At 42.1% G+C, this 121,896-nt stretch overlaps 3 protein-coding genes across 9 annotated transcripts in view; 1 reads left to right on the forward strand and 2 right to left on the reverse strand.

The window, feature by feature from the left end:
- ZMIZ2 (zinc finger MIZ-type containing 2) overlaps window positions 1-8,815 on the reverse strand; it is a 19,645-nt gene extending 10,830 nt beyond the window's left edge. For 2 of the 6 annotated variants that reach the window (XM_081285598.1, XM_081285593.1), the window contains exons 1-3: window positions 8,380-8,530; window positions 266-381; window positions 54-168 (exon numbers count right to left, since the gene is read on the reverse strand). In XM_081285598.1, coding sequence (XP_081141724.1) covers window positions 54-168; window positions 266-315 — 165 coding nt within the window. In that variant the 5' untranslated portion in view covers window positions 316-381; window positions 8,380-8,530. Of the gene's footprint in view, window positions 1-53; window positions 169-265; window positions 382-4,601; window positions 4,708-8,379; window positions 8,531-8,737 lie in introns of those variants that run through there. The other 4 variants (XM_081285597.1, XM_081285595.1, XM_081285594.1 and 1 more) reach the window with 4 other exon arrangements.
- On the forward strand, window positions 7,806-9,298 carry LOC308643433 (uncharacterized protein; the record flags this gene model as incomplete). Its single annotated transcript, XM_081283279.1, has 3 exons — window positions 7,806-7,875; window positions 8,119-8,708; window positions 9,225-9,298. The coding sequence occupies 3 exons, from the start codon at window positions 7,806-7,808 to the stop codon at window positions 9,273-9,275; spliced, it is 711 nt and encodes a 236-aa protein (XP_081139405.1). The 3' UTR covers window positions 9,276-9,298.
- Window positions 9,299-43,250: 33,952 nt separating this feature from the next.
- Window positions 43,251-112,492, reverse strand: OGDH (oxoglutarate dehydrogenase). Of its 2 annotated transcripts, XM_081283937.1 has the most exons (23): window positions 112,229-112,492; window positions 94,431-94,622; window positions 92,034-92,136; window positions 84,913-84,957; window positions 75,705-75,820; window positions 72,433-72,587; window positions 72,046-72,192; window positions 71,442-71,532; window positions 70,898-71,077; window positions 65,207-65,335; window positions 52,646-52,825; window positions 52,055-52,207; window positions 51,047-51,149; window positions 50,599-50,727; window positions 50,178-50,328; window positions 49,760-49,887; window positions 49,492-49,670; window positions 49,003-49,074; window positions 48,029-48,157; window positions 46,835-46,907; window positions 44,899-45,062; window positions 44,519-44,673; window positions 43,251-44,417 (listed from the first exon to the last, which is right to left on the reverse strand). In XM_081283937.1, exons 1-23 carry the CDS (start codon window positions 112,448-112,450, stop codon window positions 44,297-44,299), a joined length of 3,117 nt encoding a protein of 1,038 aa, XP_081140063.1. In that variant the 5' UTR covers window positions 112,451-112,492; the 3' UTR covers window positions 43,251-44,296. The 2 variants fall into 2 exon arrangements, with proteins under 2 accessions (XP_081140063.1, XP_081140064.1); XM_081283938.1 differs by lacking the exon at window positions 84,913-84,957.
- Between the last annotated feature and the right edge of the window lie 9,404 nt (window positions 112,493-121,896).

The raw sequence follows: 121,896 nt of genomic DNA on the forward strand, positions 1-121,896 counted from the left end.
AGGCACTGCCAAGGCTCTCACTGCTTGGGGGAGGGACTCAGGTAGGTGCTCACCTGGCTCTGTGTTGCGTTGCCGACTCCCCACACGGTAGTGACCACGGATAGCGACCCAGCCGGCTGAGTGGCGCTTTGTTGCCAAGGCACAGACTCGTATGCAAATGAACCATCACTACAGGAAGAGTGGCTGGTGAGGCCTAGGTCAGGAGGCCACAGGTGCCCAAGAGCACAGGGCCTGCAAGGGACAGGCCACAGGAGCCCACACTCACCCGTGTGGCGCAGGGGGCAGGGCAGGTTTCATGGGGTTCATGGAGTTCATTGGCGATAGAGCAGCCCTACAGACCGGGTCTGCCAGTGCTTATCTGGGACTCTGTTGCTCTGGCTGCTGGACAGGAGGGAAAGGATATGAACTTAGATGCCACCTGAGACCCTTTTAGCAGAGTAGAAAGAGCCCAGGGCCACCAGGCCAGCCCCTTCTTCTGCAAGGGATGGCTAAGCTCCAGTGGTAGGTAGGACAATGGAAGAGGCTGATATTGGCTCACCAGCCCAACCTCTGTGCCTCACACCCAGCCCAGAAGCTGGCATGAAGCCTTTCTGACCCAGGGTCTGCCACCCAGAACCCCTGGATCCACCCTGGAAACGGACTGATTCCAAAAACTTGCCACACTCTCCCCCACACCAAGAACTGGATATCTATCCATGTAAAGCTATTAAAAAAGTCACCCCATAGTGATTCGGGGATAGAGAACAGGTTGCCAGAAGCCCCTCAGGAGGTTCTGGCAGGGAGGACACAGGGCCAATAAGGGCATCACCAACTTGGGATCTTGATCAACCTGGGCAGGGACCTGGAGGGGGGCAAAGCTAGTGGGGGCTCTAAATAAGAGGTTGAAAAGGTCAAGAAGCAGGTACAGAACAGCTACCTTCCAGCCTGGCATGGGGGAGGGGGATGTGGGATACCTGCTGAAGCAGGATATATGGACCAGCAGCCTCTGGCTGGCAGGTCCTTCTCACCAAGAGAGCAGCATAGGGGCTCTAGGTCAGGGAACCTCAAAACTGACTCAGATGCCACGGGACGAAGGGCTGCCTGAAACTGCAGGCACAGGGGCCATACAAGCAGTCCTACCCCTATTTAGACATTTAGAGTAAGTTTCCAACCAGGCAGAGACATACAGAGCACAACAAGTGGAGGACTGATAGGCACCAAAGCCTTGGAAGGGACCCGATGTGGCAGGTGTTTATAAGCAGGGGTGGGGGAAAGGGATGCTGAACCACCTCTATAGGGTCAAGGTAGGTGGACCACAGGGATGTGGTCATAGTAGACAGCAGGTCAAGAGAGTACAACAGGCAGGTACTTGTAGGACATGATGCCAATACTATGGAACTCAGCCTGCTGTACTGAATTTGCTGCCCCAATTAGTGAGCCACAGGAATCTTTGGTCTGTTTCCAAGTGCCACATTCCTCACACTGCCATAAGCAAGACCCTTACTCAAGCCAGGCCCAGACACTCCTAGGCCCCACTCCTATACTGCCTCCTTCACCCAAAACTGGTACTACCTTCGGTTCTAATATATATAGGTCACCCCTACAGAGGCACATAGGACAACTGGTAAGTGGTTCTCAGGAAGCTCCTGGGGGAGGCCAGGTATGTTTCACCCTGGATCTCACAGCCTTTGGGGGCTGCAAGGCTGCCACACATACATACACACACACACACACACACACACACACACACACACACCCCCCAAAGCATGCTGACCTCCTGTGGTTCCCATCTTGCCACCCTACTTACAGGGCCAATCTCTTGCCCAGGAGAAAGAAGGTATCTGACATGAAGGTAAGCCCAGCACCCACCTAACTTTGTCTCACCCATATCTCAGTACTGGCTGAGGTAAAGCATCCTTATCTGCTCTGCAAATACTGACCTAGAACCTCAGCAAAGGTGAACCATGCATCCAAGGGCTCAGAACAGGTAAGAATGAGAGGTGACTTAGCCATGCCTTGGCAAATGGGACACCTGGACCTCCACTGGCCCTTCCCACACCCAGCAATAGGCTTTGTGGGAAAGGAAACCAATTAGAGGAGAAGGAGGAAGTGGAGGGATGTCCCAGCTACACGAGTCAGGTCCCCTGTCCTCAGAGATAGCCAGATCCCTTAGCCCCTCCTCAAATCAAGTCCTGACCCAAGAAGCTCAGGCCAGAAAAAAGCAGGGAATTAGGATGGCTCAGCCATGCAAGGGGAGGCTGGCATCCCTATTCCCACTGCCTTTCCTAGGATGATGACCCACTAGGAAGGGGGACCTGCCAAAAGGCAGAAACTTCTTCCCAGACCTGTTGGGTAGGATCTGGAGCAACTGTGAGTATTTCAGGAATTAGAAAAGAGATATAATAATCACACTGTGGTACTAACAGAAGGACAGAACTATGAAATCAGACACAAAATATATCCAAAGATATAAAAGCAATTCAGTGGAGGAAGATCAGTCTCTCCAACGAATTGTGCTGGAATAACTGGACATCTATAGAAAAACTAACAACAAAACAAAAAACAAAAACCCAGGGTGCGATGGGGGTATCTAGGGATGTAGTCCTATGGTAGAGTGCTTGCCTGGCATGCATGAGAACCTGGGATTGATCCCCAGCGCTAGGGAAACAACAAAACAGAAAACAATCCAAACCTTACACCTTATACTGAAATTAAACTCAAAATAAACTTGGTCCTAGGTATAGTTGGTAACACAAAATTATAAAAAGTTTAGGAAAATTTGGAGGAGAAAACCTTTGGGATCTAGGCTAAGCAAAGAGTTCTTAGACTTTATATCAAAAAACATAAATCCATAAAAGAAAAAAAAATTGATGAAATGTACTTCATCAAAATTAAAAACTTTTTTTAAAAAAAATATTTATTTATTTATTTATTTTTAGTTTTCGGCGGACACAACATCTTTGTTTGTATGTGGTGCTGAGGATCGAACCCGGGCCGCACGCATGCCAGGCAAGCGCGCTACCGCTTGAGCCACATCCCCAGCCCCAAAATTAAAAACTTTTAAGGACAGGAAGGTAGTTTAGTGAAAGAGTGCTTGCCTAGCAGGCAGAAGGCCCTGAGTTCAATCCCCAGCATGGCAAAAAAGAAAAAAAAAATTTTCCCCCCATCTCAAGTGGTGCACCCCTGTGACTCCAGTGACAACTCAGGAGGCTGAGGCAAGAGGATCCCAAGTTTGAGGCCAGCCTAGGCAACTTAGTGAGATCCTATCTCAAAATAAAAAATAAAAAAGGCTAGAGGTGTGGCTCAGTGGTACAGTGTCCTTGGGTTCAATCCCAGCACCACAAAAAATAAAAATAAAAAATAAATTTCCCCTCTAAGAAAGACCTGTTAAGAGGATGAAACAGCAAGTTGCAGAATGGAAAAAAACATGTGCAAACCACATATCCAACCAAGGACTAGTATTTAGAATGTACAAAGAATTCTCAAAAAAAAAAAAAAAAATCCAATTAGAAAATACACAAAAAAACCATGAAGAGACACTTCACCAAAGAGGATATACAGATGGTAAATAAGCATATGAAAAGATGCTCAGCATCACTAGTCAGCAGGGAAATGCAAATTAAAACCACAAAAAGACATCACTATACATCTAACAGAATAGTTAAAAAATAGTGACATCACTAAATGCTGGCAAGGAGAAACTGGATATCTCATTGCTGGTGGGAATGTAAAATGGCACACTGCTGTATAAAAGTGTAGTCTATTCTTTTTTTTTTTCTTTTTTTCTTTTCTGGGCATTGACCCCAAGTGTGCTCTACCACCAAGTTACCTCCCCTGTCCTTCTAATTTTTTTTGAGACAGGATCCTACCAAGTTGCCCATACTGGCCCTGAACTGGCAATCCTACCTCAGCCTTCTGAGTAGCTAAAATTACAGGTGTGTACCACCTGCCATTTTTAAAAAATATTTTTCTTTTTAGTTGTAGATGAACACAACATTTTTATTTTATTTATTTATATGTGGTGCTGAAGACCAAACTCAGTGCCTCACACATGCTAGGTAAGTGTGGGTTAACCATTTTTACAGAACTAAATACTTAGCCACTAAACTATGACATAGCAACTGGGCATTTACTTCAGAGAAATGAAAACTTTATATTCACATAGAAACCTGTACATGAATGTTTATAGAATAATTATTTGTAATAACCATTGTTAACAGCTAAAGGGTGGAAACAGCCCAGATGTCCTTTGGTGGATGAATACTTAAATCAACTATGATACATTCATAGCCTGGATGCCAAAAAAGAAATGAACTACTGATAACACAAAACCACCTGGATGAATCTCCAGGGAACTATGCTGACTGGAAAAGCCAATAGCCAATTGCCAAGACTATATATTCACAAGACGGAAAAAGCCAATTGCCAAGACTATATATGATTCCTTTACTTGGCATTTTTTTAAAGCCTTTTTTTTTAAGTTGTAGATGGACACAATACCTTTATTTCATTTATTTATGTGGTGCTGAAGATGGAACCCAGTGTCCCACACATGCAAGACCCCAGTGTCCCCTGCATGCAAGATAAGCACTCTACCCCTGAGCCACAACCTTCAGCCCTACCTGCCACAGTCTGGCTGGGCACAAAATAACCGAGCCGCCACGAGGCACTTGTAGGTTCAAACAGGAACTACTTTATTGCCCGAACTCCAGAACTCCACGGCACTCCTGGGAACTCTCCCAGCTCTCCACGGGGCTCCGTGAGAACTCAAAAGTAGCGGGCAGCAGGAGCGCCCTACTGCCGGACAGCAGGAGTCTATATACAACTGAATACACAACCTGTTTCAATCCAGCATCATCCAGTCACAGCAATTATACACAGCTTAACTTAATTATCATCTTAATGGCTTGCTGGTGTCACCTCTCAACCATTCCTTCTGGCAAAATGCCAGGCACTATCCCAACTCGGCTGTGGCTCTCAACACCTACCTGGCATTTTTGATACATCAAAATCAGGGAAATGAACAGACTGTTGGTTGCCAGGGTTAAAGGTAGTGGGAGAGATAAATTTGTAATTTTGGCAAGAGGGAGGTGGGAATGAATATAAGCCAGCAACAGGAAGGAGCCTGTGGACTGTATCAATGTAGTGTCCTGTGGTGATGTTATACTACAGTTTTGCAAAATGTTACCATTGGGGGAACCTGGGTAAAGGATACAAGGGACCTCTGTATTATTTCTTAAGAACTGATTCTACAATTACCTCAAAACAAAATTTTTAATTATAAACCTAGGAAGAAGTGGGGGGCAGGAGGAGGAGGAGGGGGAGGAGGGGGAGGAGGAGGAGGAGCAGCAGCACCAGCACACCACCACCACCACCACCACCCACCACCCTCTTAAGAGCTGTCCTGGGCTGGGGATATAACTCAGCTGGTAGAGTGCATGCCCTGCATGCACAAGGCCATGGGTTCAATCCCCAGCACCAAAAAAAAAAAAAAAAAAAAAAAAAAAGCTGTCCTGACAACCCTTCCCAAGGCAAAGCTGGTTGGGTTGGCCCAGCCCATCTTGCTGTGCCAAGCAGCATAGGGAGGAAATCAAGCAGTGAGCAGAGTCCTCTGCCTCACTTCAGGTTACACAGGACAACAGTTCCCCAATTTCAGTGCATGAAAATCAACTCTCAGACTGATGAGAGGATGCCCTGCCCCACACTGGATCAAAAGGTTGGGCCAGGGCACCAGCCTGCATTTCTAACACATTTGCAGGTGCTACTGTTTCTGCTGACCACACTAGGGGAGCCTCAGATCTAGGAAATGCAGAGAGCTGGGGTGAAGGGAGACAGAGAGTAGGTGTATGATGAAGAGGAGCCCATAGCAGCCTCATGTGTCACATGGGACTGGAGAATTCCACCTACAATGCTTCTCTGCTATGGGCAGAGACCACAGACATTTCCAGTTCCCCTTGAGTTTTCCTCTCTAAACTGAGAGGATTTCCTGTCAAACTCCTGAAGTGATACCTCTGGTCTCCTGAGGGCATTTCTTTCTGTAAATCCCCCAATTCCCTGGGTCTGGTATCTTATGACCCTTGCTCCTGACCACAGAGCGGTGTTCTGTGAATTCAGACCCTCCTCCCACCTTCTCCTCCCAGGAAAGGCTGGGAAAGAGGCCAGGTCACTCAAGGTCTGGCCTGCCTGGGGGCTTTCCTCCCATACTCTCATTAAGCTGAAAGCTAGAGCCCTGAACATAGGTGCTCTGGCTTGGGGTCAGTCTAGAAGGCAACAAGTCTTTTTAGAGGTCAAGTCACATTTTCCTCCAGAAATAGGACTTCAAAAAACTCATTTTCCATTCCAGAGGTGCAGGAGGTTGAGGCAGGAGGATTGCGAGTTCAAAGCCAATCTCAGCAAAAGTGAGGCGCTAAGCAACTCAGTGAGGCCCTGTCTCTAAATAAAATACAAAATAGGGCTAGAGATGTGGCTCAGGGATCAAGTGCCCCTTAGGTTCAATTCCTGGAAGAAAAAAAAAAGAATTTTTCCCCCCCAGATTCCTCTTTCCCCAGTGTCCCAGAGCAGCCACAACTAGTCAGTAGGCAGACTCTCTGAAGCAGGCCACCCTTTCTCAACAAGTTGAAAACAAAGCAGACTCTCTGCCTTCAAGTATCTAGGGTCAAGCCAACTCAAGAGAGGATGGGGTCAAAAGGTCTTCAAGAAACGACAGCTTTGGAGCCTGCCACACTAGTACATGCCTATAGTTCCAGCTATTCAGGAGGCTTGGACAGAACGAGCACTTGAGCTTAGGAGTTTGGAACCAGCCTGGGCAACAAAGAGATCCCCTTCACAAAAAGAATCCAAAAAAAAAAAAAGAAAGAAAAAAGAAATGACAGCTCAGGAGTGAGAGAGGAGCAGGGTCTTCAGTGCCAAAAGATGAAGATCATGTGCATAGGCAGCTGGAAGTCTTGCCTCCCCTACCTGGGAGGCCACAACACTGACTGGCCTCACTGTGGGGCTAAAAGTCAGGATATCAGATTTCATCAAGAAGTTCAGAATAAACACTGACCAATAGTCCAGGCATGGGGCATTTCAGTGAATGGCTAAAGGGACAACCCAAACCTGGCTTCAGTTTACAAAGTGTAAAATGGGTATCTGGTAGCCACTCTAGGACTGCAGACACGTGACATGACTGTCTTTGTCATCAGCCCTTGAAGATCAATCCTAATAATGAGGATGCTCCCCAAACATGCTGGGCCTACACTCCCAAAGTCCTCCCCTGCTCTTTCTCTTCACTCCTACTTCCAAGCTTGTGATCATCGCCAGGTGTGACAAGGGCCCCAGTTCAGTACTGCTGGATGTAGTTAAGATTCCTTCACTTCTCCTGTTACCACTCTCAAGTGTCAAGGGATGCCCTCAGTTCTAGCATGCCAGGACTTGGTGATGAGTCTTCCACCTTATCTGTATCCAAAAGTCACATGTTTTGTTTGTGTCCCTGTGAAATCTGCTACAACACAAATGACTTAAAGACATCACCAAGGATGTTCTTGTAACTACTGGAAAGAGGATACCCTAGGGAGAAGGGGATCAGAGCCTAGGGGACTAGGCAGAGATGGGGTTTTTTGTTTTGTTTTTTCTTTTTTGAGGACAGGGAAAGTGATGGGGTAAGCAAGACAGCAGGCTGTGGGGATAGGATACCTTGAGGGAACAGGACACCTGGGAGACATAGAGCACCTGGCAGGGGTAAACAAAGCACTGGGTGGTGGGGATAGGATATCTTGGGGGCGGCGGCGACCAGGACACTTGGGAGGGGGTAGAAAAAAGGCATGCCAGGAGAGTAGGGCACCCTCATGCCTGAGCTTCAGTATGTCAGGTTTGGACAAGGGTGGCCTCATGAAAACCACAGCTGGGGACTGACAGGTCAGTGTCGTCCGACCCAAGAGCAGCGCATTCTCTCCTCTGGTCTGTGACGACCTCAAAGGACCCCTAATGGTGAGCACACAAGTGGGAAGAGAGGGTCGCACAGTGAAGGTGAGACCGCCTGGCCCCACAGCCAGGAACCGCCAGGTTTGGGGCGAGGGCCGGATCAGTTTCCTTAGCTCTGGAGGAGCCTGAAGGCCGCTTATACCCCTCGGCCAACCCCCAACAAAGGCTCGGGGTAAGGATGGGACGAACCAGACACCCACGGAGACGAGTATGCCCAAGACCACGACGCAAGCGTGGCAGGTGTTTGCAGGTGGGCGGCAGAGCCCACGGCCTCCAACCCGGCGGCGAAATCCGCCACAGGCGCTGCAGCAGGCCTGGGGGGACCTCGGGGGAGGGGCCGCACCTGCCGGTCCGCACCTGCCGCACCTGCCCGCCCCCGCCACCCCGCACCTGTCCACAGGCGGCGTAGCCAGGCGCAACCCCCGGGGCCCCGCTCACCTCCTCCCGGCCTGGCGCGGCCCCTCGCCGCGGCGGCCCCCGGCCCGCGCCGTTCCATGCGCTCAGCCCGCCCTCCGCGCCGCCCGCCGCCCCTGGGCCGCCGCCGCCCGCGCCATCGCGCCGCCGCCCGCTCCGAGGGCACAATGGAGCCGCCGCCGCGCCGCTCATGCATATGCATGACGCCGCGCCGCCAGCCCCGCCTCCCAGGCCAGAGCAGCGGAGCCCCGAGCCAGCGCTCGGGCGGGGGTGTCCATGGGCCTGCGCGGCGTAGAGCAGTTAAATGGGCCAGGACCGCGGGCTGCCGGGCTGACGGGAGACGCGACTACACCGTAACCTGTGCCCCTTGCCCCCTCCACACCTTTCCGAACGCAGCGTCGGCGGAGCCACCGCGCGCTTCCTGCTCGCTGTCCGCCGGGGGCGGGGCGGGGCGGGGCCGGGGCGCCGGGGCGGAGCTGGGAGGGAGGTGTGGCCGAGAAGGAGGCGGGGACTAGGGAAGGCGGGATCTGGGCGGGGCTTGTCGGGGGCGGAGCAGAGTGCGCGGGGCCTGGCTCATGGCTGCTCAGGCCTGGTCAGCGGGCGGTTCAGTTCGGGCCCTTCAAGACCCGGGAGTGTCTCGCCTCCTGCCTGGTCCTGGCCAGGCTAGTTTCGCCGCCTTCTCTTCGTACCGAACTCTATAACTCTTCGCGCCGGCTGCGGGATGAGGAAGGACACAGCGGGGAGGCCGAGACATTGGGTGTCACCTAAGGGACCGGGCTCTTGATAGGGACCTGAGAGGCCCCTCATTAAAAAGAAAAAATTCCTGAACAAACTGCTACCCTCACCACTGAATTCTCTCTTTCCCACAGGTCACCTCCCTTGAAAAGTCACTATTGAGAACTTCCTCCTGTAGGAAATAGCTTCTCTTTGATCATTTGGGACCTTTCGAATGCTATTATCACCCTTTAAGTATTCTGGATTTTTTCCCACGCCAAGGAAAGGAAAGACCACATTCTCCGATTACCCACAATTATAATTATTATTATTGTGACAAAGTACTTATAACGAAATATATCATTTTGATTATTTTGAAGTGTTCACCTCTGTGGCATTAAGTACATGCATTTTGTGCAACCACCACCACCATCCCTCTTCAGGATTTTTCATCTTCCCCAAGAGAAACTCATATCCGTTAAATACTAACTCCTCATCCCCACCCACCTAGCCCTTTCTACTTTCTTTCTTTCTTTTTTTTAACATTTATTTTATAGTTGAACACAATACCTTTATTTCACTCATTTATTTTTTACGTGGTGCTGAGGATCTAATCCAGGGTGCAAGACAAGCGCTCTACCGCTGAGTCACAAACCCAGTCCCCCTTTCTACTTTCTATCTCTGTGAGTTAGACTTTTCCAGGAGTACCTTACATAAATGGAATCATACAGTATTTTGAAGTGGGGATACTGGGGATTGAAGACAGGGTTGCTTTACCACTGAGGTATATTTCTGGTCCTTTTATTTTTGTGTGTGTGGACATACCATATTTAGTTTATCCACTCGTCAATCAGGCATACCCTACAATTATTTTTTTTAATTTTTTAATATTTATTTTTAGTTCTCGGCGGACACAACATCTTTGCTGGTATGTGGTACTGAGGATCGAACCGGGGCGGCAGGCATGCCAGCCAAGCGCGCTACCGCTTGAGCCACATCCCCAGCCCCACAATTAATTTTTAACATTGCTGAAATTTCCTCCCTGAACCTTGTACTTTGTTTCTTGGGGGAAATCATTAGTTCATTGAACAAATGTGGCAGGCCTGCAACATGGAGTCTTCGCTGATTGAACAGTGGATTCCCGCCCCCCCCCCCCACCTCACCAGAACAGACAGACCAGTTGCCCTTGGAACAAGCATATTAAATGGGGAAAACAAATGGAAATGTCTCAACAGGTAACAATGTATCCATCAGGGAGAGTGTCAGGAAGAAAAATAATGCAAGACCAAATGAGAGGAGTGATGTGGCATAAGGGAAAGTTTCTCTGGGGAGCTGGCCCTAAAGAACCAAGAAGGAGAAGTCAGCACAAGAGACCCTGTTCATTCTGCCTCAGAGAAGCTGTGTGTTTGCAGGGAGTTGCAGGCAGGTTTATGGGAGAGACCAAAGTGGCCACACAGTATCCAGGTATTCCCAGCACTGGCAACTCTGTCACCCCCACCTGCTTCCGCAACTCCTGCCCCACTACTCCTGGGAAAGGACATTTGGTGCCTGCTCCTTTCTAAATGGTGCTTTAATTGATTACTGTGTACATTTAGGAAAATTTTATTTACTGGAAAAAAAAATCTGCCTTCATGAAATCTTCTCTCTAAAATCAATGGATTATTTGGCAGCTTTTCAGATATTAGAAGAAACTTTTTAAAAATTTTTTTCTTATGCTTTCATTTTAATTTGTCCTAAGAATTTTAGTTTATTTTTGTTTTGAGACAGGACTCACTATGTTGTCCAAGATAGTCTTGAACTTCTGGGTTCAAGTGATCCTCCAGCTTAATAGGAGTCCTGAGTAGTCAGGACTGTAGACATAGATGACATTGCCCAGCAAACATTGTTGTCATCCCCCACCACCATTGACCTAAACCCTAACCCTTCTTATATATCTTTATGTTGTAATTATGGTTTACACAGTCATGCCGCACAAAACAACATTTAAGTTAAGGACAGATTGCATATTTAATGGTGCTCCCATGAATCTATGTCACCCAGTGACATTGTAACATTTTAGTTTGTGTAAGTGCATTCTGTAATGTTGGCACAATTAAATCTTCTAATGACACATTTCTTAGAATGTGTCTGTTGACCCAAGACTGTATAGGATTTTTGCATCTTTATTTTTTCACATCAGCATAAACCTTTTCCTTCTTTTTTTTTTTTTAAAGAGAGAGTGAGAGAGGAGAGAGAGAGAGAATTTTTAATATTTATTTTTTAGTTCTTGGCGGACACAACATCTTTGTTGGTATGTGGTGCTGAGGATCGAACCCGGGCCGCACGCATGCCAGGCGAGCGCGCTACCGCTTGAGCCACATCCCCAGCCCAACCTTTTCCTTCTTATAAACATTATCTGTAACCCTCATAGCATAAATACTTGAAAGATTTATTTACAAGGATGTTTGATATTATGATCTTGAAAAATTAGACACAAATTATATTCAATGATTCAAGGAGGTTTTTAAACATTTTTTTTTTCATTTTATTGGTACATTATACATTGTTACAAATTCATACATGCACACAATATATCAGTATAATTTGGTCAATTCCATTCCCCAGTCCCTTTGCTCCCCTTCTATTTTCAGGAGATCACTCCCCAATATTTTTTCTTTTTTCTTTTTCTCTCTAGCTTCCACATATGAGAGAAAACAAGATCTGTGGCTTTCTGAATTTATTTTTCATAAATCAATTAGCTTGTATTTAGACACTTAAAATTTTGCTGCTATAAACAGAAATTACAAGTATGGTATCTTCTACAATATAGCCCGTAAGTTTGCATAAGGATTTACAGTTTCTAGTGGTGGACAGAGAGAGAAGGGGTGGTAGGATGTGATGTTTATGAGATAGGATGTGAGAATATAGATGTATTGAAATATAAGATGAGTATGAGGGGAATCAAAAGAAGTTGGCTCTTAGCAGTAAGAAAAAAAAATAGTTGGGGGGCAACCTCATGCAAGTTCCCTATTGCCTCCACAGACTTTCTGAATTTGGTTTATTTCACTTAGCATAATATTCTTCAATTCCATCCATTTATAAGCAAATAACATAATTTCATTCTATGGCTGAATAAAACTCAATGGTGTATATACAGCACATTTTCTTTATCCATTCATTCATTGACAGACATCTGGGATGATTCATAATTTGACTAAATTGTATTGCTATAAACATGATATACATGTATCACTCTAGTATGATGACTTTAATTATTTATGATAAATACAGAGGAATGGAATAGCTGGATCATATCGTGGTTTCAATCCTAGTCTTTTGAGGAAACTCCATATTGATTTCCATAGCGGATGCTAATTTAAAATACCCAAAAGAGTGTTCCTTATCCTCCAAATCTCTCCAGCATTTATTGTTGGTTGTATTCTTGATTGCTGCCCTTTTAACTGGAGTGACATGAAATCTCAGTGTAGTTTTGATTTCATCTCCCTAATTGCTAGGGGTGTTGAACATTTTTTTCATGCATTTGTTGGCCTTTGTACTTTTTAAAAAATATTTGTTTTAGTTGTAGGTGGACACAATAACCTTTATTTTGTTTTTATGTGGTGCCAAGGATTGAACCCAGAGTCTCATTGTGCTAGACGAGCACTTTACCACTGAGTCACAATACACCTGGTACTTTTTTTTTTTTGAAGAGTGTCTTTTTAATTTATTTACCCATTTATTGATTAGGTTATTTGTAGATTTTTGTTTTGTTTGTTTGTTTTTATTTTTATTTATTTATTTAATGTTTGGTGTTAAGTTTTTTGAGTTCTTTATATATTCTGGAAATTAATCCTCTGTCAGCTAACAAAGATTTCCCCCCATTCTGTATGTTCTCTCTCCACACACTTTTTTCCTTTGTTGTGCAAAAGCTTTTTAATTTGATGTCATACCAGTTATTAATTCTTGATATTATTTCTGGAGCTTTAGAGTTCCTATTTGAAGAAGTTACTACCTCTACCTATATGTTGGAGTATTAGCCCTACCTTTTCTTCTAACAAATTTACAAAGTTTCTAGTCTAATTCCTAGGTCTTTGATCCACTTTGAGTTGATTTTTGTATAGAGTGAGAGATTAAAAACCTAGTTTCATTCTTCTACACATGGATATTCAGTTTTCCCAGTACCATTTGTTAAAAATACCACCTTTTCTGCTGAGTAGGGTGCATGCCTGTAATCAGCGGTTTCAGAGGCTGAGACACAAAGATCGAGAATTCAGAGCCAGCCACAGCAAAGGCAAGGTGCTAAGCAACTCAGTGAGACCGTGTCTCTAAATAAAATACAAAATAGGGCTGGGGATGTGGCTTAGTGGTTGAGTGCCCCTGAGTTCAATTCCCAGTACCAAAAAGAAAAAAAAAAAAGCTATATTTTCTCCAACATATGTTTTTGCCACCTTTGTCAAGGATCAGATGACTATATTTATGTGGGTTTTCCTCTGAATCTTCATTTGGTACCATTGGTCTGTGGGTCTATTTTTATGACAGTATCATGCAGTTTTTGTTATTATAGCTCTGTAGTATAATTTGAAGTCTGGTACTGTGATGCCTCTAGCATTGCTTTTTTGTCTTAGAATTGCTTTGGCTATTCTGAGTCTTTTATTCTCCTAAATGAACTTTAGGACTGTTCTTTCTAGTTCTGGGACGAGCATCATTGGTATTTGGATGGGAATTGCATTGAATTTGTAGATTGCTTTTGGTAATATGGTCATTTTGACAATATTTTTTCTGCCTGTCCATGTGTATAGGAGGTCTTTTCATCATCTGGTGTCTTCTTCAGTTTCTTAAGTGTTCTATAATTTTTATTGTAGAGGTCTTTTTATTATAGAGGTCTTTCACCTCCTTGGTTAGATTTATTCCTAGGTTTATTTGTTTTTTTAAAGCTATTGTGAATGGAATTTCTTCCTGATTTCCTTTTCAGCAAATTTATTATTGGTATGTAGGAAAGCCACTGATTTTTGTGTGTTGATTTGTATCCTTGAGAAGTTTTTATTATGTTTGTACTCTATGCCTGACACTATTTTCAGTGCTGAAAAAATGACAGTGAGTAAAACTGAAATCTTCACTGTTTATGGAGCTTATGTTAGGAAGCTAATAATTACCCTCTAGTAGGTAATAGTTAAATGGAACACACTAATGGGTCTCTACTCTGGTTTGAATATAGGTAGTGTCCCCCAAAGGTGTTAAGGACTTGGTCAATATTGGGACATTGGGAGGTGCTGTGGAATGGACCTTTAAGAGGTGGAGTCAAGTGGACAGTCCTTAGCTGGGGTGGGTGGCGAGGACCTTTAAGAGAATTGTGACATTCTAGTCTCTCAATCTCTTTCTCCTTTCTGATTCATGATGTCAGCAGTTTGTCCCATCATGTGCTCTGGGAACAGGAGGAGATTTTCCAGGAATTCAGGTGCCACCTCTTTTTGCTTCTTTTATGGTTCTTTCTGGTCATTGTCATGGCAATTGTCAAGTTTCGTGGTGCTGGGGTATGTCATTTATCAGATAGATGGAATTCTAACAAAGGCAGAAGTTTCTGGGTTACTCTGGCAGTCATTTTAAATCTAACCAGTTTCAGGGAGCCCACCTGAAGAGAAACTTCTTGTCTTGAGGCATCCCATCCTCAAAGATAAGCAAGATTAGGGCAGGGTAACAATGTGATGCTCAAGAGAAGACAAAGAAGCCTCCAAATGGAAGTTCCAGCCAGAAATGTCCAATCTGAATCTGATCATGAGGAAACAAATCCTAACAGAGGCTCAGTCCCAGAACTGGCCCAGACTGGAAACATCAGGCCTGGGGGACTGGTCCAGATGAGAGGAGTGTAGAGATAGTGTTGCCAAAAGCTCAGTCCTTGTCCTTCATGTCAATAATGAGGACATGGTTTTGAGAAAAAGGAAAAAGAAGGTTTTTTTGCTTTGCTGGCAAAGGAGAAACACAGGGGATTCCTATCCCAAAGGCTGTGATTCTGCATGAAAGGAAAGTGAGGAACCAGGAGACGGGCAAGTGAAAAATGAAAGACAGAGACCGGGCAGAGATACACACAAGAGTTATTTGTTAGAGCTGACAAATAAAGGCCATCTCTCTACAGGAGACAGAGGCAACACAGGCTTGGGGTTTGAGACTTTTATGGGGAAGGCTCAGGGATTAGAGCCGGGTAGGTCCTAACGTGGGCTGTTAAGGGTTGCGTTGGTATGAGGGAGTGGTGAGCCTTTCTCAGAAAGGCCCTTGGGCAGGAGAGTGAAGAAACTTTTTCTTAAGATGCTAGTTGTCACTTAAGATGGCCATCCAGATGCTAAGAAAGGACCTTACACTGAGCATCAGCAGGAACGGGTTCCTTTATTGAGGTGATTCAAAGGCTACATTCCATGTATTTTCTGGAGTTATAATCCACTGGTTAATTTGGGAGACATTCATTTCTGAGCTCTTCTGGTGCCATCCCCAAAGTCTGGATTACTTCATTACTATGGATGGTGTGTACTCAGGGACAGATAATGCTGTCTAGAATAGAGAAGAAAGGTAATCCTGTTTCCCCTGAGATTAGAGAGTGGAAGAGACTAGGAAGGAGCAAGGAGAGAGGAAGAGAAAGAAACATGTCCATTTTAAAAATCAGTTGCAGTGGAAGAGCAGCAAGGGTAAGATTCAAAGCATAAAGTGGACCACTATTATAGTCACTTGATATAGAATGGGTGCAGCGCAGTGGGGGAGTCCAGAGTCCCCTAGGCATATTTTTGTTTTTGCAAGGATTGTGGAGATTTTCTCAAAGTTATTTATGGAAAAGCAGTCCTCATTTTAACTCTTCAGATATCTCTGTCTTCTGAAAGTTTCTGCACCCCTTCTCTCTTCTGCTTCCCTGTAGTCTGGCTCCACCTCCCCTGGAGGCCAAGGTTATGCCTCTATTCAACACTTTCATCTTCTCTCCTGCTAACTGGCTCAGTCTTTCCATGATTCTTAAAGTTCTGAGAGAATCAGTGATTAGCTGGTTTCAGCTACTCTGTGGTCATCCACAGCCAGCGGTGAGGAGGAGAGAGGCAGAGAGCAGACAGTGGAGATGGGGATAGTACACACCCATGGTACAAGGTAAGAAGTCAGGGGAAGCTGAAGGTGGCATTTGGAATGCTTTGTCTCATTCACCTTGTCACCTGAACTTGGGACCAGTGAAGTAGCTCCTAGGGCCTCCTGCTGCCTCCCTTCCTCTACACTTACTTCCTGTACAGATGGTTGAAGACCTGATTGCCTGTCACTGAAAGTCACTCACTGCCTTCATGGGGTCCACTGGGACCCAGCCTCTTTGGAAGATGTACCCTAAGCTTCACCCAGGTCCTACCTAGGCTCCCTCCCAGGAACTGCCGAGGCCCCCCTGCACAGGTTCCACTCATTCCCCACCCAGGCGTGGCCCCAGTTCCACCAGGGCACCCTCAGTCTCTTCAAGTCCCATGTAGGACCTACTCCAAACCTTATCCAGCACACCAGCCAAGCTCTGCCCCAAGCCCCACCCAGGTCCTGTACTAAACCCACCTCCTCACCCACTCCCCTCACCAAGGTCTCAGACAGCCCTGTTCAATCCCCACCCCAGTCTTGCAGAGGCCCTGCCCAGGCTCCTACCCAGGCTGGGCACAGGGCTTCAACCCAGACACCTCCAGTATAAACTAAAGGTATCAGAATTTTTTAAATAGCATTTATTAGTGGCATGGTGGCATACGTCTATAATCCTAGCCTCTTGGGAGGTTGAGGCAGGGTGGCAAGTTCAAGGCCTAGCTCAACAATTTAGCAAGACCATAAACAACTGAATGAGACCCTGTGTCAAAATTAAAAACAACAACAACACATAATAAAGGTGTAGCTCAGTAGTAAAGCATCCCTGGGTTCAATCCCCAGTACCAAATATACATATGGAACTTTTATTTTTTTCTTCTTTGTCAAAAAAGTAATTCATGTTCACTGTGAAAAACAAGTATATGGGGGCTGGGGCTGGGGGCTCAGTAGTAAAGCACTTGCCTGGCATATGTGAGGCACTGGGTTTGATCCTCAGCACCACATAATAAACAAAATAAAGATATTGTGCCCATCTACAACTAAAACAATATATTTATGAAAAAAACAAGTATATGAAATAAAATAACATTTACTACACTCTGTCTCTTTGCTGTTTGGACTGTATTTGTGTGTTCTTTCGATATTCCATGGGGAACATTCCTACAGCACTAGAACCCATTGCCTGTGTTTATACAAATGGAACTGGCTCAGCACCATCAACCACAAGCTCCACCTGAGCCACTCACCCACTCCACCCATGGTGCCCTTCAAATTTCCACCAGCAGGCCCCCATCACTGTGGCCCCAAACTGGTGCTTCAATCATAAACACCATCTTCATGTACTTCCAAACCTTCCAAAACCCAGACTAGGCAAGATGCCAGATGAGGACAAAAGTTAGCTATGCCCCAAATCCTGATGGCTGGTCACAGAGGTATGAAGGAATTTCAACCACAGCTCTCCGAATGCCATCAACCCCTGGATTAGTTCCTGGAAGGATCCATAGCTGAATGAAATGCCGCTTCCCAGCACCATGAGGCAAGCAGCTCTGCCCTCTACCTAGCCACTGGGACTCCCATGGCCATGACCCAGCATGGCCTTCAGCCCTGGCCCTTCCTGGTGCCAAATGCACACTCTTGCTCCTGTGTACTCAGTCAGCAAAACTGGGCAGGAGAGGGGAATCGAGACCATGTGCATGCAGCTTAGTTCCTAAACATTCCTGTAACACACCTGCAAGGTGAGGACATGCGGTGGAAGATGTATTCCTGTTTGCCAATTAAAATTTGTGTTTTTTCTAACATTTACTTCTAAGCCCTATTAACTCCTCCCTCTTCACAATAGATATCAACAGCACAGGGTTGCATTGGGACAAGCACTCAGTTCTGCTCCCTGATCTCAATTTACCTTCCTGACTGGCCTCAAGGGAGCCAGCCCCCTATGCCATGACTGGGTGAATTGATTCCTTCACAGTTTGCCCTGACTCTGGGAAGAGACCACAACTCTTACCTCCTTTACCCACTTCATGGATGACCTTGCCCCTGATTTCATGAAGATATACAGGTTATGCCGAGAATGTCTCCAGGCGCCCCATTCAGAGTCACCACCACCCTGCCCCCAGCTGCCCCTGCACCAAGGTACTTTGCTGATGGTGCTACAGCTCCCACCCCCCAGATGTTGCTCCAGGTAGTAGGCTGAATGGTGGCCTCCAAAAAATATGTCCACATGCTAATTCCCAGAACTTGTGAATATCACTTAAACAGTAAAAGATGTGACTAAGTAAAGAATCCCAAGAGGAGGAGCTGGTCCTGGATGATTCAGGTGGCCCCAATTGCAACCACATATGTCATTATAAGGGTGTGGGTGAGGGAGTTTAGAGACAGATACAGACAGAGGTCACGTGAATTTGGGGCAGAGACTGGAGGAATGCAGCCACAATCACATGATAGGTGGAGCCACCCAGAAGCCAAAGAGGTAGGAGGGGACAGGAGCACCTACAGATGCTTGGTCTGCCTGCACTTTGATTTCAATCTTTTGGGTCCCAGAACTGGAAGACAATAAATATCTATTGTTTTCTTTTTTAATTTAATTTAATTTTTTAATTGTTTTTATTTTTTAAATACATGACAGCAGAATGCATCACAATTCTTATTACACATATAGAATACAATTTTTCATATCTCTTTATATAAAGTATGTTCACACCAATTCATGTCTTCATACATGTACTTTGGATAATGATGTCCATCACATTCCACCATCATTGCTAACCCCCTGCCACCTCCCTGCCCCTCCCACCCCTCTGCCCTATCTAGAGTTCGTCTATTCCTCCCATGCTCCCTCTCCCTACCCCATTATGAGTCAGTCACCTTATATCAGAGAAAACATTCAACAATTGTTTTTTGGAGATTGGCTAACTTCACTCAGCATTATCTTCTCCAACTCCATCCATTTTCCTGAAAATGCCATGATTTTATTCTCTTTTATTGCTGAGTAATATTCCAATGGGTATATACGCCACATTTTTTTAATCCATTCATCTACTGAAGGGCATCTAGATTGGCTCCACAGCTATTGTGAATTGTGAGGCTATAAATGTTGATGTGGCTGTGTCCCTGTAGTATGCTATTTTTAAGTCCTTTGGGCATAGACGGAGGAGAGGAATAGCTGGGTCAAATGGTGGTTCTACTCCAGGTTTTCTGAGGAGTCTCCATACTGCTTTCCATATTGGCTGCACCAATTTTCAGTTCCACCAACAATGTATGAGTGTGTCTTTTTCCCCACATCCTCGCCAACACTTTTTGTTATTTGTCTTCATAATAGCTGCCATTCTGACTGGAGTGAGATGGTATCTTAGTTTTGATTTGCATTTCTCTAATTGCTAGAGATGATGACCATTTTCTCATATATTTGTTAGTTGATTCTATATCCTCTTCTGAGAGGTGTCTGTTCATATCCTTGGCCCGTTTATTGATTTGGTTATTTGATTTTTTGATGTTTAGCTTTTTGAGTTCTTTATATACCCTAGAGATTAGTGCTCTATCTGATGTATGAGGGGTAGAATAAATGTCTGTTGTTGAAGCCACCCCGGATTGTGGTCATTTGTTACAGTCATTTGTTACAGGACTCTGGTACACTCTTGAAATCTCTCCAGAAATCTCTCTATCTGGTTCCTGTGACATCAAATGTTTCTTCTTCTGTGACACATCATCAGAGTCTCTCACATAAACCTACTTCTCCTTTGGTCCATCTCCTCATTTTCCTGTCCCCTCAGGAGTTGTCTGCCACTGTCCCTTTACCTGTCCCCCCTGGAACACCTCCAGTCAGGCTGTGTGTGTGTCAAGGGCAATGAAGACAGATTGTGCCCATTATACCAGAGACCTACCTATAGCCCAACTCCAGGCTCCACTCTGTGCTTCTCCTCCTCGCCTTCTCCCCAAGACATGGAGTACCCAGGCTCTATTCTCAGAGGTAGCCTTTTCTCCACACTTGTTCCCAGGGACTCCTGTGGTCCTATGGTGTGGGAGACCAACCTTACACGTGACTGGGTTACACTCCCTGGCTGGGTGCTGAGGCGCTCAGGACCAGAAATGTGGCAGAGCTTTCCCTACCCTTCTTGGGTGTCTCGTGCATGGGTGTGTCTTGCTACAGCCCCATGGGTGAAACTATGCTCACCTGTTCCTTTGTAATATAACCCCTTGCCCTGTTTAGGATAGAATCTTCCATGGAATTGCCTTGTGTGTGTCTCCTTCTCTTACTGAGCCCTTGGGTGTGGCCTACCCAGATGTCAGTCAACCTGCTGATAGTGGACATCATGAAGATAGACTCAGCCCCCTGAAACCTAACCCCTTGCCTCATTTGAATAGCTTCTCAATAAAAGGGGTCAGCGCGTGCTCTCGCTCTCTCTCTTCTGCGGACCCTTAAGGTCAGAGGAGCCGTCATAGCGACCCCAAAGAAAAAGGTATTTGTGTCTCTTGTGTGGTTATTTCATGCAGCCCAGTTAGCCCAGTTTAACTGGAGTGGCCCCTGAGCCTTTTAGTCGAGAGAACAGAAACCCAGCACTATGGCTTAGACACATCTTCATGAAAATGACTTGCACAAGGACCAGCCTCCCTTTTCTGAAGGTCTAGCCTGTTTGTTCATCTGCTTACCAGACTAGTCCTCTATTTCTGATGCAAATCTCAGCATGTCCAAACTGGAACTCTGGCAGCTCATCTAGCTCCTGCTACGCCAGCTCCTTTGATGTCTCCCTATGAAGCCAGCTGCAACAATGTCCTTGCAGCTGCTAGAATGACAACAGGACACTGCTCTCCTCCCTCACCCATTGCTGTTCCAAATCCCAACACCTATCACCACCCCATCCTGCTGCCCTTGCCTTAGCTCTCCACAGCTTGCTCTTTTTGTTCTTAAAAAAAAACAAAACAAACAAACAAACATAAAAAACACTCTTTTTTCCCCCACAGTACCAATTATTGAAGCCAGGGCACTCTACCTCTGAGTTATAAAAATTTAAAATTTTAAAAATTTGTTATTTCTAAAAGACCCAGAATAGCAAAAACAATGCTAAGCAGGAAGTGTGAATCAGGCGGTATAGCGATACCAGACTTCAAACTATACTACAGAGCAATAGTAACAAAAACAGCATGGTACTGGTACCAAAACAGGCGAGTGGACCAATGGTACAGAATAGAAGACACAGTAACCAATCCGAAAAACTACAACTATCTTATATTTGATAAAGGGGCTAAAAGCATGCAATGGAGGAAGGATAGCATCTTCAACAAATGGTGCTGGGAAAACTGGAAATCCATTTGCATCAAAATGAAACTGAATCCCTTTCTCTCGCCATGCACAAAAGTTAACTCAAAATGGATCAAGGAGCTCGATATTAAATCAGAGACACGGCGTCTGATAGAAGAAAAAGTCGGCTATGATCTACATACTGTGGGGTCAGGCTCCAAATTCCTCAATAGGACACCCTTAGCGCAAGAGTTAACAACCAGAATCAACAAATGGGACTTACTCAAACTAAAAAGTTTTCTCTCAACAAAAGAAACAATAAGAGAGATAAACAGGGAGCCTACATCCTGGGAACAAATCTTTACCCCACACACTTCAGATAGAGCCCTAATATCCAGAGTATACAAAGAACTCAAAAAATTAGATAATAAGATAACAAATAACCCAATCAACAAATGGGCCAAGGACCTGAACAGACACTTCTCAGAGGAGGACATACAATCAATCAACAAGTACATGAAAAAATGCTCAACATCGCTAGCAGTCAGAGAAATGCAAATCAAAACCACCCTAAGATACCATCTCACTCCAGTAAGATTGGCAGCCATTAAGAAGTCCAACAACAACAAGTGCTGGTGAGGATGCGGGGAAATGGGTACACTTGTTCATTGTTGGTGGGACTGCAAAATGGTGCAGCCAATTTGGAAAGCAGTATGGAGATTTCTTGGAAAGCTGGGAATGGAACCACCATTTGACCCAGCTATTCCCCTTCTCGGTCTATTCCCTAAAGACCTAACAAGAGCATGCTACAGGGACACTGCTATATCGATGTTCATAGCAGCACAATTCACGATAGCAAGATTGTGGAACCAACCTAGAAGCCCTTCAATAGATGAATGGATTAAAAAAATGTGGCATTTATACACAATGGAGTATTACTCTGCAATAAGAAATGACAAAATCATAGAATTTGGAGGGAAATGGATGGCATTAGAGCAGATTATGCTAAGTGAAGCTAGCCAATCCTTAAAAAACAAATGTCAAATGTCTTCTTTGATATAAGGGGAGTAACCAAGGACAGGGTAGAGACGAAGAGCTGGAGAAGAAGATTAACATTAAACAGGGATGATAGGCGAGAGGGAAAGTGAGAGTTAAGGGAAATTGCATGGATTTGGAAGGTGAGCCTCAGGGTTATACACAATTACATATAAGAGGAAAGGAGGAGTAGGAGAAAAATTATATAAGTGGAAGAAACGATTTATAGTAGAGGGGATGGAGAGAGAGAAGGGGAGGGGAGGGGAGGGGAGGGGAGGGGGGACAGTGGAGAATGGGATAGACAGCAGAATACATCAGACACTAGAATGGCAATTTGTAAATCAATGGAAATGTAACTGATGTGACACAGCAATCTGTATACGGGGTAAAAATGGGAGTTCATAACCCACTTGAATCAATCTGTGAAATATGGTATATTAAGAACTATGTAATGTTTTGAACAACCAACAATAAAATAATTTAAAAAAAAATTTGTTATTTCCAGACAGGATCCCACTAAGTTGCCAAGGCTGATCTTGAATTTGCTCTCCTCCCGCCTCAGGCTCCTGAATCACTGTGATTACAGGTGTGGGCCACCAGCCCAGCTCTTTTTATTCTTACTAACAGCTGGAGTGAGATATAACTCACATTCCATGTAATTCACCTATATAAAGTAATGTTACATATCTTCACAGGGTTGTACAATTTGAGAGCATTTTCATGACTGCCAAGAGGAATCCAATAGCCACTAGGGGTCACATCCCAGTCTTTCTGCCCTTACCCTTGACAAACAATACCTACTTTTTCTATGGATGTGCCTATTTCATGTATTGTATATGAAATCATACAATATATGGGTAGCTTTTTGTTGTTTGTTTTGTTTCAATACTCAGGATTGAACCCAGGTGTGCTCTACCACTAAGCTACATCCGAGTCCCTCTTATTTGGCGACAGGGTCTTCCTTAGTCTCTTAGGCTGCCCTTGAACTTGCAATCCTTCTGCCTCACTTAAGCCTCCTGAGTAGCTGAGATTATAGGCGTGCACCGACACACTTGACCAATATGTGTTCATTTGTATCTGGCTTCTTCACTGAGCGTAATATATCAAAGTTCTGTTTTATAGCATGGGTCAATGCTTCATTCTTTTTTATAGTTGAATAATTATATAAACATGCCACATTCTGTTTATTTGTTCATCTTTTGGGGACATCTGGAATATTTTTGCTTTCTAACTATTGTGAATAATAACGCTGTCGTGGACATTTTTTCATTTCTCTGAGCATGTCCCTGACAGTGACATTGCTAGGTCATACAGTAACTCTGTTTAACCTTTAGAGAAACTGCCAGACCCTTTTCCATAGCAGCTGCCCTATTTTACATTCCTACCATCAGGGCATGAGATTTTCCATTTTTATTCATGCTGTGTCCCTCCCCAACCCCAGTACAGAACTATATCCCAAGACCTTTTTTTCTAATTTTAATTTTGAAAAAGGGTCTTGCTAAATTGCTCAAACTGACCTCAAACTTGTGATCCTTCTGCCTCTGTTCCCCCAGTAGCTGGGATTGTAGGCATGAACCACTTGCCTGGCTCCTACATGGCTCTTTGTTTCTTCAGGACTGTTTTGGCTATTCTAGGTCACTTGGATTTTTTAAAACAACTTTATTTTTAATTGATACATAACCACTGTATGTATTAGGGTACAATATGATGTCATCATATATGTATATATTTTGGAGTGATTAAATCAAACTACATCCATCAGCTCACACACTTATTACTTTTTTATGTTAAGAACATGTAAAGTCTACTCTTATACTTTTGAAATATACATACATTATGTTAATATACATTACATTATGTTAACTATAGTCACAATGCAACTTATTCCTTCTGTCTAAGGAATAAGATGTTGGTCAAAGGGTACAAGTGGAAGGGGTTCCCTGTCTACCATCTCTACACTCCAGATTCTGGTACCCTCCATTCTACTCTTTGCTTCTATAAATTTTATTTTTTTGGATTCTACATGTAATGAGGGCATGCAGTGTTTGCCTTTCTGTGCCTGGCTTATTTCATTTAGCATTATGTCATCCAAAATCATCCACGTTGCCACAAATGACAGATTTCCCTTTTATGAAATGCTGAATAATATTCCAGTGTGTGTATATATGTATATATGATATAATATAATATGTGATATAATATACATATTATATAATAGATGTATATGTCTATATCACATTTTCCTTATCCATTCACCCACTGATGGACACTTAGGTTGACTTCATATCTTGGGTATTATGAATGGTGCTGCAATAAACATAGGAGTGCAGATGTCTCTTTGACATATTGATTTCAGTTTCTTTAGATATATACCTAGAAACCAGATAACTGCATAATATGGCAGTTCTATTTTTTTGAGGAAACTCCATACCCTTTTCTGAAATGACTGTACTAATTTTATATTCCCACTAACAGTGTACAAGAGTCCCTCTTTACACATCATTGGAAAAAATTACCATTTATCTTGATGATAATATCCATTCTGAAAGATGTGAAGTGACCTAATCTTTTTTGGCTTTAATTTTCATTTTCCTGGTGATTAGTGATGTTGAATACTTTTTTGTATCATTGACCATCTGTATGTCTTCTTTTGAGAAATGTATATTCAGGTCCATTTCCTATTTTAAAATCAGCTTTTTGTTTTATTGTTATTGTGTTATTTGAATTCCATTGAGCTACAGTCCCAGCCAGTAATTTCATCTTAATGATATCAAGTCATTTGACCTATGAACATGGGTCTCTTTCCATTTATTTAGATATTTAATTTTTTAAATAAGAGCTTAGAGTTTTCCAAGTATAAATTTTGTACTTTTTTGATAAATTATTCCTAAGTATTTTATTCTTTTTGATGTTATTGTGAATAAAATTTTTCCTTAATTTCCTTTTCAGTTTGTTTATTGTCATTGTGCAGAAATACAATTCATATATTGTGTGTGTGTGTGTGTGTATATATATATATATATATATATATATATATATATATATATATATATATATATATATATATTGTACTAGGAATTGAACTCAGGGAACTCAACCACTGAGCCACATCCCCAGCCCTTTTTTGTATTTTATTTAGAGACAGGGTATTACTGAGTTGCTTAGTGCTTCACTTTTGCTGAGGCTGGCCTCCTGCTTCAACCTCCAAAGCCACTGGGATTACAGGCATGCACCACCACGCTTAGCCTGGTATATTGTTCTTATATCCTGAAACCTAGCTGATCTAAATTACTAATTCTAAGAGATTTTGTGGTGGGTTCTTTCGTTTTTTCTATATAAAAGATTAGGTCATCTGCAAACAGAGCTCATTTTAGTTCTTTCTTTACAGTCTGCATACCTTTTATTTCATTTTCTTTTTTAATTGCCCTGGCTAGTATCTCTAGTACAATGTTGAATAGAAGCAATGAGTTGGGATTGGCCTATCTCTGCCCTTACCTTAAATTCAGCAACCAAAAGAGCCCTTTCAAAAACAAGAGTGTGATGTTCCTCTTCTCAGAAGTCAGTGTAGTTGCCTGGTGCAGTGGCACATGCCTGCAATCCCAGCAGTTTGGGAGCCTGAGGAAGGAGGATCGTGAATTCAAAGCTAGCCTCAGCAACTTAGCGAGGTGCTAAGCAACTCAGTGAGACTCTGTCTCTAAGTAAAATACAAAAAAAGGGCTGGGATGCAGCTCAGTGGTTAAGTGCCCCTGAGTTCAATCTCTGGTACCAAAAAAAAAAAAAAGTCAGTATAATGAGCTGGGTGTGGAGGTGCAGGCTTGTAATGCCAGCTTGGGAGGCTGAAGCAGGTAATCACAACTTTGAGACCAGCCTGAGCAACTTAGCAAGACCCCATCTCAAAATAAGATAAAGAAGGGCTGGAATGTAGCAGCCTGGGTTCAATCTGGACTACTGCAAACAACATCAAAAACATGGTAATGGTTTCCCATTGTGCTCCTGGTAAGATGAATCCCAAATCCTTATAGGTTCTCCACATTGGCTCCCTATGCTCACTGGTCTCCAGCCACACTGATGGACTTGTTAACTCCCAGCCCCATCACACTACTACATCCTGTACTCTTCCCTGTGTTACTCCTTTCCTGGATTTCTATATGAGATGTTGTCTCGTTTGTACCCACTGTATCTTAATTTTTTGGAAGCAACTGAGTGACAGCACAGAGAGGTAAATGCAATTAAAAGAAAAAAGTAACGTTATAGTTTTCTAGAAATATGAGTCATAGCATGTCATGCAAGGCCACGTGGGGAAGCACCAGAATGGCTCAGGAGGCAGGAGCAGGAGCCAGGGGAACTACTAGGCCCAAGCTTTTAGTAGGAGTTTTTGTATGTAAAGCGAAGCAGCAGGACAGGGTCAGCAGCTGAGGGTTGGCTAGTTTGAACAATTCTGGTGAATTTGGGGGCATAAAAGCTGTCTTAGATTTCCACCCTCAGCCAGATTTAATGTGGCTGTCTTTCCCCTCTCTGCCAGAGTGGTGTGAGAAAAGCTTTAGTGGAGTCAAGACTCTGACTACCCCTCAAGTGTTGATACTATCCCATACTCCTGAAATATCAGTGGAGATCACATGGGGTACTGTTACCGTCTAGGGGTGCTGGGTTCATTGTCCCTGTTCAGCAAAAAATTGAAGAACAGGACACAGATAACAACAAAAAAAATTAGGTTTATTGAAAAAAGATTGAGATACAGAGACAGACTTCTCTAAAGAGAAGGAGTCCCAGAGCTGGGAATCTGGTGGGGGAGTTTGGGCCTGATCTTTTTATATCTTGGAATTTCCTCCTTTGCTTATCGTCTCCACCCACTCCTCACTATTATTGATTGGCGTCTCCTCTGTCCATGTGTCTATTTGAGTTTTTCTATTGGATCCCCTGCTTAGGAGCATGAATACAGAAGTGTCTGTTTGATTGAATCCCCTGCTTGTGTCCACGAGCACTTTTATCAAGCAGGAAGTTGACCTCATCGGAAGACCCTTTGCATGCTCCTTTATTCTGGCCCTGCCCTGGACTTCTTCACCCGCCATCTTGCCCAGACTGCCTAAGCTCTTCTATATCTCCCTCAGTACCATAGCAAGATGCTCAGACCCAGTCAGGGAGATGTTATGTGGAGGCTTAGCTTGAAGCAGGAATTCCCACCCCACCAAGCTGCAACAAAGAAAACTTCCATAGATTGTCACCAAAAGCCAGTGAGAAATACCCACCTGGCAGTGCTTAGGAGGCACCCCACCATCTCCTGTTGAAATGGTGGCACAACATCCATTTAAAATACTGTTTAAATAGGATACCGAGTATCATAGCAAAATACTCAAAATGTTGGGTTTTCAATTAAAAATCATTTCATATACCCAAACCCAGGTAGATCTCAAACTAAATTTAAGAAGACCATCAACAGATAACAACGCCAAGATGACAAAGATATTAGAATTATCTGATGAAGATTTTAATTAGCCATCATATAAATGCTTCAACAAGCAGTTACAAACACTCTTGAAAACTGTTTAAAAAAGGAAAGGAATAGAAATAAAGAAATAGAAAATCTGAAGAAGAACCCAATGGGCCTGGTATAGCCGTGTATGCCTGTAATCCCAGTGATTTGTGAGGCTGAGGCAGGAGAATTGCAAGTTTGAGGCCAGTCTCAGCAACTTAGTAAGACCCTATCTTAAAAACTGAAATTAAGGGCTGGGGTTATGGCTCAGAGGTAGAGCGCTTGCCTACCATGCTTGAGGCACCCGGGTTTGATCCTCAGCACCATATAAAAATAAAATAAAGATATTGTGTCCACCTATAACTTAAAAAAAATATATTTTTAAAAAACTGAAATTAAAAAAAAAAGGTCTGGGGATGTTGCTCAGTGGTAGAGTACCCCTGGGTTCAGTTTTCCAGTACCCTTCCCAAAAGAAGAACCAAATGGAAATTTTAGAATTAAAAAAAAATACAATAACTAAAAATTTAAAGCTCAGGGAATGGACTCAATGGCAGAATAGAGGGGACAGAGGACCAGGGAGTTGGAAGATAGAACAGTAGAAATTTTCCAAACTGAAAAACAGAAAGAAAACACATAAACAGAGCCTCAGGGTCACGTGGGGCTATAATAAAATATCTAATATTTGTGTCATCAGAGTTTTGGAAGGAAAGGAGAAAGAGGGCAACTGAAAAATATACTTAAAGAAACAATGACTGGAAACTTTCCAAATACGACAAAGATATAAACCTACAGATTCAAGAAATTGAACAAATTCCAAAGAGAATAAGGTCCAAAGACATCAACGTTAAGAAACATCATAACCAAACATCCAAAACCAAAGAGCAGCAGGACCATGGATATCAGAGAGAATTTCCTATCAGAAAGCACAGAGGCCAGCAGGAGTGGTGGTTCAAGCCTGTAATCCCAGTAGCAATTTAGTGAGTCCCTAAGCAACTCAGAGAGACCCTGTCTCCAAGTAAAATATAAAAAAGGGCTGGGGATGTGGGTCAGTGGTAAAGTGTCCCTGGGTTCAATCCCTGGTGGAAAAAAAAAAAAAAACAGAAAAAATAAAACATGGAGGCCAGAGGGAAGTAGCAATTTTTTTTTTTCTTCAAGGATTGAAAATAAAAGAACTTCAACACAGAATCCTATATACAGCAAAAAACGCCCATCAAGAATTAAGGGGGCCGGGCGCGGTGGCGCATGCCTGTAATCCCGTGGCTTGGGAGGCTGAGACAGGAGAATCAAGAGTTCAAAGTCAGCCCCAGCAACTGTGAGGCACTAAGCAACTCAGTGAGACCCTGTCTCTAAATAAAATACAAAATGGGGCTGGGGATGTGGCTCAGTGGTCGAGTGCCCCTGAGTTCAATCCCTGCCTGGTATTAAAAAAAAAATTAAGGGAAATCAATATCTTCTCAGATGAAAGAAAACTAACATAATTTGTTGCCAGCAGACCTACCTTAAAAGAACAATTAAAGGAAGCTATCTAATAGGAAGGAAGCCGGCATGGTGGTGCACACTTGCGATACCAGAAACTTGGGATCCTAAGGCAGAATTGCAACCAGCATAGGCAATGTAGCAAAGTTGTTATGGCGCATGCCTGTAATTCCAGCAGTTTGGGAGGCTGAGGTAGGAGGATCATGAGATCAAGGCCAGCCTCAGCAAATTATTGGGGCCCTAAGCAACTTAATGAGGACCTGACAAAATAAAAAAGGGCTGGGGACATGACTTAGTGGTTGAGCACCCCTGGGTTCAACCCCCAGTACCAAAAAAATAAATTAAAAAAAAAAGGAAAAAAAAAAGCTTAAATATGTAGGTTATTGACGGACTGCTGCTGGGTTCAACCCCCGTATAGGGGAGGGGAAAAAATCACGATGAAGGAAAAACTTAACAAAGAAAGAGGAAAAAAGTCATTCAATAAACCTTCTTTCTTATCTTGGGTCTTTTAAATTATGTTAGGTAATTGAAAGAAAACTTATATGATGTCTATGTGGATTTAAAGTTTGTAGAGAAAGAAAAAATTGTCTTATAAATGAAGCAGGGAAAGGGATATAAAAAAAGGTTAACACTTCACTTGAACTGTTAAAATGATGACACAGTAGACTAATATAATATGTATATATAATGAAATACCTGTAGCAACCACTTGGTATGATACAAAGAAGCCATAGCATAGATGAATATCAATGGTCATGAAACATCATAGACTCAGTCAGGTACAGTGGTGCATGTCTGTAATTCTGTCTTCTCCAATGGCTGAGGCAGGAGGATCACAAGTTCAATCCTGCCCTGGGCAACTTAGTAAGACCCTGTCTCAAAATTTAAAAAATTGGGGCTGGGGATGTGGCTCAAGCGGTAGCACGCTCGCCTGGCATGCGTGCGGCCCGGGTTCGATCCTCAGCACCACATACAAACAAAGATGTTGTGTCCGCCGATAACTAAAAAATAAATATTAAAAATTCTCTCTCTCTCTCCCCCTCCTCTCTCACTCTCTTTAAAAAAAAATTTTAAAAATCAGGGGCAGAGGGAGGAGCTAGGGATGGAACTCAGTGGTAGTCTTTGTCTAGAATGTGCAAGGACCCAAGTGCAATCCCCAGTACTGGGGGGGGGGGGGAAGCACCATAGATAAATAAAATGGAATTATAAAAATGTTTAACCCACAGGAAGGCAGAAAGGAAAGTACAGAAATGAAAAATAGAACAGAGAACAAACACAAGTGTGAAGCGAACCTACAGAACTGGAGAAAACCTTGCCAGCTAGTATTCTGATAGTGAATTGATAACCAGAATATATAAAGAGCTCAAAAAACCTAACACCACACACACACACACACACACACACACACACACACACAACTAACAATCACTGAATGAATGGACAAACCATCTAAAGAGACATCTTTCAGAAGAAGAAATACAAATGGACAACAAATATATGAAAAAATGTTTAAATCCTTAGTAATCAGGGACATGAAACTCAAAACTACAATGAGATTTCATCTCATCCCATTTAGAAGGTCAATTATCAAGAATACAAGTAACAATAAATGTTAGCAAGGATGTGGGGGGAAAGGTACACTCATATATTGCTGATGGGACTGCAAATTGGTGCAACCATTACAGAAAGCAGTATGGGGATTTCTCAGAAAACTTGGAATGGAACCATCATTTGACCCAGTTATCCCAATCCTCGGCATATACTCAATGGACTTAAAATCAGCATACCATAGTGATAGGACCACACCAATATTCATAGCAGCTCAATTCACTATAGCTAAGTCATGGAACCCACCGAGATGCCCTTCAACAGATGAATGGATAAAGAAAATGTGATAGGGCTGGGGATGTGGCTCAAGCGGTAGCGCGCTCGCCTGGCATGCGTGCGGCCCGGGTTCGATCCTCAGCACCACATACCAACAAAGATGTTGTGTCTGCCGAGAACTAAAAAATAAATATTAAAAAATTCTCTCTCTCTCTCTCTCTCTCTCTCTCTCTCTCTCCTCTCTCTCTAAAAAAAAAAAAAAAAAAAAAAAAAAAAAAAGAAAATGTGATATATTGACACAGTGGAGTATTACTCAGCCAATAAAGAAGAATGAAATTATGGCATTTGCTAGTAAATGGATGGAACTGAAGACTATCATGCTAAGTGAAATAAGCCAATCCCCAAAATCAAAGGCCAAATGTTCTCTCTGATATACAGATGCTAACACACAATAAGGAGGAGAAGGAAGAATAGAAGTTCATTGGATTAGATAAAGGGGAATGAAGGGAAGGGAGGGAGGATGAGACTAGGAAAGGCAGTAGAATGAATCCGATATAACTTTCCTATGTTCATATGTGAATACAAGACCAGTGTAATTCTACATCATGTACAACCAAAAGAATGAGAAATTATACTCCATGTATGTATAATATACTAAAATAATTCTACTTTCATGTATAACTAAAAAAAGATAAAAATAGTGAATGAAAATAAAAGATCACTCATGTCAAAAACAAATTGACCAAATTATACTATATGCATGTATGATTATATCATAATGCATTCCACTTTTATATATAACTATAATGCACCAATTAAAACAAACAAACAGAAGGAAGACCAATAGAGAAGAAGGAGATCAGGGGAGGGAGTAGGTAAGGAAAAGAGAAATATTAAGGATTGAAATGAAGAAAACTGTTATATGCATTTATGAATATGTCAAAATGAACCCCACTAGCCAGGTATAGCGGTACATGCCTATAATCCCAGCAACTTAGGAGGCTGAGGTAGGAGGATCTCAAGTTCAATGTCAGTCTCTGCAATTTAGCAAGGCTCAATCTCAAAATAAAGAATAAAAAGGAACTGGACATGGTAGCACATGCCTGTAATCCCAGCTGCACCGGAATTACAGGAGAGTTAAAGGAGGCAGGAGAATTTTAAGTTCAAAGCCAGCTTCAGCAATGTAGTGAGGCACTAAGCAACTCAGTGAGACCCTGTCTCTAATAAAATACAAAATAGGGCTAGGAATGTGACTGAGTATTAGAGTGCCCCTGGGTTCAATCCCCAATATAGCAACTTTCTTATGTATAACTATAATGCACTGATGAATTAAAAAATTTTTAAAAAGAAAGCATGAGTATTGAAAAGGAAAGAATAAAACTGTCCTTCTTGGAAATGATGTGGTTGGGTATGTAGAAAATCCCAAGGAATCCTTTTTTTTTTTTTAAATTAATAGTTAATTCAGTCAGGTTGCTAGACACAAGATCAATGTTCAAAATTGAGTTATATTTCCATATATAATGAGCAATGAGCATGTAGATACAAAAATTTAAATCATAATGTCAGTTATAATCACTTTTAAAAACCACACAAAATGAGGGGGATAGAAGAAAAAGGATAGGTAGAAAGGAAATTAAGGGAAGGGAAAAGAAACTGTAATTTTAAATCTGAAAGGCTCCATGAGCTTATTTCCCAAGTATGTTTTCCTCCAGGACAGATTCTTTTTTTTTTTTTTTTTAAAGAGAGAGTGAGAGAGGAGAGAGAGAGAGAATTTTTAATATTTATTTTTTAGTTCTCGGCGGACACAACATCTTTGTTGGTATGTGGTGCTGAGGATCGAACCTGGGCCGCATGCATGCCAGGCGAGCGCGCTACCGCTTGAGCCACATCCCCAGCCCAGGACAGATTCTTTAAAAACCTTTGAATCTTAGGTATTGTGAGTCTAGATGAATCATACCCACATACACTGCTAGCTCACACAATGTACTTTCTTTCTATTACATAAAATCAAGGGGAAAAAAAACGTTGTTAGAAACTTAGGAGTGAGTATATTTCAAAAGTTGTCTATTGATTCTTGACATCAACCTAGAGATCTTGAAGGAAACAGACCACGGGACTCACTCTGTGTTCCATGATTAAGAGGACTGAGCCCCTCAGGCTGATGTCACCCACCCCCACGCACTTCTCATGCTCACCATTTTAAAGTTTAAAAGCAGATCCCATGACAGACGTGGTGGTGCATGCCTGTAATCCCAGTGACTCAGGAGGCTGAGGCAAGAGGATCGTGAGTTCAATGCCAGCCTCAGCAATTTAGAGAGGCCCTAAGTAACTCAGTGAGACCCTGACTCTAAATAAAATATAAAAAAGGACTGGGGATGTGGCTCAGTGATTAAGTACCCCTGGGTGCTTAACCCAAGGTGCCAAGCCCAAGACCCCAAAAGCACATTTCATTGTTTAGCCCCCACACACCTTCCTTTGAGTGTGTTTCCTCTCTATTGCCTGCTTGCTTTCCTCAATGAATCTCCTTGCTTTCTTAAATAAATCTATTTGTGCTTCTTTTGACATTTCCTGAAATTCCTTTCTGTGGTATAAGTCAAGAACCTGCCAGGGCTCAGTTGAAGTCACTTTCTCCCTTCTGGGGAAGCTTTTTGGACCCCTTTCCTGTGATAAAAATTATTTAAGTGTAAATCTAACAAAACATGTGCCAGACTTGTATGCTGAAAGCTACAAAATGAAATAAATGATTTTTTTTTCAGATACAGAAATGATTACTCTAAAAACAAAGGTGTTAGAATAGCTAAAATGTTTTTGAAGTAATAGACTTTATTACTTTTTAAATAAGAGTTTTGGGTTTGTAGAAAAATTAAGCAGGAAGTACATAGTTTCCATTTACTCCCCTTTTCTTCATGTAATTTCCTCTATTAACATCTTTTATTAGCATGGTCCATTTGTTATAGTTGATGAATCAATACTGATGCATTATTAATTAAAGTTCAGTTTATATTAGGGTTCATCCTTAGGGTTGTACAGCTGTATATGTTTTGAAAAATACATAATCTCATGTATCCGCCACTATAGTATTATACAGGGTTGATTTACTGTCCTAAAAATCCCTCGCTCTCCCTGACTCCTAGTAACAACTGATGTTTTTACTGTCTTCATAGTTGTGCCTTTTCCAAGATGTCGTGTAGTTGGAGGCAAATAGCATACAGCCTCATAAGATAGGCCCCTTTAACTTAACAGTATACATTTAAGATACTTCTATGTCTTTTTGTAGCTTAATAGCTCATTCTTCTTTATTACCGAAGAGTATTCCATTGTTTGGAATGGTTCGTGTGTCCATTCACCTACTGAAAGAGATCTTGCCTGCTTCCAAGCTTTCGCAATTATGAACAAAACTGCTATAAACATTCATGTAGGTTTTTTTTTTTTTTTGTGTGTGTGTGTGTGTTTGTGTGTAGATGTAAGTTTTCAACTCTGAGTGCGATTTCTGGACCGTATTGTAAGAGAAAGCTTCACTTTGTAAGAAAAGTTGATCTCTTTTCCAAGTGGTGGCACGAGTTTGCAATTCCACCAACAATGAATGAGAATTCCCATTGCTCCACATCCTCATCAGCATTTTGTCGGTGTTTTGGATTTAGGCCATTCTAACAAGTATGTAATGGTAGCTCATATCTTTCAGCTAAAACAATTTTGGAAAAGAATATAGCAAAAAGATTGCTGGGTACCATGGCACATGCCTATAATCCCTGTGGCTGCCGAGGCTGAGCCAGGAGGATCACGAGTTCAAAGCCAACCTCAGCAACATAGGCAGTCTCTAAGCAACTTAGTGAGACCCTGTCTCAAAATAAAAATAAAAAGGGCTAGGGATGTGGCTCAGTGGTTAAGCGCTCTGGGTTTCATTCCCAGTACTATCAAACTATCTGATTTCAAGATTTATTACATAAGTATTACAATCAAGGTAGTGTGGACTGCATTCAGTCTCAGTACCATAAAAAAGGTATGGTATTGGTGGAGGGATAAATATAAAAATCAATGAACAGTGGGCTGGGGTTATAATTCAGTGGTAGAGTGCTTGCCTAGCATATGTGAGGCTCTGGGTTCAATTCTCAGCACCATATACAAATAAATAAATAAAATAAAAGTCCATTGACAACTAAAAATCAATGAACAAAATAGCAAACTTAGAAATAGACCCTCACAAATAGTGCCCAACTAATTTTTTTCCCGTACTGGAGTTTGAACCTGGAGTCCTTTACCATTGACCCCAGCCATTTTTATAAAAAGTATGTATATTTTTAGTTGTAGATAAACACAATACTTTTATTTTATTTATTTTTTTATGTGATGCTGAGGATCAAATCCAGTGCCTCACATGTGCTAGGCAAGCACTCTACCCCTGAGCCACAACCTCAGCCTGTTTTTATTTTCAGTTATGGCCTCACTAAATTGTTGAGACTGGCCTCAATCTTGTAATCCTTCAGCTTTAGTCTTCTGAGTAGCTGGGACTACAAGGGTGTATGCCATGGCACATAGTTCCAACTGATTTTTGACAAAGGTACTAAAGCAATTCAAGGAGGAATGATGACTTTTTCATCAAATGGCCCTGGAGCAGATGGGTATCCATGGTTAAAAAAAAAAGTACTTTGACTTAAACCTCACTTCTTACACAAAAATTAACTCAAAAATGAGTCACAATGAGCTGGGGATATAGCTCAGTTTGCAGAGTGCTTGCCTCGCATGCCTAAGACCCTGGGTGCAATCTCCAGCACCACAAAAAAACAAACAAAATAAAATGAGTCACAAACTTAGTGTAAAATCAAAATTATATTTTTTTAATAAAAATACAGGAGAAAATGTTTGGACCCTAAGGTTGTATGAAGACTTTTTAGACTTGATGCTAAAAGTACAATTCATAAGAGAAAATATCAATAAATTTGACTTTATCAAAAGTAATAACTTTTGCTCTGTTAAGAGGATGAAAAGTGGTCGCTTTCACAGCAAACATACTAAAACTGGGACAATACAGAGATTAGCATGAATCTAGTGCAAGGATGACATACAAATTCATGAAGCATTCTCTCTCTCTCATATATATATATATATATATATATATATATATATATATATATATGGAGGGTATTGGGGATTGAACTCAGGGACACTTGACCACAAGCCACATTCCCAGCCCTATTTTGTATTTTATTTAGAACAGGGTCTCACTGAGTTACTTGGTGCTGTTCCTGAGGCTGGCTTTGAACTCACTATCCTCCTGTCTGAGCCTCCTGAGTGGCTAGAATTACAGGTTTGCACCATGGTGCTCAGCAGCATTCTACATTATTTATATATATATATGCATACATACATACAGGAGGATAAAAAGACAAACTACAAACCGGGAGAAGACATTTGCAAAAAAAAAAAAAAAAAACTCATTCAATCATGGTTGGTTGGTTGGTTTTTTTTCTTTGCAGACAGAGTTTTGATGTTATCCAAGCTGAACTCGAATTCCTGATCCTCCTATCTCACCTTCCCAGTGTAGCTGGGATTCCAGGTATGCACATGGTTTCTTAAAAAGGTTACTGTGCTATGGAATCTGGAACCACATCACTGCACATTTTGTACTGTTATATCAACAGTCATGTCCTGTCTTGCATTTTAAATGGATCTATACATACATAATATCACATATTGGTTATTTATAAGATTGATTTACTGAGTTATAGAAATCTTCCAAAATTTCGAAGTTTCAGTATGTTACACAAAAATTACACAATATCATCACTAAACTAATCAGAAATGTTTTTAAATATAGAGAAACCACTAAGATGGTGGCAGTGATGCAAGTTTTACAAAATTCTCATTTTCTTACAAAAGCTTGAAAATTATTCGTAACAAATACTGTTTGTTTTCCTTAAGGTGGCAGCCTCATTTCTTTGATTTTAGATTAAATGTTGGTCACACTCCCTGGGAGTACATAACCAATTTGTACTTTGGTTGTCCTTTCAGTACACAATGACAGCTGTGAGGTGGCTCTGCTCAGGACTGCAGGAGTACCTTTCTGAGGCAAAATTTGGGCTTTGGTGCCTGGCACGTCCTCGTTCCCTTTTGTCACATGGAACACTGGAAGGATGTGTGCTTAAGGATAGAGACTTAATAAAATTAATAATTGTATTGCTCTGTCAAGGACTTTCTGAAGTGAAGCTAGAAGGGGTAAATGGATTTAAATTAGGCTCTGTGAGGGCATCTTGGGGCAGGACATGATGGGGATGCCTCAGTTTGGTGTCCTGGGCCAGCAGATTCCACCGGCACTCTTGCCTTTTCAGTATTAGTGCAAAGGTCCACACGGACAAGAAGCAAAAGTCTGTTTTGAAAATCAACTTGATTTTGTTGACCCCTGAACAAGCCACAGGGATTTCCAAGTATTTTCAAGTCACCCTTTGAGAGCCAGTACCTACTCTGGGCCTTTTCTTTACGGTCACCAAATAGTAGAGGCCATCCCTAACCCCCACTGAACACAACCCAGCCAGACCCATGGGAATGTTTAGGCCCCCCAGAGAACAAGTGGGCTAATGGGCACCATGGCTAGCCTATCCAGCTGTGGTCTTTGTATTTTTCTCATCATCTGGATGATGGAGTTTTTTTTTTTCTCATCTTCTCTGGACCCTGCCACTCTTTGTCCCTTATGGCCTGTCAATTAACTGACCCCAGCACCCCCAGGCAAGCCCCATTCTACAGGGCCTATGTGTAATATTTAATAAGCTTCAGTCCTGGGTCTGTCTTTCCTGGCTTAGTGAAGGGAAACCGGTCATGGCCATGTCCAGTGGGAGCCCACACATCTCCCAGGATAGCACTGGATGCTGCTTCTAATCTACTTTCTTTGGAAGTCATTCTCACTGTCCCCCCTCCCTCCCTTCTACCCTTTGATCTTTCTTCTTCTTTTTTTTTTTTTTTTTTTTTGGTACTGGGAATTGCACTCAGAGGCGCTCAACCACTGAGCCACATCCCCAGCCCTTTTTTGTATTTTGTTTAAAAACACAGTCTCGCTGAGTTGCTTAGGGCCTCCCCAAGTTGTTGAGGCTGGCTTTGAACTCGAGATCCTCCTGCCTCAGCCTCCTGAGATGCTGGGATTATAGGCATGCACCACCGCATCTGGCTTTTCTTCTCCATTTCCAGGGCTATGCACAATCGCTGCCAGCAGTAACATGATCCAAATGTGAACTTTGCCCATGTGTTCCATCCTGAGTCCCCTAATTGCCCCCCTGTCTGATGACATGTGGCACCTGTATGTCTGCTCATGGCTTCTGGCCTAGAGTGCTCCTCATATTCCTCGCCCGCTGCATGGAAATATCTGAAAACCCTCCTTAGGTTAACCCAAGTCACCTGGGCTAAGCCATTGACTACGACCCCCATCCTAACTAACCTGCCTGTGCTGCAGTCAGTGTGGGCCTTCCTGGGAGGCTAGGCCATACCTATCCAACAGGTGCACACATAGGTATAGATGTGTGTTGCCTGCCTGGACTCCCTGTGAGGTTTCCAAAGGCAAGGATGTTACTTACTCTCTACTTGGCACATCCTCCATTGCCTAACATCTGCCAGCACCCTTGTCAAGACGACCACCAGTTACCTTTGCTAATTAGTGACTAACTGTTCATTAATTTAAATGCAACATCTCAATCCTAAATCCTGGCTGGGCCATCCTAAGGGGCTTTAAAACAAAGGAAGGAGCAACATTGACATCCTGCTGCAGAGTCAAAAATGAGCAGAGGAGACCACAGGATGATAGAGGAGAGAAAACCCTTAAGGGTGACCAAGAATTGGGCTCCAGAAAAGTGAGCACTGCATTCATACTCTGGGAGTGTCTGTGGGGAATTGGAAGTGACCAGCCTCTGGGTGATGGAGTTTGGAGGAAAAGGTTCTTAAAACGTCCAAAATGAACGTGGTTTTTTGAGTCCCAAGAGTAGGTGTCTGGCTCCCTGGTCCTAGAGCATGTCAGGCCTCCCTTTGTTCATGTCTCCCAACACTTATTTCTGTACCCAGCATGTAGCAAGGAGGCAGCTTAGTGAAAGTGTACTGGATGAGGTGTTGGGAGGATGCTGAGGGAGCCCATCCAGCTTAGGGAAATCTAAGCAGAACCTAGTTTGCTGTGATCCTGCATCTTGGAAGAAGCACAGGACAACTTGCAAATGTGAGGCCAGAGCCCTCTGCCTCTCTTGCACACACTCCTGGCCTCTGCTGTTGTTTCACCCTTGTTAACGGGAAACTCAATAGACAAGCAGTTTCCCTTTATCCTGGAGGCTTGAGGGAGTCCCTGACACATGCTAGGCACACTGCTTATTTGGGAGGACACCAGCCAAGCCAAAGATGGGAGGGAGCAGACTCTGCAGAAAGGGGAAGGGAGGGACCCAGGCAGAGTATGTGAAGAGGCCGGGACATAGTACCAGCTCCTCTCCAGAAATGCAGGATACTGGGCAGCCTGGTACCCTGTGAGAAGGGAGGAGTGAGGGGAAGGAGGGTTCCTTTTGTGATCCACTGGTGGGGAGGTGAGCTGCTGGGTTTCTACAAGGGACATAGGATCTAACTGGACTCCATATGGCCCTGGAGAGACCAGCAGAAGAGGGGCACTTCTAGGCCACTGGTCTGGCTAACAAGTGGATGAAATCTGGGGATGGGTGGTACCTGTTCCTGTCCTTTTCCTTTTTCCCACTGTCTTACCAGTCCCCGGAGCACATGCCTGGCTCTGATCTGACATCTCAAAGCCTCTCTGATATTCCTTCTTGCTTTTCTGCCATCCCTGTGATCTGCCTTTTGGTTTCTTGCAGCAGGGCGAGTCAGTCTTCTTGCTGCTTGTCTCCCCTGTACCTGGCTCTACCTACTGATTTCCAACACCTTGGGTGCAGGTGGCATCTGGTCCCTCAGACCTCAGCGCTTTTGAATTCATAAGATGTTCACAGAGCTCCCTCTTTACCTTCCTACTTTGTTCCGGAGTTAGTTGCTGACTCCAGAATTAAGAAAAATCTGTCCCTTGATCCATAACCCAGACCTTTCATTGAACTGAAATGCTTAAACCCTGTCCTTAAGGCCAAGAGTCAGCACTTGGGACATTAGAGGTGCCCAAAGAAAATGAGGTAAAGGGCCAGCAAGAAGGGAACAGCCCCAATTGCTGGTGCTTCCCTCAGGTGGCCACACCTGACTGCCTAGACCTCTCCTCAGCAGAACTTTTCCTACTAAGGTGGTTTCCTAGATGGACAGGGCAGAGGTCAGGGCAGGGCAGGAACTCCACTGGGCTGAGGAGCCCTAAGGACAGTCCTGGCCCAGTGGAGCTCCAGCTCTGGGATGTGAGGGTTGGCAAGGAGATGGTTTCTGTAGGTCCCAAGCCTAACAAGCTCCTGACCCAAGTGGACAGGGTAAGAACATTGGCCAGGGGTTTGGACTTACCTGGGCATTTGGGGAACCTCAATGGTTCCCATGGCTACCTGACGCCAAGGCTGTGGCCCTGAGCCCATAGGCTAGGGTGGCAGGGGAACATGAAGAGGTGTTTGAGGAGGGTGAGGCCATAGGGCTTCAGGTAAAGCAACCCCTGCAGATGTGCTGGAGAGGATACCTCATTTGTGGAAGCCTCTGGTAATTTGTTTTGGGGATGAAGTAAACCAGGTATGATAGTGTGAACACTGGATCTTGCAAAAAGGATACTTGTGTGGAAAATCGCTGGTGGGAAGATCACAGAATCCCTTTTTTTAGGTAGCAGGAGTCAAACTCAGGGGTATGTGGTCACTGAGCCACATCCTCAGTCCTGTTTTGTATTTTATTTAGAGACAGGGTCTCACTGAGTTGCTTAGGGCCTAGCTTTTACTGAGGCTGGCTTTGAACTAGAGATCCTCCTGTCTCAGCCTGCTGAGCCACTGGGATTACAGGAGTGCACCACTGTGCCCGGCAATCATCTATTGTCTTTGTTCAGTTCAATCCTGATTTAATTCTATTTCAATGGGGAACTTACTATCACCAAAGTTAGTACTACTAAGGAGTACTGAATATTCATTGCAATTGACTGTTTTCACTAAAGGAAAGGAAATTAGGGTGCTAGGCCTCCCAGTCAACTTCGTGGTGCCAGCATCCTTCTTCCTCAAATGTGGACAAACTGGGACATAGTGAAGTCTAAGCTATCACTTGGCTGCCCCCAGGCAACTAGGGCTTGGACCACACTTGAATTCATGGAACAAGTGGTGCTCTTCTTCAGCAAGGTGCTAGCTCATCTAACAGGTGTTACACAATTGGGTACTACAAGATCTCTGGCCTGGTTCTGAAGCCCCCGTTCTCACGGAGCAAGCTGATAATCTCACTGGTCTACGTATTAAGGGCCTTTGAATCCAGAAAAGAAAAAGGAAGTCATATCAGGTCTGGACTCTGGTCCTAACAGTGACACAGGTAGGCAGGTTTTTAGCATCCTTGTCTGCCCTACCCCCACTGGCAACAATTCAGGAGCCTTGAGAACACCTCAGAGACTGAGATGAGGCCTCCCTGTACTTTCAGCTCAAGCAAAGGGTGGGTGCAGGTAAGTGGGCATCAAGTCCAGGCAGTGTGTCTGTGCTTCAGCCCCTCACACATAACACCCCTCATGCCTACCCCCACCCTATCTTTTGCTGCCCCAAGGCCTTGCCCTGTGTCATTACTGTTCTCTTCATAGCACACTTGCACACACAAAAGCCAATACCAGCCCGCTAGTCTCATCTAACATGTAGAATGCTCCCAAGACTACATGGAATTTCTTCCTTCTAACAACTGTTCTTTTCCCATTTGGGGGAAGAGGACAATTGAAAACTGAAGCAGAGGACTTGGGGTGTAGCTCTGTGGTAGAGTGCTTGCTTAACATATGCACCCTGTTTGGTCCAGAATGGCAAAAAAGTGAAGCAGAACAAAATCAACTGGGAACCACCTGATTGGTAATGTTGAGTACTCTGTTCAGCAGTAAAATCCATCAGCAATGGCATCTGACTGTATGGCCTGACTGTCCCCGGTCTTTCCGGAGCTCTTACCAAGTTCTCTTCTTGCATATTCAGGGCTGCAGACCCACATGTAGAGAACTCATTGAGATTCCCCTGCTTACTCCAGTAATTCCAATTGGAAGGGCCTGTGGTCAGTGATCTAAGGGTCACCACACTGAGCTGCTTCAGTAATCAACCTGAGCCCCTTTCTGAGAAATGTTCTCAGGCCCTCAGAATCAGTCTAGGCTCTGTTCATGTGATGTCTTACATCCCTGCCAGCCTGAAAGGTGAGCCCCACCATGGCTGTGGCAATTGCCTTAGGCCCAACACCCAGAGGATGGAGTCTAGTGAATGTCATGATCCTCTGTAGGACTCAGGCCAGAAATCTTTCCAGGCCCAGGGCAGCTTATGTACATCTGATCCACCCTTGCCTGTGGACCATGTCAGATACAGGGAGTGTATGATGACCACAGCCAGATGCAAAGGAGTACCCTGACCTTTGTAGCTCTGCAGATAGGGCAGCTGTTCCCATACCAGGAACCTGTTTTTCCTGGTACAGTTGCCAGTCATGCTGTGATTGCAAGATCCTTGAGTCACACTGCAAGAGGATAGCAGGAGAAATAAGATTCTGAAGAGGTAACAGGGCAAGGGTCAGGGCAGGTACTACCTAGAGAGCAAGGTGCTGGGTCCAGGACCCCATGGCAGGCCAGGGCTTGGCTTGCTTGGTACCGGCTGGAGTGGGCTCTTTACCAGGCGGAACCCTGAATTTGAGTTGGTATGAGATCTCACCTCCAGGTAGGAAGAGCTGCTTGGCTAATAACTGTCAATAAGATAAGCCTACCAGGCATACTGGCTGAAACAGATGCCGAGAGCACTTTTTGTTTAGGTGGACCCAAGGAAGAGAAGGCTCAAAGAGGCTGCAATTATCTACACCTTACTCATGTGAGGGGTTGTACAGGGCCACTGGTGCACTGTGAAGCAGAGCAGGTGGTGGCTGGCACTCCCCATTCATTAAGGAGGGGCTGCTACCCAGGCAGGTTAAGAGAGGCTTGGCTGAGCCTGTTCCCTGGGGAGAAGTTGGAGCACACAGAACAGCAGCAGATAGTCCACGGATAACTTAGTTTATGGGTCAAGCCAATACAATGCAAAGTTATTATTTCTTTTTTAACCAAAATAAATAAATCAGATCTGTCCCTGTGAAGGTCAAAGTAAGGAACAAAGGGCAGCTGGCCCCTTGGCCCACCCAGCCCTCACCCATCCCTCTCTCCTGCCTCTGACCTGCTTTGGCACAGAAAAGAAAAGGATGCATTGAAAGTCTCCATTGTGTTTAAGGGAAAGAGCAGAAAGAACAGTGGAGTGGTTGGGGTGGGGGGTCTGAGAAGGAAGTTGGGGTCAGCAAGACCAATAGCTACAGCCAGTCAGTGCCCTGACTGTGGGACCCAAGAGGGCTACTGGCCCTACAGGGAGTCTATGGGCTCCAGGGGCTGCCTGGCCCCAGGCAGCCTGGGTGGGGCATGACCCCCATGCACAGCCCAGAACCCTTGAAGGGAAAGGCAGCTGAGATGGTCACTGCACAATTGAACCTAACCCCACTGTGCCAGGTCAGGTCGAGGGCTCCCCCACTTCCCTGTTATCCTCATCTCACCCCACGGCTGAGGCCTACCATGCCAGCTATGATTCCTCTGGGGCTTAATATATTAGGCCAGGCCCCAGTAAGCAAAGCAACTCCTAGTTACGGTGCAGGATCTGTGCCTTGTTGGGTGACAAAGACTCCAGCACCCTGGGAAGTCACCTGAGGTCCTGCTTCTGCTTGGGAGATGATATGGTGGGGAGGGGCTTGATTAGAGCTGACCCTCCCCAAGACCATCCTGTGGGGCTCCCTTTCCTTCTCCTGTTCCCCCTGCCTCCACGAAAGCTGCTCAGCTTGAGAAGTCTGCACAGGCTGGACAGCATCTGGAATGGGGAAGGGTCAGCAAAGCACTCAAGGGGGACAACAGTCTAATTCCTATGAGAGCAGAGCTGGGTGGTGGTGTGTGGCACAGCGAGAGGGGCAGAGGTGTGGGCAGCGCTGAGGCACTATTCTTTAGTTGAGAAGCAATGGGCATCATGGATGTGTGGGGGGGTCTGTGGCCCAAGTAACCCCTGGAGCGTCTAAGAGAATTTTTTGAAGGCGTCCAGATCAAAGGCTGTGTCCAGGAAGCGCTGCAGCTCCGTCAGATGGGTTTTCTTGTTGCCAGTAGCTGGAGCAGCTGCTGGATCCCGGCCAGCATACCTGAGAAGGAGCAGTAAGGCAGTGGTCACAGTGGGTACTTTTCCCTCTCCAGCATACTCCCATCAGCCTGAGGGAAGGTCCTATAGGCCCTTCCTGCTCACCAGACAGGCTTGGCACGGTCGATGGTGGTCCGAAGTCTTGGCTTCACATAATCGTAGTAGCCTTGGTTCTTGTGTTCTTCCTGGCACCAAGCCAGCTCAGCATTAGGGTACTTCTGCACCTCCTTCAGCAGGAGGTCAAAGGGGAATGGTGACAGCTGGGAGAGAGCAAGGTCAGATCAGACCAAGAAAGGGATGTTCAGAGGGCATGCAGGGTCAGGAGGGAGGCTTGAGGTTCAGAAAGGGCAGTCATTGTTCTAGGTGAGAAAGGTCAAGCACTAAGGATTCCCAACTTCAGTAAATAATATTCTACAAAGGCACCAGATCCCTGATAGTCCAGAGGGCGGATAATAGCACTCAGATGCCGTGTCTCCTGCCCTTACCTGTTCAATCCTTGTAATGGCCACCTGCTCTGCCATGTCCCTTGCCTTGCGCTCTCGGGTGAGGTCATAGTACACCTTGCCAGTGCAGAAGAGAAGCCTCTTGACTTTGTCTGGGGCCTGAGCTGCAGGGCCATCTTCCGGGATCACCCGCTGAAAGTGGGTTCCTATAAGACAATTCCCATGGACAGGGAATTACTGCTGTGGGTGAAGGGAGGATCCATGAGATAGGGCTATGCTCATGATGCCCCAGATGGTTTCTGAGGGCTTGAGGTGCTTCCACTTCACCAGCCTCTGATGCCTGGATCTGCTCAGACCATAAGTGCTTTGCAGTATACAGCACACCGGACAAAAATTAAACAACAAATGAACAAACTGAAAAACTAATCATACACAAACAGAAATGTTGGGAAAGATGTGGAGAAATTGAATTCCTCTTGTGCACTGCTGGTGGAAATGCTAAATGGCATAGCAACTGTGGAAGAGTTTGGCAGTTCCTCAAAAATAGAATTACCATATGGCCTAGCAATGCCACTTCTGGGTATGTACCCAAAAGAACTGAAAGCAGAGCTTTAAAGAAATATTTGTATACTCCTATCTTAAAATGAAAAAAATTTAAAAAGGACTTGAGCTGGGTGTGGTGGAGCATACCTGTAATCCCAGTGACTTGAGAGGCCGAGGCAGGAGGATTGAAAGTTTGAGGACAGCCTAAGCAACTTAGTGAGACCCATCTCAAAATAAAAAATAATAAGAGCTGGGGATGTGGCTCAGTGGTTAATTGCCCTTGAGTGAAATCCCCAGTACAAAACAACAAAGACTGGTGATGTACCTTAGTGGTAGAGTGCTTCTATTAGTATGTATAACTAACTCTGGATTCAGTATAGTACTAGGAATGAACACACACACAAATACAGGGTAAACATTCCTATCTTTTTTTTTTGGCCTGGGGACTGAAACTAAGGGTGTTCTACCACTGAGCCGCATCCCTAGTTCTTTTTATTTTTTATGCATGGGTCTCACACAGTCACCCAGACTGGTGTTAAACTTGGGATTTTCTTGCCTCAGCTGCTGGGATTACAGGTACATGCATTGCATTTAGCACTAATATTTTTTTCTTCTGCTCTGGTACTGGGGATTAAACCGAGGTGCTCTCTACCATTGAGTTGCATCCCCAGCCCTTTGTATTCTGAGCCAGGGCCTTGTAAATTGTCAAGGCTGGTCTTGAACTTGAGATCCTTCTACCTTAGCCTCCTGAGTTGCTGGAATTATAGGTAGGCATCACCATACCTGGAGAACATCCTTAATATTAAAAACTCCAAAATCTGAAAACTAAGTGCTGACATGATGCCCAAAGTGGAAAATCCCCCACATCTGACCTCATGTGATAGGTTGCAATCAAAATGCAGGTTCACTGAAAGTATTAATAAAAATACCCTCAGGCCATGTGTACAGATGAAAGATACAATTCATTTATGAAACATAAATTTCATATTTACACTTGGGTCCCATTCCCAACTATATTGTCACTGTACTATGATTCTACTCACATAAGGTAACTTGGTGGCCAGGAGGAGCTGTGGACCCTGGGGATATCTGGGCAGCTGCAGGCTGTCAATCCCTGCTTGCCACTGTCCATGAAACCTCAAGCCTTGGCCTCACTTCACACCAGAACTCACAGAACCACCTCCCATGTCTTTTCCTATCCCACAGGGTTTGCTAGGAGACCTGGAATTCTGAGTCTGGGATGAGCTGCTGGAGGACACCATGGGCAACAGCCCTAACTTATAATATAATCTTAGACTCACTTAAGTGTAGTCCTGGGGCACTGGGTCTTGACCCTTTGACCAAAACCTCAGGGAGATTCATAAATGAAAGCTTTGCAAGCCCCACAGAATAGCAAAGAACCTTCCCAGGAAATGCCCATTCCCCTCACACCTACCTGGAAGCATCTCATCAAAGTTGGTTCTGGCCTCAGGGTGGCGCAGCAGGGATTTGGGGGTAAAGATGATTAACTGAAAGACAGAATAGGCTCATGATGGACTGGGTCTTAAAGATTCTACAGAAAGCTGAACATGGTGGTACACACCTATAATCCTAGCAACTTTGGAGGCTGGGGCAGGAGGATTACAAGTTCAAGGCCAGTCTCAGTAACTTAGGCCCTAAAGCAACTTTGCAAGACCTTCTCTCAAAATAAAAATAAAAGACAGGTTGGGGAGGTAGCTCAGTAGTAAAGTGCCCCTAGATTCAATTCTCAGGGGCCCTGCCCCCAAAACGAAAATTCTAGAAGGAAGGTAAAAAGCAAAGGCCACCTAAGCTATGACCTCAAGACGGATAACACAGCCTGTCTTCCCAGTAATAAATAGAGCCTCAATCAGAAGAGGTAGAGGAGGAAAAAGCAGACGACACATTCTCTGCTGTTCACCTCCCCTCACTGGGTGTCCATTCTCTCCAGGGCAGTCTTGACCCAGTCCTGAGCCCTCAGGCCTACTGGAAAGAGCCCTGAGCCTCTCCTTGGTAGTCACAGAGCAAATATACCCTCAGCCCATTTAATGTTACAAGAGGCCAAGCACGAGGCTATCCTGTCCCTTGGGATGCAAGCTGCTGGTGATACATGAGTTGCAAGCCCTCTACACTCCTCACCCTTGCAGTATCCCAGGACAGCAGGGTTCTCCCTGGACCTTTCGTCACACTCCTTCCTCTGCCTGGATCACTTTTCCCACTGGCCCTACTTACCTAGCTCTACTCACCCTTTGACACCCAGCTCAGGAACTACTTCCTGGGGTCCCTCTACTCCCTTGGATCCTAAAGGGGCTCATCTCTATTCCAGAACTCAGTACACTACCTATGATGACCTGCTCACACATCTATTCTCTCCAATGTGTTGGGGCCTACACTCTCCTCTGATCTCTGCATGTTGTGCTTAGCAGCATGTGAAGACCCAGCTGTGTATATGTATGTGTGCGGGAGATCTGGCTCCCTGACACCACATCATGTCCATAACTCCCTTTATAGGCACCAGCTAACCAATTCAGAGTAAGAGGAGCCCTTCTTCTCTGTGCCAATATAGTAGGGGTAAGGCCCTGGGTCATTCTGAGGCCAGACTTGGTCAAAGTAGGGGGACTCCACCACTGACCGGCTTCCGGAAGGGCAACAAGATCTGCCGTCGAAGCACATGGAAGAAGTTGCCCGGAGTAGAGCAGTTGACAACTACCCAATTGCAGTCATACAGCTGATTTATGTCAAAGTTGGATTCCATAAGGTCCTGCAATTTGGAAGGAATGAGAGGTCAGGCAACAGCACTGCACATTCTGCTTGGGAGATTGGAACCACATGGGGGCAGAGAGGCCTCATAGCTCCACCCTCAGGTACCTAACTCACCTGGAGGCTTAAGCAGACACTAATGAGTACAGTGGAGCAAGCAAGCTCGCAGGACTATCTCCACATCCTAAGTCTTAGCCCCATTTAACCTTTTGTAGCCACCTGAAGGCCCAGCATAAACTGATGCTATTTTTTTAAAAAATATTTTTAGTTGTAGATGGACACAAGACCTTTATTTATTTATTTATTTTTTAATGTGGTGCTAGGGATCGAACCATGTACTAGGCAAGTGCTTTACCACTGAGCCACAACCCCAACCCCTGGAACTGATGCTATTTTAGGAGACAATTCTAACATTCCTTACAATTGACTTTCAATAATTTTCTTTGAGCATTTTTTTGGGAGGGGGTGATGCTAGGGACTGAACCCAGGATCTCATGAATGTTAGGCAAGCACTCTACCACTGTATGTACTCTCAGCCCTTCTTTGAGCTTTTTAACATTATTCCAAAATTTTCCCCTTTGAAGTCTGTCTACACGGCAATTTCTGTGGTTTCAGCAACAGGAGGCAAATGGAAAGTAGCTCTTGCATCTTTATTTTCTGTGCCTTTAGAAAGCCACTCATTTCAGGGAGACCAGTAGGCATGAGGCCACACTGGTTCACCCACTTAAGCTCCCAGAACAAAGAAGGGACAACCAAACCAAGGTCTGACACCTCAACACAACCAGATGAACTTTCCTTCCCAAGGTCCCCACCAAATGTCCCAGGAAGCAGGCCTACTCTACTCACTGGCAGGACATCTGAGTCATCATTGCACATTTGCAGGAAACGCTCTGGGCGGGCGGAGGAATGTTCTGGACCCTGGAACCAGACATACAAGTGAGTTTGGAAGTTCTTGCATGCCGATATCTGCTATACTTGCTGTTTCTCTTCCTTTATTAGCTTATTTCTGTTTTTTTCCTCTGCCAAGGGCAGAGTTCATTCAATTCCTCTCCCTCCTACCTACAAGGTGTGGAGGTGGGGGTGGGGGTTGTGAGGAAAGCAAGTGTCCCTTGGACGCCTGCATGCATTGGAGGGAAGGGTCTGCATCAATATCACTATTGTTCATGCAGGGACAGACATGCTGCTTGCATCCAGATGAGTTGCTCTTGTCTTTCAAAGTGGCATTTCCAACTAAGATGGGTGGAAAATGCCAGGAGACACTTGGGTCTTTGGGGTGGGGGTCCTAGGCAAGTCCTTCCCCAGGTCTGGGTCTTGTGAGAAAAAGTAGGGACTTACCATGCCCTCCATGCCATGAGGCAGAAGTAACACAATGCCATTCTGTCGTACCCACTTAGCCTGCCCTGGGCAGATAAACTGATCAATGATACACTGGGCCATGTTGTTGAAGTCACCAAACTGGGCCTCCCAGAGGACCAGCGCATTAGGGCTAGCCATGGCAAAGCCCAGCTCAAAGCCTATAATGCAGACACAAAAGAAAGACATGTCTGAGACATCAGCCACCAAGCAATGAGGACTGTGGATGAGGGGGGTGGTGGGCACTCACCCAGGACACCATATTCAGACAGGGAGCTGTTGCACACAGTGTAGGGAGCCTGATTGGGCCAGAGGTGGTTCATGGGGATGCAGGTTCTCTTGTCCACATTCTGGTCATGGAGCACATGGTGGCGGTGGCTGAAGCAGAACATTAGGATTAATAAACAGGAGCAACTGATCTATCAGGCAACTGACAAATGCAGCACCAACAGACTCATCAGCAGCAACCTGGTATCTGCTAGCTACTGCAAGTGGCACCCTGCCTAGTACTTAACAGGAGCATCCATAATATATCAAGGAAAAGGTAAGGCAGCCTAAACAGCCAGGAATCAGTAACTTTTCTGGCAACAATTTTCTTCTGGAAAATAAACACCGGAGCCCCTCCATTCCATCTGACTTTAAAAGGTAAAAAAGCCTCTAAATGGTACCTGAAGGTGCCCCGCTCCACATCCTGGCCACTCAGCCGGACATGGATGCCCTCCTTCAGGAGTGAACCGAATGCCATGTACTCTGCCAGAGCCCAATCCACAGTCCGGTTTGTCACCAGCTCCTTGCGAGTCTTCAAGATCCGACTCAGCCCTGGAGAGATATAGTATTCACAAAACTTCAGGCTCAGGCCACCCCACTTCCTATGCTCCAGTAAGAAAGGATAGAACCTTCTTTACCCACAGTGTCAAGGTTTCCTGACTTGCTGAGCAAGTGGTGACTATGCAGTCTCTACTTTGCTACATAGCAAGTGCAGGACTTTGTTGAGAGCAGTGGGAGGATCATACCCCAGAGGCCTTGCATGCTGTGGGTCTCTGTAGGGCACCAGAGGTGTTGGCCTGGGCCAAATGCAGCACTGTTTACCTCCATGGATGGTGAAGTTCTCCACAGGCACAGAGCTGGCCACATTCCCGATATGGGTCAGAATATCTTCCTCCAGGCCAGTGGAGGGGCAGGACATGCTCCTGGGCTGACCATCCAGTGTGAAAAAGCCTAAGAGAGCAAGGACAGGCTAAGGCACACCACCTGCTTTAGAAGGGATGTCTGTAGAGCAGATCAGAAGTGCTGCTCCCTTCCAGGAAATGAATTATGACAAAAACATGACTATGGAGAGACCCAGAGTGAGAGATAGTGAAAACTGGATGATGTTCCCCAGAGAGCACTCTGGGGCCCACAGGGGGCTTTGCTGCAACGGTAGACACACTGTATGTTATGGTCACAGCAGGAGTGGGAGTTTTTTTGCTGGGAAGAGGTTTCATGGTCCCATCAGATTCTCAAAGGAGTCTATCTGTGATGTTGCTTCCCCACTCACCAGGCCAGGGGGAGTCAAGCCAGTGCTTGATGTGCAGTATCTTCTCATCTTTGGATCTGGTAAATGCTTCCTCACAAATCTTGTCATACTTGGAGATTTCCTCCTGGAGGGTCAGGCACAGAAAAATCAAGTGAGCACAGCACACCCCCACTGCACGGGCCCACCACACCCTGTCTGGCATACACTGCACCCCTGCCACACACACCCCTACACCCCCCTGCATATTCTCAGACTCACCGGCCTCCAAGCCCGCTCCTCCACAAAATGCACAGCCTTTTTAAGATCTGTGAGCATCTACAACATTCTATTCTTCTTGCTCCTGATAAGTTTCTTTCCTGTATTTGTTGGCTGAAGATCCTGCTGACTCTAAGCCCCTTACCCTAATTGTTTTTTGCTGTTGTTTCTGAGTATTAGGGATTGCTCACAGGATGCTTTAGCACTGAGATATACCCCCAGTCCTTTTTATATTTTTAATTTTGAGACAGGGTCTTGCTAAATTCCCAGGCTGACCTCAGCTTCTGGAGTAGATGGGATTATAGGTGTGTGCCACTAAGCCCAGCTCTGACCCCTACATTCTTAAAATTGGTTCAATTCACACAGGTCCTATGCTGCCCTGAGGGGACTGGGCTCCAGATTTATGTTGCTAGCAACTGTCCTTTATGGACCCTGGTCTGCTCTACCATCTCACAGTTTATGTCCTATAGGGGCTTCCTCACTTACTTTGCCAGAATTCCCTGTCCAGATCACATTGGGCCCTTCACCAAACTGAACTATTCACTTGCATCTCACCCATATAATCTGTGTCAACTGAGAAAATTTATTGGACAGTCACTACCTCATCTCTAGAATACCCTTCTCTTCCCCAAAACACTCCTTTGAGGGCTCATCTCCTTTGTAAAGCATTTTAGTAGTTTAGATGCTCCAAGAAGTTATGCACTGAAATGTTACAGTAGTAAATATTTCACATGCTTTCACTTGGGTCCTAGTGTGAGGCCTGCCAGGACACACCTCATATTCAGGCTGGTTGACCACACCCTGGGACACTAGCAGCTCTGCATACTTCTGTAGCACAGGTTTCTGCTTGCGGATCTGCTTGTACATAAGAGGCTGTGTGAACATGGGCTCATCCATCTCGTTGTGGCCGTTGCGCCGGTAACATACCTGGTTAGAGCAGCAAGAGAAGACTTGAGACACCATGCCTAGTCTCAAGAAAGAGTGCTATAGGGGCAACTTCCCTATCTTACTATGTATTACCAACATGTCAGGTGTCTACTCTGCCTCAGTGTAATTTCCTCTAGAATAGGAACCTTTCCTTTACACAGAAGAGTTGCTCTATCAAATGAGATAAAAGGAAAGTGATTTGGGAGTATGAACTCTTTATTCACCATGCTGTCCCATGAAAGGACCAGATGGGCCCATAAATAGTTCTCTTCATCCCCATAGCTCCTACCTGGAGAGTATTTGGGGATGGGGCTTGGCATGAACATTCTGGAGCTAGATGAAGCCTGGCACTCTAGAGAGCCCTGAGGAGATTCAGATACTAATAGCAAGGGGATAGGCAATGCTCTCCTTAGACATTCTCACCCTGGCATCACTCACCAGATCAACAACCACATCCTTGTGGAAGGTGCTTCTCCACTCAGCTGCCACCTTGCACACATACATGACAGCTTCAGGGTCATCTGCGTTCACATGGAAAATGGGGGCATTCACCACACGTGCTACATCAGTGGGATAGGGGGAGGAACGGGCCATCCGAGGGTCTGTGGTGAAGCCAATCTGCAAGGAATACATGACCTGTCAAGAGGGCACCAGGCATGGGTGGCACAGGACCCAGAGGGTGGCAGGTAATGCTGGACATGGTCTACATTTCCTAGTTGGCTAGTTTGAATGAGCCCAAATGGCCATTAACTTTAAGTTGTTTTTCCCTATTGGGATGACAAAATTCATATATGTTTAACCTGAAGAATTTAGAAGACACATTTTAAAATATTAAAGTTACCTATAATTCCATAGGTTAGAGTATAAATACTTTTTTTTAGAAATACCTTTATTTGGGCTGGAGTTGTGGCTCAGTGGTAGAGTGCTTGCCTAGCAAGGCACTGATTTCTATCCTCAGCACCACACAGAAAACAAACAAACAAACAAAAAAAACCCCAACCTTTTATTTTATTTATTTTTTAATGTGGTGCGAGGATTGAACCCAGTGCTTCATATGTGTCAGACAAGTGCTCCACCACTGAGCTACAACCTCAGCCCTAGAGTATAAATACTTTTGACATTGTCCTTCCCAGATTAACAACATAAGTATACATACACACACACACACACACACACACACACACACACACAATTTTTAAAAAATATTTATTTTTCAGTTTTAGGTAGACACAATATCTTTATTTTTTAAATTTTTATGTGGTGCTGAGAATCGAACCCAGTGCCTCAGGCATGCCAGGCGAGCGCACTACCACTTGAGCCACAACCCCAGCCCCCACACACAATTTTTAAAGTGTGGCATCTTGTTTCCATAATTTTGTACTTTATTTAATATTATGAACATTTTTTTTAAATGCTCATGGTAGCTTCCCTACCTCCTGGCTCCATTCTTTTTTTTTAAAATATTTTTATTTTTACTTATTTTTATGTGGTGCTGAGGATTGAACTCAGAGCCCTGCATGTGGCTAGGTGAGCACTCTACTGCTGAGCCACAACCCCAAACCTGAACATTTTTTCTTTAAAAAAGAAAATATGAAGGCTTCATAATACTACCACTCATATATATATATTTTTTTCATAATTTTGTAACTACATTTAAAATTTTATTTCAAACATAAAGTTGATAATACTATATTAATAACCCATGAACCTATCACTCAACATAAATCTTAACAGTTTTGCCATACTGGCTTCTGGGCCTTTGCTCAGGCTGCTGGAGCCTGGACCACAGGACTTTCTCCACTGAAATTAGAGGACATTCCATCAGTTGCTCTTTATATTTCGTATGTCAATAAACAGCACAAAGCATCTTTTTTCACTTGTTGGTAACTAAAATTTTTATTACTTCACTCATGAAAAAACTTAACAGATACTGCAAAGAACTCCCATATACTCTTCATTAAATTTGCCAAAGTCTACATTTTGCCCTTTGCTTTATTATTCATGCTCTTTCCCTCACACAAACATCCTCCTTTCCCCTGAACCATTTAGGACAAGAACTTTCCCTAACCTAGTCAGAGCTCAGCCTCAAGCAATTTATATTATATAGTATCATTATTCAAACCAGTCTCATGTGGTATCACATGACCACCATCTGATTCATAGTCCAAACATACATTCCATCATCCCAAATAATGTTTGCAGTATTGCCTTCTTTTCCTCAGTTCAGAGGAAAAAAGATATATTTAGTTGTCATTTCTCTCTACTCCATGTTAATGTTGAAGGCTCCTTTGCTGCCTTTGTTCTTTCATAGCACTGACATTTCTAAAGAGTAGTTGCATTTTTAAAACTATACAAATATAAATTCTTGTTCCTTATAAATGGTATCATACTCTATATATTGTGTAAATCCTTTGCAATTTGCTTTTAGTACAACATATGTATTTATGATTTGTCCAGGTTGAAACTTAGCTCTATATCCTTTAAAACAGCCTAGTGCCGGGAGTGGTGGTGCATGCCTGTAATCCCAGTGGTTTGGAAGGCTGAGGCAGGAGGATTATGAGTTCAAAGCCAGCCTCAGCAATTCAGTGAGGCCCTCAGCAACTTAGTGAGTCCCTCTATCTAAATAGAATGTAAAAAAGGGCTAAAGATGTAGCTTAGTGGTTGAGAGCCCCTGGGTTCAATTCCCAGTACCAACAAAACAAAACAAACAGGGCTGGGGATGTGGCTCAAGCGGTAGCGCGCTCGCCTAGCATGCGTGCGGCTCAGGTTCGATCCTCAGCACCACATACAAACTAAGATGTTGTGTCTGCCGAGAACTAAAAAATAAATATTAAAAATTCTCTGTCTCTCTCCTCTCTCACTCTCTCTTAAAAAAAAAAACAAAAACAAAAACAAAAAAACAAACAAACAAATAACAGCCTACTAATGAAATGTTACCACAAACAATGTGGCTCTACCACATTTGGGGTAGTACAATTTATGGTTTTGACCAATATTCTTCTACAAGAATACTGAGTGTCTGATCTATAGCTTTTAGGAGAGATTTCTAGAGCAAATATACTTTCTTTTCAGCAGCACACAGTTCCTTCTCTAAAACAGACTATATCTTATGCCACAAAGCAACTCTTGGTAAATACAAAAGAAAAAGAGAGAGAGAGAGAGAGAGAGAGAGAGAGAGAGAGAGAGAGAGAGAGAGAAAGAGCATTCTATCAGATCACAATGAAATTAGAAATCAACGATAAAATAAAAAATAGAAGCTAGTATAACAAATGCAGACTAAATAATACACAATTGAATGATGAATGGATAGAAGAAATCAAGGATGAAATAAAATTTTTTAGAGGTAAATGAGAATTGATACAACATATCAAAATCTCTGGGACACTATGAAGGCAGTACTAAAAGGAAAGTTCATTGCATTGAGTGCATCCATTAAAAGAATAAAAAGTCAACAAATAAATGACCTAACACTACATCTCAAAGCCCTAGAAAAAGAAGAACAAATCAACACAAAAAGCAGAAGACAATAAATAATTAAAATCAGAGCTGAAATCAATGAAATCAAAACAAAAGAAACAATTGAAAAAATTGACAGACAAAATAAATAAAATAGATAAACCCTTGGCCATGCTAACAAAGAGAAAAAGAGAAAACTGAAATTACTAAAATACAAGATGAAGAAGGAAATACCACAACAGACACATTGGAAATACAGAAGATAATTAGAAACTATTTTGAAAATTTATACTCTAATAAAATAGAAAACATCAAAGACATTGACAAATTTCTAGAGACATATGACCTACCCAAACTGAACGAGGAGGTCATACATGATTAAACAGATCAATAATGAAATGGAAAACAACATCAAAAGTCTACCAACCAAGAAAAGCCCAGGACCAGATGGATTCTCACCCGAGTTCTACAAGACTTTCAAAGAAGAATTAACATCAATACTCCTCAAAGTATTCCATGAAATAGAAAAGGAGGGAATCCTTCCAAAATCATTCTATGAGGCTAATATTACTCTGATACCAAAACGAGACAAAGACACATCAAGGAAAGAAACCTTCAGACCAATATCCCTGATGAACATAGAAGCAAAAATTCTCAATAAAAGTCTGGCAAATCGCATACAAAAACATCAAAAAAGATAGTGCACTATGATAAAGTGGGATTCATCCCAGGGATTCAGGGTTGGTTCAACATATGGAAATCAATAAACGTAATTCATCATATACACAGACTTAAAAACAAGAATCATATGATAATTGCAACAGATACAGAAAAAGCATTTGACCAAAATACCACACACCTTCATGTTCAAAACACTAGAAAAACTAGATAGTAGGAATATATCTCAACATTGTAAAAGCTATATATTCTAAATCCAAGGCCAACATCATTCTAAATAGAGAAAAATTGAAAGCATTTCTGCTAAAAACTGGAACAAGACAAGGATGTTCTCTTTCACCACTTCTATTCAACATAATCCTTGAGCAATTAGACAAAAAAAAAAAAAGAAAAATAAAAAGAAAAATAAAAAGAAAAAAGAAAGAAAGAAAAGAAATTAAAGGAATACAAATAGGTAAAGAAGAACTCAAACTATCACTATTTGCTGATGATAAGATCCTAATCCTAGAAGATCCAAAAAATTCCACCAGAAAGCTTTTAGAACTAATAAATGAATTCAGCAAAGTAGCAGGATATAAAACCAACACCCATAAATCAAATGCATTCCTATACATCAGCGATGAATCCACTGAAAGAGAAATTAGGAAAACGACTCCACTTACAATAGCCTCAAAATAAATAAAATCCCTGGAATCAATCTAAAAAAAGAGGTGAAAGACCTCTCCAATGAAAACTACTGAAAGAAACTGAAGAAAATCTCAGAAGATGGAAAGTTCTTCCATGCTCCTGGATAGGCAGAATTAATATTGTCAAAATGGCCATACTACCAAAAGCATTATACAGATTTAATGCAATTCCTATTAAAATCTCAATGACATTCTTCTTAGAAATACAAAAAGCAATCATAAAATTTATTTGGAAAAATAAGAGATCCATAATAGCTAAAGCAATCCTTAGCAAGAAAAGTGAAGCAGGAGGCATCACAATACCAGACCTTAAACTATATTACAGAGCTATAGTAACACAAATGGCGTGGTAGTGGCACCAATATAGACTTGTAGACCAATGGTACAGAATAGAGAACACAAAGACAAATTCATGTAAATATGGTTAACTCATATTAGAGAAGGGTGTCAAAAACATTTCACTGGAGAAAAGATAGCCTATTCAACAAATGGTGTTGGCAAAACTGGAAATCCATATATAGCAAAATGAAATTAAACCTTTATCTCTCACCCTGCACAAAAATCAACTCAAAGTGGATCAAAGACACTAAACAGAGACCCTGAAGCTAATAGAAGAAAAATAGGCCTAAATCTTCATCACATCAGCCTAGGATCTGATTTCTTTTAATAAGACTCCTAAGTACAAGAAGTACAATCAAGAATCAATAAATGGGGATGGATTCAAATTAAAAAGCTTCTTAGCAAAGGAAACAATTAATAATGAGAGGAGAGAGAATACAGACTGGGAGAAAATCTTTATCACATGCACCTCTGATAAAGCATTAATATCTAGGATATTAGAACTCAAAAAACTTAACACTAAAAAAAAGAAATAACCCAATAAAAAATGGGCTAAGAAATAGACACTCACTTCACAGAAGAAGAAATACAATAGATCAACAAATATATGAAAAAATATTCAACAACTCTAGCAATTAGAGAAATGCAAATCAAAACTACTCAAGATTTCACCTCATTTGTGTCAGAATGGCAATCATCAAGAATACAGGCAACAACAAATGTTGGTGAGGATGTAGTGAAAAGGTACACTCATACATTGCTGGTGGGACTGCAAATTGGTGCAACCATTATGGAAAACAGTATGGCGATTCCTTAGAAAACTGGGAATGGAACCACCATTTGACCCAGCTACTCCTTGGTTTATACCCAAAGGACTTAAAATCAGCATACCATAGTGACACAGCCATGTCAATGTTTACAGCAGCTCAATTCACAATAGCTAGATTATGGAACCAACCTAGGAGTCTCTCAATAGATGAATGGATAAAGAAAATGTGGTATATATATATATACTCAATGGAATACTATTTAGCTTTTTTTTTTTTAAACAAAAAAAAAAGTGAAATCATGGCATTTGCCAGTAAATGGTTGGAATTGGAGAATATCATGCTAAGCAAAATAAGCCAATCCCACAAAACCAAAGGCCGCATATTTTCTTCTAATATGTTGGTGCTAATTCACAATAAGTGGGGGGGGCACATCAGGGAAGAACAGTGTTACCTTAGATTAGGTAGAGGGAAGTGATAGGAAGGGAGGGAAAGGGACGTGGGGATAGAAAAGGTAGTAGAATAAAACAGACATTATTACTGTATGCATATATGTGACTACATGACCAATATAATTCCGCAACATGTATACTCAGATAAATGAGAAATTATATCCCATCTATGTATGATATATCAAAGTGCATAAATGCATTCTACTGTCATGTAAAACTAATTAAAGCAATTTTTTTTAACACAATACCTTTATTTTATTTTTATTTATTTTTTTTCTGAGACAATTTTTTTTTATTGGTTGTTCACAACATTACAAAGCTCTTTTTTTTTTTTTAATATTTATTTTTTAGTTCTCGGCGGACACAACATCTTTGTTGGTATGTGGTGCTGAGGATCGAACCCGGGCCGCACGCATGCCAGTCGAGCGCGCTACCGCTTGAGCCACATCCCCAGCCCCCATTACAAAGCTCTTGACATATCATATTTCATACATTAGATTGAAGTGGGTTATGAACCCCCAATTTTACCCCAAATGCAGATTGCAGAATCACGTCGGTTACACATCCACAATTTTACATAATGCCCTATTAGTAATTGTTGTATTCTGCTACCTTTCCTATCCCCTACTATCCCCCCTCCCCTCCCCTCCCATCTTCTCTCTCTACTGTAATTCATTTCTGTAATTTCATCTACTGTAATTCATTTCTCTCCTTGTTTATTTTCCCATTCCCCTCACAACCTCTTATATGTAATTTTGTATAGCAATGAGGGTCTCCCTTCATTTCCATGCAATTTCCCTTTTCTCTCCCTTTCCCTCCCATCTCATGTCTCTGTTTAATATTACTCTTTTCTTCCTACTCTTCCTCTAATTAAAGCAATTTTAAAAAATTAAAAAAAGAGGGTTGGGGCTATAGCTCAGTGGCAGAGCGCCTGCCTCGTATATGGTGAGGCACTGGGTTCGATCCTCAGCACCACATAAAAATAAATATATTGTGTCCATCTACAGCTAAAAAAAAGAAAAAAGAAAATAAGAAGATGGACAAACCTAAAGCCTTGCACATATTTGCATAGCCTGACTATATAAACTTTAAATGTTAATATTGCAAAAAAAAAAGGGGGGTCTCACATCAATGATTTAGGAAACTATACAGAGAAGACAAAAATCAAACCCAAAACTAGTAGAAGGAATAGAATAACAAAGAACAAAAATAAAAATAGAAAACAGGAAAACAAAGGAGGAAATACAATGAGACCAAGACTGTTCCTGGGGGAAAAGAAGATGAATCTATAAACAGACTAACAAAGAAAAGACAGACACAAATGAATCAAATCAAGAATGAAAAAGAATACCATCCACACAGATCCTGCAGATTCTAGTAACAGGCTATTACAAACTTTATGCTCATAAAACCTGTAGCCTAAAGGAAATGGATTCACTTTCTAAAAGATAAAAACCATCAGGGCCTTACTAGGAAAAAAAAAAAAAAGGAAAAAAAAAAAAAAAAAAAAAAAAAAAGAAATAGCCAGCCAACATAGTCCTGTTATTTAGTATAGAAAGTAAACTCATAAAGTTCTCACAGGGATCTTCATGGCTGTTAGATGAAACATATGTATTTACCCTATTCCTCCTGCTAAACATAGCTAAAACCCCTGGACATCATATGCAGAACAAATATACAACTCAGAAGTTGGCCAGAAGATGACAGCTCATTAGGGATCTCAGTTTTCTGGGTTTTCTTTTTACCTCATTCATTATCTCCCACTGAGCACTAGAGAAGTGGGTGACTTGAAAACACCAACAGGAATAGACAAAGGGCCAGGGAAAAGACAGTCTATTAAGACATGAAATGTTTAGACAAAAACCATGCTCCAACCAAGCATGACAAAACCCCCCCCCCAAAAAAAAAAAAAAAAAAACAACCATCAACCTCCTCCCCAACAAACTGGTCTCACAATTGACAATAAAGGCCCACTATAGCCCAGATCAATGGTGATCAGGTCATTAGGTTCCAAGACCCCTCACTAGTATGAGATGGTATTAGAGGAAGCTGAGAAGAGATTGCACAACTGCCCAGCAGGAATAAGGCCATGTCGGGAAGAGTAATGAAGCACATTTATGTGCATCTGTAAGGTACCAATCAAAAATAAATGAAGACCAGGTGTGGTAGCACATGCCTGTAATCCTAGTGGCTTAAGAGGCTAAGGCAGAAGGATTACAAGTTCAAAGCCAGCCTCAGGAATTAGCAAGGACTTGAGCAACTTATCGAGACCCTTCTCTAAATAAAATATAAGGACTGGGGATGTGGCTCAGTGGCTAAGCGTCCCTGGGTTCAATCCCTGGTACCACAAAAATAAAATAAATAAGTAAAAGGAAGACCAGAAGAGGAAGAAGAATGTGGGGAGGGAAAAACAGGGATACCAGTACTGAAATGGAGTAAATCAAATTCCATACATGTATGATTCTGTCAAAATGAACCTATTATTTATAACTATAATGCATTAAAAAACCCACAAAACAACAACTGTGCGCTAGATGAACTTTTCTCCAAAGTATCCAGCCTCAAGTATTTCGACATAGCAATAGAAAATCAAACTACAGACCAGAAGAAATAAAAATGAACAGAGCCACAGGTCCTATGGGACTATGACAAAAGACCTAATGTTCTAGTTACTGGAGTTCTAGAAAGATGGGACAAATGTCTAAAATTTTCCATACTAATCAAGACATAAAACTACATATTTAAGATGCTGATTAGTGTCAAATCAATTCAATGAGGGAACAGTCTTTTCTACACATAATATTGGAACAACCGGTATACATGTACAAAATACACAAAAACTTGTACCAGACACAAAAACTAACTTAAAAAGGAAGATAGAGGTAACAGATAAACATTATAGAACTCTTAGAAGAAAACATCAGAGTAAATCTTTGTGATCTTGGGTCAGTAAACACCTTTTTAGACATGACACCAAAAGGAAAAACTGATAAATTGGACTTGATAAAAAAAAAAACTACAGAGTGCTTGCCTAGTATGTGCAAGGGCCTGGATTCAATCCCCGGTATTACAAAATAAAATCTACTGTGTTTCAAAGGACACCAAAAACATCTATGAGAATGGCAGAAAATATTTGTGAATCATATAGCTGATAATGGGGTTATATCTGCAATATATAAAGAATTCTTCTTCTCCTACCCCCAGGAGAACTAGAGATTAAACCAGGAATCTACATTTGCTAGTCAAGTGCTCTAACACTGAGCTACATCCCTGGTCCTTTTGTTATTTTGAGACTTATAAAGTTGCCCAGGCTGGACTCAAACTTGACATCCACCTGCCTCAACCTCCCGAGTCACTGAGATTAATAGGAATGAGCCACCATGCCCAGTTTATATTAAAAACTCTTACAATGCAACAATAAAAAGATAATACAATTCAAAATGGGCATTTGCTGGGTGTGGTGGTGCATACCAGTAATCCCAGCCACTTGGGAGGCTGAGGCAGAAGGATTGCCAATTTGAGGTCAAGTGTGACAACTTAACAAGACTCTGTCTAAAGATGAAAAATAAAAAGGGCTGAGGATATAGTTCACTGGTACAGTGTCCCTGGGTTCAATCCCTAGTACCTGCCTTGCCCCTCCAAAAAAGCAAAGGATCCGAGCAACTTATCGAGACCTTCTCTAAATAAAATTTAAGGACTGGGGATGTGGCCCAGTGGCTAAGCGCCCCTGGGTTCAATCCCTGGTACCACAAAAATAAAATAAATAAATAAGTAAAAGGAAGACCAGAAGAGGAAGAATGTGGGGAGAGAAAAACAGGACACTGAATAGAAATTACCCAAAAAACATAAACAAATGGCCAATAAACACTTGAAAAGATGGTAAACATTAGCCATTAGAGAAATGCAAATCAAAAAACATCTGATAAAAATAACTTTAAGTTCATAATAAATACTATACAAGTAGGAACAGCCTGGTAAAGGACATCTACAAAATTCCTATAGCTACCATCGTATTTCATAATCCAAACTGAATATTTTATCTAGAAATTAGCAACAAGGAAGGATTGTTGACTCTTCACCCACTTCAATGTTGTGTTGAGGCCCCTAGCCAGTGCAAAAAGGTATAAAACAGAAACACAAAGTGTATTTTTATTTCCAGTCTATAGACAGGAAAGTAAGAAATACAACTATTTGAGACCACATGCTCATCTATACAGAAAATCCCAAAGCATTCTCAAAAACAAAAACAAAAGCTGGGCATGGTAGTATGTCAGTAGTACCAGCTACTCAGAAGGCTGAGGCAGGAGGATTACTTGAGAAGGAGTTTAAGACCAGCCTGGGCAATACTCTGGGTTATCTACAGATGTGGCTTTTTCAGTGCTTTCATCTGTCACTGGCAAGACTGTTGTACCTAACAGGACCCCAGGGAGAGCCATGTATTGTAGCCACCAGACTGTGAAGCAAAGCTTTCTGAGTAGAATATTTAAATTACATGAGAAACCACATAACTACACCATGACCACATCACATTTCTCCACTGTATGTGCCAAAGATATTATAATGAGGACTTGTCCAAGGCCTGGGTTATACATTAACCCAGGACCACCCCCTCATCCAGGCTAAGAATTTACTCAAACCTTTTTCAGGGATTGACATGCATTCATTGGTCTTTGGCTTCCTATTCCTTAAAATAAGTATTTAAAGTCTTTGGTGCCTCTCCTATTTTTTGGACTTGAAGAGATTACTAAACAGATCCTGCTATCAGAGTTGCCTGGGATTTACCTGAGTCTAGAGACTCATGGAAAATTCTCTCTCTCTATTTTTCAGCTGTATTTACTCTTCTTTCCAGGGCTTCCAATGCATCTGTATTATCTTTTATTTTTTCTTTTTTGACTACTACTGTTTTATTTTAGTACTGGGGATTGAACCTAGGGGCACTCTACCACAAGCTATATTCCCAGCCCTTTTTGTTATTTTTTATTTTGAGACAAGGTCTTGCTAAATTGCCCAGGCTACCTTGAACCTGCAATCTCCTGTCTTAGCCGCATGAGTCACTGGAATAATAGGCATGCACCACCACTCCTGGCTTTCTTTTATTGTTTTTTTTTTTCCCAGATTAAAGACCATTCTCCTTATTAAACATTCTCCTGTTAAGATTTCAATCTCTATCTATTCTATTCTTGTTTATTTCTTTAAAATACAGAGTTCAATACATATACAAACTATGAAAATCCACATGCTAAATAGAATTTGAGCCTAGAATAGTAAGGCATGCTTGTAATCCCAGTGATCTGGGAGGCTGAAGCAGAAGGATTGCAAGTTTGAGGCCAGCCTAGGCAATTTAAGAGAGCACAACCCTGTCTTAAAATTAAAGACAGACAACAAAAGAAATAACCAACTGGATTTCATGACAAAAATTTTGTGCAACAAAAGGCACTAACAGGGTAAAAAGTTCACAGAATAGGAGGTCTGTAAATTGTATATCTGATAAAGGATTAATATCTATAAAATAGAGGCTGAGGCTGTGGCTCAGTGGTAGAGCACTTGCCTAGCATGTGTGAGGCACTGGGTTTGATTCTCAGCACCACATATAAATAAATGAATAAAATAAAGGTACATGCATCTAAAAATTTTTAAAAGTCCTACAACTCAAAGACAAAAAAATAACCAGATTAAAATAAAACACTTTATGAGAATATGAATAACTGGAACCCTTGTGCACTGCTGGTAGGAATGTGAAGTGAAACAGCCACAGGGGAAAATAGTATAGTATTCCTCAAAAAGTTAAAAATGGGCCTAGGTCTGGGAATGTAGCTCAGCTAGTAGAATGCTTGCCTTGCATGCACAAGGCCCTGGCTTCAATCCCCAGTATCACCAAAAAAAAAAAAAAAAAAAAAAAAAAAAAGAAGGGCCTATTATATGATGTAGCAATCCCACCTCTGATTGTATATCCAAAAGAACTGAACGCAGGGTATTGAAGATATGTTTGTATATCTATGTTCATAGTAGCATCATTTTCAATACTAAAACATGGAAGCAACCTAAAAATCCACTGATGAATGACTCCATAAGCAAAATGACGTATATTTATGCAAGAGTATCATTCAGCCTTGGGGGCTGGAGCTGTGGCTCAGCGTTAGAGTGCTTGCCTAGCACGTGCGAGGCACTAGGTTCGATCCTCAGCACAACATAAAAAAATTTAAAAAATAAAGATACTGTGTCCAACTACAACTAAAAAATATATATTAAAAAAAATTCAGCCTTGCAAAGGAAGGAAATTGTGACACATGCTACAATATGAATGGATCTTGAAAACATCATAGTTAGTGAAATAAGACATCATATACTATGGTAAATAAGAATGGATAATAAGCTGTTATAGGACCCCAGTTCCTTAAACAAAGAGAAAAACAGCCACCTGAGTGTCTATGGGTCTAAAAAGGAAACATTTTAGAAGAATAATACCATCTTAAACAAAATCTCTCTAATTAAAAATAAAAAGTAGTTTTCTGTGTTGTCCAAATTTGTAGCAACAGACATATCTTTATAATTAGAAACAGTGAATATTCTAAACAACCAAGAAAACCCTCAGGAGAGACTGATTAGATCCTCGGTAGATACCTGGTTGTTGACGACCACATGCACGGTGCCATGAGTGGTGTAGGATGGCAGATCGCTGAGGTGGAAGGTCTCGTACACAATGCCCTGGCCAGCAAAGGCAGCATCCCCATGCAGGAGGATGGACATTACCTGCAAAGCAGACTCCAAATGTAACACATCTTGACCACAAAACTCACAAGGTAAGTGGAGGAAATGAGTCATAATTTGCTTTTCAAAAATAATGTTTTGAGATATTTTAAAACTTAGAAAGTGGCAGGAGAGTACAAAGGACTCCAGTCCCTTACCCACCTTCCTAATACCTTGGTACATTTGATACTCATCCACAGAGCCCTCAATCTTGTCATCACCTATTCTGAACATGGGAAGAGCCACAGAGCCAGTCAACTCTCAACACCTCCTCAGACCATTCTCCTACACACCACTAGACCCTCCCATTCCCAAGAGCAATACTGGCCACACCCACTTACTTCAGACCCCATGGAGGATGGGCTTACACTTCTCCCTCATATACTTGGTTGCAACACCTCTTTGGCTGCTGAAGCAGCACCTGTATTAGATGGGTTAACCCTGGTCACCTAATCAAGTCACTACCTGCCATTTCCCCTTAACTCACCAACTTCTTGGCAGTGAGTACAATGGTAGTATTTTATAAGGAGCAAACAGTATACAGAACATGTCCTCCTCATACCTCACACCCCCATCCCAGCTTCAGCAGCACTGACTGGTCTACCTAAGCCAGCTCCTTGGGTGGCTAACTGATGCGACCGCTGATTTCTGTTACTCCTACATATACTGGCATTCTCTGCAAGAAAGAGCTTACCCTTCTCCCTCATATACTTATCTGTATTAATACATATTTATGTCTCCTATTTTGACAGGTTGTATGTAATAGATCAAAACCATCAGTTATTCAGATGATTGGGTTTTTCCAGCTGGCTCCAGTCTGCTCTGGGCAGCCTGTCTTCAGGGTACCTCCTTGCTTTCTGGAACAATTGTACTGCAGCCTCATACTATGCTATCCCTGTCCAGTCCTGATTATTCCTGCAGAATATGAGATTTAGGACCAATACTTGTATGTTTTCACTAGGCCCTGTGAGCACAGAGCTAGAAAACACGTGGGTATGTATGCATGTGTGCCCACACACACAGGTTATTTCTGTATCTGTATGTATATATAAAACAAAATGAGTTCATACTAATACCTCCAAATTCCAACACATTTTTCTTTTTATTTTATTTTTTTTAATTGGTTGTTCACAACATTATAAAGCTCTTGACATATCATATTTCATACATTAGATTGAAGTGGGTTATGAACCCCCAATTTTACCCCAAATGCAGATTGCAGAATCACGTCGGTTACACATCCACAATTTTACATAATGCCCTATTAGTAATTGTTGTATTCTGCTACCTTTCCTATCCCCCCTCCCCTCCCCTCTTCTCTCTCTACCCCATCTACTATAATTCATTTCTCTCCTTGTTTATTTTCCCATTCCCCTCACAACCTCTTATATGTAATTTTGTATAGCAATGAGGGTCTCCCTTCATTTCCATGCAATTTCCCTTTTCTCTCCCTTTCCCTCCCATCTCATGTCTCTGTTTAATGTTAATCTTTTCTTCCTGCTCTTCCTCCCTGCTCTGTTCATAGTTGCTCTCATTATTCAAAGAAGACATTTGGTATTTGTTTTTTAGGGATTGGCTAGCTTCACTAAGCATAATCTGCTCTAGTGCCATCCATTTCCCTGCAAATTCTATGATTTTGTCATTTTTTATTGCTGCATAGTACTCCATTGTGTATAGATGCCACATTTTTTTTTTATCCATTCATCTATTGAAGGGCATCTGGGTTGGTTCCACAGTCTAGCTATTGTGAATTGTGCTGCTATGAACATCGATGTGGCAGTATCCCTGTAGCATGCTCTTTTAAGGTCTTCAGGGAATAGTCCGAGAAGGGCAATAGCAGGGTCAAATGGTGGTTCCATTCCCATCTTTCCCAGGAATCTCCAAACTGCTTTCCAAATTGGCCGCACCAATTTGCAGTCCCACCAGCAATGTACAAGTGTACCCTTTTCTCCACATCCTCGCCAGCACTTTCCAACACATTTTTCTAAGCTGCCTCCTTCCATGCTTACCAACACCTCCAGCGGCCAGGCACTTCACTCCCACTGACTATAGCAAATGTGCTCAGTATCCTTGAGAACCCCTGCTTCTTAGATATACATGCTGTGCCTTTCCCAAATCTTTATATTAGTGAGGGTTCTTCAGAAAATCAGCCAGTGGGGCTGGAGGCAGGTGGAAAGATTGCCTGACTTGAAGGAACTGGGCAAGCATATTCAAATTCTACAAGATACAGTTGGAGGCTGCCAACTAGAGGCAGAATTCCTGTTTTGGAACTTCAGTCTTTCTTCACAGACTATGAGCTGAGCAGATAAGGCCCACCCACATTGTGGAGAATCATCTGCTTTACTCAAAGTCTGCTGATTTAAATGTGAATCTTGGGCTGGGGATGTAGCTCAGTGGTATAGTGCTTGCCTAGCATGCTTGAGGCATTGAGTTCAGCTCCTAGCATTGTGGTGGTGGGGGGAAGTGATGGGTGTCTGGACAATAGGTGACACATGACACTGCCCCCTCACACCCTCTCATGTTGTGTCTCTGCCTATGGGCCTATGCCTCTAGAGTTTCCATCACTACCCTGGTCATCAGCACTCTGCCAAGTTCTCCTTGCCAGGAAGGGAAGGTCCATTATTTGATTACCAGGGAAAAAATCTAGAAATTTTTTAAGCAAAATGGCATATGTTCTATGTTTTGGTGGAGGTAGTGGATGGTCACAAGATAGTTGGACAATGCACATAGTGTCCGGTTTGCTCAAGGTGCCCTTGAGAGTGTATAGCTTTGTCACAATGTCCAGATTGTTCTTGTTGAAAGTAAAAGCAGCTGGTATTAAATTTCACTTGCTCCTGATTCCCAAGAGTGCTGTTTCCTCCTGCAGATATTTTTCTGTATAAACTCCATCTCTGCTGACGAGGGTACCTGAGGTCAGTCTCCTTCACATGATGTTCTACCATGCAGCAGCAACCAACCAGAATCACCCTGTACACAGGTGAGGACTCTCCTTGGGTCTAGAGGCCTGACTTATACTTCTGGATTCTCCTTTTGCATAGATCACACCATTGCACTAAAGACATGCTTCCATGGACACACATCCCAAAATTCACATTAGTACTGGGAGTCAAATCAGGTGAGTTTCACAATAGTGCACAAGGTTATGAAACAATCTAGGCCCCATTTACATGAAGTATGTAATTTTTCACAACACTGAGGGTTATATAATACACACACTAGTTTCCTGAGTTGTGAATTGAACAGAAATTGAATTATTAGTAGCAGGGAGAATAGGCAGGAGGATGAGACTTCTGTTGATGCTACTGAGGACATGCAAGGGTTTGGGACAAGGTGGACACAACTCAGAAGAAAAGCTGGGGCCAACTACATTGAGGTCAGACAAAACATGCATATAGACAGTACCACATCCTAAAACACAGGCATTGATAGCTCAGACTTGGATACATGTAGGTGTGCAACCGAATGGGGGCTAGCTATCCTCCTTGTTCTGACATCACAAAAGGACCAATTACTGTGACCACAGATAGCAATTTTAAATATCAGTTGTCACTTTTTCTGTTATTTGATTCCTTTTCAAGATATCTCTAGCACACAAAGCTTTTTGCAAACTTGTCCCACTATTCAGCATGCTAGCAAGGTCATGGAAATGACACTGGTCACCCCAACGCTGGTCTGCCATGCTAATTTCTCCTGGGACCAGCCCCTACCAGACATCCCAGTGTTGTAAAGTGGATGTGGGGGCTGCATGTCTCTCAACAGAGCTGAGGCCTCTCTGTCTCCATGTTCCTGTGGCTTCAACCAGACCATGAGTAACCTTGAGCCTGAAGCCATAGAATAATCTCTGGGTTCCTGTGACAGCAAATATCATCAATGAGTAATTGCTTCTAGCTCTCAAAATCACCTCATCCTGCTCTACCTCCATTCTTTAAGCTTCCAAGCTTAACATTAATAGATTTACAGTATTTTAAATTGCAGAACCCTAGGAAACTAATCCTTGGTTTCACTCTATCAAAAGGCCTGTCCTCCCTCCTAGGCACCTTAACTGACCTGCTGCTCTGGTCCAATCTACCCCCCACCTCTGCTTGCACTTCTCATTTCAACAGAACATTCTTCCCTTCCCACCTATTTAAATTCTGCCATTGCTTCAACTAAACAGGACAAACACCTGTTCTATCAATAAGGAATCTGACTGCCTTTTATTCCTTACCCAACTAGAGTCCACTGCTATTACTCATCTTCTTAAGTTCTTTACAGTTATTCTGCAGTTTTGTTTCACATTGCATTTTTTTATCTTCCAGCATTAATTTCTTATATATATTTGATTAAAAAAGCAATATTAAAATTATGAACACTTTTTAAAATATAGAAAGGTATATATGAGAAAGTAAAAACCCCATTATCCTACTACCCAAGAGCAAGTAGATTCATGTATGTGTGTTTCCGTGTGTGTACAGGTAGGTGCATGCTCACATTGCATTCTTCTATTAGCTTCTTGATACATATTCTTTTTCTAAAAATACAAGAGATCCTTGAGAGCACGTTGGTGGTACTACTTCACATATCCATAAGAAAGCACACAGTAGATATTACAAATATTTGATTTTTCTGATTATTTGATATTTTGGTTGGGATCTTAAGGTTTCCCAAAAGCTCATGTATTGAAGACTTGGTTCCCAGCTGAAGGTACTATGGGGAAATAGTGGAAACTTCAGGAGTGGTAGGTACCTAGTTAGAAGAAGCAGGTCAGTGCAGGAGTGCCCTTGAAGGGTATGTTGGGATCCTTTTTTTCCTAGCTGCCATGATGTGACAGCTTTCCTTTGCCACGTGCTTCCCACCATGCTGTCTACCTTGTGTGGTGATGGATTGAACTCACGAGCCAAAATAAACTATGCTTCTTTACGAGTTGTATATCTCAGGTATTTCTGTCACAGCAACAGAGAGTTGTCTAACACACTTGGTTTTCAGATCATCATTTAAATAATAAGAACTATACAATTTGTTACAAATAAGAATTTTATCCTGAGTTTAAATAAGGGCAAACAGTTGCCTATGGAGGGATTCAACAAGAGCAGGCTGGCCAGCCAACATTCAGTATTCATTGTCACCCATGGGAAATGCCAAGGCAGGACCCCACCTGTCCTTAGAGCTATATCCACCTCCAATGTTGTATGGAGCACTCTCTGATATCTGTCAGTCCTACACTTTCTCCTTTAGGTTCACCCACACATTTTCCTTTCAAAGACTTTTCTTTTCAGTGAAAATGCCTTTTTCCATCTATGGTAACTAACACTGACTCCTCTAGACATGGCGAAGACATAAGCCAACTTCTTGTCTAGTTCTGACTTGGGAGAAAGTATATCTATAGTAGAACTGCTTTATTTACTACTGTTACTCTTTTTTAAAAAATTGGTTTATAGTATTTTTAAATTCCAGAAACTTGTGTTTCCTGGAGACGGGGCATGTGTGAGACATGTCCAGGTCTCTAGCTACAGTGGTGAGCGGAGCTGTGTGTATAATGTCGGGCTCAAGGGACATGCCTCTTAGGTCTTGGGGGGAGGGGCTCACCTTTTTCCCTTCAGTGTCTCCACAGTAGAACTGCTCAGCTTTGGTCTTGCCCATGACCACAGGGTCAGCAGCCTCCAGATGGGAAGGGTTTGCCACCAGGGACAGGGTGATATTTCGGTCAGTCACCCGATTGATCCTGCGGTGATACATGCCCAGGTGATACTTCATGTCTCCGGAACCCTGACAATGCAAACAATAAATAAGTCTGATGCTGGCCAGGAGATGGTCACTTGTCATGATAGACCTTCAGATGGATTTCTACAACCTGGACCCTACTATGGGAGAATGAGGCAGCCTTTTCCCAAGATTATCCCACCTAGGGCACAAGGAGAGGGCCCCCCAATCAGAGGGGATGTTCTCAGCCTCAGGAAGAGGAGTGTGGGGCTGCCCAGGGCTGGGGTGGGGTGGCAGCATTGCCTTCCAATGAGGAAGGCAAACTGCAAATGATTCCAAAGAGCTACGATTCCACTAAGCCTGAGAAACCACTGGAGCTAGGAGATCCCATGGATACCATGCTGGATGTGTTGATATGTGGGAATCTCACCTCATCTGCTGCCTCCAGCTTTGAATCGAACTGACAAAAAATCTGCTCCAACTCCTTCCTGATGACATTTGCAAGCACGTTCAGCCGTCCCCTGGCACACAGGGCAATGTGAGTACATCCTTAGGACACAGCTACTCCACCCCCTCTTTTCACCCAGCACCAGGCACTTCCTTGGTTTGCAGCCCAAGAATAGTTGTGATCCAGAGCCAATATGGGAACTAAGCCCCTGGCCTCTAGGCATGCAAGGTCACTCTACATGGGCAGCAGAAAGTATATAAATGCCTCTGGCCTCTGGCCACATTCCCCTCTATCCTCACATTAGAGAGCAGTCTTTTCTTCAAGCTAGACCCTGCCAAAGGCACTGGGGTTTAACTTTTATAAAATTCAACACAAAGCCAAACATCAGTCTGAACCACATGTGGCCTTGGCTGTGAGAGTGACTTTCTAGTTACACTGACACAGGGGTGCAAGAACCCTACAGACCAAGACACTCTCATGTATCCCATGCATCCTCAGCTCACTGACAAGCACTTGAGGAGGAAGCAGCTGCTCACTTAGGGTCCCCACTTCTGTGCCTCCAACATACCACAGAGCCCAGAGGTACCTGTGTGGCATTCCCATTATTACATAGTCCACTCCATTCTCACTCGACTTGTCGATGATGGTCTTGAGGGCGGGGATCAGCACTTCACAGCCCTCTAGACCAAAGCGCTTCTCTGAAGACCACTTCCGGTGCAAGAATTCCTCAAACCTGGACAGGGAACCAAGCACCTTGAAGAGCAATGTCCCCAGGGTCAGTCCCAAAGTCACATTTTCCTAAATAATCAGAAAGTCCTTCAGAAGCCAATTATACTTGTCTGGATTTCCTTTCATGTACATGCAGCTGTGGCTACCACCCCCACATCTGCCCACCCTGGTGGAAAGGCCCACAAAGGCCCACACCCCACAGATGGGCCATAGATACCCTGAGAGCTTATGCTCTATACCATACCTTGTGGACCGTACAAGCCTGGCCAGCAGGGTCCGTTTCTCCTCATTGGTGAACTGCATGATTCCAGGGGTCTCAAACTTCTGTCTGATCCACTGGCATTGCTCTAAGTCATTAATGAACATGAATTCCACTCCAATGTGCTGGCAGTAGGCCATCTGTCCCCCCACCACAAACAAGGGATACACAGTCATTAATGAACATGAACTGTATACCACTGTGCTGACTAGGTCATTTGTGTACCCTCCTATGCCCCAGCAAAGGCATGTTTAACCAAGCACATAGCTGGATGATGAGTACCAACTGCCCACTCACCCAGAAAGCCGGGGAGGAGCTGGTGTGATCAAGAAGGCAAAGGTAGAGTGGGTACAGTTATTGAGCAGCAAAGCAAACAGGCCCTAATATGGCCAGAGAGACTTTACAGAAAACCCATCCCTCCTGGGTGTCTTCACAATAGCCATTATGGCCCTAGCACTGAGAGTCCCAACTTTTGGGTCAGTGGCTCACAGCTGTGACCCTATTTGGTCAGTGGCTCAGTGGTAGATCGCTCGCCTAGCATAGGCGGGGTGCTAGATTCAATCCTCAGCACCACATTAAAAAAATAATAAAGGTATTGTGTCCAGCTACAATTAAAAAACAAAATATTTAAAAACAACAACACAGAATCATATTTAGGGCATTGCTCAAGCCCCTACTTTCTTTCTTTCAACAGGCATGATTTCCATTACTGAACAATTAAAAGCTCAGAGGAAACTGCTGTTTAAAATCTTTAGCTGAGTGCAGTGGCAAACACCTGTAATCCGAGCTATTAGGGAAGCTGATGCAGGAGGATTACAAGTTGAAGGCTAACCTTAGCAACTTTGCAAGTCCCTATCTCAAAATAAAAAAAGAAAAAGGGTAGGGGTATAGCTCAGTGGTAGTCATGGCTGGGGTTCAATTCCCAGTGCTGTGCAAAGGAAAAACAAAACAAAAGAACACACACCTCTAGAAATTGTTTTCTCTTTGATGTTATCAGCACCTCTTTTCTTAACTTAGAAAAGATTCTAGCCAGTGGATCATGTGTTTTTCAATGTCTTTGACTTAATACTCTGGAGTCAAGGGTGGCGAGTGCTGGGCACTAATTCTTACTTTTACTCTCAAGTTAGACAAATCTAGGAAGCCAAGAAGTAGCACTTCCTCTAATTTTTTTCAAAAGTTGCAAGATGACCAAAGATTATATCACAACCTAACATACACACACACACACCCACACACACACGCGCGCGCGCGCACACACGCGCACACGCACTCTCATATCAATGTAAGTGAAGCATCACCATCAGGCAAGGTGGTGAGGGGTTTATGCACATGTCCATATTCTATGCTGAGTGTACTCTGGGGACAATATTTGCTGTGGACTGGACCTTCTGGAGTTCAGGTTGAAATGTCCCAGACAGGAAAAAGCTTAACACCAGAGTTCTGTTCATCAGCTGTGCAGAAAGGAAGGCATCCTTTGAACATGCTGTTTGATCTCTACTCCTTCATACTATGGAATCAGAACTACTCAGGACTCAGGATACAGTGGAAGTTGACTATAGGGGATTTTACAACCTCCCATCCCTGATTATGCTCTTGGGAAGGAAGGTGTTGAGGGGCCTTGGAAGGAAATGGAGACACTATGGCTTGTTCTGGGATATAGCTTTCCAACCACAGAGCATACCTAAGGAGCAGATGCTGAGCTTCTTATTCAGACTCCTGGGAAGAGAAGGGAACTCTTGGTGTAGATGGTTATCATCTGACTGCTGTCCTGAGAGGACCAGATCAACAGGAACAACAACAGGGAATAGGGTGGGACATGTGTGCATCCAAGGTACTAGGGGGCAGGGTCATTTGGAGGATGACTGGTCAGTATGGGGCACTATCTGTGGGGACTAGGTGACAGGAGAACTTCCAGATCAGCAATAATGTGAACTACACACTGCTTAATAAACAACTTAAAAACCTTAGTAATTTAAGCTTTCCTGGTAGAAACAAATGGAATGAATTTTTCTATTTTATTTGACCCAATATATTAAACATATTATCTTTTTAATACTGAAAAAATTATTCAGATATTTTGCACCTTCCAAGTACTCAATAGTTATAAGTGGCTTGTGACTCCCAAGCTGAACAGGACAGGACCAGAGTGTAAGGTCAGTGCAGTGATGGTAGTACCAGTCAATGGGAGGACTCGAAGTCAGTTCACCTCAGCTGAGCCTTACACTTTCCCTCCATTGACCACTCTTTCTGGATGACTACTCCCTCCTGATGCTGGCACTGAAGTATGGTTTCTACCTCTTCCTCTCCTACAAGCTGAGAAGTGAATGAAGCAGCTCTAAGCTACTTGTACAGTTGTAAAAGGCTTGTCACAAACTATAGAAAGTGCCTCATGTGACATTCAGATCTTTTCTACCCAGTGTGGAACCACTGATTAGAATTTTAAATCAAGCCTCACTAGCTAGAGTCTGGGTTAATATCTGGAGTGGAAGAATTCTGGCAGAGGGGACCCTGGCTGATTCTACAGAAGCCCCTCAGGGAGTGGGCTGGCAAGTGTGACTCAAACTGGAGTGTTAAGGACATCAGGTGCCACCAATGGGTTCACAACGATAAACACCAGGGGCAGCACTAAGTAATAGTTATGGCTAACACTAGGCAATGCGGGCCTCTCATACAATCCATTCTCCCCTCTGAAATGGGCACAGCAGTCACCCTTTTACAGATGACAGTGGCAACCACTAGCCAAGGTGGGAAGAATAGGACACAGGCAGCCTGATACCAGAGCCAGACTCTTAGCTGCTGTCTATAATGTGCATGTAAAGGTGTCCCTTGAGGAGGCAGAATACCAACAAAGTCCAGAAAGAAGCGGGGTGGGGGAACAGAGAAATAGAGGGAGTGAGCAGAAAATGAATAGTCATCAACAACTCTCCTGGGACCAGTGATTATGGGAAGTGATCTCTGCTCCAAGCCTGTTTCTTGGGTGGACAGGACTCTCTAGGAAGTACTGCATGTCTGAAATAAACTCCTATTGGAATTTGTAAATACAGGGCTTCTTTTTTTTTTCCTCTATGGCTAATCAAAACAAACAAACAAAACCATTGGGTTTCTATCTATGAAATAGTAAAAAATAGTTGCCTTTTACCTCACAGTTTTTAAAAATATGGAACCAGGGAAAGGGAAACTAGTCTTGAGGGCACCCAACCAATGCAGGCTCTTAGCAAGTCTGCTATATTCTCCTAAAAACTGTATGGTGTTCTTACCTCCAGTCGACGGATGATCTCCCGCAGAGGAAGTGCTGACTCCTGTCCCCCGATGAAAGTAGTAGTGGGTAAGTGGAAGACCTTGTCGAGGTCAGACTCATCCAGGCCATAGAACCCTGCAGATGATGAGGGACAAGGCACAGCCATGCAGGGACCACAGTTTACATAGAAAGGGGAAGGGATGCCCCAGGGGAGCAAAAAGAGAAAAAAAAAACTTAAAAACCCTGATATACATGAAAGTAAGTAATATTTTACAGCCAGAAACAGAAACTTTAGCAGTAAGTGGGAGCTGAGACTACTACTGGGTGTCACAGGTAAACCAGAATAAAGCTCCTATTATTCATGTATTAGTCCAATTATTTATAATTAGTGTACCAATTATTTATAATTCAAGATAAATTTATTTCAAAGTCCCCAAAATAAAAACCAGTTTTGAGAGTGGGAACAGAGAGCCATGAGAAGGCATTGAGAAAGTCAATCAAAAAGCAGAATTAAGAAGGGAATTAAAGTAGGAAATGAGGAATTGATACAGAACAGCACATCATATATGAGTTACATAACAATAATATGTGTGTATGGTGAGAGAAAGAGCTGGGGAACTAAGAAATGGGGGAGAAACAGTCACCCAGGGGCCGAGCAGCCTATGGAAGAACTGCCAGTCATAGCCACACAAGGCATCAGAAAAGGGGTAAACAGCCCCCACCAGACTTAAATATGGGCCTCTTCCTGGAATTCCCAAACTGAAATCCTAAAGATGCTCTGCAGAATGTGTTCATAAACACAGGCATACCCTTTCTCTCCCAGTCCAATCACTCTGCAAAACTCACTAATGTTCACTAGAGTACTCTCTATAGGGAAGATGCCTCCTCATCCAAAAGCATTTTTTTTCCTGCTAGAAAGCAACAATAAAAGGGCTCTATTTTTGGCATTCCATGCTTGTTTCATCATTATTGAGAGAGACTGTAAAATGGTACCAAAGGTTCTTTTTCCAATTTGACATCTACTCTGAAATAATCTATTGACTAGAAAAGGGCAAGAACACACTATAAGAGTTACAAGCACTTGCATACCTCACATCAGCACTTTATGAGGCTCTGGAAATGAAAACTGAACCTGAAAACAAGGACTCTGCAGAGTCTCCAACTACTAAATGGATGAGATGAAATATTCTGTCTCTTGGCCAAATTAAGTGTAAATAAGAGTTGCTGTGAAACAAACATCCACAACTATGGACATGAATTTTTGGGATCAAGTCCAGGTCACCACACATGCTGGGCAAATGCTCTACCACTGAGTTACATAACCCAGCCCTTTTTTTAAATTTTGAGACAGGGCCTTGCCAAGTTGCCCAGGCTGCCCTCAAACTTGCAATCCTCCTGCTTAGGTCTCCTGAATAGCTGGGAATACAGATGGACACCACCAAGCCCAGCTTTAGGGTAGGTGTTAAGTCCTAAAAGCAAGCTCTTTTTTGAGTGTTTTCCCCCCCTTTATTAAAACAAAAGCCAATCTACTTTTTTTAACCTGGAGAATAGTGATGATAGAAATGGCTTAGTTAAGTCTATCCACCTGCTTCCTCCTGTTAACTCTACCAACAATAAGGACATAACAATCACTGTGCCTGAGTGAAACAAACACCTCTCACCACTTAATAGCCCAGCTTGCAAGTAATAGTCTCATGGTATTTATGGAGGAAAAACAAAATTATTTTTGAGAAACTTCTAGCTGATGAAAAAACTCAGGCCAGGGAATAGAGTATCAAAGCAGTGTTTTCTGTTTTGCTTTCCTGGGATTTGAACCCAGGGCCTTACTCACGCTAGGCAAGCACTCTATTACTGAGCTACATCCCAACCCCTTTTTGTTTTATTTTGAAATAGGGTCTTGAGAAGTTCCTGAGGCTGACCTTGAATTTGCATCCAGCCTTCCTCAGTCTCCAGTAATCCCCTAGTTGGGATTACAGACATGCCCCATTGCACCCAGCTAAACTAGAGCATAGTTTGTTTAGAAAATAACTGGATTGCAAAATTAACCAGTCAAGTCCATGCCCCTGGGTGAGAACTGCATATTTATTGCACTCTCACAACATAAAGCAATGATAAAGGGGACTCAGCAAATGACAATCTTCTACTTTTAACACTCTGAATTCACAGTTTCTGGGCTGTGTAATGAGCTTCAGAACCACTGGCTCCATTTCTAGTGCTTCAGCCATTTGAGAAATCAAACCTACAAATGGCTGCTTTGGGAAGGTAGAGGTGACATATTTTTCCCTATCCCCCCCTTAAGTATAATTCAAAACCCTGGACATTACATGCAAAACAAACTTAATCCCTTGACAGGTAGAAAAGGGCAAAACAGCTAGGGAAGTCCCTGGGTTTCCTTCTGCTCCAATATCCCAGATTTGAAGCAGAAGAACCAGCATCTCAGAAATTCTCAGACGTACAAATAACCAACACCCAAAAAAGTTGCTCTCTATCCAAAAGGCCAGGAGTGGGACAGCCTAGCAATACAAAAACCTTTTAGACAATTACTGCTCTTCATCAGCCAAAACCCCTCAGAAAACACTATGGTCCTACTGCTACACTCACGAGGCTCTTATGAGCCCAACCTCCAACCTTTACCTCGGGGTTTAAAAAATGGTCCACGAGGTAGTCCACATTTCCTCCCTGGGAGATAATGCAGCAGCTCCAAGCTTACCTACAGGAACAAGATAGTGCCTCCTTTCTCTCCCAGCAGAACAATATCCAGAGGAGGTCTGCTACTAACAGAAGATTTATATATAAGATTCTAATGCTTATAATTCCAGAAATATCCTAGTTTCAACTTTAAAAAAATCACAAGAGGAATCAGGAATATCTCGGATTGAATGAGAAATGATAACCTACAGACATATCATGATGATGAAGATATTAGAATTACCTAAGATTTTAATGGAGCCATCATAAAATGATTTCTATGAGCACTTTCAAACATAACAGTGACAAAAAGATACTGAGTCACAAAACAAAGTCAGGAAAAATTTCAGCTTTGTAAAAAACAACACTAGAGAAGTTCAACAGAAGAATCAAGGGTTAGAGAACAGTGAATGTGAAGTAGGAGGAATAGAAACTAATGAATACAAAGAAAACAAAAAGTGAACAGAGCCTCAAAGATATGTGACACACTAATAAAAAAAAACTGCATACACATATGGATCAAATTCTAGAAGAAAAAGAAAGGGTGGCTAAAAAGGTACATGGAAACTTGCTAGAACAGCAAGCTTAAATCCATGGATTTAAGAAACTGAGTGAATTCATAGGATAATCCCCCCCAAATGCATGCCAAAACACAACATAGTTAAAATATCTGAAAATTAAAAACAAAGAAAAACTCTTGATAGCAGCCATCATAAATAAAGTGACACCTTAACTATAAGAAAAAGCCATTTTGAATGACAGAAAACCTTGGAACATAAAAGGAAGTGGCATCCTTTCCCCCCTTTTTTGGGTAGTACTCGAGATTGAACCCAGTGCCTTTGTACATGCTAAGTACATCTTCTATCACTGAGCTATACAACCTGCCCCAAAACATGTTATTTTTAAAGCGACAGTCTTTTTTTTTTTATTGTTGGTCATTCAAAACATTACATAGTTCTTAATATATCATATTTCACAGTTTGATTCAAGTGGGTTATGAACTCCCATTTTTACCCCGTATACAGATTGCTGTGTCACATCAGTTACACTTCCATTGATTTACATATTGCCATTCTAGTGTCTGATGTATTCTGCTGTCTATCCTATTCTCTACTATCCACCCTCCCCTCCCCTCCCCTCCCCTCCCCATCTCTCTCTCTACCCCCTCTACTGTAAATCATTTCTTCCACTTGTATTATTCTTCTCTTACCCCTCATTTCCTCTTATATGTAATTTTGTAAAACCCTGAGGATCACCTTCCATTTCCATGCGATTTCCCTTCTCACTCCCTTTCCCTCCCACCTCTCATCCCTGTTTAATGTTAATCTTCTTCTCAAGCTCTTCGTCCCTACCTTGTCCTTGGTTACTCCCCTTATATCAAAGCAGTCATTTGGCATTTGTTTTTTAAGGATTGGCTAGCTTCACTTAGCATAATCTGCTCTAATGCCATCCATTTCCCTCCAAATTCTATGATTTTGTCATTTTTTAATGCAGAGTAATACTCCATTGTGTATAAATGCCACATTTTTTTAATCCATTCATCTATTGAAGGGCATCTAGGTTGGTTCCACAATCTTGCTATCGTGAATTGTGCTGCTATGAACATCGATGTAGCAGTGTCCCTGTAGCATGCTCTTATTAGGTTAAAGCGACAGTCTTACCGATAGCATGTGATTGGGTCATATAGTTTTTAAATCTACTCTTCTAATAAATATTAATTAGTATATATTTAGACTATCTATCTATCTATCTATTTATTTTGGTGGTAGTGCTGGGGATTGAACCCAGGGCTTTGTGCATATGAGGCAAGCACTCTATGACTGCGCTATATCCCCAGCCCTGCCATTTTATTTTTGTTCTCTGTTCCATTTTTCATTTCTATGTGTTTCTCCCCTACCTTCCTGTGGGCCAAACATCTTTTTCATTTTCATTTATCTACAGTGTTTCTTTTTTCACATACTAGAGGTTGAATCCAGTGCCTTATAGATGCTAAGCACATGCTCTATCACTGAGTTATACCACCAACCTCAACATTTTATTTATTTTTAAACACAGACTCCACACATTTTATTTATTTATTTTTCTAAATGGTGCCAGAATTGAACCCAGTGCCTCAGACATACTAGGCTAGGCAAGCACTCCACCACTGAGCCACAACCCCAGCCCAGCAACACATTATTTTTTAAAAATATTTTTTAGTTGTAGTTGAACACGATAGATACTTTTATTTATTTATTTATTTTTATGTGTTACTGAGGTCCTTGCATGTGCTAGGTGAGCACTCTACCACTAAGCCACAACCCCAGCCCCTCAGCACGTTATTTTTAAAGTGATTATCTTAAAATAGTGACCGACTGTCTTATTTATGGTTGGATCATATATTTTTAAAATCTACTCACATATATTTGCCTTCTAATTAATGCATTTAGATGATTTATATTTAATATAGTTGATACTATGTTGGGACTTAAGTATGCCATTTTATTTTTAATTCTTTGTTCCATTTTTCATTTCTCTGTTTTTCCCCCTGCCTTCATGTAGGTGGGTTAAACATTTATTTGTTTTTTGGTTTTGGTACCAGGGATTGAACTCAGGAGTGCTTTACCTCTAAATCACATTCCCAGCACTTTTGATTTCGAGACAGCTTCCCTAACTTGATGAGGCTGGTTTTGATGTAGAATCCTCCTGCCTTAGCCTCCTGAGCTGCTGTGATTACAGGCATGAGTGAATTAAATGTTTTTTAATAATTCCATTTTTATTTATGTATGGTGGGCTTTTTTCTTTTGTTTTCTTTGTAGTATTAGGGATTAAATCCAGAGACTTGCACATTCTAGGAAAGTACTCTACCATCTTCAGCTCTTTTTACTTTATTTTGAGACAGGGTCTCTCTAAATTGCCCAGGTTGGCCTTGAACTTGCGATCCTCCTGTCTCAGTCTCCAGAGCACTTTTGGATCACAGGTGTGATCCAATAGCACACTTTTCAATAGCTGAAAGAAAATATCCAAAAACATCCTGCAGGAATGAAGAAGAAATCAAGAAATTCTTAGACGAAGGAAAATTAGGTCTGCCCTAAAAGAATGGTCAAAGGGAATTACTTAGAAAGAAAACAACAAATTGAATTGTAGAAAGGATTAAATACACATACACACACACAAAAAAAAAAAAAAAAAAAGAAAAGAAAGAAAAAAAAATGTGGGTAAATACAAAGATGGCTCCTTTTCTTATTGGGAGTGCTGAATTATGTCTGGTGGTTGAAGCAAATGTACAACAGTCTGGTGTGACCTAAAAGCATGCATAAGAAATATTTAAGGAAATATTATATTACAAATTGTGAAGGATAAAAAACTACATAATCTGAGCTGGTAAAATTAACATCAGTAGTTAGTGATAAGTTTTGTCTATGTAATGTAATACCCACGTGAACTAGAAAAGCTACAGAGATTTTTAAAAAACACTATCTGTAAATAAGTAGAAATAAAATTTTAAAAATACAGATATAAAAAGCCATAGGAATACAGGGAATAAAAACAAAAAATGAAAACCAACAAAAAGAAAATAAAGAATAAACTATTAAACAACTAAAGAAAATAAAGAATAGGGTTGGGGATGTGGCTCAAGTGGTAGCACGCTCGCCTGGCATGCATGAGGCACTGGGTTCAATCCTCAGCACCACATAAAAATAAAATAAAGATATTGTGTCTACCTAAAAAAAAAAAAAACAACTAAAAAATAAATACATAAAAAAGAAAGAAAACAAAGAATAAAACTGTATCAAATATGAGACAGTATGAAAATAAAAGGGTGGACAAAATATACTATGTAAACCTTAATGAAATGAAAGAACAACAATTAATGTCTGATAAAAATTACTAGAGACACAGAAGACATCACATTATGAAAAAAGATCAATCTAACAAGAAGACACAGCAATCCCAATGTGTATATATCAATTAAGAGAGCTATAAAATATGTGAACCAAAAACTAATAGGACTGAAAGGAGAAACAGACAAACCCACGTTTATAGTTGAAGATTTCAATACCTCTCTCAACCAATGTTTAAAAAACCTATACAGAAAGGCAGCAAGGATATAGATGAACTCAATAACTATCAACCAACAAGTTTTAACTGACAACTGGGTGGGGGAGCACAACCCAGCTACTCAGGAGGCTAAGGCAGGAGGATCGCAAGTTTGAGACCAGTCTGGGCAACTTAGCAAGACCCTGTCTCAAAATTAAATAAAAAATGCTGGTGATCTAGCTCAGTGGCAGAATACTTGCTTAGCATGCCTGAGGCCCTGTGTTTAATATCCAGTACTGCTGCCCACCTCCACCCCACTGCAAAAAAAGACTTAAAACAAACCTGACATTTATTTGTTAATGCTGGGAATCAAACCCAGGGTGTCATGCACAATAGGCAAGTGCTATATCATTGAGCTATACCCCCAACTAACAATAACATTCAAGTTGCCATGGAATATATGACAAAAGTTTTATACTGGATCAAACAAACAAATGTGGTAGAACTGAAATCATACAGGGTACATTCTCCAACCATAATGAAATCAAACTAGAAATTTAATAACAGATGACCAAAAAAATCCCCAAACACTTAGATACTAAAGAACAAACCTCTAAATAACCCAAGGGTCAAATAAGAAGTACCAAGGGATACAAACTAGAAACAAACAAAGAGCATAAATCAATGAAATTGAAGAACAAAGCAACACAGAAGCACAAAATGATACCAAGTACAAGTTCTCTGAAAATAACAAATTCCTTACAAGACTGACAGAAAAAGATACAATTCACTAATATAAGGAATGAAAGAGGATGTGACCACAGACTCCCAAGATATCAACAGCCCTATGACTAAAAATGAAATATAATTCATAAATAAAAAGCTCCCGAAAAAGTAATTTCTAAGTCCAGATGGTTTTGCTGGAAAATTCATATATTCAAAGACATAACACCAATTCTATACAATATCTTCCAGGAAACAAGGAACACTTCTCAACTTCTCCTAAATGGATCAGTAAGTTTAACACAATTCCTATCAAAATGTGGGCAAGTTTTTAAGCAGACACTTATTCTAAAATTTACATAGAAAGGGAACAGCCCTAGGCTAGCCAAAACAACTTTGAAAATGGAAAATAAAATTCAGCAGCTATGATAATTGAGACAGTGTGATACCATGGAAAGATAGATACAAGAGTAAGAGAAAATAGAAAACCCAGAAATAGATCCATATGAGTCCTACTGATTTCTGACAAAGATACAAAAATAACTCGATGAAAAATATTTGGTATCTAGGGCTAAGAGACTTGACAACAAAAGCACCATACCTAACCTGGATGTCAAAGTTAAACATTTTTGCTCTGCAAAAGACTTTATTAGCCAAAGAGTGGAAACAATCAAGAGGTCTTTCTGTGGGTGAAGAGTTAAAAGTTAACTGCATTACATTCATTCAATGGAATTCCACTCAGCAGCAAAAAGGAACAAACCATGATACACATCAATCTGAGGGTATCGTTAGAAAAGTACACTGACTGAAAAATGCCAATCCCAAAAGGTTACATACCGTGTTTCCATTTGTATGGCATCTGAAAATGACGGAATTACGGAAATGGAGAACACAATAGTGGTTGCTACCGGTAAAGCATGGTGTGTAGGGTGGAAAGGAAGGGATCTGCGGTGTCCTGCCGCAATGTGTGCTGCAGTTTTACAAGCTAGCACCACTGAGTGCACCAAACTGGCTAAAGCACATAAGATCATTCTTTTATTTCTTAGAACTGCACATGAATCTATAATTATCTCAAAATAAAAAGCTGAATTTAAAAATAGCATCTCACAGATATATGTCTAAGACAGAAGAAAAAGAGAACATCTTAAGGGAAGCCAAGAGTGGAAGGAAGAAACTGGACACAGGTTGGGGGGAGGGTAGGTGGGAGGAGATGACAGCAGGCAAATGGCCCCAGCACTTCAACTCTGGATTCCTCAAGGGTGTTCTGCCCAGAACCAAGGAGGTCATATGAAAAGAGTTCCTAGAAAGTTTTTATTAATACTTTTCTTGTCCTTCAAACATGGAACATTTTGGAAATCTTGTCTAAAATGCCCAGAAAACAGAATCTGGAAGAATCCAGGGTCAGCCAAAGCCACAATACACAATGTGGAGGACGGCACAAGCCACCATGCAGAGCTGATATAGCCTCAGGTTCCCAGCTGGCTGCAGCAGGAGCTAAAGGTGAACTATGCCGAAGATGGAAGCTTACAGTGAAGCAATGAAGAAATGCAAGTCTAGATGAAGGATGCTCTTCAAAACACAAATTGAACAGAAATAAATGACACCAGATACATAGCTCCACTTATTGGTTAATAACTAAATAAAGGGGGGATAAAAGGTATTTCCAAACAATAAACTTTAAAATGCTAATAGAAGTTGTGTCAACTTTCCCCAAATGACATGCTAGGAAAAGTTGCACATCCTATTCAAATGAAGTCCTGAACTCCAGAAAGGTGAAAGGCTCATTATTTTCATACCTCCTACTGTTAGCATTCGAAGTCGTTCCTTGAAAACTGCAAGATCTGAGAGGCAGAGTGGGGTAGCATGGGTGAGCGCAGAAGGAAAAAGACAGGTGAAAGTTAGTTTAAAACCCAAACACCAAACCCTATACCATTATCACAGTTAACAGGTAGCATAGACACAGCCACATGGACACACACACTGAAGGAGACAAGGGTGGGTTATGTAGTCAGGGAATCAAACATTGAAAGTTGTTTTGGTAAATGTGGGACTTGTTCATAGAACAGCTGGAACAAGGTGAATTAGGAGGAGCAGCCCCTCCACTGACACTGGGAAGCCATCAGGCAGCGTCGTTTGATCTCCTCTCCTAGCCTGCAGAAGGTGCGAACACAGTGCTTTTCTGGGAAGTTACATACACTCCTGTTCTAGGCAACTGTGGGATGAAAAACGGAGGAAAAGAAAATGAAAAAGACTGATTTGTAGGGTAGCCATTTATAAGAACAGAATTCAGATAGCTGTCTAGACTCGAAACTTTAAGATTCTGAAAGATTCTAAAGAACAAAGTGAGTCCTTGGTCTTGCCTCACAAGATGGCAAAACTGGAATAGAGAAATTGGTAGTTGAGACTATCCTAAGAGTCCCAGATATACACAACTGGGCATAGCTGCACATTTTCTTTCTACCTGTGAGCTTTTCAGCACATTTCTACCCTTTCTATACCATTAGTGAAAATTAAGATATTTATCTAGATACATAAAACACCTGACCCACATCCTGGATCTGGTGGCTAAGGGTCAGGGTCAGGAAGGTAGGTGGTAATGGATGCATAGAAGGACTGATGGTTCAGCTCTGAGCCATGGTCACTGACACTGTGAATGCTCACGACCTTGGGCATGCAGAGAAACGTCAATTAAATGCTTCCTTTCACACTAGTAGTGAACAATAGTTGAAGAGTACAGGTGTATCAGAGCTGGAGGAGATGGAGCTGCTGAGGATGTAGTTATGGCAGTTCCAAATGAAGCACAGGGAAGTGAAGTTGGAAGCTAGTGTGACAAGGTTTACCAGTTCCTGGTGTCTAAGTCAAAGATCTTCTTAAACATTAGGAGTTGCTGAGTCCTTTGTCACTGTAATCCCAGCAACTCAGGAAGCTGAATTAGGACGACTGTCAAGTTTTGAAACCAGTGTAGGAAACTTAGAGATTGTCTCAAAAAAAAAAAAAAAAAAAATAGGGGCTGGGGAAATAGCTCAGTTGGTAGAGTGCTTGCCTCGCATGCACAAGAGCCCTGGGTTCAATCCCTACAAGGTGGGGAGGGGGATGTCTTCGTGGCCAGGACTCATTCACCCAAGGGGTACCACACCCATCATGCACTATGATTTCAACCCCCATGGGTATGATCTTAGCTTGGCCTGTCTCCCAAGGCACTGAGGAAAGCTCCCCTGGTACGCCTCATTAGTTCTCTAAGGCTGCACAGAAGAAGCAATGTTTGCTATATGAACTGCTATCACTTGAAATTATAAAGAACAACTTTATTTTTAGCTAATATTTTTTATCATCAAAGAGTAAACAAGAGAGCCCTAGAAGGTCAAGAGGATATATGTAAATGTTGTCATTTTTCAACAGACTGGTAATGACACAGGGGCAGAACTAATTCATCTAAGTAGCTAAAATTCTGCTTTATTTTTGAACTTTTAAGTTGACTTTTTAACTATTAATTCAAGTTCACTTTCTGAAACTGGGTGGGTATGGGATTACATAACTGTAATCCCAGCTATTCCAGAGGTTAAGGTAGGAGAATCAAGAGTTCAAGGCCAGCATGGGCAACACAGCAAGATTCCATCTCAAAAAGTTTAAAAGAAAAAAACCATTTCCTAAAACTGTTTTAGGAATTTATACACACTAATGTATCCAAGGGAAAAAGAGTCATTTTCCTCAGAAATATTTATAAAATTTGTTATCTGGGATTCTTGTTTAATAATGTCTGAATCTCACAGTAAAAGAAAACCTCAATTTTTTGACATTGCGAAAAATTACATAGAATTTGAATAGAAACCACAAATTATGGCATTTTTAAGTAGGAATTTAATTCAAATACTACACTTGACAAAGAAAACTCAAGGCAAGAGTTAATGGGAAGCCAGGCACGGTGGCACACGCCAGTAATCCCAGCAGCTGAGGAGGCTGAGGCAGGAGGATCATGAGTTCAAAGCCAGCCTCAGCAACAGGGAGGTGCTAAGCAACTCAGTGACACCCTGTCTCTAAATAAAATACAAAATAGGGTTTGGGATGTGGTTCAGTAGTTGAGTGCCCCTGAGTTCAATCCTCAGTAGCAAAAAAACAAAAAAAGAGTTAATGGGAATAAGACACCACCTGTTCCCATCTTAAACTGAGCAAGGAAGAGATGACTAGCATAGAATACAAACCCTAAGGCAACAGTGTGTAATCATGCCTACAAGTCAATCTGTTCCCAACAAGCAGTATCCTGCCAAAAATGGCAATGAACCCCTGGGACTCACGGTCTGGAAGTTTCCATTCCTAACACTCCAAGCTGGCATTTTGCAATATACTCTCATCTCTAATGTGGCACCCTGACCCATGATCCTTCATTAAGTCCAGCTGGCAAATTTCTCCCTATGAACCTTCTTACCAGACGACCTTGGGGTGCCCAATCCTTATCTCAACAGGGCCCACAGAGGATACAGGAGAAAAATCTACAGAATCTCACCCTGATTCGTGGGTGATGGAAAATGTGTAGTCAAGGCATCTCATATCAGAATGCAACCCTCTTTTCCAAGGGAAGTATGGTCCACAGTACAACCTGGCACAAATTAATAAGTTCTGTGTGCACACAATTATCTGATGGTGAATCCCGCTATCCTGCCCTGAGTCTGCTGAGGTTCTTGGAACTGTAAGAGTGACTGTTAACTCTCTGTTACTTTGGAGACTTGGGGAATTTCTGAGAAGTGAGGCTAGGTGCTGTGCCCTAAGTTAGCTTTCCCAGTTTTTTTCAAAATTGGTTTAAAAATGAAACTCAAAGAAATAAATTCCACCTAATTAAAAAAATTCAGGGTGGACACCGCCCTGTTTGCACCACCTTCCACTGGATGCTCAGCTAATCTAGGGGGCTTCTGAAGTGGCATCCTTCTCCTTTCTTCATCATGCATAACACGCTCCATGGGGGCATGAAGAACCACATTCAAAGGCAGTCTGTGATTGCTGTTCTGAGCCTCAGTCTCCCCAAAGAGAAGAAGAAACTGACCAAAGGAAGCAGGAAAGGACAGCTAATAAGAGGAATGGGAGCAAATCCAGCTCTGGGAAAGCATGCATGCAACTCAGGACATGTTGCACTCAGTCTCTAATCTAGTTGGTCATACTCACCACATGGCCCTGTGACATCTCCCACACAGATCATGACCCAGTCACATATGCTCATTGCATGGCCCCCTGACACAATATGGTATCAGCACGGTTCCTGACCAGTCACACACACTATACGGCCCATGACAACTTCATTACATGGTCCCTGACCCAGTCACACACACTCACTCTGTGGCTCCTTATCCCACCTCGTTCTTACTGAGCAGTGGGGGTGGAATTTGCTGTAGTTTTCCTGGGCCTCAAACCTCCACCATGGTGCCTGAGTCCTCACTTCCTGGTTGTAAGTTTCTACATTTGATGCTCCATTGCTTCGTATAATTCAGGTGCAGTTCAGCTTCTCCACTACTAACTCCTGTGTGATCTGGGCTCCTTGCCTGACCTCTCAGTTTCTGAGTTCAACTCATAACCAGTGAGTCCAGCAGCTACTCATCTGGAGACTGTTCAGGGCATATACAGCTCACACACAGAGCATGGTAATAAATTCCAGGCATTACTCTAAGGTTTATTGTTTAAACAACCTTAGGAGGTGATTCCATCACTTTTGTCTTACAGAAGAGGAAACTGAGGCACAGAGCAGGACTCCAACCCAGGGACTGTGCCCTCAGAGCCAGGTTCACTGAGCTAAGAATTGATGCAGGATGTTCTGCAAACTTTCTAATGGTCACACTGGACCTGTATAGAAGGTAAGCATTCAAGATCAATTTTCCTACAGACTCAAACATCTAACGTGTTTATGCTATTCCTATCTTTTGCACTTTTAAAGAGTTTATTATTTTTAAATCATACTATTTCAAATTTACAAATAAGGACTACATTCTAACTCTTCCTTAGTAGTTCCATAGGATTCCTCAAAGGACTTCAGGGCCACCTTGTGCATTTTAGCTTCATAGTTTATAAAGTCCTCGGGACCACTCACGCTCATTGTGTCTTTGCTGAATTGGGAATCACAAACCTCAAAGGAGCACAACTGCCTAGACCATTATCCCAGGTTAGACTACAAGCTGAAGCCTCAGGATGGCCTAGAAGAATGATGGAGAATGATACCCAGATTCTAGCCCCACCTGGGCCACTGATCGTATAAGAACTTAAGAGACTGGGTTTGACCAAAGCCCTTGGGGTATCCCTTCCAACTTTCCTTGATCTAATTAGTCTGAACAAGACAGGGAATAGTTTTAGTGCTCCCTAGGTAACTCTAAATGTACAGAGTGAAAACCCTGAGAAAGGTCCATTTTAAAATACTGAACAACTGGCAACTTGTGATGCCACTAGCTGAGACAATACAAATTTGGACAGGAGAGGGGATATGGTCCCCTCACCTGCTCCCTCTGGTTCAAAAGTTTTGCTGCTTATGGAAAACTAGAATTTTTGGTCCCCACCCTGACTGATGATATGGGAGGTGCTTTTCTCACAAGAAAGGGGTCCTAGAAGATTTCCAACCTCGTCATGAGGGAACAGTGTGCCTGGCATCCAGGAGTTCATTCTGTTCTGAGCACCTGGAGGAGACTCAACAGTTCTAGAAGGTTCTGGAAGCAGCCACTGCACTGATGGAACAGCAAGAAGAGGAAGTTGGAGGGGCTTGATGCCATCAGGCTACAATGAAACTGATAAATGGGAAGGGAGGGTTTCTATACTAAGGATGAGGCAGAGGAAAAAGGCTCTAAGATCTCCTGGGAACACCATAAGGAGAGGTCCACTTCTTGGAAGCACACACTTTTCACAATTGAATAATGGAACAGAGTTCAACTCATGCCAACTAGCCTTTAAGATTCAAAGGTTTCTCTAAACTTCTTCTGATATTATGATATATATATATTTATTTCATCAGGGTTTCTGGTTCATAATTTCCTCCATAAGGCAAGCCATAGAAACTGCATTTCTTCCTCAAAGAAGAATTTTCTGCTTTGGAGTTGTCCATAAAAGAATTCTCTGACCTACTTTGTCTGATAACAGATATAACTCTCATTTTAGATGGGATCATGCCCCATACTCAAGAGGAAAGAATGCTGAAGAATCTGGACAGACAGACCTTGCTGGGTTTCTCCACTCAGTCTATTATCACTAGATTATACCCTTTTAGTCCATCACATTTCTACATGACTGTCCATGCTTTGATCATGTCTCTGAATGAAGTCTCTATAAAAACTCACAAGGATGCGGTGCTAAGAGCTTCTGGACAGCTGAACACATGTAAGCTCACAGGAAGGTGAATAAGACTCATCCACATCAAAGAGGGTGGTACACTCTAACTCCATAGGGACAAAAGCTCCTGCATAGGACCCTTACAGAACCTGGCCTATATATCTCTTCAGGCTACTTACTTGTATACTTGAAAATATACTTTATAATAAACTGGTAAACTTCTCTGAGTTCTTTGAGTTACTTAATTTGAGTTCTGTGAGCAAATTAATCAAAACTAACGAGAAGGCTGAAGGAACTTTAATTTGGAGCCAAGTGGACAGTAGTTCTAAAGGTCCAGATTTGCAACTGGGTTTGAAATGGGGAAAGTCTTGGGGACTGAGTCCTCAACCTGAGGGATCTGATGCTATGTCCTTGTTGATGGTGTCATAACTGAATTAAATGAGGGGACACCACCTGGTAACCAGCACTAAAGAAGCAACTGCCTGTTTGTGGTTGGGAGAAATGCCCACACCATTTGGAATCACAGAAGTCTCCTGTGTTAATTGTTTTGGTGTCAGAGCAGGGGAAGATGGCTTGTTTTTCTTACATACTTCCTAAATTTGCCAAAGGGCTGGTACAATGTAGAGGATACCCTACATTATCTAGGAAGGGTTTTTTAAGAGGAATTACAAACTGCTAACATCAATTCCAGAATCAACAATATTTGACATGTAACTTTACCTGATTAATGCCAGGCACAACTTGATAATGCCTGTAGGGGAACTGGGCAATTGGCCTTAGGGACCATTTCTCTGCAACCCTTCTACAAATGTCTGCAAGAAGACTAATTCCATTCCCTCCCCAAAAGCAGTATTAGCAATAGGTGATCATCAATTTCATTAGCATGCACAGTGCCTGTTGTGAACACCCTGGCCATTTCACAATTAGTCATATCATCATTTCTTTAGTACAGGTTAGCAGCACAATGATGTAAAGCAGATTAACTCTGGAAGCAACTGCAGGTGAGTGCCCAGCCACAACACCCATTCACCTCTCAAGGAGGACAGAGTGCAGGCGGGTACACCTGGTACTGTGACAAAAACCCATCTGTGCTCCACACATGCACCTCCCAAAGGCCCTGGCCTCCGGACGCTGTGGGAATGCCTTCCAAAGTTTCCTCGGTGTGATCACCAGCATTTAAGAATTGGGAGACCCCAACTACACACCTTGCTCTAAAATTCACTCTATGGGACGCAAGTGGCCTCTGGCCACAGGTGGGCCCCACCGTGCATCAGAAGCGGACAGCTGTGATAGTCGCTCCCATGCAAGGCTCACCAGTGGCCTTGTGGAAGACAGCACTGCACAGGGATATGGAAAAGTGGAGCCAAAAGAGCTGTTCTCTAAGCAGCTTCCAATTCATCTGCCCAGGTGGGCCAAGATTGAGACTTGGACAATCTGGCTGAAAAAATGGGATAAAAATAACATGCCCAAAATACACTAAGGCTGTATTACCAATAAATTTCAAGTGATCAGAACGAAGGAAACTTAAGAGCCTTTCCCTCCTGCCTGGACATCCTGGCTGCCACAGGCTGTGGCACAGCGAGAGGAGCTCAAGCAACGCAGCTGACTGCTCTCAGACCCTCACCAAGTTTGTCTGTGGATGAGATAATGTCAGCGGGCACGGAGGAGTCCAGATCAGCATCCAAAATCCCCAGGGGGTCCAGCTGTGCTACATGGTGCCCTCGTATCTATGAGTGGGCCAACGATGAGAGGGAAGGACACACACAAAAGGACAGGAGAAAAAAAAGAGGGAAGGGGTAAAAAAAGGTAAAATTACATTAAAATTAGCATTTACATATTAATTCTCACCCACGTTTGAAGAAACAGTTACTGGAGCATCATCAAAATTTACACAACTAATTCCGAGAGGATCAAGTTTTGCAATGTGGTGACCCCTGACCTGGAATAATAACACAAGCAAGTCATTAAGCAGATCCAGTGAGCTGTAAGGAGGGGTAAAAGAGTTATACTTTACGCAAATCTTTCCCAGAGGGGAACATGGCACTAATAAACCCATACAACAAAATTAATTTTAAGAAGTCAATCTTGGAACAGCTTATTTTAAAAGCACTATTGTGCATAAAATCACTTTTATTAAAAAAAAGGTGGGAAATATAAGGTTCTCAGGTTATGATAAATTTGAACAGTCTGAAAAGATCTATTTTGTGGGAGCTTATGGTTTCAACAAAAATGATATATGCTGGGAAACTGTTAGCCCAGTGTGAAAGCTTCCTTTTGGTAGAATATAAAGATTTCCCTAAGGAGGAAATGAAGGCTTGGGTGTTGGATAAAGCTGAGGAAGGGTACAGATGAGGCATCTTACTAAGAGATTTGCCTTTATTATATCTACATAGGGAGTGAGGATGCTGGCCCTGATGCTGCACACAGGTCAGCATACACATGGGTAGTCAGAACAAAAAAGCCCACAACAACATGGACTTAAAGCATTTGGTCTGAACTGTTCAAAAAACAAAGGAGGGGCTCAGGATGTAGCAAGTAGAGCATTTGCCTAGTGTGTGAGCCTCTGGGTTCAAACCCCAATACTATAGAAAAAGGGAGAAAAAACAGAGAATTCCAATTTTAAATATCTTTCAGTTTTGGATATTTTACTCATAAATTTCTTACTAGCAATTTGAGAGGGAAGCAGATTCGGAGAAGTCACTACAAGATCATAGTAAAGATGTTACTGAGGCCAACTACATGAAGACAATAGTCAAGGACTAGCTGTGCCTCTTACCTCTGGACAGGTGTGCTGTGAACAGTGCCTTAGAGGTTGGGGCTATGTCATTTACAGCATCATGCCCATCTCCTTACAGGCAGCACACGTGTGCTCCAGGCAGAGAACTCTTCTATAAGATCATGGCAAGAAGGACCCGAGGACCTAGGGTCCTCCCAATTCTGCCTTATTACACATATACACCTTAGACATGTCTGCAGGATATATCTGAATCATCATCTCCAGGAAAGAGAGACATGGGCAGAAAGGAGAGTTCAGGGCATAATTTCTTTGGTTGTTAATGCTGCAGCCACATAAGAGACAGTGAAGCCTGGGATCCGATGGAAGCTCTCAAGAGGTACTTTTCTCTTCTTAAAACTATTCATAGATCAAATTTTAAGGGCTTTCGCTGACATAAGGTAGATGCTGCAAGATTCTTGGCTATTGTGTTCAGAGAAAAAATAAAAGGAAAAGCTTAGTTCTGCTCAACAAGCCTGATAAGGGCTCAGCTGCCCTTACTCCTTCTCCTCCTTGCTTCTGTGTCTCCAAGCACTATAGATTTCTTATAGTATTCAGTTGTTAGCAACTGAGAGGGGGCATCAACCCACTCAACAGCATCACCCTTCCCAGTAAATGCCTCCTGCCGGGTGAGTAGCACTTCTTCTCAACGGCCAGGCTTGGGGTTAGGGCTGTGGCTCAGTGGTAGAGCACTTGCCTGGAACACCTGAGGCAATGGAGTCCATCCTCAGCACCATATAAAAATAAAATAAAGGTATTGTGTCCACCTACAACACTGGAGGGATGGGGGGGAGATCCCAGTTTCTCTGCCCAAAAATCTGTCATGCCAACTTATGAAAAGAAATAAAGAGCTATTATGAGGCAGTTATTAAAGACAGCAGAGGTGGATGTGTAACCGATGTGATACCGCAATCTGTATACGGGGTGAAAATGGGAGTTCATAACCCACTTGAATCAAAGTGTGAAATATGATATGTCAAGAACTATGTAATGTTTTGAACAACCAACAATAAAAATTAAAAAAAAAGATTAAAAAATAATAATAAATAAAGACAGCAGAGGATCTGCTTAACTTTGGTTAGCCTGGTTCCCATTCTTTCGTATACTTGACTTTTGCCTCCCTAAGACCCAAAGGCAGGAAGCAAGCACCTAGAACCTGGAGGAGGTAAAAGAAAATGACTATAAACACTCAGAAAGGCCCAAGAAACACTGCATCCTTTTCCACATGGATGGTCAGCTCCTGCTCACCTGATATGCCCTGATGAGAGATTGTACCGCCAGGTGGTCCTCTACAAGCTTGTCGACGTTGGGTTGTGCATCCACCAGGGATTGTGCGTGGGCCACGGTAGCCAGGGAGCCTCGGCTCAGGGAAAGGGGGCTTTGGTAGGCAGTGCCCGGGGGAGCTCCAGCATTGGTGTTGCGGAAAAAAATGTCCCATGACTAAAGACAAAAAAAGGTACAGGGTTACCTTGCTGCTCCCCTAAGTGGCCAGAGAGCTGCTCTCCAAAATTAGTCACATATACTACAAGCTGGCCAGACCCATCTCCTCCTACTCTGGACAGCTTAGGTCCCTGTCTGCCACCAAATGGTGGATTCTGAGTTTGGATCCCAACTTTCAATCCTTCACTTTGCCCTCAGAGTGCTCCTTCTATCAACACAAAGGCTCCAAACCATATGGCTCTCCTTCATGGTACACGCAGGCCTTGTGGCCAGGTACTGAGACCTGGAGACAGAAGTGCTCAGGAAGAAGGTACATGCTTCCTGCCCCTGCCCCATTTGTCTGTAGCTCTGCAAACCCTGCCAGTTCTTCTTTAGGTATGCCAGATGTGCACACACTGCCAGAAGCACCTGGGTAGCAGCAATGGGATTGAGCACCTTCTTCAAGATCCTAGAGGCTTGGGGTTAGGGCTGTGGCTCAGTGGTAGAGCACTTGCCTGGCACACTTGAGGCAATGGGGTCCATCCTCAGCACCACATAAAAATAAAATAAAGGTATTGTGTCCACCTACAACTCTGGGGGCTGGGGGGAAGATCCCAGAGGCTCAGCATAGCCTTTGGGGTCCAGGGCCCCCTGATCACACCCTCTCACCATCTAAATACGAACCAGAATCTAATCCTTTACAAAAGGCAGTTCCTCAGAGAAATAATCTCATTCATATGTGGGGGTCAGAGATTAAAATTAAAATTGAGAGCTCTGTGACCTTGACAAGTTACTTAACATGCTGTGCTTAGTTCTCTCATCCATGAGGACAGAAATATATATTCTCCACAGGTGTGCTTGTATAGACTAAACATAATAGTTTAAATCATTAGCAAAGTCTAGTAGGTAGCAAGTACTTTAGGAAAGCCAGGTGTTACTACCTGCACTTCAATTTCCTCTGTTCTATTAAAAACCGACTACTTTCCTTGAATTCCTATTATGTTTGGTTATTTCATGTTTAAATTATTTGATCTATAAGTTGCATAGACACTATGAATTATAATAGTTTATTCAAAGATGAATTTTAATATTTTAGAGATCAGAGCTACTGATAAAATTCCATTACATTGCAAAAAACCAAAACAAACAAACAAACAAAAAAGACCCAAAACTGAAAAATTTGAAAGAGGAAAAAAATTTCAGTTTCTAAGATTCTTTCATCAAAAAACTCTGATTGGACTGAACTGAAAAATTCAGGAGAAATTTCATTAGACTTTTGTGTTCGCCTTCTAGGAAGCCCTGCCAAGATACCCACATATGTTCCTGTCTGGGGCTTGGGTAGATATCAAATGGGTCTGTTTGTGTCTGGAGACAGAATGGGTAGAGATGGCTAAAAAAAAAAGTGACACTGGTCCCTAAGTTCTTCTGGCTTTTTTCAGACATGAATTTTTATAACACCAAGACACAGACATACCTGACTCAGAAGGACCCCACTATAGAGAGCACACTATATGCTGCAGCCAGCCACAAACTAGAAAGCTCCCTAACACCATGTGCAGCTCCATCTTCAGCCTTAGACAGGGCATTCTGGCCTCTCACTAAAAACTCTGTGAAGGAGTTTTGTGTTTCAATTTTAAAATGTTCTACAATAAGAATATATTCCTTTTGAATTAAGATAAAATACTTTTTAAAAAGTTAAACTACTGGGGGGATATGATTGCACAACACTGAATATTTTAAGAACCACTGATTCTGTATACTTTTAAATAGTGACATTTATGCTATGTGAATTATATCTCAGTGACAATTTTTAGATGTTTTAACAATCATTAATCTTTCTGGTTAAATTTCAGTGTGCCAGTTGACAGAAGAAGAACAATCTGAGGTTGTCTTCTGGTACCTTCCATGGCAGTATTTTTACCAGGGAAAAAAACTACTTTGTGAGAGGAAACAGAGGACCCCTCAAGCATTGACATGCTAGGAAAGGTCTGCATGCCTCCCACTCATCCCCTAACAGGTTCTGTGCAAGGACAAGGGATCTAGAAGGTGGCTATGTATATACTTGATGTCTCCAGATACTTTCAATTTCATTGAGGTTTTCCATCAAACTCAAGGGAGTTCCCTACATTCTGGAAGCTGTAGTGATTAAGGATAGCACACCTTGGCTGTCCATCCTCCTGAAGATAGAGATAACTAGAGACCACACACCTTGGTGTCCATCTTTGTTCTGAAAACGACATGATTAGGGACAGCACACCTTGGCTGTCAATTCTTATTTTAGAGGTAACCAGGGACCACATACCTTAGTCATCCATTCTCAAACACATGGCTTTCCCCTGAAATTCTCCCTGGTCTCCAGGACTTAAAGGCCTGGCCTGAAGGGAAAAACTCCTCTAATTCAGCATCAAACTAGACAAGAGTCAACCCAACCATATCTCATCCTTACCCAGCAGAACTAAGAGAAAACTGCTCCTGCTACACAAAACCCAAATCAAAATTCTTTACCCCAAACTTGCTCTAGCACTAGCACCCCTATTCAGTCTAATCCTGACACTCATAGCCCCTGGAGAGTGAAGGGAGGGAGGCTGGGGTTGTGGTGCAGTGGCAGAGCCCTTGCCTCACACATGTGGGGCACTGGGTTCAATCCTCAGCACCACATAAAAATAAATAAACAAAATAAAGATATTGTGTCCATGTATAATTCAAAAAAATAAAAAATAAAAAAGTGAAGGGAGGGGCTAGGGTTGCAGCTCAGTGATAGAATGCTTGCCTAGCATGTGTGAGGCACTTGGTTGGATCCTTGGCACCACATAAAAAGAAATAAACAAACAAAATAAAGGTATTGTGTCCATCTACAATTAAAAAATATTTTTTAAAAAAATAGAGAGTGGAGGGAGGAAGCTGGGAATGGTGGCATACACCTATAATCCCAGCTACCCATGAGGCCAAGGCAGAAGGATCCCAAGTTTGAGGCCTGCCTGGGAAACTAAGCAAGACACTGTTTCAGAATAAAATAAAAAGGTCTATGCAAGGCGCAGTGGTACACGCCTGTAATTACAGCTACTCAGAAGGTTAGGACAGGTGGATTGCAAGTTCAAGGTGAGCCTGGAAAACTTAGTGAGATTCTGTCTCTAAATAAAAAATAAAAAGGCCTGGGGATGTAGCTCAATGATAAAGCACCCTTTGGTTCAATCTGCAAAAAAACAAAAATCAAACAAAAAAAGAGTACAGGCAAAGCGTGATCCTTAAACCAAGCAGCTTCTGGAGAGGAACACAATCCAGACTTCCCTTAACTCTTAAAATGTATCTTTCTTGGGTTGGGGTTGTAGCTCAGTGGTACAGCATTTGCCTAGCATATGTGAGGCAGTAGGTTTGGTCGTTGGCACTACATAAAAATATATAAATAAAATTAAGTATTTTGTCCATCTATAACTAAAAAACAAACAAAAAAATTTTTAAATATATCTTTCTTCTTCTGCTGTGGCTCCCGTTTTTTGGGGGTAGTGGGTGGAGATTGAACCCAAGGGCACTTAATCACTGAATCACATCCTCAGCCCTTTTTGAGACAGGTCTAAGTTGCTTAGGGCCTCACTAAATTACTGAAGTAGGCCTTGAACTTGCAATCCCCTTGCCTCCAGAATTGCTGGAATTACAGGTGTGAGCCACTATACCCAGCTTCATCTTTCTTTTAACATCCAGAACACACTAAAAAGTGTCCAGAAACACAGGACAAAGTCATCCAAGAATAAAAACCTTGGATTGAGGGGGTTCCTCCAGGCTATACTGATTCGATTTTTTTGCCCTGGGGAACAGCAGTACTTTCAAATCCAAAAAAAAAAATCATAGACGGAAAAATCATAACTTTCACTCTGTGATAAAATTCGCTTTGAATAACAATAAAAATGGTAAAATAATCAGCATCAGCGGGTTGCACTGATGGTCTCTGTGGGCAGGCGTTTCTAACTGATTTCCAATTTCTCCCCTGGTAGAAGGTTCAGCTCAAGCAGCAACTGCCAGACAGTGTTAATGTGACTGAGTTGTAATAACAGAACAATTCTGAGAGAAAGAACTCTGGCCTCTCTAGTAAAAGTGCCACAGACCTCTTACCCTCCTCCAAAACAAGCTGGGAAAACAACACTGTTAAACTTCAAGGGTTGACAATGAAAGGAATTTGCACCCCCTGAAGCCCAGGCCTGAGGTCAGGGAGGTTAGGGCCAAGGCCCAGAGAATATAAAAGCTACAGGACTCTCAGTCCACGTCCTGCAGAGAAGGCGGGAATGGCCATGATCATGATCATTGGGCAGGTCTCCTCTCTCTAACATTCTTTTGTGCTTGGAATAAAACTCCGGGTGATTTTCAAATGGCTGCGGACAACAGCACAGACGAAATTCTCCTCTTCTCCACCCTAGCCCACATGCCCCAACTCAACCCTCCAGAGTCAGCCTAGTACACAGACAAGGGCCCATGTTGACAGGGTGGCTCCTGCACTGGATGGAACTGCACACCCAACAGTGTGCGTCATGATCATTTGCATCATGATCTGGTGTCACACTAAAAGGTTTTCTGATGGTACAGAGATTCTGTATCCAGCAAACAACTGCTCACATTTGGCATCATACTGCACAGTTGAAGTGGATTAAATTTAAATACAAAAATATCTCAAAAATGTTGATTTTTTTAAAAAGGACTATAAATGTGAAGGTCATCTTTTGGCCTGTGGACTTCTCCCCTTAGCATGCACAGCAGGAAGCCAAAAACACAGCTGCCCCACCCCACTTGTGCCTGAGTCTTCTCCACCAGAACTGAGCTCACTTAATTCTGGGGAGGGGCAATGGGCCATAGCCCATCCCAATTTCTCCTTCCACCTGTTTCACTGCAATCCTGCATCTCTCCCAGGGATCCCATTCCTCAGGAAACAACTCTTTTCCCAGTTTCTCAGCTTGCAGCCCTGTCTATATCATCCTGCCGAGGACATGAGAGCTGTCTGCCTTCCACAACCCTCTGGTTTTAAGTTCTTTGGAGCCCCCTGACCACATGCCTTGGTGCTTCCCTTCTGCCCGTCCCTCCCTCAAGGCCAGACAGCTGCCTTTCTTCCTCTTCTCATCCCTTGGCCTTTCTGCCTCACCCCAAAATGGCTGATCCCTGTCAGTGTTAACACTTGGCTTTGTCACTAGAGTTTCCCCTATTCCTAATCCCAGGGCTTATTTGTCTCTTCCTATACTTATCTCAACCTGATATTTGTGTATTCACTACTGGTCTTCCCCTGCTACCAGAACTAAGCATCCATTTCCATTCTGGAGGATAAATTGTGTCTAGGCTAAGACAAGTCAGTGATCAGCTAGCACAAGGGAAAAGCTTCAAAAAAAAAAAAGAATGCCAGCGCCTGAACTCCCTTGCTCCTGCTGAGTGTGAGATAACACCTGGGAGACAACAGCCCACCGTCATGACTGAGAATCTATCTGCAACCCCAATCTCTTGGTGGGTGAGGAAATAAGCTTATCTAAGCTGCAAAGCTGAGTTTTCTGTTTCTCCAAGTCAAATTTACTCCTAACTATCCCCCGTTACTGTCTGAGTATCCCAGAACCTATGCTCAGTGTGGGCAGGGACAGCAACTTCTACTTCCAAAGTTTCCAGTGCTAGGAATGTTGCTTCCCTATCATGTGCAAGGCCCTGGGTTTAATTCCCAGCACCACAAAAAAAAAAAAAAAAAAAAAAAAAAAAAAAAAAAAATTTCCAGAGACAAGGCAGAAGCAGAAAAAGAGGGCAGGAACTGGCTCATGAGTGAAAGAGATGATTTAACCACATAGAAAGGGCAAGGCGTGGTGACACACACCTGTAATTCCAACTTCTCTGGAGGCTAAGGCACGAGACATTCCAAATTCAAAGCCATCAGGTAACCAACCTAGTCAAATCCTGTCTCAAGATAAAATTTAAAAGGGTTGTGATAAGGGGCTGGGGTTGTGGCTCAGCAGTAGAGCGCTCTTCTAGCACGTTCAAAATGCTGGATTCCATCCTCAGAACCACATCAAAATAAATAAAATAAAGGCATTGTATCCAACTACAACTAAAAAATAAATATTAAAAAAAAAAAAGGATTGTGATGCAACTCAGTAATAAAGCGCTTGGCTAGAAAGGACCTAGATTCCATCACTAGTACCACCAAAAACAAACAAACCAAACAGTACAAGAGACAAAAATTTCCTTAGGAAATCCTAAGGAATAGGAATAGTTTTTCACCCTGAAGCACAGAGATGAAGTTGGACTCTGGCTTCTGGGGGAGATTGTTGGTGGCAAAGATTTCTGAGTCACAGTGACATACACTATGTTCCCAGCTCCACCACACCCAGCACTAAAGTCATTAGCCTCTTCAACCTCTTAATTGGCTTGTTACATAAGTAATAAGGAAAACCTATGTCCTTACCTAGTCTTGAATGCAAAAAGGTTACATATACACACTCAACTTTCTGACCACCAGAGGATGAAATCATTGATAAGAGGAAAAAAGTTAAAATGTTACAGCATTTTAATAAGGTGAATAAGGATGCATGTGACCCTGAAGGGATAGTTGCCAGGAAAGGTGAGTCTGGAAGACAGAGGAGTTCTGGGCACTAAACTCTGCACCTGCTAAGGGGTTGTGGGAATCCTGTTAAGTTCTTAATATAACATGTTTTTCCTAAAAGAGTATCAAGAATGCAGAATATACCATGTGAAAAAAATAGAGGACATTATTTCTCAAAAGCTCAAAAGCCAGTTCTGTCTAAATTAACAAGTATCTATAAAAGGCTAAATATACACAGCATTCCATAAGGTGTGAGACAGGGAAGGCAACTAAAATAAGCTTCTTACTCTCAAGAAGAGTAAGACAAGCAAACATAAATTCACAGAATGGACATGTGTTGAGGAAGCAAGGGCACTTACAAGAGGTGGCCTATTGCTTGAGCTCTCAAGAACAGGTAGGTCACAAGAAGTGAGGGGAGGAAAGGACAGAAAAGTCCCCAGCCCCATCCTGTCATCAGGTACTGAGACCATGGTGTGGCTATATAGTAGGATGTGTAAGAAAAAGACTGGGAAGGTGGCCTGGGACATGGGAGAAACCTGGTTATCCACACTCTGGGAACCAGGACTAGGACAGTGGCTATTATTACCAAGAGAAGGGAGGCTCACGGAGAGGGAGTTCAAGTCCCCTGTGAACTTCTCACAGTGGACTTAAGGTCATCACCTAAACTTCCAGATGACTTCAATCAAAACACAACAGATTTCAAAACATAAATAATTTTAACACTCTGAAATGAAACCAGAGTTCCTATTTAATTGAAACTAAAAGCACTGAATTGTAATACATGAAGCTTTTTAACCATTTCCTGCCTAAAGTTGTTGCTGCTCATGCTTCCCACTAACCTGACCTTGACTTTCTTTGCAATGGTAGGGCTCTTTCTCCCAAAGAGAGAATGCTCTTCAAAGGCTAAAGGCATGTTAGTGCTTTGCATGAGCAGGTGATCAACTTTGACCTTTGCCAAATTAAATTAGACGAGACTCAACCTCCTTTCTGGAGGAAAGCCTGGCAAGGGTGGTATATTCTATCAGGAGAGTCCTAAGGATGGGGCAGTTAACATATAATTCCAGGGGGTTTCCCCCTTGCCTCAGCACTGACCTCAACAGGTTCAAGCTTCTGAACAAGGGGCACTTGTGTGTTGCTACACATTCACAGCTCAAGAGAGGCATAGCTATTTAATAACAGCTCTGTATCTATCTTTCCAGCTTCTTAAATTTAAAAAGCACCGGTACCAGGCTGGGATTGTGGCTCATCGGTAGAATGCTCGCCTAGCACGTGTGAGGCCCTGGGTTCGATCCTCAGCACCACATAAAAATAAAGATACTGTGTTCAACTATATTTTTTTTAAAAATGTACACACACCCACACACACACACACACATAAAAGCACCTGTATCAGATGCAGTGTTGCGCACCTGGAATCCCAGTGACTCAGGAGGCTAAGGCAGAAGGATCATAAGTTCAAAGCCAGCTTCATCAACTTAGCAAGGCCTTAAACAACTTAGTGAGATTTGTCTCAAAATAAAAGACAAAAAGGATTGGGAGTTTGACTCAGTGGTTAAGCACCCCTGGGTTCAATCCCCAGTGAGTGGATAAAAATAAATAAATATTTTTAATATATTTAAATATACTAAAAAATATATTTTTATTAAAAATATAAATTTTTGTTTAAAAATAAAAAGCAGAGGCTGGGTTGTGGCTCAGTGGTAGACCGCTCGCCTATCATGTGTGAGGCCCTGGGTTTGATCTTCAGCACCACATAAAAATAAATAAACAAAATAAAAATATTGTGCCTAACTATAACTAAAAAATAAATAAATATTTTAAAAATAAATAAATAGAATAGAATAAAAAGCACCTGCATCTATACTTGTATCTGTTCAAGAAATGGACGGTGAACATGAGGAGGTGCCAGAATTTAGTCATGTGTCGCTAAAGTTTATTTGAGGGCCCAGACTCTATGACTGTGATGGGCCTCATCAACTGGCCACCTTTTCTTGTTCAGAGCCAAAAGACCCAATCCTGCAGCTGTCCTGCCTCTGTCCTTCCCATGTGACCAATCTTGGTCACTATGCTAGTACCATCTTGTCTCCAGCTGGAACTAGTCAAGGACTCACCAAGGACATGTGACAATTACCCAGGGGAATGGGGTAGGGCAGGTTCTGGTCTCAGTTCAAGGAGCCACAGCCCGGGCTCCAAAGGCCATGACAAGGCTATCATATATAGCCTCACCTATTAAATTTTGATACTAACAATGCTTTATGATTGCTATAAATGTGAACTACAGGACAACGAATAACCAATAACAACTAATAATAGCACAGCCCTCCTTTAAGCTTTCTTATTCAGCAAAACCAATAAAAAGGCAGTTAGTTCCTGAGCATCCTGGTACTCTATGACTACCCTGTCTGGAGCGAGGCTACTCTGAAGGGCAGAGAGTCAGCCAGCATTCGGCTTTCCAATTCCTTTCCTGCTCACACACAGTGCCAGCAGCATGATCACTCTCTATGTCCTCCTTCCAATGTTACCCATAAATCTATTCTGACTTGTGGGCCCCAAGCCCTTCCTGAAAATGTCCTAGAAATAAATTTCAAATGTGAATCTGTTTGCCCTGGCTTTCTGAATCATCTCCCTAATGGGAGGCCTGTGGGTGGACTGCCTACCTCCAGAGCCTGCAGTGACTAACTCCTGCTAGAGAGCTAAACACAATTCTCCAAAGACAGAGCTTAGGATGGGAGAGCTAGACTTTGGACACAATCCACACAAGCCTCATCCAGACTGTTACCAGGTAGGACAGCTTTTTCATGGCCTGGGTCAGACTACTGCCCACCACAATTCCACCAATGAAGCAAAACCTCAGGGTGCACCAAGATCCAGGTCTGCTATTATACCACTGTGAACCCATTTATACTAAGCCACTAAAAACTGAGGGTTCTTTTTTCCTTTTTGTCAATTTTAACTTGTTATGTATTACAGCAGAATGCATTACAATTCATATTACACATACAGAACACAATCTTTCATATCTCTGGTTGTACACAAAACTGGGGGTTCTATTTAGGTATTTTGGGGGGATAACAGGGATTAAACTCAGGGGCACCCAATCACTGAGCCACAACCGCAGCCTTATTTTGTATTTTATTTAGAGACAGAGTCTGAGTTGATAAGAGCCTTGCCATTGCTGGGGCTGGCTTTGAATCTGCAGTCCTCCTGACTCAGCCTCCCGACGTGCTGGGATTATAGGTGCCTGGCTCTATTTAGGTATTTCTAAGTTAAAGAAACTGATGCATGCATGCTCCCTTATCACTAATGCTGTCATTTAGTATAGATGAGAGGATATTTTTAAACAATTTCTATTATCTTCTCTCTGAATGAGTATATAAATTACACCCATACACACCCAAGATTATCATAGAAAAACTGACTTAGCTCTGCTGTATGGAATTCACTAGTATCAGGACTGCTACAGTAGACTAAAGGCAACCATACTATCAGATCCCTGTGAAGAGGCTGAGGGTGCCATCCAGTCCTACACAGTCTCCCACTCCATACAGATGTCCTGCCTCTCTATCAGGGGTGGAGTCTGGAGAACGCTTTCAAGCTGTTCTGACCAATGTAACAGGCAGCAATGTGCAATCTGGGCCCAGGCTTCAGAGGGCCTGCAGTAATCACTTCTCCCTAGAGCTAACCTGAGACTAGGCACAAGGGTAGTTCTGATCTCCCAGAGGATGGCAGGGCCAATTGAGCAGCCAGCACCACTTGCCAGACACAACAAAGACCTTCACAGCCCCTGCCCAGCTAAGTCTCAGATGTACAGAGGTGCCCTGGGAGTCAATAGGGGGATGCCAGACAACAACCCACAGAATCAAGAGAAAAACCACATTGGCGCCATTTTAAGTTTGGGGTGGGTTATTTCACCAATGCTCTCAGGAAACAGGCTTTTCCTGTAATGGGGGGGGGGGGAATCCAAGATACCCTAAGACCACTCTCTTAAGCAGCTTTGTGACATTCCTCAGAAAAGGAGAGCACTTACCTCTGCCCTAGATCTCCACATTCCCAGAGTGGCAATTCTCCAGGGAGGCCAGACAGAAAGAACCACAGCAATCACCTTGGGGTCATCTGACTAGGGCTCACTGAGCAAGTATCAACCCTCTCTATCCTCCATTGCAATGACTTAGCAGCCCTTTGAAGAGGAGCCTTAGTCCAGCTCCACAAAGCAGCTGCTTCAGAGTTTTAAGTACAATGCCTCTATCTTCCAATCACAAACTCCTCTCCTCTTAGCCAAAACAGAGATGCATAGTGCTAGGAAAGAGTTCCAAGGACCCAAAGATCTCCCACAAGGCACCCTTGGGTAGAGAAGGGAACCAGAGAGCAGGGTACCTAGAGGCTAAACAAGGTGTCTATACAATGTGATGACTTCTTTCTCCTCAAGCACTGGCACTTTTTAATTTTTTTGTTTGAGGTGGTGGGGATTGAATCCAGAGATGCTCTACCACTTAAGTTTCATCCCAACTCTTTTTTGGGGGGTAGGGTTGGGTGCGGGTAACGGGTATTGAACTCAGGGCACTCGACTTGAGTCACATCCCCAGCCCTATTTTGTATTTTATTAAGAGACAGGGTCTCAATGAGTTGCTTAGCACCTCGCTTTTGCTGAAGCTGGCTTTGAACTTGTGATCCTCCTGCCTCAGCCTCCTGAGTCACTGGGATTATAGGCATTCGCCACAGTGTGCAGCTTCACCCCCAATCCTCTTTATGTTTTATTTGTGAGGGGGAATATCTCACTAAGTTGCCCAGGCTGGCCTCGAACTTGCAGTCCTCCTGACTCAGCTTCCCTGGCTGCAGGGATTACAGGTGTATGCCACTATGCCCCGTGGCACTGGCTCTTTTAGAAACTTCTTTTCACTGCCACCCTGAGCAAGAGAGGCAGAGCTGCTTTCCCTCCCATGCTGCACAACAATGGTTTACAGTCATCACTCAGCACAGGCCTCGAACAAAAATGTCAAAAGCTGTGAACTGGTTGGGTACAATGATGCACCCCTGTAATTCCAGTGTCTTGGGAGACTAAGGCAGGAGGATCACAAGTTCAAATCTGGCCTCAGCAACTTAGCGAGACCCTAAACAACTTAGCAAGACCCTGTCTCTAAATAAAATATAAAAAAGGGCTGGGAATGTGACTCGTAGTTAAGTGCCTCTGGGTTCAAACCGGTACTAAGAAAAAAAAAAAAAAAGCTGCAAACTAATCACTTAGACAGGTGGATATACTGCTTTATGCTGTTGCTTTCAAAGTTTTTAATTTATCTCACTAATTGAACCATAAATGCAAACCCATTAAGAGTAAAATACTGTGATGTAGCTCAATGTTAAATCATAAATTCAAGCATTTAATCCCTAACATCACTCCCCCCAAAAAACCCCAAAACTCTTTAAGATGTATTCCAAGCACCACACAGTAACCAAAATGCCTTCTGAATTTCTCCCCAAAATAAATCATTGAAGTAGCATCAAAGTGTTCCACAGATATTTCAACACAGCTGCTCCTTGTCATGTTGAGCACAGTGGAAAACCACCACCCTGCACCAAGAGCAAAGCCATTGTAAGGGTAACTTAAGCCTCAGATCAGTACAGAAAAGGGCATGCCAGGCTCCTATTCTCATAAGTGCAGCCAAGTCAATTTCACTGCTACAGAGTAAAAAGACCCATATCACTGCATGATGGGGACTGTGTGCATGTTTTTCAGCTGATTCATTCATAGAATATAGGAGGATTATGTTTCATAAACATAGAAGGAAGAGTAAAAGGGCCAAATGCAGAGGTGAGAATGACAGCCCAGCAGCTGTGACCTGAATACACAGAGCCCTCACTCCTGCAACAACCACGTGTGAACCAGAGTTCTTACCACACTTTAGGAGTGGATAAGCAAAAGGCACAAGAAAAAGTCAACAAGAAATGGGCATCAATTAACAAGAACCAGAAGACAGGCCTTCAGAAGTAGAGAGGGGTTCCAACAAGAAGACACAAAACAGGGAAAGAGCTCTGGAGTCCAGGAAAAGTTATGGGAAAGCCAAATAATCAGGCAAAGAAGGAAAGAGGAGCCAATGGCTGGAATTCTCAAAGCAGGTACTGGAGCACAGCAGAGAGGACAACTGCCCTAGTTCCTTCCACCCTCTCAGGACCAAACCTCAGTCCTCCTTAGAAAAGTCAGAACCTGCTGACCAATGCACTGGGAATAACTAGATGCTATTCCAAACTTGGGAGTTGGCCCCTGTCCCTACCAAACAAAATGAGACCAATATCCAAACCAGTGTGGGCTTAACAGTTCCCAACTGTTTATCTTAAACATTAACTGTTTCATTTGACTTTTTTGGTTTTTCTTTTTAGTTTTATAGTCTGGAACTCAAACTCAGGGACTCACAAATACTGGGAAAGTGTTCTATCACTAAGCTATCTCTGAGCTCTTTCCGTTTTTTTTTTTTCAGACAGGGTATCTATCATAAGTTGCCCAGACTGACCTCAAACTTATAATCCTCGGGCTGGGGATGTGGCTCAAGCGGTAGCGCGCTTGCCTGGCATGCGTGCGGCCCGGGTTCGATCCTCAGCACCACATACAAACAGAGATGTTGTGTCCGCCGAGAACTAAAAAATAAATATTAAAAATTCTCTCTCTCTCTCTCTCTCTAAAAAAAAAAAAAAAAAAAAAACTTATAATCCTCCTGGCCTTAGCCTCCTGAGGTAGCCAGAATTACAGGCATGTACCACAATGCCTGGCAGTTTTGACTGTTTTTAAGACAAAATACAAATAGTCACCATTCCATGTGTCCTCAACATGCTTAGACCCTCAAAAAGCAGGACTTGATCTGCTGAGGTACAGGTCACCCTCAAAGTTTCCTAAGAAAGTTCAGTGAGGAGTGCAGATGCCAGCCTAGAACAGAGAAAACAGTCTTGGATAAGATCAAATTCAGAAACAAATGGCAGGACAGTGAGCCAGGTGCAGAGGAAGACTCAGCCATTTGACAGTACTGTCTAGGGAGCAGAACTGGAGGAAGAAGGAATGTGCTGTTTTGATTTGCTCTAATACTTTATGACAGACGAAATTTTTGCAAGTAAACATTTTCTTTTTTTCTTTCTTCCTTTTTCTTCTTGCAATCTGAGGATCAAACCCGGGCCTCAAGCATGCTAAGCAAACATCTGCCACTAAGCTACATTCTCATCCCTAAATATTTTAAAAACAAGTTTTCTTTAAAAAGAAGAATGGGTTAAGGGAGTAGCTAAGTGGTAAAGCACTTTTCCAGCATCCTTAAGGCCCCAGGTTTGATCCCAAGCACCAAATGTTTTATAATTGAAAAATAAATAAATAAATAATGAAAAGAGGGGCAGGGATACAAGCCAGGTGTGGTGATATATGCCTGTTATCCCAGCTATTCAAGAGGCCGAACCAGGAGGATCACTTGAGCCTAACAGAGGCCAGCCTGGGGAACACAGACTCCATTTCAAAACAAAATTGTGTGTGTGTGTGTGTGTGTGTGTGTGTGTACACACACACACACACACACACACAAGAAAACAGGGATACAACACCCAACTATAAAGTTTAAATCCAAATGTAAATGGCAACTTTAAGCCAGATATTGTAGCATATACCTGTAATCCCAACAACTAGAGAGGCTGAGGAAGGAGGATCACCTATTCAAAGCCAGCCTCAGCAAGTTAGCAAGGTCCTAGGCAATTCAGTGAGACCCTATCTCAAAATAAAAAACAAAAAAGGACTGGAGATGTAGCCAATGGTTAAATATTCCTAGATTTAATCTCTGGTATCAAACAATAAAAACAGGGTAGGGATGAGATGGGGGGAAGCTTTAAGATTGCAATGATTTAGTCAGTTAAGAGCAGTGGAACATACATACCTGTAATCCCAGCGGCTCAGGAGGCTGGGATAGGAGGATCACAAGTTCAAAGCCAGCCTCAGCAAAAGCAAGGCACTAAGCAACTCACTGAGACCTTGTCTCTAAATAAAATACAAACAGGGCTGTGGATGTGGCCCAGTGGTCAAGTGCCCCTGAGTTCAATCCCCAGTACCTCTTCCCCCACCCCCAAAATTACAATGATTTAAATACAGACCAAAAATGAGATTCAATTAGAGAAATACCCTATTAATTTTATTTGGTATGGTTATGAAAACATCTCATTATCAGTCAGAGTGATGCATTTCATGCCAGAAATGACACAAGTCTGGGATTTGCCTTAATATAATCCAGTGGCTAATCATGGTAGCACACCCTATAATCCCATATACTCAGGAAGCTAAAGCAGGAGGATCCCAAGTTTGAGGCCAGCCTCAGCAACTAGTAAGACCCAGTCTCAAAACAAAAATAAAAAGGGCTGAGGATGTCGTTTAGTAGCAAAGTGCCCCCACCCTGGGTTCAATCCCCATTATTATAAAAACTCCATTGGGACCCCCACCCATAACAAATCAATCAACAAAAAGTAAGTGGGCCAGAGACTGGGTTTTAACAGACTAGCACAGGGTGGAGCTACTGAAGCTGGAAGATGGGTCTCCTCAGGTGCTTTCTTTATACTCCTCTCTATTACCTGTACTTGAAGACACAGTGATACAAAGCTCAAAAATTAGTAATAAAAAAGCAGTGCTGGGCAGAAGAGGGAGACACTGAGTTTGTTCTGCTTCTACTGGATGTGAAAGGTCAATCCCAGAAGCAGTTGAGCTTTCTAAAAATGTATATGGAATCTGGCCTCAGGACATTTCTGAAGTGGGAGATAAGAAAGATGATCTAAATCTTATAGTAATTGTATTATCTCTACCTAAACTATGTGTTCTAAAAGGGCACAGATTAAGCATTCTTAATAAAGTAAAGCATTTCTAGGCTGTGAATCCTAACCCTCTATGGGTCAGATGCTTTTCAAAATCTGAAAGAAATTATGGAATATCTTGCTTGAAAAACATGCATGCACCAAATATGGGTTTAATTCAGCTTGAATAGGATCCACCTCGCTGTCTGCAAAGTAGAGGAGAAATGAAATCCCACTAGATCAAAATGAAATCCCACCAGGATCCCTGAATCAGTCCTCCTCCTATTCTCAGGCTAAGAGGCACAGAGCACATACCTGATAACGAAAAGAGTTCCTCAGAGACTCAGAAATGGTCATAAAATCTGCCAAGGACCTACACACACCTTCTGATTAAAGTACAAAATCCCTTATACGCACAACCCCTACAGTGGACCTCTCCTGAATGTGATCATTTCCCCAGCAGCCGTTATCTTGGGGGGGGGGGGGCCCTTGGCTCAAGCTAAACTGGGTACTCTTACCCCACCTTATGGACATAGCAGGTATCCTAACCAGTTCCCTTACTCTCCAGCCATCACATTCTGCTTTCTCTAATACCACGTGGTAAAAAGAATTTTCAAGAACTAGTCATTTACACATCCAAGGAACACAAAGCCACCATGCCTCCACAAAACTCTGTTTAAAAGCTACATCAATAGCAGCTACACCAGTATCAGTCCCATGTGGAGAAAACTGTGGCCATTGCTACTGTGTGTCCTACCACCCAGAGGCCACTGAGGGATGGGCATCATGAGCACATAGCTCACAGCCAGGTCCTTCTTATCTCTCTCACATTCAAGGTGCTGTCATTCAGGAGCTGCAATCTCTACATCCTAACACAACTTAAAATGAGTTGGTTGGTCACAAAAAGGTTATTTGAGAAAAGACTGGCACAAGATGACAGTCTTTGACTCTGAAATGTTTGGGCTATGTTATGTCAGACACAATCTGTACCTGCTGTCATCAGGAACCTCCAGGATTCAATATAACTAAAGCAGAAGCACTTTCATAGGACACACCTTTTTGGGGAAAGGGCTAAGCAAGGGGTGCTACTACCAATCCAGGGCCTGGTGGATCCAGCTGTCTCAAAAACAGTTTCACTCTTCAATGTCACTGACACCTGAAGGTGAAACATATTCACAGGCCAAAGGGTGGGATAAAGGCACAATTCACAGAATGAATAAACAATGCTGGCTGACCATGCCCTCCATGTAAATGCTGAGCACCATGCCTCTCATTTCCTTCTACTCTTCCAGAGACCAGACAGATGAGACACAGATGAGGAACTATAGAATCTACCCTCCACCCACACTGCACTGCAACCCCACCCATCAAGTTGGCAGCCTTACCCAAAAACAAAGAAATGGCTACTGGCACCTATAAATATTCACTGGCCACAAACTGAATAAACACATTGTTCTAGGTGTAACTTATATCAGCAAACATGTAAAGAAAGTGATCTAAGAAGAAGATGCCCCTATAAGTAACAGAGGAATTAGAAAGAAACAGAAACACAATGATCTAAAAGGTCATTTAGGGGCTGGAGTTATAGCTCAGTGATAGAGGGCTTCCCTAGCATGTGCAAAGTACTGGGTTCGATCTCAATACCACATATAAATAAATAAAATAAAGGTACATTGACAACCATAAATAAATAAATAAATAGAAGGTCATTTATACAGAAATTACATTAAGCGACTTTAAGGTATATCATATGTAAGTGTCTTCTCAGAACAGTTAGGATGGAAGAGCTTCCTGAGGTCACATTCTTTCCCATATACTTTCTTTCCTCAAAGGCTTCATCCTGAAGTAGCCATGGGGGAGATCCTGGAAGGCCACATGCATGCTTCCTCAAGTCTTTATAGAATAAACACGTAATTGCTCACATCCTCGCAGGGCTTCATACATGCTTTCTCTTATCCTTGTAGGGCCATACAAGTGCTTCTTCACATCCTTGCAGGGGTATACATGAGCATCCTTTTATCCTCATAGGGCCATACATGTGCTTCTTCATCTGCTAGTTGGATTGATCCTGTTGTCAACTACTGTACATCAAGCAAGGGAACGAATTCTGTTGAGGCCACACTGGTTTAATGCAAACGGTGTGGTGGTCGGTGCAGGGCTCCAGTCACCTGTCTGTCTGCCCAATGACTGCTCAGGATGAGCACACTTACCTGGGCATCCAGTCAGCACCAGAACAACACACCAATATGGAAGACCATCCTGTGAAACTTACCTTATGTACACTTTTGGGATTCTCCAGCCAAGCACAATACATCTCCTCCACATAGTTCGAACTAGTTCCACTCAGAAAAGGTTCAGCAGCGACAGGTGCAGAATAGCACCGAATCTGTTGAAACGTCCTAATTGCTGCTGGTTTGTTTTGTGAAAATGTCTTAACAGTCTGGGAAGCCGTCAACGGCCTCAACTTAGCAGCACAAGTCCTTAAATGAAACATTTTTGTCCCGAAATCTTTCCCTGTAGGGAAAAAAAACAAGAAAGAAAAGTTTTAAAACAGCATTATAGAAACTTAGGCTACAAAAAAAATTAAAAATCCCTTACCCTACTCTGGACAAAGATCCTGATCTATAAATGCATTTGCAATAGCATTCTGCCTGCTCAGTGCCTGAGTCCACCAGCCAAAGAGCTAGACAGAGCAAGACTATGTCAAGCTGACACACATGCTTGCAACGCCTACTAGGAGGCATGGGCTAGCCCAAGGGAGGTGGGTACACAGTTGTAGATGTTATCATCTGCATTGAAAAAGTTCAAAACTAGTTTGAGGGGTTTAACAAAAGTGACTTTCTTTATGTTTATATATTATATAAAACAACCACAAAAAAAGGCAAGGACCAGGCATGGTGGTATACACCTATAATCCTAGCAGCTCAGGAGACTGAGGCAAGAGGATCCTCAAGTTCAAAGCCAGACTCAGCAGCTTACTGAGGCCCTATCTTGATAAAATAAAAAAAATAAAAAGGACTATAGATGTGGCTCAGTGGTTAGGTGCCCCTTGGTTCAATCCCTGGTTAAAAAAAAAAAAGGCAACAAGGATTAATTGCAGATGAGAAAGACATTTTCTAATCTATTAAGACCCTACTGAATACTTGCTACCCTCACAGTGCTCTGGAAAATTCAAGGAAATTAGAAAAAATATTTTGTTTACTCTCAAGTAATTTACTCCTGAGACATAAAAATGGCATAAAGAAAGCCTTGAGTACTTGAATGGCACAAAACATGCCAAGAAAACCCTTTGAGGTGTGGGCTCCTTCCAGGTAGAAGTGTCTCAGACAGTAAGGATATAGACCAGAAGGAAGGAAGAGAGGCACTGCATGTGGAAGGACTCAGGACTTGCAGACAAAAAGACAGAAGTAAAAAAGTGGTAAGAGACTGGGAGAAAAGCCAGATCTGTGTGCTAGGAAGGAAGAATGAGGAAAAGTCAGACTGTGACTGGCACTTAGCCTGTCCTTAAATCCTGTGGAGGCAGATGTCTAAACAAATGAGCACAAGGGCTCTACACAAATGAAATAATAGAGCAGTTAAGTAATCTGTGCAAAAACTGTGCATAAACCCCCACACTCTACAGATAGCCTGAGTGGGTGTTCCTTATATCTTATCAATGTCACAGGATTAACAGTAGTAGAACCAGGATCCCTATCCAACCCTCTTAACAGTGGAATCCTCTTCTGCTCTACAACAACCTGCCAGGCCCACCAATCTCTTATATCCACTGGACTAGAGAGAGGGAGAAGCTGAGTCCAGGGGCAAGGGAGGTCTGAACTAGACAGGAAGGAAAGTGCAGAGAGAAAGGAGAGATTTAGATTCATCTACTGATTTGCTTGATCTAATTTATAATCCTCTATCAAAATAGTCATTTTATAAAAGTAGTTATATGTCCACCAGAACTTGAAAGAGTTTAGAGATATTATACTGTTCCCAAAGAGTCTCAGGAACGACTTCCAGCCACTCCCAGGAACCCTGCTGCCTCTAGACAGTGACTCTCTTCCAAGAGAATGAAGACTGCTTCTCTTCCTCTGAGTTCTAGCTGCCAATGGGCAACCAGTCCCAGCAAAAGGGACCCTAGGAGAGCTTTGGTCTCGGGGTCAAGAGGCTGAAACATCAATGGACAAAGAGGAAAGTTCCATGAAATGACACTGCCTAAGAGGGCTGGGAGATAGATGTGTGTGTGTGTTTGTGGGGTCCTTCTGGACTGAATGCTTGCTTGTTTGCTCATGATTCTGCTCAGAGCAGATTCTCTGGCAGTAAAATTGAAATTACATACCATGTCCAGAGCTTGGGGTGTAGTTCTGTGGTACAGCATGCACTTAACATACTCATGGACCTGGGTTCAATCCCAGCACCAAAAGAATAACAAATACACCTCATTTCACATGTACCTGATATAATCCAAGTTCTGAAATTATAAAATGTATGGAAATAAATGTTACCCCCAAAATCATCTGTACTTTTTATTAGAGCCTTCTTCCTGGCCCAGATATACTCAGACTATACGTAGAGACAATGACAATATAACATGTCCTTCTCTGGCTGCTCTAGTGTTGAATTAAAAAAAAAAAAAAAAAAAAAAAAAAAAAGGTCAGTAAAAAGGAAAACAGAATATATTGTGTAAAAACAAACTAAACAAGCAAAAAATTTGCTCCTCCTGAATTAATGGTGAATAAGCACTATATTTCTAGATTAATTACAGCATGTGACCTTAATTCCTGCATTTTCTTTCACTTTAGAAATCAAGTTTTTTGTTAACAGTAGTTCTTCTTACTTCCCATTATACTCTAATTTTTCCCACTAATAAATTTAAGGCAAACAGCTACTAACATTAGTAGCAAAAATACTACTGTTGTTGCTAAATTTTTTTTATTACTCAGATCCAGAAGAAAACACTCATTCATCTAACATCCTTATTATCAAGGCAGCAAGAGATATCCAACTACCTCTAATATAGGGTTTTTTCCCCTGTAGTCACTGAGTCTGATAGTTTAGTGCTACCCAGCAGTCAACAGGACAGCCACAGATCTTCAACTTCCCTTACAATGATGACTCATCGGAAAGTTGCCCTTCAGGAGATGGCGCAATACCCCATCTCCACCCAGGAATGGCCACGAAAGTTGCTTGCTGTCTATACTGACAGACCCACAGAGCTGACACTAGATTTATACTGCCAATTCTGGTAAATAGCCTGTCCTTCACCCTTCTCTCTTACATAATGTGGTAAGGAAATACTAAATGTGAAAAGAAAGAAAACTACCGGCCAATCAACTTTAGGTTTTAAGTCACAATATTAACATTCTTTTGAGTGATACTAGTCAATATTAAGGATAATACATCAAGGGTGGGAGACGTAGCTCATGGGTAGAGCACCTGCTTAAAAAAACAGTTCTATTTAACAAGTGCACCAAGTCCATTCAATGGGGAAAAATTGTTTTAATAAATGGTGCCGGGACGACTGTAGTTCCACGTGTACAGGAATGACCCCTAACTCACATCACATACAAATTTAATTCAAAATGGATCAAAGTCCTAAGTACAAGAGATAAAAGTGTCAGACACTTGAAGTTTTATAACTTTCAAGTTATGATGGAGTCTATCTTCTAGTAAATCTTCTACCAATAGAAGATTAGTCAAGACATCAAAAGTACAAAGAACACACACACACACACACACAAAAACAGACTTGATCAAAATATTTGTGCTTCAAAAGATCTATTAAGAAAGAAAAGACGGGCTGGGGTTGTGACTTAGTGGTAAGGTGCTTGCCTAGCATGCATGAGGCACTGAGTTTGATCCTCAGCACCACATAAATATAAAATAAAGATATTTTGTCCACCTAAAACTAAAAAATAAATATTTTTTTTAAAAATACAGACTAGAAGAAAGTATTTGAAAATCATTTATCATTTATCTGATATAGAACTTGTACACAGACTATATCAGACAAATAACCCAATCAAAAAAGAGGCAAAGAATTTGAATTGCTATTTCCCTAGGGATATACAAATGACTAGTAAGCACATGAAAAAATGTTCATGGATCAACACCATGAATCATTAGTGAAATGAAAAATCAAAACCACAAGATGCCACTTTATACTCATTAGATAAAATTAAAAATAAATAACGAGTTTTGGCAAGGATAAGAAAATGGAAACTCCTACATTTCTGGCCGGAACATGAAATGGTACAGTCGCTTTGGGAAAAGTATGGCAGTTCCTCAAATGGGTAAACATAAAATTACCATGACCAATTCCATGCCTCAATAGATAACTAAGACAAATGAAAACATATGCCCACAAAAAAACCGGTACAGTATTTTTTGAATAGCAACACTATTCGTAAAAGCAAAAAATATAATCTGAATATCTATTAATTGAGGAATACATATTGTGGTATATCCATACAATATAATATCATGTAATAAAAACAAATGAATTTTATGCATGCTACAATGTGGATGAACCCTGAAAATATTACACTTAGTAATAACCACATAGTTTTATTCCATTTATATGAAATGGTTATAACAGGAAAATTCATAGGGTCAGAAAGTACGAAAGTGGTTGCCTAGTCCTGAGGCAGGGGAAAGGCACAAGGATGAGGATTGACTCTTAATGGATACAAGAGTATCTTTCCAGGGGAGATGAAAAAGCTCTAAAACTAGATTGTGCTGATGTTGTACAACCATCTGATATACTCAAAAGTATTCAACCATACGATTTAAGTGGGTATCTGGGTGCAGTGGCACACATCTGATAAACAGGGCTGGGGATGTGGCTCATTGATTAAGTGTACCTGGGTTCAATCCCCAGTACCAAAAAAAAAATTAAAAATTAAAAAAAATTTAAGTGGGTAAATTGTACATTATGTAATTTATATCTTAATGAAGTTGTTTTAAAAGAATGATGTCTGAGGAAAAAAAAATCTAAGAGACTTGATCAATAAAGTATACAAAATGATATAATCTGTAATCTGTTGATTTCAAGACTTAAGAATAAATTTATACATTCAGAATAAGATATAAAAACAAAAAAGTAAAAATCAAAGAAAATTTTTGTTAAATGCCTTGCCTTATCCTTAAGAAATTATTACTTTGGGGCTGGGGTTGTGGCTTAGCAGTGGAGCTCTTGCCTGGCATGTGTTAGGCACTGGGTTTGAACCTCAGCAGCACATAAAAATAAATAAATAAAACAAAGGTATTATGTCCAACTATTATATATATATATTTTTTTAATGTAATTTTTTTCTGAGTATGAAGCCCTCCAGGTCTGTGTCTAGAATTTCCTCTATATCCAAGGGTCACCTCTAAGTCCCTACAGCAGAATGGGGGAATAGGAGAAATATGTTGATGCCTATCAACATAACATTACAGAGGGATAACTGAAAAGGCAATGTCTAGCAAAAACAGCTTGTGCAATATCTTATCAACTGAGTCTTTGAGAAAAAAAAAAAGCATACAAGCTTACCACCCATGTGTATTGGCTGGCAACCATTTTAAAGAACAATTTGAAAATATATTCCCTTTTCTTTTATGTTTGTTTCAGACTCATTCTTCTTATTATTCAAGAACAAAATACCTGCTTCATACCTGTGGCTGTTATTCCATGTTTGCAATTACTATAGTTTGAGCAGTGATACAAAGAACATTATGTGTACAGAGTAAAACTATCAATTCTCCCTTACTGACTGAGAATCTCAAGCAATTCAACATCTTCTGCTAGTGATAATAATACCTCTTATTAAAGACAAACTGGGGGATAGGAGATGGAAAGGATTACATTTGAATGGGAAATTTATCAGTGTGACACCAATTCAGTGTGTGAGCCTTAATACCACACAGCCTGTGCTCAGTGTCTTTGAGTCACAAAGCAGAGACAGCAATTATTCTAATCTCATAACTCATACTGTGTATGTGTTTGTAACTATAACACAAACATAAAAACACTTTTCAGTCTTTGAGTCACAAAGCAGAGACAGCAATCATTCTAATCTCATAACTCATACTGTGTATGTGTTTGTAACTATAACACAAACATAAAAACACTTTTCAAATTTCAAAGTTTCTGTGATTAAAGAATTATAAATTACCAGGAAAAAAGGGCCAACCAGTGATATTTCTAAAAAGCTAAAAGTTCTAAGATACCTAAACATCAGTTAATTTAGTACAGCAGCCACTCTAACTTCTGAAACATTTCTAATCTATCTCCATCATTTAGCACAGAAGCCCACCTAGCTCACCAAATCACATTCCTTCATCACAGAAGACCTCCAAAGTGAGTCCCCCGAATGAGCTTCAGTACCTGGGTATGGCCCTGCAGCTTTAGAGGTGTCAAGGACTACAGGTGTCTGAAGAGGTTAACTTGTGAGAAGGGAGGTAGAGAGATAATTTTTAAAGGTGCTAAAAGAGTACAAATTTTTAAATCTTTATGGAAAGTAAGATAATATGTCAACATCTTATTAAAGCATATTCAAGACTGTTCCTTTCTTTTATTTTTTTTTAAAGAGAGAGTGAGAGAGGAGAGAGAGAGAGAGAATTTTTTTTTTAATATTTATTTTTTAGTTCTCTGCGGACACAACATCTTTGTTGGTATGTGGTGCTGAGGATCAAACCCGGGCCGCACGCATGCCAGACGAGCACACTACCGCCTGAGCCACATCCCCAGCCCAAGACTGTTCCTTTCTGATAAATATAGCTAAAAACATGAGATATTACATTTAAAACAAAATAAGACTCTAGAAGGTGAATAGAAGGAAGCAGATTGGTTAGGGATTGTGGCGCCCTAGAGGGGGACAGAGCAGTGAGTTCCCAGTTTTCTTTTTACTTCATGTCCCAGACCAAGTACTAGAGAAGCCTGAAATCCAAAAATGCCAACAGGTATAGAAATAGCCACAACAAAAGCCTGTTCTCTTAGCCAAAAAACCAGGAAAAGGGCAGCAAGGTGGAAAATTTAATTGCTCCAACACCAGAGAAAACACTGGAGGCCCCACCCTCACCCACTCAAGTGATGTCAGAGTAGAAACCAGAGACTTTCATCCCCCTCCCTGCCTCCACAATATTATCAGTGGGAGCCCTATTCCAACCCTGCCCAGGAGTAATGAGGTCACACCCCACCCTCCCAGGCAGATTGCAATCAGTGGGGAACTTTCATCCAGAGCAGTAACAAGGAGTGCCTGCTCTGTACAGATACCCCTACGGAGCAAAACTGAGGCAGTTTTGCCCCCCAAGCAGTTCTACTCTGCTGAGAGATTTAAATAAAACTGTGTCTCATAACTTGACTCCCTAAATGTCCCAGCAGCAATCAAAGATCTCTCATTAAGAACCAGAACAATCTCAACTTAAAGAAATGACAATCTATGGACACAAACCCCAAGATGACAAAGCTGTTAGAATCATCTGGCAAATATTCTAAATGAGCTACCATCAAAGTGCTTCCATGAACAACTATATACATGATTGAAACAAAGGGAAAACAGTCTCAGCAAAGAGAGAGAAAATATAAGGAAGAAAACAAATTCACAAAAAAATGGAATAATGGATGGGTTAAACAGCAAAATAGAGAGGACAGAAGGTAACTGGTGAACTGGCAAAAGAAATTACCTAATCTGAAGATCAGTGAAAAGAGACTGAAAAAATATGAACAAGGCCTCAGAAAACATGAGACTATAACAAATATCTAATATTTGTATCATCAGAGTCCCAAAGAGAAGCTGAAAAAAAAAATGGCTGGAATTTCCCTAAATTTGGCAAAAGGAATAAATTTAAGACATTCAAGAAACAGACCCCCCCAAAGAAACATACATAACCAAACTTGAAAACTCAAAGAAAAACCTTGTGAGAATTAAGAAAAAGAATGCATTATATACCAGAAAATTAAAAATTAAAATTAACTTTGAATGACTACAGTTCTCATCAGAAACTATGGAAGTCAAGAGGAACTGAAACAGTCTTTTTTTTTCCTTTTCCTTTCCTTTTTTTTTGGGGGGGGACTAGGGATTGAATCCAGAGGTATTTTACTACTGAGCCACATCCCCAGCCCTTTTTTTTATTTTTTATTTTGAGACAGAGTCTTGCTAAATTGCTTAGGTTAGCCTTAACTTGTGATCCTCCTACCTCAGCCCCCAAGTCATGGGATTACAGGCAAGCACCACCACCTTCAGCTTGACACAGTATTTTTCAAGTGCCAAAGGAAAAGAACTGTCAATCTGAAATCATTTACCCATCAAAATATCCTTCAGCAATGAAAAAGGAATCAAGACATTCTGGGGAGGGGAGGGGGGATAGTAGAGGATAGGAAAGGTAGCAGAATACAACAGTTACTAATAGGGCATTATGTAAAAATGTGGATGTGTAACCAATGTGATTCTGCAATCTGTATACGGGGTAAAAATGGGAGTTCATAACCCACTTGAATCTAATGTATGAAATATGTCAAGAGCTTTGTAAGGTTTTGAACAACCAATTAAAAAAAAAAAGATGGTGGAATGAGATGGGCATCATTACCTTAATTACATGTATGAAGACACAAATGGTACAACTCTATTTTGTGTACAGTGATATAAGTATGCTCTATATGTATAATATGAATTGTAATGCATTCTGCTATCATATGTAACAAATTAGAATAAAAAAATTAAAATCAAAAAAGAGAATTAAAATAATAAATTGTATATTATGGACAGCAAAAAAAAAAAAAAAGACATTCTTAGATGAAGAAAAACTAAGGATTTGTCATCAACAGACTTACTCTAAATGAATGGCTAAAATAAGCTCTCTGAACAGAAAGGAACTGATGAAAGAATCTTCAGCCTTGGCAAACTTGAAATAAACAAAACAAATAAGTAAAATGGGCTGGTGATAGGGGATATAGCTCGGTAGAGCACCTCGGGTTCAATTTCTAGTACCACACACAAACACATATACACACACTGAAAAGAAGAACCTTGAAACATTGATGAAGGGAGAAAGAACAATGAAAAGAACAAATACCTGGATAAATACAATATCCTTGAGTTTCCTAAACTATGTTTGACAGTTGAAGCAAAAATTATGTCACCAGGTACAGAGGCACACATTTGACCTCAGGAACCTTGGAGGCAAAGTTCAAAGCTAGCCTGGACAACTTAGCAAGACCCTGTTCTCCCCAAAATTTAATAAGGCTCAGTGGCAGGTCACTTCCACCCCAGGATTCAATCCCCAGCATCAACAAAACAAAAACAAAGATAATATAAATATCATTTTAATATAATTTTAAAAATCAGAAAAAAAATCCAATTACAAAATGGGCAAAAGATAAAGACAGGCATTTTAAACAAAAGTATATATAGTTGGACAAGTAAACAACTGAAAAGATGTTCAAACAAAAATGAGACATTACTACATATATATCAGGATGGCTAAAATAAAAAATAGTAACATCACCAAATGCTGGCAAGGCTGTGAAGAAAATGGATTGGATTATACATACATTGCTGGCAGAAATATAAAATGATGGCAGAGTGGCACACACTTATAATCCCAGATACTTCAGAGCCGAGGCTGAGGGATTGCAAGTCTAGGTCAGACTCAACAATTTAGGGAGAACTTCATCTCAAAATAAAAAATAAAAAGAGCTGGTGATATAGCTCAATAGTAGAGTACCCCTGAGTTAAATTCCCAGAAAGAATGAAAGAAAGACAGAAGGAAGGAAGATAGTACAACCATTCTGAAAAAGCTTAACCATTTCTTTGAAAACTAAGCAGGCACTAAAGAGCCAGTGATTGCACACACACTTGGGCATTTTCTCAGAAAATGTCAACTTATATTTACATAAATACCTGTACATGAATGTTTATAGCAGACTTATTTGTACTAGCTAAGGAATGGAAACAGCCCACATGTCCTTCAATGGATGAA

This window comes from Spermophilus citellus (genome assembly GCF_964194105.1).
Source record: "Spermophilus citellus genome assembly, chromosome: 3".
In the NCBI taxonomy this organism is placed as follows: domain Eukaryota; kingdom Metazoa; phylum Chordata; class Mammalia; order Rodentia; family Sciuridae; genus Spermophilus; species Spermophilus citellus.

Excerpts from the sequence above, each read along its gene's own strand:
- OGDH (XM_081283937.1), bottom strand. The coding sequence starts at position 112,450 with ATGTTTCATTTAAGGACTTGTGCTGCTAAGTTGAGGCCGTTGACGGCT. Across the intron at positions 72,588-75,704 it reads AGATCATCCGTCGACTGGAG|ATGGCCTACTGCCAGCACAT; the intron begins GTAAGAACACCA and ends GTGGGGGGACAG. Across the intron at positions 48,158-49,002 it reads ATGACTCAGATGTCCTGCCA|GACCTTATGGAATCCAACTT; the intron begins GTGAGTAGAGTA and ends TCCAAATTGCAG.